The 127,790-nt window shown below is 36.4% G+C and overlaps 6 protein-coding genes and 2 long non-coding RNA genes across 16 annotated transcripts; 4 read left to right on the top strand and 4 right to left on the bottom strand.

The window, feature by feature from the left end:
• Nucleotides 1–11,798: 11,798 nt before the first annotated feature.
• On the bottom strand, nt 11,799–18,961 carry LOC148847358 (GDSL esterase/lipase At5g03610-like). Its single transcript, XM_088950468.1, has 5 exons — nt 18,747–18,961; nt 18,402–18,620; nt 14,885–15,156; nt 13,304–13,610; nt 11,799–12,149 (listed from the first exon to the last, which is right to left on the bottom strand). Exons 1-5 carry the CDS (start codon nt 18,802–18,804, stop codon nt 11,935–11,937), a joined length of 1,071 nt encoding a protein of 356 aa, XP_088806594.1. The 5' UTR covers nt 18,805–18,961; the 3' UTR covers nt 11,799–11,934.
• Nucleotides 18,962–31,421: 12,460 nt separating this feature from the next.
• On the top strand, nt 31,422–55,893 carry LOC148847359 (arginine--tRNA ligase, chloroplastic/mitochondrial-like). 4 transcript variants are annotated; one of them, XM_088949147.1, is made up of 18 exons: nt 31,422–31,944; nt 32,236–32,306; nt 32,482–32,618; nt 32,816–32,891; nt 33,063–33,164; nt 33,244–33,459; nt 35,788–35,868; nt 37,307–37,390; nt 37,589–37,693; nt 40,373–40,551; nt 44,323–44,407; nt 47,544–47,730; nt 48,310–48,379; nt 50,788–50,857; nt 54,703–54,792; nt 54,961–55,029; nt 55,176–55,274; nt 55,555–55,893. In XM_088949147.1, exons 1-18 carry the CDS (start codon nt 31,839–31,841, stop codon nt 55,663–55,665), a joined length of 1,938 nt encoding a protein of 645 aa, XP_088805273.1. In that variant the 5' UTR covers nt 31,422–31,838; the 3' UTR covers nt 55,666–55,893. The 4 variants fall into 4 exon arrangements, with proteins under 4 accessions (XP_088805273.1, XP_088805274.1, XP_088805276.1 ...); XM_088949148.1 differs by having other exon boundaries at nt 31,527–31,944; nt 32,232–32,306; XM_088949150.1 differs by having other exon boundaries at nt 31,944–32,071; nt 32,232–32,306.
• A 1,087-nt stretch (nt 55,894–56,980) lies between these two features.
• LOC148847360 (GDSL esterase/lipase At5g03610-like) lies at nt 56,981–59,887 on the bottom strand. Its single transcript, XM_088948291.1, has 4 exons — nt 59,617–59,887; nt 59,253–59,474; nt 58,155–58,426; nt 56,981–57,618 (listed from the first exon to the last, which is right to left on the bottom strand). The coding sequence occupies exons 1-4, from the start codon at nt 59,678–59,680 to the stop codon at nt 57,094–57,096; spliced, it is 1,083 nt and encodes a 360-aa protein (XP_088804417.1). The 5' UTR covers nt 59,681–59,887; the 3' UTR covers nt 56,981–57,093.
• A 4,888-nt stretch (nt 59,888–64,775) lies between these two features.
• LOC148847361 (uncharacterized) lies at nt 64,776–66,187 on the top strand. The gene is made up of 2 exons (XR_016101300.1): nt 64,776–65,540; nt 65,648–66,187. It is a non-coding gene; the product is annotated as an uncharacterized LOC148847361 (long non-coding RNA).
• Nucleotides 66,188–68,020: 1,833 nt separating this feature from the next.
• Nucleotides 68,021–72,886, bottom strand: LOC148847362 (GDSL esterase/lipase At5g03610-like). Of its 3 annotated transcripts, none has more exons than XM_088951677.1 (5): nt 72,729–72,886; nt 72,431–72,649; nt 70,516–70,787; nt 68,558–68,654; nt 68,021–68,381 (listed from the first exon to the last, which is right to left on the bottom strand). In XM_088951677.1, exons 1-5 carry the CDS (start codon nt 72,790–72,792, stop codon nt 68,164–68,166), a joined length of 870 nt encoding a protein of 289 aa, XP_088807803.1. In that variant the 5' UTR covers nt 72,793–72,886; the 3' UTR covers nt 68,021–68,163. The 3 variants fall into 3 exon arrangements, with proteins under 3 accessions (XP_088807803.1, XP_088807802.1, XP_088807801.1); XM_088951676.1 differs by having other exon boundaries at nt 68,558–68,804; XM_088951675.1 differs by having other exon boundaries at nt 68,558–68,858.
• Nucleotides 72,887–81,633: 8,747 nt separating this feature from the next.
• LOC148847363 (GDSL esterase/lipase At5g03610-like) lies at nt 81,634–86,130 on the top strand. Its single transcript, XM_088948867.1, has 5 exons — nt 81,634–81,761; nt 81,923–82,138; nt 82,527–82,795; nt 85,290–85,596; nt 85,746–86,130. Exons 1-5 carry the CDS (start codon nt 81,698–81,700, stop codon nt 85,958–85,960), a joined length of 1,071 nt encoding a protein of 356 aa, XP_088804993.1. The 5' UTR covers nt 81,634–81,697; the 3' UTR covers nt 85,961–86,130.
• A 510-nt stretch (nt 86,131–86,640) lies between these two features.
• On the bottom strand, nt 86,641–87,963 carry LOC148847364 (uncharacterized). The gene is made up of 2 exons (XR_016100490.1): nt 87,261–87,963; nt 86,641–86,942 (listed from the first exon to the last, which is right to left on the bottom strand). It is a non-coding gene; the product is annotated as an uncharacterized LOC148847364 (long non-coding RNA).
• Nucleotides 87,964–99,588: 11,625 nt separating this feature from the next.
• Nucleotides 99,589–111,327, top strand: LOC148847365 (phosphatidylinositol N-acetylglucosaminyltransferase subunit P-like). 4 transcript variants are annotated; one of them, XM_088949689.1, is made up of 6 exons: nt 99,677–100,649; nt 106,392–106,638; nt 108,548–108,646; nt 108,790–108,862; nt 110,190–110,308; nt 111,089–111,327. In XM_088949689.1, exons 2-6 carry the CDS (start codon nt 106,455–106,457, stop codon nt 111,208–111,210), a joined length of 597 nt encoding a protein of 198 aa, XP_088805815.1. In that variant the 5' UTR covers nt 99,677–100,649; nt 106,392–106,454; the 3' UTR covers nt 111,211–111,327. The 4 variants fall into 4 exon arrangements, with proteins under 4 accessions (XP_088805816.1, XP_088805817.1, XP_088805815.1 ...); XM_088949688.1 differs by having other exon boundaries at nt 99,695–100,649; nt 106,397–106,638; XM_088949690.1 differs by lacking the exon at nt 108,548–108,646 and having other exon boundaries at nt 99,589–100,649; nt 106,397–106,638.
• Nucleotides 111,328–127,790: the final 16,463 nt, after the last annotated feature.

Below are 127,790 nucleotides of genomic sequence, written 5' to 3' on the forward strand. Positions count from 1 at the left end.
AATAAAGCTCTAAACCAAAAGTTGTAAGATTCTAGCGCTTTCTTTAAAATAAGTAGCATAAGAAATAAAATAAAGGAATGAATGGCCAAGATCACACCCATGGCATTCTATAAAAAAAAACACCCATGGTATTGCACAAAATCTAGAACAATTAAAATTTAATAAAATAATATAAATTCCTCTATTGGAACCTTGCTGTCAGATGATCCTTGGACCAAGAATATCGACACAAAGCAAAAGTCAAACAAAAGTTTTTCAATTGTGATTTTTTTTTTTTTTGAAATCGCCAAAATACATCATATTTCATTCAATCAAGAAATTGATAAAAAAAAAGTCGACAAAGCCAATCAGAAAACCTATAAACAATTTCTCAAAAGAACAAAATAGCACTGAATGAAGGAGAATCAAAATATCTTCTACAATCGAGAAAAGATGAAATCAAATCACCAACAAAAGAGAAAAAAACAAGTACATCTCCAATCCATCACAAACGACGAACGAAATTGACAGAAGATGATTTCAAAAGAATGCTATCGCCAAAAAAACAACAAACGAATCTCACCATGAACAACATCAACCGAAGAACCACAAACGGACATGGGAACTATTAATCAGCCATTATTGACATGGGATCTATTAATCATGAGTAACACCTTCCAAGCTTATTTAATAGATTGAACCTTTCCATTCATAGTTACGATGCAATCTAATCTTTTTATCAAACAATGTCCTGAAAAAGTGAAAGGCCATGGATAATCTATTAAACCTTAATAACTCAATCATTTATCCTATTGAAATGATAATGACTTATTATACGGTGATACTTGAAACTCTTTTCATATATCATACTGTTTTATATGAGAATTTCTTCAGTCATATAAATTTCGGAAAAGTATGGACACGTCTATTGCAGATTTCTGATTTCTATTCTCACATTTCATACGTCAATGTCTACCTGTAAATTGACATCTACCCCAACAGTACTTTGGGCCTATAAGTTCTGACCTTGGGCTGAACTGTCATTCTCACTATAGATTTTAAGTGCATAGGGCACTCATGCACTCACAAGAAATCACTCCGTTAGGTCAATTTTGTTTATTTGAGAAAAGAAGACAGGTTATTGGAATTAGGGTTGTATTCTGATTAGTTTCAGACCGGATCCAGCAAAATCCAAATCTGATCCGATTATTGAAAAATTACATTCAAATTCGATCTGATATCCAATTGAATTTGAAGACCTTGAATTCAAATTCAAGTCTAAGTGAACTCGGATCAGATTCAAATTTACTTTGACTCCGCTTTAATATTTTAAAATACAAAAAATAAAAATAAAAGCTAATTACTTTTCAACTTTTATATATAATGAATTAATTGAATCCAATCTGATTATATAAAAACAGATTCCAAAATTTAAATCTAATCAAATTATTAATTAATTGCAGATTCTAAAATTTAAATCCAATCATCTAAATCTGAGATAATCAAATGAAATATCATCAGCCTAATTAAAATTGTACTCCCCTCTTTATGACCAAACATTACTTCTCTATAAAATATTGATATGATGCGATATATAGGAGTAACTTGTGAAATAAACAACCATGGACCCATGTCTTTCACCGCAAATCATGTAATATGTATTAAAACAAGCTTTTATAAGAAAAAATTACAAGGTGTATCGGTAATGTTCTTGAAAACAAAAACTGCCACATCAGTAGAAGAGTATTGTTTTTTATGATGTGGCAATTATTTTTTTGTTTACAAAAACAAAAACAACAACCCATGCATGTTGTAGAACAGGTACTCCCCCCTCTTAATAATAGTCAAATTAAATACAACAGACAGGGCTGCTCTCAAACTCAAATTAACTCTCCTACCTAGAACTGAGTTAAGGTTCAGTTTGGAATCAGCTTGCTGGAGTAGCCTGTTTAGGCTTTACTTTTGGTACAGGTTACGAGGTAATTAAATTAAGAATCCTAACTCTTGGTCTGAGTTCTGCTGGCCCAAATCCCAGCTAAAACTAAAATGTAAAGTGAAAACTGCAAAAAGATGAATCCACCCCTGACCCCTCCTCATTGTGAGTTAGGGCATGCACAATGCATGTGGGGGCAAACCACGTGCCCTGGGGGGAAGGTTTTATGTCAGTCTGTTGTTCTGCATGTAGTACAACATACAACCAGAGCCAAATTAACACCACCCTCAGGCTCAAAGAAAGAAGAGGGCATGTGGAGGATCCAACGAAACTCCCTCCAACTTAATTCACAAGAACTCAAGTCATACACGTATCGTATCTTTGAACAGGATGTGGTTTTATTTATCTACAATGCTGTTTACTTTAATTATAATTAATAAGCTGTTTACAGCTAGCAGATCCTGATTGATGCATCATGCATGTTAACATGCTTACTCGAAGTATGCTTAGCGATGGTGCCTACTGCCTAGTTACCAGTTCCAGATTCCTTATTATCTTCCATCTACGTATTGGTAGCCAGAGTGTGACCGCAGATTTGCATTAGTGGCGGAGTAGTTAGTAGTTGTGATGAAGCCTGTCTTTATAATTAACTAAAGTTAGGGGCCGGGGTGGCACCGCATGCTAAAGCTATACATCCAATTAAGCATGAGCATGAGTCACTAGTAGCGCAAGCTTTCATTGGACAGGCTTCCAATCGAGACAACCGACCTATCGTACATTGTACATGGTCATACACTTAATTACTTTGGCCAACTTAATTTGGAACTTGGATGCATGGAATCATTGAAGCCAACTTCCACCAATGACCAATTTTAATTTGTCTGCATGCGTTGACCTTGGACCTGGAGGATCTCCTTATAAGTCCTACCTATGATCAGGAAACCAGACTAATGGGACCATCATAATTAATAAACACCACCACCCCTCCCCCCCTCCCCGACTCTAGTCATTTTCAAAGACGCGGAGTGCAATTGCATGCATTTAAACCATCATAAACAACATTAACTACACTCGTCACATGAGATGTTTTCTCCGATGAGTATTGAATATTTGAACCATCAAATCCTCCCTCTCATGTGCCAGCTAGCGATGGGAAAGGGAGGAAAAGTAGTCCTAGTCCATTAATTTACTTGCAGGAAGGTGTGCTTTCATACATTTTTTTTTTTTGTTATTTTTGGATTTTATAATGCAGTTTAATTTCCCCCCACCCCCCACCCACCACAGGAGCGAAGGTTCGGTTTAGAAACAATACAAATATAAATACATACAAAAAAATACAATATATAATATAATATCATTTTGCATTATTCTATTTATACTCCTTCCAAACTGAGCCGAAGGTGCTATCCGCCACACCTCTAGCTAGGGCTCAGGCTTTAGTGGAGAGGGTTTTTGGACATATACAGGGGAAGGTGATATACACAGACTGATTTAGGTGGTCAGTGGTTTAGTGGCATTCACAACGCCGAGAGCTTGCCTTTTCATAGATTTGAATCTCTTAACGCGTCTCATAAAATAGAGGGATACCATAGGTACTAGAGTAGTACATGGTCAATGCATGGCACAGTTAGGCAAGCTAGTCAGTTTTAATATGCATGGACACCACCTCACGTGAACCTAGCCCATTGGCCATGCCACGGAGAATATGCAGTTGTGTGGAGTCATCATCTCAAATAACTATTTGCATATATAAAACCCCCTTTGAAGAGAAGTATGGCTAGGATGAATTACACTACTACAAGAAAATGAAGTTTAGCCGGCCACGCCTGTGGAATACGTCCTTTGAACAATTAATGTTTTTTTTTCGTTAATTTATGTTGCTGCCGGTCGAGGTGTAACTTAATAGTCTGAGGCCTAAACTAGTCAATGGCTAGTACGCCCGTCCTGTGAAGAGCAAACAAGAGAGTGACATCAGAAGCCTCGGGTTGGTGTTGGAGGCAGAGATTCCGATAGTCAAATTAATTCAAGGGTAATGGGAGGTAGATGAGGCCTGAGTTATGAACATTCAGACGAGGCCACAAAGGAGATTAAGAATTTTTAAGTCCAAATTCTTGATTCTGGGTTCTAGGTGTTTAACTTGAGGGAATTGCCTTCTATTTATACTTGAGATCACTTGGAGGTAAGTGGGTTCGAATGATCAACATACGGTCCATACACAGGGGGCATGGTCATCCGGGGTCACCAAGTGCAGCTGCACCATTGGTTCCGACTTTCACACCGACCTCTGCTCCACACGTGCCCTGATTGGGCCCGCTCTGAGCGCCGCCTCAAACGTGTAGAAGCCCGCTATTGGCCAAGGCCATGTGCGCCTACATCACATTTATTAGGGTAGGCGCTCATGTTGCCTCTGTTCCTCTGTTGCTGGGTTAGGTTTAGGTAAGACTTGGATTAGATTGAAATTGAGATTTTACTCCTCAACTCAAGTCAAATTTACACAAGGGTATAATATGGATCCGGTCTAGTAAAATCGCAAGAGATTTCATATCCGATTCAATAACCAATGTAAGCATATTCAAAATCCCACTTATGTCTAAAAACTTTGTTTCAAGATTCTAAAAGGGCGCTCTTCATGTGTATATGATCAAATCTGGCTCCTACCTAGTCGAAGGTAAGGGTTTAAAATTTTAAGGGTTTAGAATTGGATTTATGGTTTTAGAGTTCAAGATTTAAGGTTAGGATTTTATTTGAAAATCAATAGATGGTCAGAGGAAGCGCCATGGTAGCATATATAATTATATATATGTGCTCAATAAAAAGATCACATTTTCAAATCCAATTTGATCCAATTATGGCTAACTAAATATCTAAATCCAAGTTAAACGAATCAGGTGCAAATTCCAATATTCAAATTAAAGCAATTCATTTCCAACTCTATCCCGACCATGCACCTATTTGCAACCTAATCCATAAAAACCATGTTACCCTCTTTAAAAGGATCAACAAATTAAGGCCCTGTTTGGTTCATGGGAATAGATGTTTAGAATTAGAATCGGAATGGGCTATTTTGATTCCAACTGTTTGATTGGGCAGAATCAGAATCTTATTCTCATTCTTGCTGGAATAGCATTTTTCCACTTGAGGGAATGGCCATTCCCTACCCCTCCTTTAAGAAAAATCTCATTCTTGTTTATTCTAATTTTCATTCTCATTTTTATCTGAATCAAATAGACTATGTGGATAGACCATTCTGATTCTAATTCCAATTTCGAAGGATTTTTGTTCCGATTCCAATTTCAATTCTGATTCCAACTACTAAACCAAAAGACCCTAAGTCTGATTCTTTTGTCTTTCAGTAGGTTCAGATAACTAATGCTTGCCTTCTTAAAACAAGTCCAAAAAAAAAAAGTTTATTAACCTTTCTTATGAAGATTGAAGTGTATTATTCTGCTTAATTATTGAAAATGGCTTATATTGACTTAACTCTAATGAAGGGAGAGCACAGGAACGCCGAAAGCCCAGCCCATGTAAGCAATTTCTCATTGCATGGCCAATTTTGTCAGAAATAGAATTAAGAGCCTAATTACGTGGATAGTTATTGCATATTAAATCAATATTTCAACCAATGGTATTAAAATCATCATATAATCTATTTTATTTTTCATCCATTTTTACAAGATCTACTTGCCATCATGACTTTATCACTCATTCATGTTTTTAGATTCAAGGTGCAGCTCATGCACCATATTGATTTTGTCTTGAGTTAAATAGCTATTAAAGAATTATCCATTTAGGTGGCGTCTGATAAATCTCAACTCTGATATCTTAAAAACTAGGTCTTACCAATATAGATCTGAACATAATAGATGACTATAATGAAGGCGCTAATGTTATTTTATCACATATAATATGCTTCCGATTCTATTAATACATGAAACTAGGTCTTACCAATTTAGATTTGAACATGGTTTTTGAATTACCATTGACCTAGATAGTTGGACCGTTCGGCCTGAAAGTTGTTCAGGCAACCGGTTCCGTTTTATCCCAAATCCGGTCCTTGGCCAAAAACCATTGAATCAACCAATAATCCGTTGATCCAGGTCGTTGAATCGTAGACCCGTTCAACGATTTTTTACCGTTTTATTTTTTATTTATTTTTATTTTTTATCAAAAAGAACCATCCATTTGAACCGGACAATTGAACCGTCAACCCAGAAACCAGTTGCTACAACGGTTCCATTTTTGTATCATTTTTTAAAACCATGGATCTATATTTATATATCCTCTAATCAAACCTAAACCCAACAATAATGCATCTAATGAAAAACAAAGTTTCCAAACCTCAGACATCTGAAAAGTATTATCAAACGCCAGCCCTCTCTCTTTTTCTTAAGTTGAATATGCCCTTGACTGTTTTGTTATCTCTTCATTCATGTTGAAAGTTATTTTGTGATAAAAGAAAAAACACTCAAGCACCAACTTGAAATTAAATGAAGCAAGGAAGGAGTCACAATCTATGACTTTTTTATTTTTCTTTCGTTTTTTAACATAGGCTAAGGTGCTGTATATGCAACGGGATAGCCATCTCCTAACCCTGATGACAGCGAGATTTGATCCTATTCTATATTACAACGATTTAGAGCAAGGTTCAAAATATTGATGTACTCGATACATCAGTAGGAGCATATTGGGCAAATCAACACACATTTTTATTACTTTTTCTTTATTTTTTTTGCAACCGATTCAGAGGGCAGATTTAGGTTTCCTTTACCCCTTGAATTGGTCAAACCTCCGATATACCCACTATAAAGGCATATCAGAGGGGCCCCGGAATAATACATATCGGCTAATACAAACTAACACCTATCGATACTTTGACCCTTGATTCAGAAAAACAAGGTCCTAACTACCACCAACAGTTGATAATGTTTTGCTTTATGGGACTACCAATTTCTTATTGATTTCATATAATGATGCATGGAACGAATGATGTGAATTTGACATTGAACCAACTTCATAATCTTCACACTTGCGGCGTTAAAGCTTGTCATCTCGATCTAGTAAAACCAAATTCAGTGAGTTACAATTGGTCCTTCCCTAAACAAACTAAAATCATCACCAGTTATTGGGAATTTGGGATGAATGCGTAGAGTTAGGGTCCATTCCACTAGTTCGGGCAGAACTTGTCGTGGACTTTGGGTTCTCATCGCCCAAACGTAACGCCTTATCTGCAATGACTACCAAACATCGGGATTGATGATCCATGTTATGGAATTTCATGCAATTAAAAACTATATACACACTCTAATATTACAATCATCCAGTCACACGTTGAAAATATCTATGCAACATGTATATTAAATTCAGAAAGAGAGGTTCCTAATTGGATGTCATGTCTCGTGTGTAGAGTTTTTGTTTATAGAAGATCCACATGCAGCAAATTCCGACTGTATAATTATTATATTACTCACATTCAGCCTTAATTGGTGGGATTCTGACAACAATTTCAAAATATCGGCATGAGGACATACTTTATTTTTTTTAGCTGCAGTTCATTTATGACCTATTAAAAAATGACCGTACCTTAAATATATAGGTGTCAATTGAACTGGGTTTGGTCCAATCCGATCTAATCAAATGTGAGTACATTATAAATCGAAGTCCAATATTTTGAACCATTTTGAGCTGATCTAATTCAATGTTTGAATCATTTAATATGTTTAAATTTGTTTTATTTTAGATTGGTTTCAATCCAAACCTGGTTTATTGACACTTATATTCTTATATTATATCAGCGGATCAGATATTGGCTGAATCCAATCCAATCCAATAAAAATTTATTATAGATGGATCAGGTCCAATCCAATTTAATAAATATTTTGGACTGAATTGGTCCAATCCAACATGCCTTATTGGTCCATCCAATCCATCCAAATTGATTTTGGACTGGACCCCTCGTATATAGCTCATTCAATGTTTTCGAACTATCGTTAACCCAGAAACTTTCCAAAAAACTAGTTTTGTTTCACCCTAAACCTGGTCCTTGGCCAAAAACCATTGAATTGGTTAATGACCTGCTGACCTGGATGGTTGAATGGGCCATCTGTTCCCGTCAACCCGAAAACCAGTGGCTAAAACAGTTCTGATTCCAAGTCAATTTTTAAAACATTGAGCTCATTTATGACATTTCTGGGGGATCAACTTCAGAAATTAAAAAAAAAAAAATTACCATACCTTATTCATGTATAGTTCGTTTATGATCTTGCTGAGGATATCAACTTCAGAATTAAAAAATAATAAAATAATAAAAAAAAAAAGAGAACCATACCTTATTCATGTATTGCTCATTTATGACCTTGCTGGGGAGATCGATTTCAAAATTAAATTCCTAATTCCCTTTAACTGTACAATAAAAAAATGTCTTTTTGAACTGATTATAATTGGTTATGTAAGTATAAATTGGTTAGGTTAAGTATCAAACCACATAAGTCTCTAAAATCATTTTCAAAGATACGTAGAACTGATCAAGTGATCATTTGGGTAGGGTGCAAGTCGGGTGGATTGGGTTGCGTTTAAGTTCAATCCAACCTCAACCCAAGCACCGAACTATTCAATTTAGGCTCAATCCCAAATTAAAATTTGATGCATTCAAATTGGACTCGATCCAACGCTAAGAAAGAGTTGATCAGTCAGCTTAGGTTAAAATTTAATATAAATTTTAATATCCTATTCTCAGGTTAGGATAAGATAGAGTCAGGCTTGGGCTATCTAATGGCTAAGCCCAAGTAAGACCCAAAAAAATTAAAAAAAGGTCCAAACTTCTGGGCCTAAGCCCAGACTGAGGTCCTAAAATTTAAACGCAGACCATATAAAATTGTGGGTTGGATCGATTTGAGTAAAAGGGCTTCTCCTCCAAACACATGACTTTTCAAGGTGTGGCTCACCCAAAAAGCCTACATAACTATATCAGTGATATTTGGTAAAAAAAAAAAATAAGGATAGCAAAATTTGATCATTGTACAGCCATCTATGTGCCATACGAGCATTTTTACAATACCTTTTTCAAAGCAACTGAACCAAATAAAACAAAACAAAGTAAACCAGAATTTGCATTCATCCATTTGCATTTTAGGCTGAATTTGGAAGGAGTACAAATGCGAATATATAGAGTGCAAAACCTTATACTTTATATTATTTTATATATATTTACACTGTACAAACAGAGCCTTATAAGTTACAATAAAACAACTGGAACAGTGAAATTGTAAATAATTACATAATAAACAAAGATTTTGTAATGAAATTTCAACTGCATTCATCTTGAGGAGGAATGCAATTTGGTCAGAATGGTTCAGATTCAAGGATAACCAGAACCAATATCAGACCGACCCCAAAGGTCAAGCCTGAAATTTGACAGTCTGGTTGGTCAGTCGGGCTCAAGTAGGCCAATTAAGACAAATGTATTTAAAAAACAAATCCCTAGATTTATTTAGTATCAATAATTTAAAACATTTAATAGGAATATTGTATATTCCGCCAGGGCATAGCCCAATAAATGAAAAAACAAGGTTTTGGGTTTTGGCCCAGATCATGGACTGAAATTCAAGCATAGCCCATATAAAACCTCAGGCTGGGCCGGTCCGGGCTCAAGTTCTCAAGTTGCACCCTTAATCTTGGGATGCTGTAGCATCATCAAGGAAGAAATTACCTTGACAACTTCACGATATTAAGAATGCTTGGAAATATGAATATACTAGTAGGGATCGTGTGATGTACGGGTTTTGTTAAGTGAAAGTTAAACAATAGAAATATATAAGAATATATAATTATTTTATATTTTAATTTTTTAATAATCAATTCGATTGAACTCAACTCAAGTTGGTTGGTTTTCTAGTATTTTCGATCGACTTTGGTTCAACAATTTTCCAACCCAACCAAATTAGGTCAATTTTAGTTTAGCCATTTGTTATATATATATATATATATATATATATATATATATATATATATATATATATATATATATATATATATATATATATATCACTATAATTTGTTGAATTTAAATTTATTTTTCAATTTTAAATCTTTTGAACGAACAAACCAAACTAAAAATAGACCCAAACTTATACAACCCGAGTTGGCGGGTTTTCATTAATGGTTAGTCAATTTCGAGTGACAAACTCCCAACCTCACTAGGCCGATTTGGTTGGTGAAACAACCTGCATCTGAAATAAACCAATCCTTGAACACTCCTAACTTCAACTAAATTAATAGTCTAATCTCTAATAAATATATAACAATAGTTTAGTCTCCAATAATTATTGAAATTTTATATTAAAAATACACAATTATTGAAAACAAATTTATAATTGAAATACAATAGATATCTAATAAAAATACAATAAATAATGAAAATATATTAAATTAGTCAATAAATAGTGTAATCTCAATTAATAGTTTAATCTCTAATAAATATTAATCAATCAATTATAAAAACACATAATTACTAAAAATAAATTTATAACAAAAAATACAATAAATTAAATTTCAAAAGTTAAATAATAATTGCTTCATCTCCAATAATTATTGACAATTTTCTGTTAAATAACAAAACAAAAATCGATTTGTAAATAATTATTGAAAACATATTTATCAAAAAATACAATAAATATTAATTTAGTATATATAAATATATAACGAATATACACTATTATTGAAAAATCATTACTAATAAATATTAATTTTTTTGAAAGTTATTTTCTATAATTATTTATTGATATAAGTGAAATTAGTTATTTACAATATTATTTAATTATTTAAATAATATTTTTATTTAAAATTTTAAGACTTTAATTATTTATTGAATTTAATAATCAATAAAATTATAATTAGTACTATTATTACATAGTTCGTTATTAATTTTGTAAAATATTAAATTATTATTAATATGAATATTATGAAATATACAATAATCATTTTTCTATTTTTAAGAAATTTTTTAAATTTATTACATAATTTCGTTATTTTAACTATTTAAAATTTAGTCATGTTAAATATTTCATTATTTGAATATTTAAATAATATCTAAAATATTTTTTTATTATTTGAATTTTATTTATAATAAAAGTAATTACATAATATTAAATATTTTGTTATATAATTATTTAGATATTTTTAATGTTTTGTTATTTAAGATATTTAGTTGTTGAAATATTTAAATAATATTTTATTGTTAATGTTAAATTTTTATTGTTTGAATAACATTTAATTTGAGTTATTCATAAAATTATAATTTATATTGTTACTACATGATTTCTTGATGAATCTTGTAAGTATCTAAAATTATTATTAACATAAATATTATTAAATCTATTATAATTAATTTTTGTGTTTTGAATAAATATTTTAAAGTTATAAGAGACTCTCTCTACTAAAAGTGGGGGAGAGGATAAATAGTAAGTAGAAATAGTTTAGGAGATAAATAGAAATTAGAGACAATTTAAGAGAAAATGGGGGAAAAGTGGTGATACTTGGCTAAATATTAGAAAAGCAAATCCTTCTTTCCTTATGTTTGTTAGAAATAGTTAAGCGTATGTTATTTCCTTGTTGGTTTAATGGGTAATTGTGTGAAATTAAAAAATAAAATAAAATAAAATAATAGGAAATTAGGAAGGGGGTTTGGATGTCCATACTTGTGGAGTCCAAAACTACTACAAATAAAAACTCTGTGCACAGGGCATCCAACTACATATAGGGAATATCTCCTTTACATGTATGTTATCATAGGAAGATGTTCCCAATGTCAGGTTGGATGTTTGGATTTAGTCATATTTTGAACTCATTGAAATGTTTGATGCATGCGCGTTACACCCTCCACTAGAAGCCGTTGGATCAAGAATATCAAAACATGAAAACACTATTGGTGTATCAGAAAATAAAATAAAACAAAAATGCAGTAGGAAGAAATGGGAAAAGAAGAATGAAAATAGGGGAAACCATATCACACAAGAAAGGGTATGGACTTAGATATAGAGTTGGTCGAGAGAAATTTGTAAAGCTGAATAGACTGCATGCCAACCTTCCTGTGAAGGGTGCACATCATCCCAAAAAAAGGTAGATTCAGGGTTTTCACATACTGTATACTTCTTCACACCATTCTCATCTATGTCTCCACACGAGTATTCAGCACTTGTACCCACACAGCATGGTTTCAAAAGATTACCAAACTTCATAATTCCTGTTCAAGAGATGAAACCAAATTAATCTTAAAATGCAAAATAGCTGGAAACTATATTTGGCATGGAAATTAAAAATCAACAAACAATTTAGAAATTATAACAAAGGTTCAGTTCGGAAAAAATGCAAATACAAGATGAATTTTCATGTGCAAACTTGATTACAATCAATGGGGAAATATCGATAATAAGCACATATAAAGCAAATGGAAACAGATCAGATTTATGGTATCTAAAATTAAATGATCATTGAAAGGTCAACAGAGGAAGTCTTTTATATTTCAAAACAGTTGATAACTTGATATATACTTGCCAAAATCTGGATAGGCCTGCTATACCTATAAATTTGGTTGATGTCCAATTCACTTTCATGGGTGAGATCAATGGAATTGACTATATCCTAATTCAGTTACTTACATGATGTCAATGAGTTGGGAAATTCCATAAGCATAGCATATGAATAAGAGCAGTTGATTTAAAGTTTTTGCCCTGTACCAAGGAAATGTTCAATCTAGAAGCTTAAATCTGTTAAGTAAGGTCCCTGAATGGGTTTTTATTTTCTAGCATGCCTTCTTACATGAAAGCCAATCAAATTTGAAGCATGGATAAGGACAGGCCCATTCATACCTTGTGCTGAAATTTAATTAATTATAATAGAGACAACAAGGTCACAAGGATCTAACACTAGAACACTTGATCATCAAACAGAAGAATCAACCTTAAAACTAAAAATGTCAGTTAAAGCCTCTTTCACATTAAGCTTACACCATGAGTGTTTCAATGTCTGTGCACGGCTGTGCAAAGAAGAAAGAGAGAATAAGAAATTAAACAGGAAAAAGGGACCTTTAAAATATTTATCATTTCATTGTCAAGTAAAAGCTAATAAAGCCTAGATTTTGGTGTAATCGACCAAAGGGACTTTGACAATACACTTCGGAGGTTGTGGGAATACGATCCTAATTACAAGAGGAAGACTTCCCAATTTAGCCAAAAAAAAAAAAATGAAGAGACAACTATAATGTGTGCAGTTATTAGTACTCTATCAATGTTTTCAACCTGTTATTAAACCGGTCCAAACCTGCTATCTTACAATAAAACTAATACTTGGGTGGTTGAAACAAATGTTTTGGCTCAAATTAAGTTGATAGATGATCACCTGGATGGTCTTTCTGTCTATTGAACATGGACATGAAAGCATTGAAGAGATCAAGAACCATGAAGGTGGACCCCTTGGTCTCATTATTCAACTTCTCCACAGCTTGCTGTAATAAGAGGTTGTGGAACATGGCAGCCATGTTATTGGTTTCATTGCATTGCTGATAAGACGACGAGGCTGCGCTTTGAGGGAGACACCCAATGGGCTCGACTGCTGTAACTGCAACTTTCTTCACTCCCAGACCTTGAATGCGTTTTAGGTTTATAGCTAGTTGATTAATGATGGATATGGTGAAGGCTGACAAGCCCTGGAAGATACAAAAATAAACAAACAAAGTCATGATTTTGATGCACAATTTCTTTTCATTTCTTTGTCAATACACCACACCATAGAGTTCAATAAAAGTTCATAAGCTTCACTAAACCTAGTAATGATTTGTAACTTTGGCTCTTCATGCACCAACAATTTGATTTTGCATTAGAGAATAAAGAGTCTGAATTTCTACTCATGCACCCTTTGAACCTAGTAATGATTTGCACAAGTTAATTTGGCTCTTCATGCACCATACAATAAAGGATTATATGGTTGTAAGCATCCACTGCCCTATCTGTCAAAGAGCAAGTTCTGACCAAGTTAGCCTTCTAAAAATATTGACCAATATAGTATCTTTGTGAATCAAATCTATTTTATATTAGCAAAGCTTTTGCTTTTATGTCTGTAATTATGATTTGCTCTGCTACCTAATACAAAATTTATACTTTTTGTCTCATAATTTGCATTTACTGACAGTACAGATTTTATTTCTCAAAAACTGATGCAAATTTTACGCTATCTTCCATCTACCTCAATCCTCTCTCATATGATAACCCTACCTCACACCAAAACTAATAATAACCCTTCTCCGACCACCATTCCATTGCATACAAGGTGGAGACCACATCATTAATTATTTCTCACAAACAAATAAAATGAAATTAACTAAGAGCATCCCGATGCATGAGGCTCCCGCCAATATACAGCCTTATCCCTGTACATACAAAGAGGCTGTTTCCAAAATTTAAACCTTGATCACCCAATAGAGCAATCCAACCGTTGCACCAAGGTCCATCATCAAAATAAAGTTAAATATAAAACAAAAGTAAATCAGAATTTACACTCAACCTATTTACACTCCTATGCATTTACACCAATGCAAATGAAAATCACACTGCAAATTAAGGTTTTTAAAACTGAACCGGATAGGGAATCGTTCTGGGGTCCAGTTCTTGGATCAAACAATCCGAGCATTTGAATCGAATGGATGGCCCACTCTGACAAAAAATTTAAAAAATAAAAAATAAAAAACAGCAAAAAACCATTATCCGGATCAATGAGTCAACAGTTCAACTGCCCAGGTCAGCAGTTCGCTGACCAAATCAATAGTTTTTGACCAAAAGTTGGTTCTGGGCTGAAATGGAACCGGTGACCGGTTCTCAGTTTTTCTGATCCAGTCTCGTTTTGAAAACATTGATGCAAACAAACTGAGAAAAGAAGAAAAAAGGTTGGGAATCATTGATGAATTTAAAAGTTATTAACAATCACCTCTGCAGTGCCATTTTTGGCCATGTAAGTAGTATAGTCATTCCCAGCAAGTGAGACGAGAGCAATAGAAGAGTTGAGATTACTCTTGTTGTACACTCCATCATGGATGAGCTGTTGAAAGAAGTCAATTTGTGTCGTCATATTTGGGTCAGGAACCAGTGTATCAAACACCCCAGTTCCTCCATAAGCAAAATTCACCCCATATCTTAGTCGTTTTGTCGCAACATTTCTCCATCTGTAAGGTACTGGAGACTTGATTCCGACGAAAGAAGCTGATCATGCAATCCACAGAATTGACAAAGAAAAGTTATAGCAAATACTTAACAACAAAGGAAAAAAAAAAAAAAGGAAAAGGAAAACTGTTGAAAGAAAAAGTAGTAAGTAAATTGTCAACTTTACTTTCTTTCATGATTGTTGCCATGGGCCATAGTTATGGATTTTTTGGGGGGGGTGAAATTTCAAAGAATGGGCCAAATACCAGTCTTTATGGGTGACAAATTGAGGCCCAGAACAAAAAACTGGGACATCCCCAAGAGTTGTTAGAGTGCAATGTAAGTTAGTAGCTTACATTAACCTTATGCCCCATCACCATTGAATGCTTTAGCTATCTCATTTTTTTTTATTTTATCGTTACCATAAAATGATCATTTCAGACTTATCTCTAAAGGTAATTTATTTTCCTTATAATTGCAACAAGCATATTTTTTAATAATTAACTAGAAAAGACCCATATGCACAGATTAGTGATAAAGTTGCCCCATAAATACAACCTTTCTTTCCATTTCTCTCTTATTTTCTGTCAAAAAAACACAGTCTTAAGGATATCTAGGTGATTATACATAAGGCTAGATTTTTTATATTATACAAATAGCAATTTGTTATGCAACGTAAGCACCAATAATACCTACATAGTTTTTTTTTAATTATTACTTAGAGAATTTTTAAAACCAAGCCCACCCACAACCAATTTAGTTTCATTTTTATTGGAAAGCTTTCTGTTTCTATCTTTTTTTTTTTTTTCTTGTGTGTGTGTATGTGTGTGTCAAACCAAATATAACTTTAATAGAACCAATTATTTTGGCCATCTAAATCAAAATAATGCACTCTAATTGTAGTTACCAAGCAAGCTATTTATTGGATAACTGGGGCTCTTTAATTTCCCCAACCATTTCAATATGGTTGATTCCAAGTCATCAGACATGATTTGAATCATTTAAGACAATATGAATCATAAGCAGATGTATTGCTTGGTCAGAGGTGAAAATGGGTGACAATATATCACTTAGCTTAAATATGAGAGTATTAACAGACAAAGCATGGAGATGTACCCTTGTTTTTTATTTTGTGCAGATTAAGAACTACAAAAACCTTATTGTTTATGAGCTCTGATTAAACCAACTTCTGTGAATGGTTTATAAGTGTATCAGGTGAAAACATAGTAGTAATGGCATGTTCTATCTAACATGCAACAACACACTATGGTGTCTCCTATTCCTTGATTTTATTCTCATTACCTCTTGCTTCTCGAATTTGCTATTATGCCCATTACAAACCCTAAGATAAATTAAATTGAGTCTACAATTACTATACAATTAGGCAATTTTAACAATTTAATTAATTGACTGTTCTATGAATCTGATGAATGGGTGTCGTGGACAAGTAAAAGTGGGTCAAGCCTAAACCTTTTGCAAAAGTCCACCACACCCCATCCAAGAAAATCTATATTACCAGAATTATATGATACTAGAAGAGCTTTGACCAATCAAATCCCCTGGTGAATTTTGGTACATACCATCTGATTGGTTAATTGATTACCATTTTCATGATACTAGTTGATTGATTACAAGTTTTTCGGTATCATAGTCCAACCCTATATCATCCATACAAGGTATTTCATATATCTTATATCTTATAACTTATATAAAAAAAAGAAAATTTCACGCCATAGAAGATATATTAGATGATTTTCAAATTTTACATGCCCAGAAACCAGAATGGCAGAATACCCCTTCTACTTATGCAATTTCCCGTACTATCTTTATCTCTTATTCTTGCTATAGAAATATATATAGTATTATTTATAAATCCAGTCGACCATTACTTCACAATATACCTTTACTGATATTATTCCTCCTTCCACTATATCCTCTCTCACTTTTTTGCATGTGTCACTCTATTAATTTTATATATATTTATATCTATTATATAACGCTAACATTTTCCTAAGCCTCACATCCAGACCAGCATTTCTTTGGTCCATTCTTTGTGTTTTGCTCTGTTTTGTATTTTTCTTTCCTTTTCTTGCTTTCTGGAACAACAGGATCACCACCCAAATCGATTATGGTCCAAATGATGACCACTACATGTATAACATCATATTAGTAATAAAGATCTAATTAGAAGAATAGTAAGTAATATTTAATCTTTATATTCAATATCTTCAAATAATTCTAATAAATAAAAAAAAAAGTGAAAAAGCCCATACTGTAAAAGCATTTCCCTGTTAAAATAATATACATCTTTTGTGTATGCTTTGAACCGAAATTTTTGACTGTGGGGTTTAAAGACAGCTAGTGAAAATGCAAAACTAGTAAAGAAAAGGAGGCTTCTAGCTAGTTTCCACAGTTCTCTAGAACAAATAGCCTTTTTTATTTAAATAATGGGAAGAAAAAGCAAAACTTTGAAATTAATAATAATTAAATAAGAAAGCACCTAGGAAAGGAAACAATAGTAAAGCAAGAAGTAAATTGAAGAAACAGGTAGTAAATAATAATAAAAGTAAAGTAGAAACATAAAAGGATCTATGGAGATAGCCCATTTAACTGACACAGCATATGAGAAGCACTTGAAGTTGGAGACTTCAAGCGTAAAAAAGAATGGAAAGGGGGAAAATGACACAGCTCACAGCTACAACTAAAAGCATGAGGTCACGTGAGGAAGTAAGAATAAAGAAAAAGAGAAGATGCTGGTGGGGGCATTCTGATTTCATAAGAAGAAAATTGCTAATATAAAAATGGGGAAAACAAGAAAAAAGGAGGCGGCAAGGGACATAATAATGCAAAAAGTACAGGAAGAGGCCAAAAACTAAAGGTGAACCATTTGCGGTGGGCCAGTGCAAGCCCACCATTTGGAATCTTTTGCTTGGAAATCCTTGGAATATAAGCCCAAACAACATATGCCAATTCAACAACTATTCATACATTACAGGGTAAACTTTCAATCTTTTCTATCAATTCCTCACGTACCCAAAAGAAAAAACTGGGCAAATCAATTCAATGATCCTGAGTCCAAACTCTATCTTCAGTCATGCCTGTGCTTGTGTTTGTGTGTGTAGAGAGAGAGAGAGAGAAATCATGGAGGAAAACGAAAGCAAGGTAGCAAAGCAAACCATTAGAGAAAAAAGTAAAACACATTACTTGCCACAAACCAGTGAAAGTACATTTCTTGTGTGTGTGTGTGAGAGAGAGAGAGAGAGGGTGGGGGCCTAACTGCTGTTATAAAGGAATGAATAACACACCTAAGTAGTCTGTCAGTACCCGGCCGTCGGAGTAACGGCCGACTGGTTTCCCCGGAAAAGTGATCCCATAAGGCTGGTGCCACGAACTAGCTTCAGACTTCCGGTTATTCCCGGTGTCAGCATAAGAGTCACCAAAGACGAACAGCTTGGAAAAACCAAGTTTGTGGTGACGGTGATGGTGGTGGTTGTGATGAGGTGAACCTTGAACCACTTGAACTCCTGTAAATTTACAAAATTAATGAAGATCAACTCCAGGAATCCCAAACAAGTGAAGAAGAATAATTCCGGCTGTGTTTCATGAACAAATAATAGAAGAAAGACAATAGCAAACGCTGTTTTCTTTACCAATTACAAGAACGAAGGAGAATAGATGAAAAAGAACATGCTTCACACGATTCCCCATCCGAGAGAGAGAGAGAGAGTTGCAGAGCAAGTGGAGCTATGGAGGTACCTGAGGAGAGGGAGAGAGAATGAGAATCCGGTTACTTATAGTGGGCTTGGTTGGGCCTGGGGCTGGAATTAATAGGCTTCAACTCAATGAATGAAGTGGGCATTGGCATACTTTTGATTTACAGGTTCTGCTGCCCTGCACGTGCATAATAATAGATGAAGTAGGTATTTGAACGCGTAGGACGATCAATGCTGGGCAACCACACTGTCGTAGGAAAGTTTTGACCTATCAAATTCCAAAGCATTGACCCTCCCACCTTCTAGCCTGAGCAATTAACAATATTCGGCCTGAAGCGGATGTGGGCCATCGTCCCATCGCCCTGGGATGCCATTGATCTAACGGTATTGGATTCATGGGAAGTCAGATAAATTGTGAGGATGTTAGCTATTAGTGATATTAATGATGATGATGATGGACATTAAGCTCATTTGCCCATCTTGTTATTTGCCTTCATGTGAACTCAGTTGGTAGCACGTGCATGGGCAGAGAGCATTTTTCCCTTTGCTCTTCTGGAAGCCACTCCCCCAAGGGAGCAATGGGCCCTTGTGGTCGAGGGTTTAACTTGTCATGGACTCAAGCTAATGGGCTTGGGGCTGTAGGTTACGGTCCAACAACTGAAATTTGAATATGCCCATTGCCCGACCCAGCTCCCCAGCCTCCACAGCCACATCTGGTAAAGAAAATATGCAATAAGCTAATTAAGAAAGACCATAAATTACATTCAAAACGCAGCTTCTATAGAGATAGGCAGTTAGGCATGAATATCAACGGGTTGGGTTTGACTATACCCGAATCTCACCCAAAACCTATAAAAACTGACCAGACCCGGCTTAACTATAAAATTGTATTAAATTATCTATCAATACTAACAATAACAATAACAATCTATCTATCTATCTATCTATCTATCTATATATATATATATATATATATATATATATATATAGCAAGACAGTCCACATCACCTTACTTCTCTTTGACTCTCTCTCCTTTTCCCCTTCCCACCACTCCTATACTGCCATCTCAGCATCTTCTCTCACCATTCCTCTTCCTTCCCATTGGGTTATTTATGTATAACAATTTTAACTAAAAATTGAAAAAATAATATTCAAAATTGATATTTTACAAAGCTATGGAATAAATAATCTATCAAATCTACATTAAACCAAAAGATGATTTTAATCTCTAGAAATTAATGCAAATAAAATATTAATAATAAAATAATTATTTTAATACTTAAATTTAATATATATATATATTAAATTATTAATTAATTAATATTTTAATTTACATTACATTAAATAACAACATATTAAAAATTGTTTAGAAAATATTTGAGAGTATAATATTAAATAGAATCTATCAACTCTACTAATCAACATTTATACCAAAAAATGATTTTTAATTTTAGAAAAAAAAACTATAGAAACAAAACTATCAATAATGTCAAAATTATATTTGTAATTAAAATTTTGCATATTATATCTTAGAAATTTTAATAGGTTTGATATATTTTAAATTGAAATTATATTTTTTATAAATTATTAATTGATATTCTAGTTTACATTTTGAGAATTTATTATTCAGTTGACATTTTTGTTAATGTAAAAAATTAAAATAGTAAAAAAGAAAATATGTGAAATATAATATGTGTGTATGTTATATTTCGTGTACTCTTGATTGATGCATTATCAATAAAATTGTGTGATATTTATGCTTCATGCTATATTAATTGTAATATATTTTGTCATATATACCATTAAAATGTACATTTCCTTTGTATTTATACATTATTTGCGACTATTTGATTTTAAATTTAGTGTTATTAATATATTTATGGAATTTGTATGTGTTTCTCCAACGTATCTAAGTGTTTCCATGTTTTTCGTTTGTATCCATGTATTCCCAAAGTGTATCTGTATCCAAATTATCCGATATGATACTCAATGCCGATACTTTGATCCTTGGTCATAATTTATTAAGATTTGGTTTTCCAAATCAAACAATATTTATATCTATAGATGTGATTTCAGAAATAATCCATTATTTAACAAAAAATAAATAATTTAATAATCTACCAAAAACTAATAAAAATCCATTATTTAATAAGTTTTGGTTATTAATAAATGTTCAAAATTTTAATGTTTAGCATAATTTACATTAATCATTGTATTTTAATAAATTTTCATTAATTTTTACAATAATAATTTATTGATAAAAGATATTACTAATTTCTATAAAATCAATAATTATAGTTAACAATTATCAAATAATTTAGAGAAACTCGTTAACTAATAATCCATAATTATTTTTAAATATGTAATTAAACAATTAAGAAATTAATCTATGAAAAAAAATCCAAAACTATTCAAATAATAATCCATTATTATTATTAAAAAAATTAGAAAAAATAATTTGGGAAATTAATCTATCGGAAATTGTTTTATATTTATTTAAATAACAATCCATTATTATCCATTATCAATAAATAATTATGAAATAATTTAGGAAAATTATTAAATCTATCCACACCGGTCTAGACCACTTGATTGACTCCAACCACTCTTGGTTTTATATTAATTAACAACAAATGATTTACTTTTAATTAAAATTAATGTATTTTACCATAATCACATTAGTTTACTATAATTACATCACATTGATTAATAGTGAATAATTTAGACTTAAAAGGTAAATAATTCACATTAATTTATTGTTATTGTAAATAACTAATTTACTACACATTACTACTAATTAATAGCATTTTCCATATTTTTTGGAAATTATCATAAAATATTGTAATTTAGTGTTATTTACTTTACTATTAGTTAATTAGTTATAGAAAATTATTAGAATTGTAGAGATGGAAATTTTCTCTATAAAACCAAACGGGGCAAGTTTTCTCAAATCTTAAATGTTGACATGGCAGAGACAGAGTGGGGATAGGGAAAATATTTCTGCCCCAACTTAGGGATGGGGTTTGCATAATTCCTCAAACCCAATGGTAAATAAGTAAAATATCGAAAGATTTAATATTGATTTTTAAAATATCTCTAAGTTTTTCTCATATTCTTATAATCCTAGGATACCATAGTTTCATTTATGAAATACCCCAAATTGTTATAATCTAATTCCAAAAATACCCCCAATTTCACATAATCATATTTGTAAAGTATCTATAAGTTAGATTATTTTAGGTGGTTGCCTCAAGGTGGGGAAAATTTGGGGATTCCCCATCCCCAACAGGGAATGGGTGCCTCGCCCACCCACTCCGCCACTGAGGTCGAGGTGATAGTAGAATGTCTTAACTTACGAGGACGAGGGACAAGGAGTGTGCCCCATCCCGTGCATCACACGCCCCCACTAGTAATAATAATAAATTAGATTAAATGAAATACCAAATCCACCCAAACCCATCCCAAAGCTAACATCCCTATACTCAGCCGTCATAGTTAACTAGAGAATGGCCCCCGTACTAAGTACGGGGTAACTAAATGAGTGTATATTTCAGTTTGAAGTTTACTATTTAGTTATCAAAAGTTAAATAAAAAAAAACTAATATGGATCTTGCATCTTTGTAATTGGCAATCTATTCTGACCTATTTTATTTGAAAATCATTATTAATTTATGTTATTTTAATTTGATTTTAAGATATTAAATGAGATCTTATTGGTAAGCAATAGCCCACTTTACTTGGTATTTACTATTTGTCTAATAAATCTATTTTGAGTTATTTATTTTTAAAAGCTAAATTAGGTTGCTTCCTAAAAGTTAAATCAAGTTTGTAATTAATAAAGTATTTACTTTTTGAAAAAAAAAATCTTTTAAAAACAAACATGGGTTTATGGTAATCTTTTAATGGGTCTTACCATTTGTATTTAATAGACTATGGATAAACATGTGTTGAGCTAATAAATAATTGTCTATTGGCAATGCTTAGGAGTGAAACTACCCACTTTTTGAATCCTCTTTCTTGAATTAATAGGATGCCATGTGTCTGAATGGTGGTAGTGGGTTTGGTTGTGGACTTTAGCACAAACTTATGTCTAGCTTTCCAAAAAAATGAGAAGGCCACGTGTTTGAATGGTGGGGGGTTGTAGTTTGGTAGTGGGCTATGGGCTTTAGCGTGTGTGTGTATGTGTGTTTGTGTGATGCTTCAATCCCATTATGTGAGCAAGTCGAATTTGATAAGGGTTTGCCTCAACTTGAACCCAAATCAAACTTTGAATAAGCCTCACTCACCCTGTCACCCCTAACCTGATATGGTTGGGCCAAAACAGGTTTACCACTTAACCCATTCACATCCCTAGTAGGGGTGATCATTTCATCCCGGCCCGGTTCGGAAAATCCAGGCTTGGGCCTAGGTTTTTTGTTAAGGCCCGACCCAACTCGGATATTTATAAATAACATATATGTATATATGTTATTTAAAAATTTTGATAATTGATGTTTTGTATATTAAATATAAATTAATAGGGATTTGTGGGAGATTAAAGATTTTAATCCTACAGTATTTAATGAAATATATAAATTACTAAACCCTAATCTTCTCGGCTCTCTCTCTCTCTCACCAATTTCACAAAATCACTGCCACACCCAATCTCTCTCTCTCACCAAAAAGCGAATCTTCTAGTGATGAAGACTCCATTGATAAAGATAAATCTAAAGTTTAGAGTGGTTGCAAGTTTTTGGTAAAATTGAAACCATTTTCAATATTTTATTACTTATTTATTTACATTAGTTTGAACTATTTTTTCTTAGTTTGCTAATATCTTTTTTATTTGTAGAAGTTGAATAGAAGATGGAGCCCCTTATAGAGATGTTTAAAGTTGTTGTGTGGATATTACATGACAATGAATGGTTATTTTTTGATAGACATTATAGGTTTTAGGTTGATTTTTTGTTGTTGGAAGAATTGGTTTGTTAAAATTATCATTTTTAGCATACTAATGACCAATTAAAACTTATAAATTACAAGGTATAATTATTTAATTTTTTCTATGTTAGAAGCTTTTATCTTGATATTAAGTTTAAAGTTCCTTACATGTTACTATAATCTCCACGACAATAAGTGAAAAAATATATAATTGTTTAATTTTGGAACTGAAATACAATAATCAGGCCTAGAATCTTGGTCCAGCCTAGCCCAGGCCCATGTAGGTTTGGGCCCGGGCTTATATTTTTAGGCCTATAATGCGGGCCGGGTCGGGCTTGGGCCTAGCCTAAGCCCGTTGTTATGAAGGCAAAGCCCGGCCCGACCCGGCACATGATCACCCCTAATCCCTAGACAATGTTCAAAATATTGCAAGGTAACACTATGTATTGACCAATAAATGCCACATACTAGGATTTTGCCCATATTTGAGAGTGTTTATTGAATAAGTGTTATTTAAATAAGTAGTAGCAGTGTTTGATCTTGGTAGTATAGGTATTTTAAGAATTGCATCAAAAAGTAGTAAGTGCTTAACATTAAGTTGTCAAAATTGCATTCTTTTTAATGATCAGTAAGTGTGTATGTTCTTTGTACATGGCAAATTTTGATGATGATGATGATGATGATAGTAAATGATATATTTTTTAGTTTGTTTGATTTTTTTTATATTTATATGTCTATAAAAATCATTCTTATTTGTCACACTTATTTTTGTTTAATTTGATGAATATATAATATTAGAGATGTGCCCAAATATTATCTTTTTTTTTTGTATTTTCCATATATTGTTATCATCATCATCATCATCATCATCATCATCATACATTGGCTGAATTGCTGACTTGCCATCAGATAGAAAAACAATTCTTCTTTTGTATTGGTTTTAAATTTTAATTTTATTTCTATCACCAATAATAACAATTATTCTTCGTCACACTTATTTTTCTTTAGCATTTAGTATGTTAATTAATATAAGATTCAATGAAAGAATGAGAGTTAATACCCTAAGGCCTAAATATAAGAATTGATGAGAGGAATTTAAAGAATGATGAAATTGGTTGTTTGAATTATATTTTTGTTCTTACAATTATAAAGCAACCGAATTCAAAATTGGGATATTTTAGTCAAACAAAAAAAGCATATCACCCCTTTGAATTATACAATACACAACTTTTGTGTTTCACATGTGTCAATACTTTGAACCATGATCCCTATAGGTATGGTAATACTCATTGGCCCAACCCAAGAAGCAATGCAAGCGGACATTTTTTAATTATATAATACACTATTTTCCCTTCATTTCCTTGCTTTTTCCTTCAAACCAAACACAACCTTAGTGAAATAGTTGGGAGTTGGGTTCACTTAGGCCTTATTTGGCATTCCTTATTTTAATGATTTGTCTTCTTTTTGTTGTTAAAAACTAAGTGTTTATAGGACAATTTTATTTGCAGAAAAGATATACGTCCTTAAAATAAGGAATGCCAAATGCAGCCTTGGTAGTCTTCCAAACCTAAAACACCAAAAACATTTTCTTCGATAGTTAGCAAAAATAACATTTTACACATATAATTAAGGGTAAAGGTAGGGTCAATCTGGTATAATCATCTTGGGATTTTGTATTGGGAGGACAACTGTTAGCAAGCTCCTATAATGAGCTACCTTGAATGATCCAGGGGTCCTCCATGTGGCAATTTAGGTGGGATCCTACAATGGGCTCCACATGTTTTTTAATGCCAACCTTGCATAGGGCAAATTTCAAACCAAAACACTTGCCATGTATAAATACTACCCTCCTATATGGCTAAATTTTATATTAAAGATTATACTTGTAGCCTTTTAATTAAGTGGTTAATATTTTGGGTAAATTAAAAATATCCGCTTGTATTTGATATAAAGACTCCTTTGAAGTTTCACTTTGCAACAAATACCTCCTTTCATTAGAGTTTCATCAATTAAATTTGAAAAAAGATTCTCATAAGCTGTTTACTATTTTTAAAATCTCCAAACTATTATTTTCTTATTTATTTGAATTGTTTATGATTTGATTATTTTTCTAAATATAATATTGAAGTCTTCTTGATTGCTCGAATAGTTCATTGCATATTTCTGGCCGTATATTATATTTAAATAGATATAAATTTAAGATTTTTTTGTTTTTTCTTATTTTATTAGAGGAAGGAGTGGATAGTTTTTATGTTTTTAAGATGAAGAGAGACATTCATTTCAATGAAATGAAACAAGAATTAAAAAAAACTTGTTTTCCTATGTTAATGAAATGATTCTTATTATTTTAGCTAGTTTTGTTCAGAGAAAATTGAGGTATATTTAGGTCAATTATGGTTTAAAAGAAAAGGGCAAGAAAAGGAAAATAAGAAAATTTTAGGTGGATATTTTGATAATTTAACACACTATCATTTGACTTAATGGCTTGGGATTATTTGTGCAAAATGAAAGTTCAAGGGAGTCTTTGTTGCTAATAAAAGTTCAGGGGGGTAATTGTTACTGACCCCATTGTCAAAGGGGGGCTTTAAAATTTACCCTAATATATTTTAGGAGAAACCACAAATAAAAGGTAAAAATATAGTTCAGATTTAGCAATAGTAGACTCCACATTGCAGACCCAATAGGAGAATGCCACATGTCCCTTACAGAAATTGGATTTGGTCCTCACAAGACGGCGTTCACATGCATCATTCGCACAATCTCTTACAGCCTTGCATTGAGAATCTCTTTCCATGAAAAAAAAAAAAAAACATACAAGTATGAAGATATTCTCTATATATGACTTATAAAAGACTGCGGGAACACATTAAACCAATCCTTCTGAACCAGATTAGAAAAAAAAAAAAAAAAAAAACTAAAAAAAAAAAATGCAAAAGTGGAGTCGATACAGTCCAATATGCCCCTACCAACGTATTGGGTTGTATCAATAATTTTGAACATTGAGCGAACTAATGACCCTTTAATGGAGGAATCACTTTGTGATCCTGTACAAGCTCTTCGTATCAAATTCAATTCAAATACTCCCTTTATGTATATATATAAAGCTAGAGATCCATTGATATGATAAAACCGTATACGTACATACTAGTCCACATGCGTGAATATCCCATCCCACCTTTGCAAAAGTTGGCATTGTAGGGGGAATTTCAAAGAACTTGAGATCCGTGGAAGATGCTGAGTTTAATGCAATATTTTGCAGGAAGTCCTGTATGCTTCTCAATTCTCCCATAGTCGTATTTTGGTGTGTTTGTATTCAGTCAATGTGGTGCAAGCGCTGCAATCAAAGGCTTCACTGCCTTTGGCTTTCGTCTAAGACCAGAGGTCTTGTTTCTTTTAAATTCTTGCTCTTGTTGTTATGAAAATAGGACGTTTAACACTTTAGCTCATGTGATAGCCGAGAAGGCTAAAACATTACCCCAAGCATGTTTTTATCTTTCTAATTACCCCAGGGGTCGTAGAAGTTCTAAATTTTGTTGATATTTTGGAATTATAATTTTGATCGTTTATCTAGCAAAAAAAAAAAAAAAACTGCTAAAGTGTATTTAACTCGCCATTGACCTAGATGGTCGAATTGTTTGAATCGTCTTCCAAGTTCAGTCTTCCTCAAATCTGATTTTTACAAAAAGCTGTTGACTTAGTAAAAAATTATCTAATATAATTGATTCAACCGTTGACCTATTTGATATGGTCACCAGGTTTCTTCCTCAAATCACAATTTTTAATACTTTTTACAAATAAAAAATTAGAAAAAATATAAATTAAAAATAACAAACCATTGGTAGACCGCCTGCTTGTTGAAACCCTACTATCACTGCAAATTTTCATAATCAAATCAAATTAGATTTGAAAAGAATACTAGTGGGACCCATGCGATGCATGGGATGGGGCACTCCTCCCAATCCCTTGCCCCCCAATAGTTAAGACACTCTACCCCATCCCCGCCCCTTCCCTGGTGGTGGGGTGGGTTTGAGGTGAGGCACTCATTTCCTGTCAAGGATGGGGAATTCCCAAATTTTCCCCACCCAATGCAACAACTTAAAACTAATCTAATTTGTGGATATTTTACAAATATGATTATGGGAATTTGGGGGTATTTTAGGAATTGGATTACAACAAATCTGGAGTATTTTATAAATGGAATTGCGGGAACATAGGATTATAAAAATATGAGAAGAACTTATATATGCTTTTAAAATCAATATTAAATCTACTGATATTTTACTAGTTTACCATTATATGCAAACCCCATCCCTATTTAAAATTTGAGAAAATTTGCTCCATTCGGGATCGGTCGAGCAAGGCAGGGCCCTAGCTTTGTAGGAAAAATTACCATCCCTGCTATTATAATAATTCTCTATAACTAATTAACTAATAATAAATTAAATAACGATAAATTACAATATTTTATGATAGTTTCCAAAAATATAAATTATTTACCTTTTAAGCCTAAATTATTTACTATTAATCAATGTGATGTAATTATAGTAAATTAATGTAATTATGGTAAATTACATTAATTTTAATGAAAAGTAAATCATTTATTGTTAATTAATGTAAAACCAAGAGTGGTTGGAGTCAACCAAGTGGTCTAGACCAGTGTGCATATATTTAATAATTTTCCTAAATTATTTCATAATTATTTATTAATAATGGATTTTTATTTAAATAAATATGAAATAGTTTCCGATAGATTAATTTCCTAATTTAATTTTCCTAAAATTTTTAATAATTATTTAGTTGAATAATATTAATGGATTATTATTTAAATAGTTTAGAGAATATTTTTTCATAGATTAATTTTCTAATTTTTACTTACTATTTATTTAAAAAATTATGTATTATTAGTTAAAGAGTTTCCCTAAATTATTTTATAAGTGTTAACTATAATTATTGATTTTATAGAAATTATTAAATTATGTTAATTAGTAATATCTTTTATGAATAAATAATTGTCATAAAAATTTATTAAATTACAATGATTAATGTAAGTTATGCTAAACGTTAAAAATTGGAAATTTTGAACATTTATTAATTAACCAATGGTTAGTTTTCACTAATGGTTGGTCGGTTTCAACTTTCAAGTGACCAACTCCCTAACTCAACCAGATCAGTTTGGCTAGCCAAAAAATCTCCAACCAAATTGAATTGCCTATTGAACACTCCTAATTTCAGCTAAATTAATAGTTTAATCTCTAACAAATAACAATAGTTTAATATCCAATAATTATTGAAATTTTATAGCAAAAATACACAATTGCTAAAAATATATTCATAACAAAAATACAAGAAATAACTAATAAAAAGCTTTAAAACCTCTAAGTTATTTAATACACTTCCACTATTCCAATAATATTTATTTTTTCATTTATTTATATTTTATATTCTTATTAAAGTTATTACAAGATTTTGTTATTTAATCTATTTTTTGTTTTTAATTAATGTTTAAAATATGATTTAGTATTCACTTTTGTATATTGACAATATTTATAATTTATTTAAAAATAGTATATAAAGCATAAATAATACCATGCCCCCCCTGGACGGGGCAAGTTTTATCGAATCTTAAATAGGGATAGGGAAGAGACAGGGTAGGGATGGGAAAATATTTTTGCTCCAAATTAGGGATGGGGAAGGGACAGGGTTTGCATATAATTTCCCAAACCCGATGGTAAATTAGAAAAATATCAGTAGATTTAATTTTGACTTTTAAAATATCTCCAAGTTTTTCCTTATATTATTGTAGTCCTAGGATCCCACAATTCTATTTATAAAGTACCTCCAAATTGTCATAATCCAATTCCTAAAATACCCCAAATTTCTATAGTTTTATTTGTACAATATCCACAAATTAGATTATTTTAAGGTGGTTTTATTAGGGTGGGGGAAACTTGGAGATTCCCCATCCTCGATGAGGAATTGGTGCCTCATCTCCAACTTGCCTTACCACCAGGGACAAGGCAGGGATGGGGTAGAGTGTATTGACTATGGGGCAAGGGACAATGAGGGGTGCCACATCTCATGCATCACATGGGGCCTCGCTACTTATATTTACTTTTGTGCTCTTGATATTTTGTTTACAGTTATAGCATAATTTTGTTATTTAATCCATTTTTTGTTTTTAAAATAATATATAATATATGATTTAGTTATTAATATTATTTAATTATTTAAATAATTCCATTATTTAAAATTTTAAAATATTAATTATTTATTAAATTTAATAATCCATAAAAATATAATTTACACTATTAATACATAATTTTGTTATTAATTTTGTAAAGTATAAAATTATTATTAATTCAAAAGTTATGAAATCTATTATAATTATTATTCTACTCTTAAGATTTTTGTAAATTTATTACATAAATTTAGTTATGTTAAATATTTAAATAATATATAAAATATTTGATATTGTTTGTTATGTAAATTTTATTTCTTTAAAGTTTAATGTTATTATGTAATTTTAATTATTTTGTTACATAATTATTTAGTTATTTTAATATTTTGTTATTTAAATATTTTTATTTATGTTTTTAAAATATTATTTAGTTATTAAATTGAATACTCCATAAAATTATAATTTATATTGTTATTACATAATTTCATTATGAGTCTCATAAAAATATAAAATCATTAATAATATAATTTTATTATAATATTTAAATAATTGTTAAATGTTTCAGTTGAAAATTCTTTAGATAGGTATAGATGAAAGGTGGGGGAGAGGATAAATATGAATTAGAGATAATTTAAGAGATAAATAGGAATTAGTGAAAGATATAAATAATTTACAAGAAAGTGGGGGATAGTTAGTTTACTAATAAAAGGGAGAGGAAAAAGGGAGATAAGCTATATTCGTTGGCAACTCCTAATGCTTCTATAGAGAATTTTGCATCCCCTCTAGATAAGGCTGCAACTTGGGTTGGGTTAGCCCGAACCCAGCCTGAAAAAAAATCGGGTTGGGTTGGGTCGGGTTGATGCTTGAGTTTATGGTTAGGGTTGAAATTTACGAACTCAACTTTACTTCGGGTTGGGTTAGGGTTGCCTAATATTTTATTCTTTATCTCCTCATTGTTGTTTGCCACCCAAGGCTTGATGCCCATAAAAGATCTATTATAAGTCATCATAATAAATTATAGTCATTTCAAACATTTTTTTCTTGAATTTTGTACTTAAGGAACCAATAAAAACATCAATAAACAAATACTAATAAAATATAAGATTAATATATGTAATGAAGTTGAGTTAAGATCTAACATTAATAAGTTCTATAATATTTTAAGGAATGGGAAGAATGTTGGGCCCAACCCGAAATTGACTTTAGGTTGGGGTTAGGGTTGGGTAAGTCGGGTTGAAGGTCAAGTTGGGTTAGGGTTAGGGTTGGAGGTTTAAAACTTAGGATTGACCTCAACACAACCTAACCCAACCCAACTTGCAGCCTTACCTCTAGAATTGCTTGATTTGATTAATGGAACAAATAGAAGATTATTGACATGGCAAGCTCTACTTCTAACCTGTCAACTGGAATAATAAAGAATAAATTATTGACATGGCAAGCCCTTCCCACATCATATCTTTTCCGCATAATAGATTTTTCCATATATATATATATATAGATCCCATTATTTAATTGAACCGAATTCAAAATACAAAGATTTAAATCCGTCGGAATAGAATTCTATTTGGTCCGATCCGTTTGGAGCCCTAATCTTGTATTTCAATATTTTCGGTGGGGGCGGGTTAGGGTTCGAGTTCGAGGAAACGCGAGGTAGTTTGGGGGAGATGAGCATCTCCGTACTTCTGTGCTACGGGTTCTGTACTGACTGAATCCGGTTTGAGTTTGGGGTAGAATAGAATCACCTCAGCCCGTAGTGATCCCGACCCGGTTCCCATCCAATGTTTCATTCCATCATCCTCCCAAAAACGATTCCCATCCGGTGGTTCTGAAGGGCTTTACTTCCCAGACTGTGAGCGAGAGCAGCAGAGAAGACGAGGGAAACAATTTCTTTGTGGAAAGTGAGAGTGGGGAGGGGCTGGAATAAATAAGACATGACGAGGGTATTACATTTACTACCTGCGACTTCTTCATCTCCTCCGTTCGTCTCCTTTAATCGCCTCTCTCACTTGCATTCACACCCGGTTCTTCTTAAAACCGGTACTCTCTCTTTCTCTCTCTCTAGTTGTTATTGTTGTTTGCAGATGAGCTCGGCTCTGCCTTTGGTTTTGTTTGCATCTCCACTTGTGATAACGTTTCTGTCTGCTCGCCTCTCATCTTGGTTTTGGTTTGTAGTGTTTTTTGGTAGTAAAGAGGCAAAATTTGTTTTCTAATGAATGACTTGCGTTATTGATATTCGTGCCTTTTATTTTCTTCCCAAAAGATCTAGTTTTTATGCGAATTTGAGTTCTATTTAACGTAATTTGATGTGGGTATTGTGGAATTAGACAGATTTTTCAAGATTAAGACCTCGAAGGCTTGTTTCCACAACAATTACGGCATCAGTGTCAGTGTCAACCATGGTAAGTGCATTCCAGTTCCAGCTGGTTGGATGAACATATCAGCATGAACTTGTATTCATAAAACTAATAACTTGACAAACCCATTTGCACGGAACTTCCATTCCACATTGATTCTTGCTTCCTTTATGTGCGAAATATGCTAGTTACAGTCTTATTGCCTGCCATTATGGAACAGGACCAAGAAATTGTGGGTCATGTCAAGCAACAGCTATCGAAGCTATTTGAAGCATCGCTTAGAACAACGGTCCCCGATGAATTGGATGTAGAACCTTTGGTTGTTCCTTGCACTGGAAAGTTTGGTGATTATCAATGGTATGGGTTCACCCAGAGGAAGACATGCAAAGTTGATTTTGGAATTTGGACTCCATGTTTAGTTCATTTAAACAGTTCTTCATTTTCAGTTTTATCATTTTTTCTTCAGATACTCCTGAGTTGGGTTTTAATGTATTTGTTTGTTTTTCCGAGTGCTAAGCGGGAATAAACATTTCTATTTTTTCTTTTTAATGTAGTAATAATGCTATGAGCTTATATTCAAGGATTAAAGGCAAGACGACTCAGTTCAGGGGCCCTCCTGCTATTGGACAGGTACTGAGATTGATATCTCCCACTGCTTTATTTTTTGCCCTTTTGTGGAACGCAAAAACTTGATTTTGGTAACAATGTTTTATTGTTAAATCATCATTTGATTACATTGAGATATCCAATAAAATAATCTGGTCACATTATATGACTAAGGATGCACTGTTTGATTTGCAGGCCATTATGAAGAACCTTCCTCCAACTAAAATGATAGAGTCTTGTTCTGTTGCAGGACCTGGATTTGTCAATGTTGTTTTGTCAACCAAATGGATAGCTAAGGTTTGACACATTGTTAACTTTTCATGCGTGGGATTCATTTGTTACTTGTTGTCCTAATATTTTGATATTATTATTCCAGAGTATACAAAAGATGCTTATAGAGGGTATTGAAACATGGGCACCAAGGCTCCGGGTCAAAAGGGCTGTGGTTGACTTCTCTTCACCCAATATTGCAAAAGAAATGCATGTCGGCCACTTGAGATCAACCATTATTGGAGATACTCTAGCTCGCATGCTGGAATATTCGAATGTTGAAGTTCTGCGGCGGAACCATGTTGGCGATTGGGGTACACAGGTAAATATGATATGAAAATATTGTCTTTCACATGCAGAAATCAATTTTGTGATCATTAATGATTTAATTAATGTGTTAATCCTATCCTATCTATACTATTTATGCTCGGTGTCAGTATGTTTTGTTTGCCACATTACATTAATAATAGATATCTTTTTTTTTGAGAAAAAGGTAAAGTATTTTGGCCGTCCATAATTTGCGTCCAGGTCTACAACTATTGAGGAAAAAAATGTAACTTTTTTCTTTGCATTCATATACTCGCAAAAATCTTTCACAGAATGGAAGATCATGTAATAAAAATACAGAATTGCCTGAATCTGATTCCATCTGAATCCTCTAAGTTTGTAGTTTTCTGCATTCTTATACTTTTCTACTCATGTTGCCCCAAATCAATTGAACCGATTGCATGGATTGATGGATTGATGTATATATTTGTTCTGATATATGTTATATACAAACTCTGTTCCTTCATTGAGCCACACATAGGATGATGTGACCAACATTAGGTTGAGCTTGGAACTTGTTTGATATGTTATTGTGTATAACCGTGAACTTGATTCGACTGCTTGAGCCCTATTTAGTTTAGAGTTTGAGTTGAGGGTTTCATTTCCAAAAACCTTTGCTTAAATAATTGTTATTAATGAAAAAATTAATGCAGGATTGATTGCATAAAAAAAAAGAGATAAAATGACATAGAAATGAACACCTAGTGGGTGTTATTCTGAATGAACACCTAATAGCTTTTTGAAGGAATCAACACTATCAAGAAAAATTAACATTACTTCATAAGTATGGAACTCATACTTAGTTTATCTGATGTCAAAAAGGGAGGGCCTTGTTTTTTACAGTGATTTAAAAGGCGCACCTAGGCGCACAGGCGAGGCACATTTTGGGGTATGTGCCTTGCCCAAGTCCTAGGCGCACCTCTTTCAAAAGGCGCGTGCCTGGTGCGCCTGATGCGCCTTGCGCCTCAGCCCAGGTGTGCACCTTTTTAAAATTTTGCGCTTTTTGCTTTTTCTTGAGTCTAACAGCTGGGCCCCCCGGACCCCCGACCACGCCCCTCAAGGCAAGTCCGAACAAGTCTATGTTACTGGAGCACCAAGAACCCCCTATTTGCTTATGTTGTTCATTCATTCATTGCAATAAAAATATCTTGTTAAAAGGCAATGGAAGTTGTAAAATCATTATTTTTTATGTGAGAAATGAGAATTTCAGACCCTAACGTAGACTTGTTTGGGCTTGCCTCAAGGGGCGTGCTACAAAGGCAACTCATAGAATCAAGAATGCAATATGTTTTACATCACATTAACTACTTGAAGCAATGCAGTTAAGGAAAAAAAGAGATTGTGGGTTTTACATGCTTGAAAATGCTTTATATGTTTGCTTTTATTTTTAAATTTTCATTTGAATACACTTTACATGTTATGTTTATGTATTTTAATTTTAGATAATAGGTTTTTTAAATCATTTATTTTAAAATTTAAGTTTATATTTTTATTAACATTATGTTTAATGTTTTTAAAATTTTTTGGCATTTTTTTGGAATTTTCTGACATTTTTTTTGATTTTTTAGTTTTTTTGGTAATTTTGCGCCTTTCTTAAAAAGGCGTGTGCCTTGCCTTGTGCCTTGCGCCTCAGGCACAAGTTGGCCCTTGCGCTTTTTTTGTGCCTTGTGCTTTTAAAACACTGGTTTTTTATTTGTGAGAAAGGAGGGAGGGTAGGTAAGTCCTTTTCCCGTGTTTTCCTACTTCAAAACAAACTAAGAAGCAGCACTAAAAAATTTAATAGGAATAGCACAAATCCTAGTCCACTAAGTACCAGGACTTTGACCTATAAGACAATTCCTAGTTGACTTAGGACTAGAAATAAGGCATATCCTACTTGTTTTATGAGTTATTGACTATGCTTTAACTTACTAATATAATTCTGATCTGTGAACATAACTCCAAATCCATTTAGGCAAACCACATCCTAATACAATTAGGAAAACCAACTCCTAATGTAACTAGGAAAATTACTAATAACTTAAGTATACCAAAAGGTTACAACAATACCTCTACTACCCATAAACACATAAAAAACTTGGAAAGTCACAGATTTGGCACATCAGGTCCTGCACCAAAAATGTTTTTTTTTTTTTTTTTTGGTTTTGTTTTCCTGAAAAAGAACCATAATGTTTTTCACATGGACAGGAACTGCTAATCAGTTGCAAAGTTGGCCATTCCATTGGAGCACTTGTGTTGTCTCTGCTGGATACATATTTTATGTGTTTTAGTTCTTCTTTTCTCATTTACATTTCTACATTTAACATTTTGCATGTTTGTGCAGTTTGGTATGTTGATTGAGTTCCTTTTTGAGGAATTCCCAAACTGGGAGGATATAGGGGAGCAAGCTATTGGAGATCTACAGGTGAGTTAATAGATCTGTCAAGTTAATTGTACCTCTTTAATACACTGATGCTTGGAGATTATTGTTATTAATAATAAAAAGTACCAATTGCCTGAAAAAGTTGTTCTTGAATTAAGCACTAATTGTTGATCCATTCTGCATTTGTTCTGTTGTGTAAAATGTCCAGAATTATTTCCTTTATCAAATATTAGAAATTAAGAAAGAAGTCAACTTCTTGCTGAATAGGATAGCTTTGTGTTATTGTACCCGTAAATTTCAAGGTGCTGAGGTGAGGCTAGGTGATGGGGGGGGTGCCTTGTTGCCTAGTGCATGCCTAGGGGATGGATATATATACTGAAGAATCGTAGGGTAATTCCCTAGGATCTGTAGCAACCAGCAACCATCTTTCACTAGTAATTATCTATAATCATCATAAAAAGTATGGACTTCATATTAAAACATAAAAATCAAACAACTATGATTGTACCTGTAATGGGCGCCTTGTCACCTAGATGTCACTTATTCATTTCCCTGACAACTATGATTGTACCTGTAATGGTGATGAGTTTTTTTTTTTTTTTTTTTTTTTTTTTTGTCCTGATAGATACTATTGCTTTATTGAGAGAAGAAATAGGGGAAATGAGAAATTTAAATTAGCTATACTGAGGATAAAAACTAAATGTGCAAACACAAAGAAGAGAACAGAAATCTGAGCCCTGCTAACATGGGAGAAATGACAAAGTTCCAGCCTTAACAATTATAAGGTTAATCATTGAGGTGCTGATTTAGAAATTTAACTTACTCTGTAGATGTTCAATAAAAAAGGATGTAAAAACTGTTATTTCAAGTTAAAAGTAACAGAACCCTCACCTCAAACTTGAGCTTCATAAGGTGACTTTGTACTTGTTTTATGCTTTCTATCCCTTTCCTGCTGTCAAATTGTTTATGTACTTTCTAGTGGAGTGGCTGGGATCCACTTTGGTGCTGACCTTTGACTGATGTTTTCTTGAAATGTAGTTATACTTCTAAAGTGTTTTTGATCAGGACAAACTGAATATTTCAGTACAGCAGTCTATGTTACTTTCACTTTTCAAAGATTTATTTTTTTTACGCGACAGTGTTATTAATATTTTTGGTAGAACTTCTTTCAGCTTGTTAATCTTGGAAATGAGATTGGGTCTTTCTCCATAAGAGGCATTCTTTTGCTGTTGGTAGTTATTTCATTCTAATTAAATAGAGTCCTCTGAGTTTTTGTCAACTTGTTAATGCTGGGATTAGGAATGAGATTGGATCTTTCTCCTCAAGAATCATTCTTTTCCCCTGTTTGTTGTTATTTCATTCTAATTTGATGGAAAACTTCTCTGAATATTCTATAAGGGTATAAGATATCAAGATCATTCTTGTCTTTAAAAACATATCTTGGTAGTTGCTGTCGTTCTAATTGACTAGTCTATTCTAGGCATTTTACAAGGCATCCAAGACGAGATTTGATGCTGATCCTGCCTTTAAGGAGAGAGCACAGCAAGCGGTGGTTCGTTTACAGGTGAATAACTTATCCTTTACCAGACAATGACTTCTTTGAGGTTGATCTTTCTTTCTTCTGATTATGATGAACATTTTTCTCTCATTTACCTTTTCTGACTTGAGGCCTTTCAAATTTCATGAAGCAAAAGGGAGCAGTATCTTCGAACTTTATGTCTAATATTTCTTCATATTTTCCATGATTAAACTTGAACTGCAGGGTGGGGAAGCAAAGTATCGCAGAGCATGGGCAAAGATCTGTGAAATAAGTCGCAGGGAATTTGATCAGGTGTATCAACGCCTTGGTGTGCATCTGGAGGAAAAGGTAATATTCCTATGCTTGTATTTACCCAATAGCTTTGGGGTATTTCTCAAGAAAATATTTAATGACTTGCTAATTGCTACGTTTATTCTATCTATATTTTTTATATGAGAATGCAAGAATTCAACGTATTGAGAATTTGGTGTCATACTTTAATTATAAATTGGTAAAATAAAAAATAATATAATAATACATTAAGTGTATACAAGTTAAATCAATCAAAATTATATTTTTAATTATTAAATGCTTTAATTCGTTATTCAAATCATGCATTTACTTTATAGATTATATTTATAATTTTTTTAATTTTTTGAGGCCTATGCCTCAGAATACTTGAGGCCTACACCTTGCCTCCTTGAGACCCAACAGCCTTTCCTCTGCCTTTAGTCTTCTAAATTCTTGTTTGTATATGCTAACATGAAAACGTTGTGAGGTTCAGGTTGCCCAAGGCCTCAACCCTAATCCAACGCAAATTTAAGTCAGGTTCATGTTTTTCAACCCTAATCCTAACTTGTCCTTCAACCTGATCCAATCCAACCTTTTGGGTTGTGTTTGGGTTAACATGTCCCAAGTTGCATCTCTATCACTGTATAGCTTTAAAGGCCACGGAATTACAACTTATACCCAAAAAAGGCATATTGGAATTTAGATGAGCAAAGGCCTTTCTGCCATCAGAAAGATTATTAACTGATCAACCAAAAAAAAGAAGAATAAAATTGATTTTCTAGGACTAAGTATCTTCTATTTGGGTATGAATTAGCAATCTAGGGACTTTGCATCTTAGGTCCATGGAGTTTTGACAATTTGGAGATAAAGCTACCAATGGGAGAAACTGAAGAAATCCAGAGTCTGACAAATGAAGAAAGAAATAAGAGATTTAGGGGTTGTTTAACAGAGCAACTTGAGTAATGGTGAGCTTGGATTGCTTGAAAGAAAAAAAGAGAAAAATGGTTGAATAAGATTAAAGTGGAAATACTTAATTCAACTGAACTAAGTCTTAATTTTACTGTTTACCAAGTTATAGAAGTCGTGCTCTCTACTTCATCCTACTAGGGCTCACTGCTCACATCACATGCTTGCTAAATCATAGATCCTGAAGATTGCTTTCAATACTTGCATCTAAATTCTTCTTAGCTTCCCATTAACCTTTTAGAACCTCCAACTTGCTAAATCCCTCTTAACTGGTTTGCTCAATATTTTTCAATGCACATGATGGAACCATCATAGTCAAATTTCCTCACTTTGTCACCTTTGGACCCATCTGTAGGTTCCCAATCATGCATTCATTTCTAGTTTTGTCCTTTTTCCATTTGTCCATTTGAACATGCTTAGTTACACATGGTCTGACAGTTGTATTTTTTCCTTTTAGTTTGATATACTCTCTTGATGAGTAATCAAACAATTTTGTTAAAAATGCAAGTAAGGTGTTGTACAGAGAAACCTTTATAATTTACCATGCTCCATATAGAAAACAGCTAGCTAGTTAAATATGAACCTCCTCTATCTAAAACTGCTAGTGACATAAAAAAAACTGTTAGTGACTTCCAATGTCGAGGCCGCATTCATCAGGAAACTCATTACATCAGCACCAGGATGACAAAGGGTCTTTCCCTCCCATCAAAATCATATGACTCCTTAACACATTTGAATAAATGATAGAAGGGACTATGCTCCGCAAATAACTCTTCTACCTTTTGATGGTAATGCTGGTCAGCCACATACAAGTTCTAGGCAAGGGGATCTCTCCTTTCCTCTTTACTTTAGTAGCTGATGTAGAATCATTTCTAAGGCCAATAGAGAAGATATCGTTAGGGGTTGGAGAGTAGGGAGGAACTAGGTCCCGTCAGCAATCTTCAGTTTGCAGATGACCTAATATTTTTTGTGAAAGGGGTATTAGTGAGAAGGTAGCTAACTTGAAGGAGCTAATCAAAGGTTTTGAAAGAATCTCTAATCTGGAAATAAATTTGGAAAAGAGCTGCATAGCGGATATTAACTTGGAGGGTGGGGAGGTCAAGGCTATTGCGGAGTGTCTTGAGTGTTCCATCTCTTCTTGGCCTATGTCCTACTTAGGGCTTCCATTAGGGGCAAATCCTAGGGAGAGCAGGTTTTGGACTCCAGTGTTGGAATAGTTTGAGAAGAGATTAGCTCCATGGAAGAAGAATTACATTTCTTTGGGAGGTAGGATCACCTTAATACATTGGCAAACTTGCCCACTTACTTTTTGTCTGTCTTTAGGATACCATCTAGGGAAGCTAGGAAGTTGGAGAAGCTAATGAGAAATTTCCTGTGGGAACTGGGACAAGGAAAAAAAGGATCATTTGATTAAGCTAATGAGCATTCATGCTGGAGCAAACCGGCTAAAATACCAACTAACCCACCCCTCGGTTCTTTATGTAATTTTGAACTAGTGAAAATTTTGCTTATCCTCTGAAATGTTTAATAAAGATTTCATTTATTGAACCAGTGAAAGTGTTAAAGTGTAGCATGAGTATAGTAAAAAACAGTAACACAAGTACAATTTCGAGTATGGTTTACCCTAATAACCCTGTTATGTTCTTTTATTTCCCCCCTAAATTCCTTACGTGTATCCTTTCCAAAAATGAAATAATGTGGTATGCTGGCATGCAACATCATGACTTACTTTTTTCTTTTTGTTTATTTCTTTATTTTTTACATTGTCAGGGAGAGAGCTTTTATAACCCATATGTTCCTTGGGTTATTGAGGGATTAAGTAAGCAAGGGATGGTTGAAGAAAGTGAGGGTGCCCGTGTGATCTTCATTGAAGGGAAAAATATACCTCTTATTGTTGTGAAGAGCGATGGTGGATACAACTATGCTTCAACTGATCTAGCAGCACTTTGGTTAGTCTTCTGATAATTGAAGTAGATGATGCCTCTTTGAGTATTCTAACTCCAAATGAACTCTCTCTCTCTCTCTCTCTCTCTCTCTCCCTCCCTCTCCCTCTTTCATGTAATAAAAAAGGTCTGCTTATTAATCAGAAGAAAGTAGAATAAAAGAAAGATTTCTAGTTTATGTGATGTCTCATGGCAGGCTCTACTCCAAGCAATGAATGGTGATATCTTGTTGTATAATGTAAGAAATTGATAACATATACAGACAAGTATACACAAAAAAGGCAAAGGCAGCAGCTTAGCTGCTGAAAGAACCACAAGGAGGATACTCATTACCTACTTGTCAGCTCTTACAAATTACAAGTTGAAGCTCCTGCTTGGTAGAACATTAAGAACCTATATTTTGAAGTTGGGAAGCTTGTGCTGTGCCATACTGGTAACATATATGTTTAAGTAACAACCAAAAGCCACATGAATGATTTTAAGGCACCTTCTTTTTTTGATAGTAAATAAAAAAGAAAATTCATTAGAAGGTAAAAAGTACATCAGGTGATGAGTGATAACCAAAAGAAACAAAACTAAAACATAGAAGAAGCACAAATTACAAGTTCAAATCTGCACATTCAATTCCAATAAATACCAGAACCCCTCTCCAAAATCCTCATTTCATCTTCCAATCTAGAAGATGATTTCCAATCACAGCACAGTTTTTCTTTGATCTTGGAATTGTCTTCAAAAGTTCCTTCCACACCTCCCAACAAATTGCAGGACTGCAACTCCACACAATTTTTTCTTTCTTACTTGAAGAACTGGACAGCATGAGAAGTTTTCTTTTGAACTGTTAGAGGCCCACATCTACATGTTAATCCTGAATAACTGAAAGAATATGCCCCCAAGAAACTTAGTATGCAAGCACCCAATTAAAGATGCAAAAATATCTTCCTCATGGTCCTCACGTAAATTACATCTGTTAGCAATCTGGAAACCTCTACTTCTTAAATGGTTCTGCATAAGAATACAATCCAAAGATTATTTAAAAAAAAAAAAAAAAAGAAAAGAATACAATCCAAAGATACCAGCCACACAAAAGCTTCAACTCTTGGAGAGACGGGGTTACCCCAAACCTTGCCAATATTAGACTGCTAATACTGATTTTCTTGTCAACACTTTGGTAGAAAGATCTTACTGTGAATTGACCATTTCTGCACTCCTTCAGTTCTGCCATCTCAGATCTGACCTGTTAGGATTGATCTCCACATGTTGAAGTTTGGACAACAAACTCACACATTCCTCAAACTTTTCTCCAGCAAAGGTCTCCAAAAAACAGAGCAACAAACAACTGAAAATTTCCTCATCTCATAAAAGTGATTAATAGCAACATTTTTCTCACTTAATCTATACAGCCTTGGGCAGATCTCACAAAACCTCCCAAAACAAGACCAATCATCCTCCCAAAACCTTATACTTGCTCCATTTCCAACCTTGAAGTAAAATTTAGCGAAGCTGAATGGAATTTCATGATGATACCCTTCCACACACTGATACCACATGATGCTGAAACCTTTTTAGAATCCCAACTGAACAAAGAAATTCCATACTTACATCTAATTACTCTCCTCCACAAGCCTTTCTTCTTAACCCCAAACCTCCACAACCATTTCCCCAATAAATCTTTGTTGAAAATTCTTGCTTTTCTAATTCCCAACCCACTATCCTTCTTTGTCCTACAACACCAAGTCCCGTTTAACTAAATGAAGTCTTCTTTCCATCACCTTAATATTCCACAAAAATTCTCTCTTCATCTTCTCAATGGATCAGTCACTGAAGCAGGAATCTTCATTGAAGATAAATAATGAGTAAATTTGATAGCACTCCACACTCCTTTTATTATGGTGATTCACCACCAAGAGAAAGATACTTCCCTTCCCACCCTACCATTCTTTTAACAATCCTATCCAAAACAGGCTGCCATGTGGATACAGCTGAGGCTTTAGCACCAATGGGCAGGCCCTAATACGTAATGGAACTCCCCACAAGATTCCCGATAACTGCTGCACAGCCCTCTATTAAATTCTGTGAAATATCCCCACACCTATTATCACGCCCTTAGATAAAATTTACTTTCAGACTTGCCAACATTTTGAAACATTTTAATATAGCTCTCAAAAGCAAAACTTGTTCCACCTATGCATCCCAAAAAATTAGACTGTCATCAACATACTGTATATTTTATTCATTTTGTCTTTCCTGACCCTTTATATGTGTGTGTAATGTTTACGGATAAACATTTATCAAAAAAATGCTTATGGATAAACGCATACAGTGCGCATGGCAACCTTTTCTAGATTTGAAGACAGTTTTTGGTAGTGCTCTAATTTTTAGACTTTAGCCAACATTGTCTAAGGCGCTGGCATAAACAGCCACTTTGTACACAAAATGCCACAGATTAGGTCCATAACCATCATTGGGTGATAGCCTCCCTTTTCTGATAATTAATAACCTCTTTTCTCTAAGGGCCTGGTATACTTGGCAATTGGCATTCTCTCTCTGTTGATGCACAAGAACCATGGCCATGTTGACAGATCATAGCATTTCTGTGATTACTTAAAGTTTCCTTCTTAAATCATGCTTGTACCAAAAATAATCCTCAGCCATTAGGTTTTAGAAACATTGAATGAAAATGGCTTGACATTATTGCCTGGAGGCTGGAGGTATGCAATGAAACTTGTTGATTGAGGTGGAGCTATAATCTTGCATGCCATGGTTATCAGATTGAACATCAGAAATCATGGATATTTTAATTCTTCATGTCTGAAAATGTGATTTTAAGCATAAGGAAATCAGTTTGTGAAAGAGATACACTTTGGATGTTGTAGTTTGTTAAAATTTGAATAATGTTCTACTTAAGTTGCTTGGTTGATTTATAAAATCTTTTCAATTAGTTTGTAAATGCTTTCCGTGAAGTTATTGCATCTAGTGGATGATTTGTCTGTTGTTATCATTTTTAGTTTTTTAATCATTATGAGATGCAAAATTTCTCCTTCCCCTGAGCCTTAAAATATGATGGATGATCTTTTGTAAGTCTGTAATTGGGTTGGGTTTAGATCAGATCTAGCCACATCTGAATCCAATCCGATTACTGAAACTTAATATCCAAGTCTGATCCAAAATCCCAACTATCGAACTCAGAATCTGAATCTGCTCTGTTGTCATTAAGATAAAGAAAATTTTAAAAAATAAAATTAATTACTTTTAACTTACACACATATAATAGCATTTTATAAATATAAACAATCACTTTATTATATATTTATATATTTATATTAGTTTATTACTTTATTATATATATAAGTTAAAAGTAATTAACTTTTTATTCGTTTCTTTATTAAAAAGTGAAGTAGAGTTGGATGAAATCCGAATCCGATTCAAGATGTTCAAATTTGGTCGGATTTCAGATTAGTTTTCATTAATTGGTTTGGATTCATATGTTGCTGAATCTGATCCATTTACAGTCCTAATCTTTTGTATGGCCTTGTTTCATATTTTATCCTTTCTGTTTGATTGGTTTGCCACAGCTTGCAAGGTAGAATATGAAGTTCTTAAGAGCTTCCTGGTTTCATCTGCTTTGATAATGGACACACCAACACCAGTACCTTATTGTTGTGCTTTGAGTTTTTAATTTTCCTTTTGTTGCATTATATATATGTTTAATCCATTTATATTTATTCCATTCATGCATAAAACTTGTACTATTTTATTTTTCTGCTTCCAATGTTGCAGGTATCGTCTTAATGAAGAAAAAGCTGAATGGATAATTTATGTCACTGATGTTGGGCAACAACAACACTTCGAAATGTTTTTCAGTGTATGCACAATGCTATTGATTTGCAACACATTTTCCATAGGGAAATTATCTAAAGCCTCTCCTCACTTTATTGAAATTGTCTAAGAACTTCCCAACTTCTAGATACCTCCAAAGAACCCTGTCATAAGTTTTTTGTGAGTAATATACTTCCCTTATGTCACGCCTTCTTATGGTTTCATAAAAGGTAATTTTAAATGACACAAAAATAACCCATTCGATGTCATTTCACATATTTTTAATGTGACAAAAATACCCCTGTTACATGCTAACCATGTTGCTCTGAGTCTGTTCCTCTCAAAATAGAAGCAATGAATACTTCGATTATTAGAAAATAGAAGCAATGAATACTTTGATTTTATTTTACATTGGTATGTCCAAATCTAAATATTAAACTGATTTTCTGATAGTTGCAAAGATCCAAATTTTGATTGCCACTATCCATTTAATTTCCCAATATCTAACACTAATGTGTCCTCATGCTTAACGACTCATCACTTCAATGGGTCCTCTATCTGTTAGGTGAATGGATTTTGTTCATTTAGAACAGCCATTATTTAAGGGTATTTTGAGCATATTATAATACACAACAGTAAACCGCACACTATGCATGATGGGTAGAGTAGTAATTTTGCACCTTTTAACTTGTTATTTAATGGAATAAATCTGACAGGGGGTTCCTTGGAGGTATCTAAAATTGAGGGGAAGTGTAATAGCAGCCATTATTTAAGGGTATTTTGGGCATATTAGAATACACAATGGTACACTATGTATGGTGTGTAGAGTAGTTATTTTGCACTTTTAACTTGTTATTTAATGGAATAAATCTGACAAGGGGTTCCTTGGAGGTATCTAAAATTGAGGGGAAGCTTTAGACATTGTCAGTACTCAGTAGAACGAGGGGAAGTATTAGATAATTTTCCTTTCTATATTTCTAGTAAGCTCTTCTCTCCTATTGTTTTTTGATCAATAACTGAAATTCATTAGATTAAAAGAATTTAGTTATAACGCTCCAAAGAGAGATAAACGGGCTTAACTCTCTCCAGTAAGATAACAAAAAAGGAAAAGGTTACAGAACAGCCGAAAACATTTGATCCCTTCCCACCCCTTGCTTTGCCAAAGCATTAGCAAATACATTTGCTGTTCTCTTGACCCACTGAAACTTGATTTCCAGTCCTCTAGTTAGCCAATTAATCTCCCTCCTCTCATTAGCATATTTCCAAAGCCCACTACCTTATTGTAACCAAATTAAGATCAGCTTTAAATCCCCTTCAATGGCTAACTTTTGTATATTCAGTTCCTTAGACTTCCTTATACCCTGCTGCATAGACCTTTACTTTTGAGAGAGTCTCCAAACCCAATGGGACCTGAATACAAAGTGAACACCTTCCCATCCTCATCTCTGAAAACCCCCTTTTTTTTATCAATCATCTCTGAAAACACCTCCACTTGATGGACCTGGATTTCCCTCACTACTTTTGTCAAAGTTTAGCTTTACAAGTCCACTTTCTGGTGGTGACCACACAGGACAAACTAAAGAGTAGGCAGGAGCAGAATTTGCCACCTCCATCCAGCTATTCAGCAACATATCCATAGAAATATCAACAAACAAGTCCAAGGATTTCAACCAATGTACCACCCTCACTGTTACTATTTCAATAAGGCATTCTTTACTTCTTTCAACTTCAGAGAAAATTTTGGTGTTCCTTTTTTCCCAAAGAGTCTAGCAAACAGCAGCCCTCACACATCTCCACATTATCCTTGTCCTTTTGTTTGGCCAACCAAAGAATGAGAGGCTGAACATCCTTTGAATATTTGGCGGTGGGGTCCACCTGCATCCAAAGGAGGAAAGAGACCATTCCCAAAGATTAGTAGCAAAGGGGCAAGAAACTATTAAGTGGTAGGAGCTTTCACCATTAGCCTTGCAAAGAATGCACAAATTCGGAGACAAACATCAAAAAGGCCTTTTTCTTTGGAGTACGTCACAAGTATTACATCTTCCGAGGAAGGCTTCCCAACAAAAGGCTCCAATCCTTGGAGGAATCAGTTCACCCAAAACATCCTTAATCGGAAAGTTTTGTGCAAATGGACTGCATGAAGACAATAGGGACTTGAAGAAAGAGGCACAAGAGAAGGTTCCAGAAGGAGTTAGGGTCCACAATCTCTTATCCCTCTCAAAAGGATCCAGCACCACCCGGTCTAAGATCTGAACCAGATTCGTGACATTTTCAACCTCTACATTCCTTAAGCCTCTTCTAGGCCCTAGATCCCAATCAAACCCAAAATTAGGCTGAGAAAGAACTAGAAATTTGAACACAACCTTGCCCTTAAACTGGGAGAATGAAAACAAGGAAGGGAATTGATCTTTCAAAGGCATCTCACTCACCCACCCAAATGTACTCCCAAAACTTTACTTGATTCCTAGAGCAGAGGTCATACTTGATGTGCTGCAAAAAGGATGGAAGAATGGCATGAATAGATTTCCAAGGAGAGGCACCAACAAACCTTGCCAAAGTCCCAATGTCCCAGCCATCATCTGCCTGACCATGAATACTTAAAATTACCCTCGTCTACAGTTTATCCCTCTCACCTCCCAACCTCCACAGCCATTTCTCCAATGATGCTTCATTTTTCCTCCGAATGTTCCCTAAACCTAACCCTTTGTCAGCCTTACTCCTAGAGACTAGTTCCCAATTCACCCTGTGATCCTTCCTCTCCTCCCCTGGTTCCCACAAGAAGTTTCTTATCAACTTCTCCAAACTCCTACTTATCTTCATTGGGATCCTAAAAACTGATAACTAATACTGTAATACACAGGCAAACTAGCTAGTGTAGACTTAATTAAAGTAATTCTACCTCCCAGAGATAAATAATTCTCTCCTCTCCTATTCCTTATTACCATGTTATTAATCTTAATAAGATATAATTGAATGCAAGACATTGATGCTGTGATGGAGTTTTTCATGAATGGCTCCTTTCTCAAATGAATCTAGGTATTTTGTTTAACAAATAATGATGATTGGAACCTTAGACTAATGATGATGTTACTTGATAATGTTGATTAGTAGCATCTAAAGGGCTAGTAGAAGTGAAATTTTACTTGCATAAATGGATCTAAATTTATGATGATTTGTTTCAGGCTGCAAAACGTGCTGGTTGGCTTCCATCTGATGGCAAGGCCTATCCCCAAGCAACTCATGTGGGGTTTGGTCTTGTTCTTGGAGATGATGGTAAGCGCTTTCGGACTCGAAGCACTGAAGTGGTTCGATTAGTTGATTTACTTGATGAAGCTAAGAACCGCAGTAAAGCAGCACTTATTGAACGAGGTAGTTTGACTACAAACTTGCTATTTTCATCTTTCCCATTTTCCTTTCCTGATAGGGGATGTGATTAAGCAAGTTTATGCAATTCTTGTATTTGTCGCTTTACATAAATATTGGAACTCATGACAAGATACATTATGAGGCAAAGTTGGACACATCTTTTCAGGTGTTCCCCCCTTGTCTATAGGGTGAAAAAACAAGTGTTTCATAAATCTGTTGTTTACTTGTGCAATTCCTGTATTTGTTGCTCTACATACATGTTGGAACTCATGAAAAGATAAGGCAAAGTTGGACATGTCTTTTCAGGTGTCCCACCTTGTCTGTTGGATGAAAAACAAAGTGTTGCATAAATCTGTTGTTTACTAACATTTCCCTTTTCGACGAGGACAAATCTACTCTTTCTGTTCTGTTTCTTTATCTCTCACATATTCCTAACTCATTTACCAAGATGGGCAATTAGGCATAGGCTGTTCCTGTACTGAAAATGATGAATGATATGATAAGCTTATTGTAACCATATCTAACTATTAAAAAAACCCATATCTAACTATTGGCACTGCTGAATTTTGTATCCTTGACCAGGTAAAGGTGCAGAATGGAGCGATAAGGAGCTCGAACAAACTGCTGAAGCTGTTGGTTACGGGGCTGTTAAGTGAGCTTTCTATTCCTATCCCTTCCTGTTCACTTTTCTTTGGGACTTGGTTAAATATTTGATGGGTGTGATGGCTCACTTCGATATTTTCTGCGATGTGTATGTGGCAAATTAGTTTTATCCTTGCAGGAAGCTTCTACAGGGAAGTCCCACCTCTATTGCTAGTTTGGAAACTTGCTCCATTAGAATCTTGCTATTAGGCCTGCTTCTACTTGAATATAATTTTGGGTGAATCACTTCTACCTCCCTTGGGGCTTGGGGTTTCATGAAATAGTAAGACCTCCCTTCAGGTTTATCTATTAATTTGTTCTTTCATTGACCATTTAATTGAAGGGGGTTTGTTATTAATTGAAGAGATAGACTTTAGACATAAGTACATATTTAACTAAAATTCCATTAATAATAAAATGTCAAATTTGCCTCATATATATATATATATATATATATATATATATATTGAAAATGATAGAAATAACTTAAAAAACTAACTACAGTGTTAACATCTCAAAATTTATTTTTATTTTACTTAAACCTATTTTAATTTTTCATTCCCACCTTAATGCATCGTAGAAAAAATGTCCTTTACAAAAATACAAGGGCTTTTTGTCCATATAACATACAGGTAGGTGATATATAAAGTTAAAATGGACTTTTGGAAAACTTTAAATGTCATTTAAATGCTCCATTACTAAAACTTACAGCAAGTTAATAGAGGTGTGGAATACTGGAAATTAACTCAACCCTAAACTATAACTCTGTAAGGGGTAATAAGTTAGTAGGTAGACCCTAGGTGAGGTTTTAGTATTTGACCAAAACCCTAAGAAAGGTACAAGTAATTTACCATATTGTTTTTCTTTTTCAGAATCTAGACTTTTTCTTTTGGGGAAGGGGGTGATTGATTCATCTTAAAGCAATGTTTCCAAACTGCAGCCAAATTGGCCAGTTGGACCAGTTGCTTTGTCACACTGAACCAGAGTTGCAAAAAACCATTGACTTGATCAATGACATTTTACCCAGCTGGTTGAACTGCTGAACCATTTGACCTAGTCAGAAGGTCATGGGTCAGATATTTATTTTCTTTTATTTTTAGTTTTTCGTCAATCATTCTCATTTATCATTTTTATTTTTGTTTATCTGATCAATACATAGTATTAGAGGTATGCCTGTTTTTCCTATAGTTCTTTTTGTAACTTATTCTCTTTATTTTATCTGTTTTCATATTTTTATTTAATTTATGATGTCATGGATTGACCTGTTTGAATCGTATGATTGAACTGCTGGCCTGCCACCTGGACGGAAAGCAGTTCCATTTCCAGGTCAGTTTTAAAATACTGTATTAAAGTTGTCAATCAGATGTCACTTCATACAGTCATCTAGGTTTAGTGGCTTTCAGTGGGTTGGTTTAGTCTTGGAAATGGCACATGGTGCAGCCGTGGGAGCCATTTTTTTGTGGGTTTTCACTAATTTGGACAACTCGGGGAAGAACACTCAGTGCAACCATGGATGTGGATGCCTCAATAAATGTTGCTTGCTTTCCTTATGACTAAGTGGATACAACTATCCCAAAATGGTGCACTTTTTCCGGTGGATTCTATGAAATTCTATATCATTCACTCAAACAGTTACTTGAAGTTTTAAGTCGACACTGTAAAGTAAAAATACAGACTTATTTCCAGAGCTTTAGCTTTCTGATATTTTGAGAGCTAGCAGTTTATTTCCCTTTCTAATCCAGATTATCCTCCACCAGATGCATGTGGGGCTGATAATTCTTGCAGTTTCAAATTTAGTGTGTGAAAGCTTCTGTATTTCCCCTTGTACTTTTCAATTTGTTTTGATAAATTTGCACTTTCAATTTTTAACCCTCTATTTCTCTACTTTTCCATATTTCCATTCACATTCTATTCTATGGGTGTTACAGATTCTTCTTTCAAGATAATATTTTCATTGATGGCTAAAAAATCATATTTCAGCAGCTGAGTTTTTAACCCAATTTCCTGTTTTGGATCATCATCAATCAAATGTAAATTGTTTTTCTCATAGTCAAACATTTGTTTGTGCCTTAAAATTGTTTTGGGTGTTTGAAAAGGGGTGCTTCCTGTTGGATTTGCTTACTGCTGTTGCAATGCCTTGCTGTAACACATGATACAAATTAAGATGGAGAGGGAGATGAATTTGGCCTGTCATTAGTATTTGCCATTGTATTGGTAACAAATTGGAAAGCTGCTGTTTGGTATCATGCAATGTCTTGTGGCAGCATTTTGTCCTTTTGGCTCAATAACTGTGTTAGCTCGTGCTTTACTTCTAACTACAATAAGAGCATGCTTGTCTGCTAATTTAATTCTGATATATTGGTCACTCTGGGTCTGCTCATTCTTTTTCTGACCTCTGTATAATTTGCTTTTTAACAGATATGCTGATCTGAAGAACAATCGACTAACAAATTATACATTTAATTTTGATCAAATGCTTAATGATAAGGTATATTTGCCTGCACAAACTTCCTGCTTACATTTTGCATGAGGCTGTAGTTGAAGATTCTGATGGCACTAGGCATTCAAATGCTGATGGGTGATACCAATTTTTTCTCTTTTTGTTTTTTGTTACTTGCTCCGTTTTTAGTATTTTCATTATTCACAACTTAAATCATGAATTCCATGGTTTTGATTTGAATCTCATGTCGTCATTATCTAAGCCTTGTCCCAACTATATGGGGTTTTGATTTGAATTTTATATCTGAATCCTATCAATTTAATTAAGAAATAGTTCTTTATTTTGTTAATGATAAAAAAAGTTCTTTATATGGGTTTTGATTTGAAGCTCTCACCAATGTTTTGAAAATCGTAATCATATTGTAACTCGTAGAGAAAGTTGAACTGAATCGAATCGTGAATTGTATTATAAATTGTAAGATTATTTCTATTTCTTATAAACTTGTCAAAAAATTAAATATAGATATATTAAAAAGCTAAATATATATAGGAATGTAACTTTCCCATATTTTTAATCTACTTATACCATGTATGTACCTAAAATACTAGAATTTACCACTTATACAATAGAAGCCTGAGATGATATAATCAAGTTTGGCTTGAAAGTCAAACAAATCCACATATAATGGCTCTTTAACCTACATATGGTGGAAAATAAACTCAATTTCTAGTCTTAAATAACATAAATAAATCATTTTCTAGTAAGGGCTTTAAAAAAATTTCTCTTGACAAAACTAGATATAAACAAAAACAGAGAAAATTAGAGAGCTAATTCTTAATTGAATTTATTTGAATCGTATAAATCGTAAGATTTATGAATCAAATTGTAGGATTCAAACAAAAATTGTAAGATTATTGCAGTAAAGGATTTGGACATAAGATTCAAATCAAAACCCTTGGGATTCATGACTCAAACCATGAATTGTATCATAAATCGTAAGATTTCAACAACATTCTAGAAAATGATTTATTAAGGTTGTTTAAGACCTTTTAGAAATCATATTGAGTTTATTTTCCATCATATGTTAGTTAAAAGGCTATTTATGTGGATTGTTTAGATTTCGAGTTGAACATGATTCTAGCATACAAGTGGTAAACTCTATTGTTTATGTACATATATGGTAAGTATGGATTAAAAATAAAGTAATATCACTTTTCTATATATATATATTTGGATTTTTAGTATATCTATTTTTAATTACTTGGTTGATATGGGAGGGGCTGTTACTTAGTGTAATGGTAATATCTCAGGCTGGCAAACATGAGAATGCAGGTTGTAGCCAAAGGTTAGGACCATATTCAGTCTACCCCTCCAAAGATCCCAGATAGCTGAGAGTCTGAGACCAACATTGGGTAATGTTTTATTTAAAAGTTTGTAAAAACAGAAGTAATTTATGATTTGAATTAATTCAATTTTCTTTATGATTTACGAAACTGTTAAGATTTTCAGAACATTAATGGTAATTAATAGGAAAAGTAATAGCTGATGGTGTGTGACAATTAGGAAGTGAGAGATGATGAGGATCTTTCCACTGGATGAAACAAGGAAGTTTAGTGGGGATTTTTCTAGATCACGAGATCCAGATTGCTTGGACCAGCATTGGGGTAATTGCCTTTCAAGAAATAAAGGTGTGGAAGGTGGGAATATCATCTATCTTTTTTATATGAGAGTGTTGCTAGGGAATTTTGACTGGTTTCATATTTCTAGTAGTTGGAATTAGGTCAGAAGTTAGGTAATGAAACTAAATCAAAATGTTCTCATTGAAGGATCAATGCTTCAAGGGATATGGAAAAAGAGAAAAGTTCCTGGAACATTACCAGATGAAATTTTCAAAGATACAATGTTCATTCTAGAGTGGAAATGAGGGAATTGAAGAAGAAGACTGACATGAATATATATGGGGTTGAGAGTTTAATCTAGAATATTTGCACTGCAGGTAAAAGGGAGGTTGGACATGCTGAATTATGTTTAAATTAAATAGCGAAGGGTCTAAGTTGAGGTTGGACATGCTGAATTATGTTTAAATTAAATAGCGAAGGGTGTAAGTTTGCTGTGTACCCCTTTTAGTTTCACTTAGGTTTTTTTACCAATGTGTATGGTTTTGCTTTCTAGAATGCAGTTGTTTTTTGCTTTAGAAGACAACCATAGACATTGGCAAACACCTCTTTAGTGTTTGGCTGGAAGTGGTTCTGGTTCTTATTGTATGACTATGTCCTCAGTTTGGAATTTGGATGATTTGTCTTTGTTGGGGGTTTCTTTCTGAATGTTCTTTTTCTCTTGTGGTTGGTATGGCTCTTGATGGTTTTTCTTGGGTTACTGGATGTTGATCGGGGAATAATGTGCAGGGTTTCCTTTTCTTTTGCCTCTTTGGGCTATTTGTCTGTCTTCTTTTATACCCTTTTTCTTTCTTGTATGCCTTTTTCTTCTTGAAGCATTTTATCATTTATTAGATTGAAACGTCTGTGTGCTTGATCATGTTTTGTTGGGGTGGTTCCCTTCTTGATGATGATGATGATGGATGGTGGGGAGTGAGACCTAGGAAAAAATAGGACCTGAGATACCAAACTAGTCCCTTTGGTTTCTGCATTGTCCCGAACCAAAACCAAACCAAATCAATCAGTTAACTAATTGACCAGTTTGATTCTTTGGTTTTTTGTTTTTTTTTGTTTTTTTTTATATTTATAATATACATTATAAATGAATATTTGGAAACAGCCTCTCTGTAAGGCTGGTACATCTGTCCCCAGACCCCACTTTGGCAGGAGCCTCATGCACTGGCTGCCCTTATATTATATATATATAAATATAATATAAATACTATATAACTAAAAAAAACATATTTCAGTAATTTTGTATGTAAAATTACTGAAATAATTATTAAAAGGGGTTTTTGTTGAGTTAAAATGGGGTTATTTCAGTAATTTTGTATGTAAAATAATTTATAAAAGGTAGAATGGGTATTGGGAAAAAATGGTGCATCAATCTAACGTTTTCTGTCAAGAACAGTGACAGAAGGGAGGCTTTTGTATTTTACCCTATATTATATTATACATAATATATAATATATAATTTATTATAAATATATTATATTTTATAAATGACTATATATATAATATCGGTCTGTTCGGTTAATAAATGATTTTCATATTGGTTAACTGAAACTGAACCAGTACCTTCAGTTTTTCAAAAATACCGAACTGATTGATTCGGTTGACCAGATTTTTTGGTTTGGTTTAGTTTTTCGTTTTTTTTATGAGCACCCCTAGGAATGATCACGAGTCATATGGTTGATACCAACTGGTTTGAAATAGGTATAAGCTTCTAGTTTTATAATGGGCCACGAGGCATATCTTGACACGGAATACTCGCCTTGCTCCTTTTGGTGTTGCTTAAAACTTTTTCCTTGATCATTTTCTGGAGGTAGAAATTCTTTTGAACATTAATTACATGTTAGGTTACATACATGGTATCAGTGCTTGTACTAATTTTGTTGCTACACAGCATCTCTGAGAGGCTTCACCAAGTGAAATTTTGGTAATCATTCCTGGGTTTGTATTAAATGTATGTATGGGATGAATTATTGTGCAACCTAGGAGCATATTCATATCTACTATCTCTTGGTATACACCAGTAACTGGGCATTTGTTCAAAATTAGTTCATCTGCACAACCCAATAAAATATAATGTGGTGCACTTCAGGGTCTCATAGCTATAGGGAGCATCATTAATATGATCAAGCACGTTGATCATCATCATTATTGTCCTCTCCTCTACACTCCATCCCTTTCTCTCTTGGTTTCCTCTCTTACTCATGTGGAACTCTTGATGAGCAGGGAAATACAGCTGTTTACCTCCTCTATGCACACGCTCGTATTTGTTCAATCATCAGAAAATCTGGTAAAGACGTTGAAGAGTTGAAGAAGGTAAATTCCCTTTAGGCTAAACTTCTATTATCCCTTTAGGCTTGCAGCTTGCTTGATGCCTAAACTTAGAATTTGATTTGTCTGAGTTGCTAATGAAACTATAGCCATTTGATTTTGAGTGTGTTTTCTGTTCCAATTAGATGTTTCTAATATTTTTCTTTGGAACAGACGGCAACAGTTGTGCTGGATCATCCAGATGAGCGTGTCTTGGGGCTTCATCTACTCCAGTTTGCTGAGGTAGGGGATTGCTGATTGCATAGAAAGTTCTTATTTGTTCCTAGTGTCTTGTTCTTTTACGTCGAGCTCTTAACATAACATGCTAGATGGCACTTCTGTAGTTCTGTTACTGATGGAATGCTTTATGTTCACTCCCCCTATGTCAGACTGTTGAGGAGGCTTGCAACAATCTCTTGCCGAATGTGTTGTGCGAATATCTCTACAACTTGTCGGAGAACTTCACTAAATTTTATTCCAATTGTCAGGTCTGGTATATCTGTTCAAAAGTTTCATCAGTTCTCAGTAACTGATTTTCTTAATGCTTTCATCTTATCGTAATTAAAACTCATAGGAGCTGGAGATGCACATACTAAAGGTCCAAATTGTTAGGTGGCTTAGAAAAACTGATGCTAATTTTCTCTCTTATAAGACATGCACACTCAAACAATGAAAGCAAAGAAAAGAACTCTCTGTAGGTTTATTGAATGATAAATGATTACATCAATTTACAACTTGTTGAACTCACTTGGTCTTCAACTTGGGCAGGTTGTTGGATCGGCAGAGGAGACGAGTAGATTGCTGTTATGTGAAGCAACAGCCGTAGTCATGAGGAAATGCTTTTATCTACTTGGAATTGTACCTGTCTACAAAATATGACAATACTTTTATGGTTTATTTGTTACCCATCATATGTTTAAGATGGGTGTTGAATGTATACACGACTCAGTTTTTATAATTTATAAATGATGACAGAAATGGATGAGGTTCTTGATTTGGGGGAATTATGTACATCCATCAAAATGTGTAACCCAGATAGTAATTTCTAAGTTGCAGATTTTGGCCATAAATGTTAAGGAGTAGGTGAAATTGAGAAAGCTTATTGTATGGCTGGTGCAGAATCTTGTATATGGCAGAACGCAAAAGTACCATAATTGGAAAGTTGGTGCACAATTTATGTCGTGTTTGATAAGCACAAGTATGACATAACCTAAGTGACATACATTTTGCCATGTGTGCGTCTTACTGTCTTGCTTGTGTTTATATCATACTTGTAAGATTGCATATTTTTACACTGTACTGTGTTTTGTGAAAAGCATATTTAACTTGTGTGGCTGAAAGCCTGAAAAACGAAATAGCCCAAAATGATTTCATTTTTTTTTTTGGTTACAAATTGGCTTTTACTTTCATGCTAGCTAAACTCCGTTTTTTTTCCTCTGCCAAAGCACAAAAATGTTCCAATAAAAACACAAATTCAACTGTATTCGATCAAACTGACAAACATATGTGCTTTGATGGTAATAAGCAAACGGATAAGGGATAAGTCCAATTTTTTCAGTACATTGGCTGCAACACATTGGATGATCATATCCCATGTTGGTGTGATGTTTTAGCTACTAAAAAATCAAGTCACGGAATAAAAAAATTGTGGTCGATTTATTGGAATATACATACAATAGTACAATAGCAGATATAGGCATATAGCACATTCATTCGGATTGCTCGAATCATCAATGGTCATTGACCCAAGCTACTTAGTTAAACGGGTCTCTCTAGTTGTAGAACCTGAACCGAGTCCCATCAGTATTTGAACTTTAAAAATGCAGGTAGCCAAGAAAATTTTAAGCCTGAGTTGCTGGTAATGGGTTCCACTTACAACAATACAGGGTCGTGTCGGGTGTTAGCAATGTTTTCAACCTGTTGTTGATGTAGCCGGGTGATGTAGAGACCTGATCATAATCTTGGTTTGGGTCAAACCTCATGAGCTGATTTATTAATCTAGATGGTTGAATCACTGATATGTGTCATTTGGGATTTATGTTGAGTATTTGGTATTAATCTCCTCATCCCCATCCCTCCAAAGAAGATGAAAAATTGCCCATCCCATTGCCGAGGAAAATCATCCCATTCGGGTGGATCCCAATTGGGATCAGAAAAAACTGTCATGCCTACTGCTAATTCAAAGACAGGCCAATAACATAAAACACAGAAATTTATTTGTTTAGAAAGAAAGTTAGAAACAAGGGAAGAACAAGAACAGAAATGTAACAGTCAAACTCTCATCGCTAGTAGGAAGATGACAAAGAATTAGGAATAGAGCGAGTGTAGAGAAGATTGCAAAGCTGAACGGAGGACAACATTCCAACCCTCTTGTGTAGGATGAAACAGGTCCCAAAAGAAAGCAGTCTCAGTGTTGTTGCATATTGTATACTTCTTCACCTTACTCTCATCTATGCTCCCACATGAGTATGAAACACCTATGCCTATGCAACATGGCTTCAATGGATTATCAAACTTTAAACTTTCTGGGTGGCCTTTCTGTCTCTCAAATACAGACATGAACGCACTGTAGAGATCAAGAATTTTGTATGCTGCCACCGTACTCTCGTTGTTCAGCTTTTTTACAGCTTGGTGCAATAAGTGGTTGTGGAATTTCACAGCTGCATTCCGACTTTCATTGCATCGTTGGAACGATGAAGAGGCTGTAAGAAAAGGAAGACATCCCACTGGCTGGAGAGCTGTAACTACTACTATCTTCACTCCTGTTTCATGAATGCGTTTCAGATTCGAGGCCAGTTGCTTAACCACTGACCTAACCAAGTCTGGCAAACCCTTTATTTATGGAAGACCAGAACACAGGAAAATGTAGTTAGGTTAGAAAGTGGATGTAAATATAGCTTATAGTACCCTAAAGATTAAAATATGGGAAAAAAACATAGATAACATATAAATGGTTTCCAGCATTGGATTTATAATTGATTTGAACTTCTGGTCCACCATCTATAGATAGCCATTAGCCATAGTTTCAGACTTTCAGGCTTGAGAATTAGGATGGATCTCACATCCCATCGGCCAGGCCTGGGGCCTAATATTTAGAATTGTTAAACGTGCCACGAGAAGCTAGTTGAATTGCTCTGCCAATTTAGATTTTAAGCCCCATAGAGATGGCAACTCAATCCATGTAACAATCTACAAGAGGGGTAAATTTTACTAGGCAGCCCTAGCAAAGCCTAGAATACCCATCAAAATTCAAGACTACTTGCATAGGCTTGAGCCCATTATTATTTATAGCCCGCAATGAATCCTGTTTGATCAAGATTCAAGGCCCAATCTGCTTAAGAGAGAGAGAGAGGGTTTTTAATAATCACCTCTTCGGTGCCATTTCTAGCAAAGTAAGTACTGTAGTCGTTTCCAGCAAGTGATACCAGAGCGATGGACGAGTCAAGGTCGAGCTTTGTGTACACTCCATTATCGTGGATGAGCTGTTGAAAGTAGTCAATTTGGGTGGTCATGTTTGGGTTGAGAGACAGTGTATCAAACACACCTGTCCCTCCATAAGCAAAATTCATCCCATGTCTTTGTTTTGCACCAAATTTTCTCCGTCTATAAGGTATTGGAGACTTGATTCCTATTAACGAAGCTGTATATTTCAATGGAAGAAAAAAAAATCTTAGAAAACACCCCAAGAGGAAAGACGAACAGAAAATTGTGAATGATCCAACAATCAGAAGTTAAATTATTGAACACGATTTGATGTATATGAGGATTGAGGTTAATGTAAGCGTCAAATTTGGGCTTCAATGGTTTCCATGTTAACGCAAATCCATTTAGGTTGCATTTGTAATTGATGCAAAACATCATCGTTCGGTGTAAAATTACATGGGTTACATCAAACTGTTGGCATATCACCGTTTGAATTTCAAAAAGTGTGACAAAGTTTTATATCGATTTTATTGATTTAGGTAAAGCTTTATGAGGTAAAACTCCACCAACTCCGTCGATCTTGATTTATTTTACACTCCTTTTAAATGCTGATCAAATTGAACCGACATAAATATTTACATTGTTTTTAATTTACATCGCTTCCAAATATGCACCCTACGCAGCCCAAGTGGACACATCTGTCTGTCGAATTGTGAAGGCTGTTATTGTGTTTGTTGGAGCGGGTGAGAAGCACCTAAAAATGCTTAGGATTCAAGGAAGAAAACGGAAAGCAACAAACAAAACCCAGAGGAGTTCTTGAGTCTACTCTAAATTGTAATGGTGGCTTCCACGTGGTATCAACCATTCTCTTTATCTTACACTAGTCTGCAAAAAGGACAGTTGGTTCCTTGCATGGCAATAGGGTGTTACAGTGATTACATGTTTGCATGATACGTGCCGAGAGAACTTGGGGCGCGTTTTCACATTTCAGAAACAAGCAGACACCCATCGAGAGAGAGAGAGAGAGAGAGAGAGAGACCCACCTATGTAATCGGTCAGGACCCTACCGTCAGACCAACGGCCGGCTGGTTTACCGGGAAAAGTGATCCCATAAGGTTCATGCCATGGTTTTTCAGATTTTGGGTTGTTGCCGGTGTCAGCGTACGAATCTCCGAAAACGAAAAGTTTTGTAGGACCGAGAAGATGAAGACGGCGGTGGTGGCCATTATGATGATGAGAAGATGAGCTTTGAACCACTTTAATTCCTGTGCAATCACAAAATTATAAAATTATCTGTTACCCATTAATTTTAGGAACCGAAAACACCACGAATTCAGCTCTGTTTAATGATGAACAAGAATGAAAGATAAGAAGAAGAACAAGTTATACAAGCTCTAGGGTTTTTACCAGTCATAAGAACCCAAAAAGACAATAGTTGAAACAAGAAAACCTGCTTTCTCGTCTTCCCCATGAGAAAGGCCTCAAGGGAGGGAAGATTTACAGACGTCTGAAGGGAGTGAAAGTGGAGGATGAGATAATAAAGTAATAAACTTAAAGTGATGACTTCTGACGAGGCCGGTCCACTTGGTCGTCATGAACTCGGTCTTCTCTCGAGTCTCTTTGAACAACCTGATTGAAATATTCCATCTGTGTTGGTTTGATCAATGAGCCGGGCATTAAGAGTATTGGGTTAATGCATTCGTCTCTTAACGATATGCAAATAATTATTATAAAAACAAAACGAACCATATTGTCGAACACCCCGTAATAAACAGATTATTTTTTCTAAATTTATTAATATATAGATCTAGATAATTTATTGGAAGCTTATTTTTACAAATGGTTGAGTTGTGGTCAGCTTAACCTAATCAGTTCAAACCCACAAGATTGATTACCACTTTTTTTGTGATGCCGATTGATTTATTATAAGTTTTTCCGTTATGATCATGGCAATCATCGAACCCTAAAAACTAAATTTATTCAAATCCAAAATCCCATCATCATCTCTCTGATTATGGTTAAATGAATATCGAAATCCAACTTAAATAAAATCAGATTAATTTGTTCTGATCTATTTGTTGCCGTAGCATTAATTCTTCACTATTTTTTTTTCCTAAAAGAGCCCAAAGACTAAAATCATTAATCATTCATCAATACAAGGAGAGGGAGAGGACCAAGTGAAAATGCGAGTACACAGAGTAGCTACTTTTGCTAAGTACACTCATGAATATGCACATGGATCGATGCACCAAAGGAGAATCGAATGGTTCTCCAACAGGAGTGAACACACACTATCATGGAATCACTTCCATTGATTAATTAGATGAGAAAAGCACATACTTAATTTTCGCAAACTTTAGACCTTAGGTTTCACTACTAAAATTTAAATCAAATCAAATATATATATTAATATTGAGAATTAATCCATTTATGATTGAATCAAATATGAATTCACCTCTATCCGATCCTACATAATCTATCATAGTTCGATTTAAATAGGTTTCTCTTTTCTATAGTTCGAACGAATAGTCCGTTTTAACAATAAAATTATAAGTAAAAATTAGGGAATCGTTCTGGCCATCGGTTTTGGGTCGATGATTCAATTGTCTAGTTTGAACGGATGACCCGTTTTGATAATAAAAATTATAGGAAAAAAATTGAGTGTGTGAGGTCCATTAAGTAATATCATATGTGTTATGTCATTTGAGTGTGTGACTCATACGACCCAAAAAGAGAACCGTTATGGTCATTAGTTTTTTGGTCAACGATTCGTTCGCTTAGGTCATTGAGTCGTTTATTGATTCAATGGTTTTTGGCTAGGGACCAAGATTGGGGTAAAATGGAACCGGTTGCCTATGTGGTTCCCAATTAAAAAAATGGAAGTTTGATTGTTCGATTTGAATGGATAGCCCGTTTTGACAACAAAAATTAAAAACAAAAAATTGAGTGTGTGAGGTCTATTAAGTAGTATCATATGTGTTATGTTGTTCGTGCATGTGACTCATAAGACTTGAAAATGGAATTGTTCTGACCATCGGTTTTTGGGTCGATGGTTCGACTGCCTAGTTCGAATAGACGATCCGTTCTGACAACAAAAACTAAAAAAATAAAAAATGGCCAAAAACGATTGACTGGATAAACGCCCGATGGCTTGACCTCCCGGGTCAATAGGTCATTGATTGAATCAACAATTTTTGGCCAGGGACTAGGATTGGGATAAAACGGAACCGATTGCTTGGACGGTTCCCAATTAAAACATAAAAAATGGTCAAAAACCATTGAACGGGTCAATGGGTCGACAGTTTGACCGCTCAGGTCAATGGGTCATTAGTCGATTCAACGGTTTTGTCCAGGTACCGGGATTGGGGTAAAATGGAACCGGTTGATTGAACGGTTTCTATGCCGAAATGTTCATCTGTTCAGGTCAACAACGGTTCGAAAACCATGGTTTTTTATGCTTTTGGATTTTCACTATTCAAATGTTTCTTCTACTGTTGGCTTTATTCGAGCATGTGCGTTATGTTCCTTTTTTTCGATTTTTGCTTTTGCTTATTTTTTGTTTTGTTTTTTGTATCTGGTCTTCTTCTTCAAGATCCTCCAAAACAAGGGTTTACCACCATTTTATTTCTTCCATTTGTTTTTCTTTAGGTTTTCTTGTGCATTTTTTTCCTTCTTACAAGACGATTTGCTTTGTCTCTTTCTTTGGTTGCATGTATGTTTAGCTCTGTCTCAAAGCGAAACTTTGGATTTAATTTTCTGATTTTTTTCCTTAGTTTTTCCAGTTTGGTGGATTTACCGCCATTTTTTCTATATTTAAGGTCACTTTGGATTTATCTTTCAAGGTTTTGGAATCCCTTGTAGTGTCCACCCTTCCCATGACTATGGCTACAAAGTTCTTTCGTCTAATTATTGGCATGTAGAAAAAACGACCCGGAAACAAAACCGTTATGGCCATCGGTTTCTAGAACGGATGACCCATTCTAACAACAAAAAAAAAGGCCAAAAACCATTGAACGGGTCGACGAGTCGATAGCTTGGGTCAACAGGTCATTTACTAATTCAAAAATTTTTGGCCAAGGACCGGGTTTGGAGTAAAACGGAACTGGTTGCCTAGATGGTTCCCAGGCCGAATGGTCATACTATTCGGGCCGATTAGGAGTTCTCAATGTGAAATAAAGGATAGCTATGAAGTAGAACTCAGAACTATCACTGTATAATCATATTCTTTTATATGAGATGCTTTGCTAAAGCAATATTTAAAAAATGAGCACACGATGATCTCTTTTTAGTCTTTATATGAGTTTCAAGACTTGGATACTTATAATTGCAAGTTTCTTATGAAGGAACCATTATCTTTTTTAATATAACAAATAAAAAAGTTGAAATTCCATTTTAGCCCCTAGGCGCACCACTAGTTTCTAATTATCAAAATAAAAGATGTAAATTTTTAAATATATTTTATTTTATTTATTTTTAAATAAATAAATTTCCAGGGGCTGCAATTTGAGATTTCTGAGGCCGATTGCAATCCATATCCCTAAAATAATCTAATGCGATGTTGACGTTCACGCGAGAGTCCGACGTAAGCAGAGAAAATGTGCAAAGTGTTCCGCCGACTCCTAGCCTCCCTTCCGGTTCACAAACCAGTTCAGTAGAGGAAAGTCTTTGCCAAGTCAGATCCTATTGTTATAATATGCGACTTGCTAATTCACAGTCAAGATGTATCATCAGACTATGATGTACACCACTCGATCTAATCCTGTTTATTATTGTTTTATTGAATTTTCCGTCAAATGGTCCCTCCTTACCAACCACGACTATGACTACGACTCTGTTTGAGTTGATTCCCAACTTCACATTCCAAATAGACACAGCACGTGCTATCACTCTTGGTGGTATGAGCTATTCTAACGTGTTTCACAATGCTACCCACTTCTATGGACTGTGGTGATGATCGTGCATTTAAGTCCGTTGGTTTTGGGGTATGACCTACCCAAAACCGGTGGATGTTCAGTAGCACTTACATGGAAAAATAGCTGGTGAATATTGCGGGTTGCTTCTGGTTTTGGAGCTATGCTAATGTGTTTCACAACCCACTTCTATGGACCGTGGTGATGGTCGTGCATTTGAGTCCGTCAGTCCCAAAACCGACGGATGGACAATAGCGCTTACATGGGAAAAAAAGCTGGTGAATATTGCGGGTTGCTTCTGCTTTTGGAGCTATGCTAACATGTTTCACAACGCTACCCACTTCTATGGACCATAGTGATAGTCGTGCATTTAAACCCGTCGGTTTTGGGGTATGACCTACCCAAAAATGACAGATGGACAGTAGTGCTTACATGGAAAAAAAGTTGGTGAATATTGCGGGTTGCTTATGGTTTTGGTGCTATGCTAACATGTTTCACAACGCTACCCACGTCTACGGACCGTGGTGATGGTCGTGCATTTAAGTCCGTTGGTTTTGGGGTATGACCTACCTAAAACCGACAATTGGACAGTAGCGCTTATATGGGAAAAAGCTGGTGAATATTGCAGGTTGCTTCTGATTTTGGAGCTATGCTAACGTGTTTCACAATGCTACCCACTTCTATGGACCGTGGTGATGGTCGTGCATTTAAGTCCGTCGATTTTGGGGTATGACCTACCCAAAACCAATGGATGGATAGTAGCGCTTACATGGAATAAAAGCTGGTGAATATTGTGGGTTGCTTCTAGTTTTGGAGCTATGCTAACATGTTTCACAATGCTACCAACTTCTATGGACCGTGGTGATGGTCGTGCATTTAAGTCCATTGGTTTTGAGGTATGACCTACCCAAAACCGACGGATGGACAGTAGAGCTTACATGGGAAAAAAAGCTGGTGAATATTGCATGTTGCTTCTGGTTTTGGAGCCAATGAAGGATGGAAACGAGGGGTTCACACAGATTTTCCATTGTGAGCGCTCTTGTTGGATACTTGGGTTTCCGTTATTGAATTTGATCTACAGGGTTGGGTTGGGTAGGTTTTTTGTGTGAAGATAGCAAGAAAAATAGACAAGAGGGAAATTTCGGCGCTAATATTTGCTGAAATGACGATAGGAGTTGCCTGTTCAGACATGGAATCCTCTTTGGAGTACAAGGACGTCCAAGGTCCAACCAATGGAGCCCATTCGGTTGAAGCAACATCAATTGGGCCTATGAAGATGGCCCATTTCTTTCAGAAGAAACACTTGATGAAGCCCATATATAGTAGTTCCTAAGCTTAACAGTGAAAAATCTCTCATCTCTAAAATAGTCTAAATGACTATTTTTCTTTTTCTTTATACAAAAGAAATGACAGGATCTATGCTCGAGGTCTTCTAAAAAGAAATAACAGGATGTAGTTAACTCAGGAAGTTGCTTTTGGGCTAACTAATTGTGTTATTTTATTGGGCTTCACCACAAAGGGATTTGTTGGGCCTCAGTGGCAACAGAAAATGGGCTCTATTTTCTTTGTCAAATCAAGGTCCAATTGAAACTACAAATTGGTTGTAGTTCGGTAATTTTGCTATATAAATAAACCCCACATTAACCCGTGTCTCCCATTATATTTGTCTCGCTCTCGAGATTGTGGAGTCTGAGTCGAGACTTGCTGTTTCCTTCTTTCAATCCTTTGTTGATCAGAGACGCATACCTCAAGTCATTGTTCTTCTGCAATTGCTCTCTGACATTCCGCTTTTTTTTCACCATTAATTTCAATAAGTTAAGAGATTTGGAACCTTGAACAATTGGGTTTTTGTTTTTTTTTTTCTTTTCATTTTTCAGTTTTTTCTCGTCTCTGGAACTGATTGGAATCCATTTTCCCTTTGATTTTCTAATTTTAATCTTTAAATCAGTAAATTATCATCTTTTATTTTCTCTGTTTCTGATCGGTTTTAGATCGGAAAAAAAAACCTAGTCTAGCTTCTCCCTTTAAATTTGTTGAAATTCCATCTGTCTGGTTTTATTTGATAATTATAAAACTACATTTCTCAGCTTAAGTAGGCATTTTTTCGTAGTTGAAGAGACTTCTTCAGCTTTTGTTTCGAAAGGAAAGAATCAATAAATCTCTCTCTCTCTCTCTCTCTCTCTCTCTCAGATTTCGTTGTGGTTGAAATGGCAAATGGATTGCAGAACTTGGTACTAATGGTGACTACTTAGGCTCCAACGAATGTCAGTCATCAAGTACTGGGGGAAGAGGGATGAAACCCTAATTCTTCCTGTAAATGACAGCATCAGTGTAACGCTTGATCCAGAGCATCTCTGCACGACGACTGTTGTTGCTGTTAGTCCCAGTTTCGAGAATGACAGGATGTGGCTCAATGGGAAGGTGTATTTCATGGATATCTCATTTGTTTGTCTGGTTGAGGTCTGATTTCTAATGCTTTTTAGTATTTGCTCACTCTAGGAAATTTTAACTTTTGTTGGTTAGTGTAGGAGATTTCCCTCTCTGGTGGTAGATTTCAGAATTGTCTGAGGGAAATCCGATGCCATGCAAATAGTGTTGATGATGAGGACAAGGGGATCCACATTAAGAAAGAAGATTGGGACAATTGCACGTACATATTGCTTCCTATAACAACTTTCCGACTATCGCTGGATTGGCTTCTTCTGCTGCTGGTTTTGTTTGTCTTGGTAAAATTGTATGCAGCCTTTGCTCTGTGGTGTTTTAAATTAAAAGTTGTACATCTTGTCCGGTGACTGGGAATTGGGAAAAAGTTTACAAGAGTAATAACTGTAGCTTAAGAGTAGTTTATATTTATTGCAACCAAAGAAAAAGGTAGTTAATTATATGTATTTCGGGAATGGGGGCTAGACGAATTTTGACTAGCATTGGTGTTTGATCTTGTTATTCTTTTAGATAGGAAATTTAGGTTTCTTGAGGAAATGGTTAGATAGAAGAACTGTATTTGGGGTTTGGAGTGATTCGACTGATATCTTCACTAAAGATATAGGTTGGCAAAATTGTTACACATATGGGAAAGAGCTTTACACCAAATGACGAGGATTTCCATAGAACTGGATTTGGGGTTTGGAGTGATTCGATTGATACCTTTACTAAAGATGTAGGTTGGCAGAATTGTTACACATATGGGAAAGAGCTTACATCAAATAATGAGGATTTCTAACCTCTAATTGTTTTTCTTTTAAAGAAACAATATCAAACATATTGGTGAACAACCCTTAAATTGTTCAAATTAAGATAATGAGTAGAATTGCCTTTATTATTCTCAAAATCTACATCCTTTAAATTTCTGGTATTTAGTGGACAAGATATAAGAAAAGATATAATGTGATGATAAGAAAAGATATAAGCAATCATGTGATGCCGAGGATGACTTAACATGCTCACTATAGGTGCCATTTGGATTTACCATTCATCTTTATGATCTTTGGTCTATGGCATTGACTTGCTTGTATATCTATTAAAGGGATAGGGTGGTCACCCCTTTCGCCAGATATCCCTTTAATAGATATATAAGATATATAAGATAACATTGGTTTTAGGTCGATGGTTCAACTGTCCGGTTCGAATGAATGGTCCGTTTTGACAATAAAAATTATAAGTAAAAAATTATGAAACTATTATGGTCACCAGTTTTCGGGTCGGCAGTTTGACCATCCGGTTAGAACAGATAACCCGTTATGTCAACAAAAATTATAGGAAAAAAATGAGTTTGAGGTCTATTAAGCAATATTATATGTGTTGTCATTCAAATCCAAAAACCATTGAATGGGTTAATGGATCGACGGTTCGACCACTAGGGTCAATGGGTTGTTGACTGATTCGGTAGTTTTTGTCCAGGGACTAGGATTGGGGTAAAACAGAACCGATTGCCTATATGGTTCCCAATTAAAAATATTAAAAAATGGCAGTTTGACTGTCAAGTTTAAATTGACGACCCATTCTAATAATAAAAATTACAAGCAAAAAATTGAGTGTGTGATATCCATTAAGCAATGTTATACGTGTTATATCATTCGAGCGTGTGACTCATATGACTCAAAAACGGAACCGTTCTAGCCACCGATTTTCGGGTCGACGGTTCGACTATTCGGTTTGAACAGATGACCTGTTATGACAATAGAAATAAAAAAACATCCAAAAACCATTGAACGGGTCAATAGGTCGACAGTTCGATCGACCAGGTCAATGGATCATTAATTGATTCAACGATTTTTGGCCAGGGACCGGGATTGGGATAAAATGGAATTGGTTGCCTAGATGGTTCATAATTAAAAATAAATAAAAAATGGTCAAAACCTTTTAATGGGTCAACGAGTCGACAGTTCGACCGCTCGGGTCAAAGGATTGTTGATTGATTCAATGGTTTTTTGCTAGGGACCGGGATTGGGGTAAAACGAAACCGGTGTTCCTATGCCAATATGTCCATTTATCTGGGTCAGCGGTGGTTCAAAAGCCATGGTTTTTTATGATTTTGGATTTTCACTATTTAAAGGTTTCTTCTACTGTTGGCTTTATTTGAGCGTGTATGGTCTAGAGTTTACTACCATTTTATTTATTCCTTTTTTTTTTCTTTAGATTTTCTTGTTGAATGTTTTTTTTTTAATTTTCTTACAAGACAATTTGCTTTGCCTCTTTCTTTGATTGCATGTATGTTTAGCTTCATCTCAAAAAAAAAACTTTGGACTTGATTTTTTTATTATTTTTCCTTACCTTTTCTAATTTAGTGAATTTATCATTAATTTTTTTCTATGTTTAAGGTCGCTTTAAATTTATTTTTCAAGGTTTTTGAATCCCTTATAATGTCCACCTTCCCATGATTCTGTTTTAAGAGACTCCTCTACTAGTTTAAATGTAAAAGAAAGTAGATAGATGGACGGAAAATGAAATGTATCAAAAACCACCATACACACATTGATAATAGGCTAAGTAGTAATAGCTATTGAGGGGATATGATGGAGAAATTAAGTGGGTAGGCTAGGCTAGGCTAGGAGTAGAGTTTGTTGAAAGAAGAGTGCAAAACTAGACTGACAGCATTCCAACCCGCTTGTGAAGGGTGCAACAGGTCCCAAAAGAATGCGGCCTTGGGGTGCTTGCATACTCTATACTTCTTCTTTCCGCTCAGCTGGTCTGTGCTTCCACATGAGTTTGAGGCATCCATACCCACACAACATGGCTGCAACGGATTACTGAACTTCACATTTCCTACACATAAGCCCAAATTAATGTATATATATTAGTTCCTACTTGTTTGAGATAATTAATTAATTAAGTAGAAACGATCACAAGCATGAAAATAAAATAAAATTAAAAAAAAAGACATTAATATAAATTATTAAAAATAAAGAAATTTGTTGAGAATAGAGATGAGGGGCATTTACCTGATGAATTGCGTTTCTTGAAAACGGACATGAATGCAGAGTGGAGATCAAGTAGGAAGGTAGAGTTTTTGGCCTCATTGTTTAGTTGTTGGACAGCCTGTTTCAAGAGGAAGTTGTGGAAGTTGACAGCCATGTTTTGAGTTGCATTGCAATGTCGATAATAAGAAAGGAGTGTGTTTTGGGGAAGACATCCCAGCGGCTGCAGAGTTGTCACTGCTACTTTCTTTACTCCCATCTCATGAATCCGCTTTACATTCAACTTTAATTGATTAACCACGGAAGCCATGAAGGCTGGCAAACCCTATATATCGATATTTATATTTATGGAAGGATAAATTAAAATTAAAAAAAAAAACCCTCCAGATTAAAAGCATTTTGGAAATTTATTGGTCTATTTTAAACCTTTTAGGCTCAGTTTGGAAGGAGTATAAATGAGAATATGTACTGTACAAATAGATACAAAATATAAGATTTTGCATTATATATATATATATATATATATATATATATATATATATATATATATATATATATATTTGTATTTGAACTCTTTTGAAAGGAATATAAATACAAATATGTATAGTACAAATATATATTAAATACAAGTTTTTGCACTTTACATATATGTATTTGTACTCCTTCCAATTGATTATAGTACAAACCTGAACCAGATACAAATTTTCATCCATTTGTTTGTAACTATGATTTGGATTTCTATCTGATGCAAAGTTTATTATACTCACTAGCACTGCAAATTTTACATCACAATAACTGATGCAAGATTTGCACCACTTCCCATTTTACCTTATTTCTCTCTCTCTCTCTCTCATATAAAATGGAGATCACATGATTTTGCTTTTTATTTTACTCCTCTTAAACAAACGGCCTTTTTCCTACCTTCATTCTTTCTGATATATATAAAGTGGAGACCACATCATTTTACTTTCAATTTTACCCTTAACAAACAAACAAAGCAAGAGTAAAGCAGAATTTACAAGCAGCTCATTTCACTCATATGTATTTACACCAATGCAAATGAAATTTGCACTGTAGGCAGATGGAGCCTTCTCATCCAAAATAAAGTGAAAATTTTCAACAAATTTCAATTATTTTATTAAAAACTTAATATTATTCTATAATATTTTAGTTTTTTGTTATTATTTCAAAAGTTTGGGTGAAATAATAAGTAGCCGAAATCCCAATATTTTTCAAAAAGATACAAAAAATTCTGCTAAATTGATACACCCAAAAATTTTCACGTCTGGTTTCCATTGCTATATCAAATATTAGAGCAGTGGTGGAAATTATGCATACAGTTCTTTCTTTCTTTCTTTTTTCTTTTCCTTTTTTTTTCCTGGCTTCATGTTCTACCATGGTTTTCAAAATCAGACCGGAAAAACCGGGAACTGATTACCTGACCGGTTTTATTTTTCCCCAAAACCGTTGATTTTGGTCAGCAAACCGCTGAACCAGCCGGTTAACCATTCAAACCGATAATCAAACCCTGACCGATTCAATCACCAAGTCGGTTTTAAAAACCATGTGTTCTACACAATGGGGTAGCCCGTTACCTTGCCCATAGATCCATTAACAGTAACAGAGTCTATTTGATACTAACTGGGCCTATTGGGTCCATATAACCATTATCAGACATAATGGACATACAGCTTTAAACACCAACCCCTAGGCAAATGCAGATGTATAAAGCCAAACATCTAGGAGACTCGGACATAAGGCTGTGTTTGGTTTGTACAGATTTCTCTACCTTTTCTTTCAAACCAAACACATCCTAAATGAACCAGAATACTTCTAAATATGCATTTACATCATCGGAAACTGGCTTTGCTAGAATATTCTCTCAACTTCTTTTTTTTTTTTTTATCAAACCAACCATAACCATAAAAGCACCTTATTACCTTAAAAAGGGTGAGGGAAAGAAGGGGTTGTTAATGGATTACCTGAGCAGTGCCATTTCTAGCATTATAAGCACCATAGTCATTGCCCGCAAGTGATACAAGAGCTAGAGATGAGTCCAAATCACGCTTGCTGTAGACTCCACTTTGGATGATCTTTTGAAAGAAGTTGATCTGTGTGGTCATGTTTGGCTGAGGAGCCAATGTATTGAAGACTCCAGTTCCTCCATAAGCAAAATTTATCCCATTGCTTAGTAATTTTGGGCCAAATTTTATCCATTTGTAAGCTATTGGAGATTTGATTCCAATAAACGAAGCTGTACATTGCAATCAAGCAAATGAGCATCTTAGTCCTTACTCCTTAGAGAACAAGGTAAAGGAAGAAATGAAAAATTTGGAGTAAGCATTGGCTACAATTAATATATGGATAAACACATGGAATGTGGGATGTAAATTTATTTGATACCTCATACCTGATTCAATCCACTAAAAAAGTAGGGTAATTGAAAATGAATTTGGATCAGGTGAACGGGATGGACTCTGAAACCAATGATAATATCCCACACCATCCATAAGTGTTTAGTGAGAACTTGAGCGATTGTGGGCCATATGCATATTATTACTGGCATGGGATGTTATTATTGGTTTTACAGCCTTTGTGCTGAACTAATCTGATCTTGAAAATGAGTTCTTTATTATGTTATTAACAAACATGTTTAAAAGATCCTTATAAATTCTCTACCATGTATTAGAAACATCTTTCATACTTATACATTATTATTCACAGGAGATATTTTAAATATATAGTGAGATGTGCATGTGAGATCCGTGTAAGGTGGCTTATGTGAGAAGCAGATCCCAATTCAAAAAAAATACTCCCAATGTGTGATTACAAGTGCTGTGAGGAGCAAATCCGGGTTCCCAACAGCCAGAGATAATTAAGCTCAAAGACTCTCCTTCGGGGCCAAGCCTAATGCTTGGGTTGGGTTTTCAAATTATGTTCTTGTGATTAATGATATTGATCTCATCTATTGAGTTTGAATAGCTTAAATAACAAAAAGAGAAAGAAGTTAGCCTAATGCTACTGCATTTGGCCGTGAAAAAACAAAGCAGGTGGACGATGAGAGAAAGCAAAACTGGTCCCATCTTTCAATAAAAAAATAAAAAATAAATAAAAAAAAAAAAGTTTCTCTATTTTATTTTTTATCATTGCAACCGAATAGACCATCCATCGTATCCTATTTTAAAATCCTTTTAAAACCCTCCTTTCCTCTTAAATCCTCTCTTAAATCTCAATGACCAATCTAAGACCAACCATAAAAAAAAAAAAAAAATATGAATTCTAGGTTGGACCTGATGTCAAAAACCCTCCATGCTTGTTTGCTAGTTATCTTGTTGAAATGAAACCCAAAATGTCCAATGGTGTAGCCTTGAGCTAAAATTCACGGAATAACAGCCTTTTGGATGTATTTTGGGCCCTACAACGTCATTTCATCCGATTCAAGGTGGACCCACGTCAATACATCGAAGGCAGTGATTCACAGCTTTAGCCCAAGCTATGCCAACGGGCCTACCATATATTTTTCCTATTTTGTATATGTTTGAAAGGAAAAGAATAACGAAAGGAATAAATATATTACAAATTAGGTATCATACACATCTAGATAGCGCTGATGAATTTAGATTTTAGAGAAATGGTTGATCTTGCTTTGTAATCTGAATGAATGAATTTTGCCTTCTATGGTTCAAAAGAAGAAAAGAATTTAGAGAAATGGTGATTCTATTATCAGAGCAAGAATAGAGATCTATTTGGAGCCTGACCAAATGTAAATCCAAGGAATAGGATTAGAGTTTCTCAAATTAAATGTAGAATTGGAGTTTCTCATGCCCTTGCATGAGAACATTTTCCATTTCTATGAAGCAGAAAGAAGTGGTGGAGAGAGAGAGAGAGAGAGCCCACCTACGTAATCAGTCAAGACCCGACCATCGGACCAGCGGCCGGTTGGTCTACCGGGAAATGTGATCCCATACGGCTCATGCCACGACTTAGCTACAGATTTGGGGTTATTCCCAGTATCGGCATATGAATCTCCAAAAACGAAAAGTTTGGAAAGACCAACTTGACGGTAGCGGCTGTGGTGGTTTTGATGATGAGACGAACTTTGAACCACTTGAATTCCTGCAACATCACAGGCTATAAGACATTAGCTCTGTTTCACGGGCAAATACAAGCCAGCTCCGAAGAAGATTCAGCTCACCAGTCAGAAGAACCAAAAAGGAGAACAGATGAAGGCACAGAATGTACGCATTGTGATTCCCCATCTGAGTGGAGGCTGCTAGTAAAACGAGAGAGCGGAATAAAACTGCAGTTGGTTGGACTGGAGCCCGGAGGTGGAGAAGATGATCCTATTTTGTATTAAAGTGGTGGGCTTTTGATGGGCCTGGCCCCACCTGGGGGTGAATATTGAACCCAGATTACGCAAAGCTGGAGAAAATGCCAACATGATCATCAGCATTTATGATAATTCCCATATACTTACACTATTGGGTCACATGTGAACTAGTAAGATGTTGGGTGGGCCATGGTTGGAACCCCGATTGACCCGGCAAAACCAAAGAGGGAATCCTCAATGAGTTTAGAAGCTAAACAAGCCCAATTCACATGATGCGGGACCAAGAGCATGGGCTCAGTATTGTGATTTGGAAGGAGTACAAATATAAATTTGTACAGTACGTACAAGTACATACAAAGTAATACAAAACGTAAGGTTTTGCATTCTAAATAGTAGTTGTGTATTTGTACTCCTTTCAAACTGAGCCTTAACTACAGAACATTAGTTACTTAATTATAGAACAATTTTATGATACAGATTCATGTCTTGCCTACAGGACTTATCACTTATGGTAAAAATAAAAAGTAAAGCTCAATAGGACCGTAAAACTTACAAACTTAAGTGTTGAACATCAAACTATTATACACTTGCTGTAAATCTTGTTTGAATACCAAATTAACAATGTGCATTAAAAGGGGTTCGACTATGATATGGAAAAGATATAATATAGGAAAAACAACTGACCAATAAACTGAAATTATAAACGTGATAGCCAATAAAGTATTATTTATCAAAATTCATAGATGGGTTTTAATTGGTCAAAACTCTTTACATATCATATATTTTCTGCATTATGGACTTTCCCTATTAGTATATATTAAGTACAGTGTTATATGCATTTCTTCTAAGCACAGTTTAGAAAGAGCATAAATACAAATATGTATAATATATATATATATATATATATATATATATAAATTAATACAAAATGCAAGGTTTTACACTCTACATATTTGTATTTATTTTCCTTCCAAACTGAGCTTTAAGGGCATTGGGGTGTTGTTTGGTGATTTGCATCTGAATCTGATTTATGAGAACAGCTCAATTGCAACCCAACTAAACTATAATGCATCAAAATCCAGTTCAATAGAGACGGCAAACTGGGGTGTTGTTTGGTGATGTTGGTCTGTTTTTTTCGAAAATCAGTGCAATATTGACATTTTGAGCTAAACGCTCGAAAATTTGTTTGATTCGGTTGGGCTTGTTTTACGCAAAAATGGCCAATAAAATAAACGACTACACTTCAAAATTCAAATCTTGTGAATGAGATAGATAAGGGTATCAACAATTTCGGACCGGGATTTCAATCATTTTCAAGCATTAGATTAATGTTGTTATACCATTTTAACTGGAAGATAAGGGTATCAATAATTTTAGACCGTTTGATCTGCATTTCTAGCAATTTTAACCGCTAGATAATGGTTCCAAGGGATTTAGATTTTTAGATATTAATGGTGGTTTAATATTTACCGTTGGATGCTTATGTGGTTAAATACGGCCGCTAGATGAACACCTGGGTCATGTAATATACATTAATATGTTGTATTAAATTTGTACTACATCAGTATTTGTTGATTGGGCGGTTTCAATACGGAAAAGAACAGAAAGAAAAAATAAAATAAAATAAAAACGGGAAGCCAAACAACAAATCAGAGGAAACGTTGCCGATTTACCTTCCTGACAGCAACGCTTCCAAACAAAAAACCAAAGGAAACGTTGACGGCATGAAATCGGATTCAGTCCTCAGAAAACCTTGTGCACATTGTATTTATAGCTACTTGTAGTTGTACATTGAGAAAACATAGATACAAAAATAGGAAGATATTCCTAATACACCGCTGCAAAAAACTGTGATTACTATAAGAGAATGGTTTTGTGAGGACTGATAACAGTTATGAGGAAACACCAATTGAGTCTCCAATAGTTATTTTTGAACCGTTGTATCTCAAGAATTTTCTCAATCAAATTCTTTTTCCTGTCACTAATAACATTGTTGGAGTTCTTAAAATACTTGCAATTAGCTTTCAGAAATAACGTGGGTAGCATGCCTTAATTTTTGACTTCTCATATAGTCATATTTACACAATTCCTTAGATTTTTTCTTTGGAATTAACCCATATGTGCTTACACTCTCAGTGGTTTCAGATTGTTATATTTTTGGAATTTTGGAATAATTTTAGTTTTAAGGAAAAAAACTATTTAATAAAAAAGGCCAGTAGGCAATAATAAAACGATATTCAATTGAAGGAAAGTCAGCACTGAAGAATTTTTACAGGAAAAAAGAAGTCAGAAAAAGGATACTTGACCTCATCTTATGTACCCCAGTCAAGATTTATACAACATTTTCAAACACAGTAGCCTTGAAAAATCACAGCCTAAAAATGAGAGGATTGGATCTCTTTTGCAATTCTTTAAAATGTCTTGTTCATTGCTTCCATACTTCTGCCTTTTTTTTTTTTCTTATTTGTATCGAGTAGATGAGATCTGCCAGATAGGAATGACTGGAGGATAGGCTCTAGTTTATTGCTTAATTATATTGTAGAAATAAGGGACTCACCTGTGTCTCATGATGATCTTCAAGTTTTCTATTTAATTTGAACCTGTGAACCCTCTGTTCCACCACTACACAGAAAGGTAATATTTAGTATTGTTTGAATATGCCTGAACTCATCCTGTCTCATCATTATTGGACTGAACTCCCTATATATCATTTCAGCCTACACAGGCCCCCAACCCAAATCGTTAGTGACACTGCTTTCCATTTTAGTAATAAATTTTGCTAATAGAGCACTAAAAATTCAGATTTGGACATTCAGAACGATGTAAATTAATTTGATCATGCATTTTGCCCATTATTTGTTCAACCAACTATAACTTCTCCTAGGACAATGGTGAAGCCGTGAAGGAACATAACCCTGGTTGTTCACCAGTTGGGACTTCAAGAATCCACTTGCGGCGTCTGGCCGTCTTTGTGTCTGCAGGTAGGGGTGTCAATGGACCGATTTTGGATTGGAATCTGTCCAAATCAAAATCAACTTAGATAGATTAGACAGATCACAAGACATATTGAATTGGATCAGTCCAGGATTTATATTGGATTAGGTTAGATTGAGACAATATCTAGATCATTGATAGAAGATAAGAATATAAGTGTCATTGGACCTGCAGGTTTGGGTTAAAAATTAAAATCAATATAAATTAAAAAATAATTAAACAAATTGAATGGTCTAGACATTGAGTTGAACAGGTTCAAAATATTTCATTGGATTGGATTGGACGTGATCCATTTGTAATGGACCCACATTGGACTGGATCGGATTGGACCAAATTAATCAACCAAAGTCAAATCAGATCTTAGGTGGGAGGTATAATTTCTAAAGCCAAGGCAAAATCCTTGGTCTAAAAGGGGCTCCAACTTGTCACTGCAAGTTCAAGATAAGTCAAGGTTTATTGATTAGGGCCCGGTAATTTTTCAACTTGTGGAAAGCAGAAAAGCCTATCGATTTTAAAATTTCCGTAACAACTCATTCCATCACATTCTTTTCGATCGCAACTTGAAATTAAAGACAAACATAATTATCTAAATTAAGTGGAGTTTCTTGCGTAATAGGTCTCTTCAATAATGACTCAAATGAGGCAATAAATAATTGATCGTTACTCTACAGCAAGAGCAAATCGAGATAGATAGTGTATGAATAATGTGGTCCTTCATAAAGTTATGGTACATGAGCTCAGCATTGGCAAGCTCGGATCCAATTGGGAAGGATCTTATCGAGTGAAACGGGTGTTCGGGGAAGGAACATACGAGCTCAAGACCCTCGAAAGGAAACAAGTACCTCGGGCATTGAATATTGTCAACTTAAGACAATACTATCTCTAACAACTGAGTAGGCCACGAGCCACTCCCCGAGCCTAAGGGCCAAAATACCGAGCTAATATGACATCGGCACAATAAGCTGCTCCTCTAGCCTAAAGGCTAAAACGCCGAGCTAATGAAAGACCTCAGCACCATACAAGGCCTAGTTGCCTCATCGGCACAGGCTAAGTACTTGCAATGCCCAAGGCATAGGCAGTTCGGGCGAGAGCCTTATGACGGATAGCCCGCCCTGGCATGCAACAAGTTAAAACCATAAAGGACAACTCACCTCTGTGTACACAAGGCTACCCCTACTAAGTGTTGGAATACAGTTCAGGGCCACGACAGTGGAGGAACCCTCACTTTGGGTAATTAGCCTAATAGCCCAACAGTTTAGAATAGGACAACCACATCGGCAAGTAAAAGAACATTGCACAAGTGTTTGGCAAAGTGAATTTTTCATTACATAAGCTCCATTACATAAATTTCATTGCCTAAATATGTTCAGTACAAAAGAGAAGGAAGTTGAGCTCGCAGGCCCAGGATACAAGGAGCACCTAACTATTTGGGAGGCTCATCAACCTTACTTGGGGCTTCTTCAGGGGTCTCCTTGGAAGAATCAGTCAGATCGGTAGCGTCAACCTCCCCGTTGCCGCCATCATCTTCAGAGTCTGGGTCATCCGCGGCCTGGCATGCCATGTCATCCGTGATGTTGAAAGAGGTGAAGGCACTTATATCTAGGTTGGGGTAGGCACGCCTTATCCACCCCCGACCGAGCTTGAACCCCCTACAGTATGCCTTTGACATTACGTTATCAAACCTTGATGATTTGACGTGGTCGATGACGGGCTGAACCTTGGTCTGCTCCAGAGTGTCGTCAAAGATCTCTGTCTTCTCCTTGATATCGGCCTTAAGAGACTCCACCTCGTGCTCCAAGGCCTCCTTGGCTTCCTTGAGGGTATGCATCTTGAGCTGCGAAGCCTTCCGGGCCATTTTGAGGCTTTCCACCTCGAACTTACGGGCTTCCTGACCAACTCGGAGCCCGTTCACCTCGGCCTTCAGCCTGTCTCGTTCACGGGCCAGCTCCTTCCTCTCTAATGCTAAGGCATCATTCAGGCTCCTCTGAGCGGCGGCAGCACTCTCCAACTATTGGACCTTATCTTGTGTTGCCTTCATCTCAGCATGAGCCACGCGGGACGACTCCTCAACAGCCAAAGCGCGCCTCAGGTGTTTGTCAGATTGGAGAGTCAAGGCGTGCACGACAGTGTTCACCTAACTGAAGGAAATCGGTTAGTAGTAAACATAGTGGAGAGTCAAGGCGTGCACAACGTGCATGACAGTGTTGGCTCATGGAATACGAACTTACCACCATGATGTGGGTTGTAGCGCAGCCCCCGAGCTGACCTAAGGAGAGTTCAGCCCAACTCACGACCTCTGCATTAATGACACCCCCCTTACTTCGGTCGAGGCTGACCTCGGGATCCAAGATGGACTCCTCCTCTCCAGCCCCTGAACTGGACGTTGTCGCATCTACAGCACGGTGAACTGCCTCTTCGGTGGCCTCGGTAGTTGCCCCAGCAGAACTCGGGGCCTCAGCGACAGCCCCGGCTGGCTCGTCCACCAACCCCTCCATAGCCTCAGGCTTTTGGGGCGAAAAATCATCCTCCAGATCTATCACTGGAAGGACATTGTTGAGTGTGATGCTGAAACGCCCCACCAAATTTCGATTGAAATTGGGGTGAAGTTGATCCAGTGTGATGCTGAAACGCCCCAACACCTCGCGGATAAGGGGGTGAAGAGGGAGACAAAGCCCACCGACGAGTTATTCCATGAAGATCACGACCTCATCTGGACCATGCTCCCTGGGGAAATTTCCGGAGGGAAGGCTGTAGGAGTACTCTGAAGGAAGGTTAAACTGCTGAATGAGGTCTTGGAGCCTCTCCAGCGTCAGAGTAGAAGGTTCGAACTAGTCCGACATCCGACCTCGATGAGAGGTGGACGCCAGTTTACCCGAGGTTGCATGTTCCTCGTGGGAAGGCCGAGCAACAACAGGGTCACCATGACCCGAGGTGCCCACCTAGGGTCCGTCCGAGAAACTGCCCCCACTAGACATAAGGAAGAACAAACTGAGAAGAAAGAAAAGAGGGAAGACTCAGGGACTCACCAGAAAGAGACGAAACTGAGCTGGAAGACCTGAGTTGGAGACCTCAGACGCGAGCCCAAGGCGAAAAACACTTAGCGACGAAGGAAAATGGCCAGGATCCCGCTATTTATATCCGCGGGGCCCGATAGCCAACGGTCGAGATTGGGTCAATCCAACGGACCTCAAAGAAACCGGCTGCGGAACTCTCAAGGCGAATTTGGTTTAGCGCATTTTTTGGCGACTACGCAGCATAAAGCGCGTGACGTCTGTGCGTGAATTGCACGAGACACGGGTTTTTCCCTTCGTGTAGACCGAATACCCAACCGGTCCAACCGCTAAACCGCCCAACATCGTGGTGTGAGAACCGAGCCAAATCCACCCAGCAAACCATGAACTCCTGACACTGGGGGCTCCGTCCCAGTACGGGGAGTGGGGGGGAATTGATGGAGGACGATTTGGCCCGACCTCGTAGCATAGGTACACGTGTGTGTGACTTTGCTCAAACGATGACTCAACGTGACAGCACGACAAGCGCAACCGCAACTCGGAGGGAAGGTCCCACCGAGTTTAGCCCGATAACTCGTCGGGAGCTGCCTTGCCTGCACCGCCCCCCCGGGGGGTAAGGCACCCCGAGCTACTTCTGAGCTTGGGCCCCCTGACCTTTCTTAATACCCGAGCTCCTCCCATTGGATCTCGGACCACTCCTAGACAGGAACACACCAATTCGAATATAGATACCCCGAGGTAAAGACACCTCGAGTCAAACAACTTGACTTAGCTTGCCATAGGCAGCTTGCCGCTTACGAGATAGCCCGGCACAGGGTAGCTCACTGGAGGGTAGTCCGGCACATTGCAGGAAGACCTCCTACCAACCACCGTACCCGACAAATCTGGGAATAGCAGCCATATCCCTCGTTAGACAGCATTGTGTCTGCCACCTTCAAGGGGTGCCTTACACTTGACAGGCACGTACACTGTCAGAAGCCGGTGGGCTTGAGACAACGGTTGCGGCAGTGGCGGTTATACTCGCCAGTAACGGGTACGGTGGTCAGTTATACTCGCCACTCAGCCCCGCCAATAACAGCTACAGCAGGCTGACAGTGGCGGTTATACCCGCCCTGTCAAAAGCCAGTGGGCCTGAGACAACAGATTTCTGTTATAAGGAGCTAGTATAAAGGATCAGAGGTATCATCTTCTACTCTTGCGCTATCTGCACTCTTAGCCCTCATTTTCTCCTTGCTTCTCCTACAGAATACTAACTTAAGCATCGGAGTGTTCCCGCCGGACAAGCCCCCGGGGATTCTTCTTCTTCTCCATCTCGGGTACCTTCTAAGAGTGGCTGGATCGCACACCATCAAAGCATATGCCTTTTTTGTCGAAAGCCCATTCAAATGCAAATTTACTTCTTTTTAATTGATATACTTTTACATCTTATTATCAATGTAAATATGTATTGGAAAATGCATTTTCTGTCATTTGTCAATACATATATGCAATATTGGCAAACACGGGCAAAAATAAAGCAGAGTGCAAATTTATCTTTAACTGGGATTTACACTCCATTTGTATCGTTTCTAAACGCAACCTAAACTTTGGCCAAAAAGCAAAATTATAAAAAGCACAAAATTGTATCAAAAAAATAAGTAATGTCATGCTCTCTCCTTAGAGTCCAAATGAAAAAAGCTCCAAGCCCGAGAACCCTCCCGTGAGTTTTGAACACGCCAATATCAAAAGCTTCATGAATAAAGGAAAAAAGGAATCAAGTAGGAACGCCTCCAGGATTGAATGAAATTAAAACTGCTATGCTTCCGTTTCAAATCAAACATATTTTACCATTTCCCGTTTTGAATGTCAATGTTGAATTGTATATATAATGATGCCTACGAGTCAAAATGGGAATGCTATAGTTTTCAAAAGGTAATAGTGGGAATAAGAAATGGTGGTTAATCCAAAGCGACCCCCCCACCCCACCCCCACCCCACCCACAAAAAAAAAAAAGTAGTATTAATATTTTATTTGACCATTTGGAGGAATTTTTATTAACAAGTTAGCATGTTCATTATTGCACATGTTATTAATGCAGAAAATATAACAGGTCTTTCTTTACTACTTTATATCTTTTTTTTGTTCATGAAACTTGAATGTTAATGCCATTAAATTAATTAGATCCGTACTAAATAAACTAATTCATAAATCAATTATCATTAGAGATGATCGAGTCAATTCTGCTTCAGAAAATAAATAAACAAATAGATGAACTAGTCACCGACTCAGAGATCCACACGATACAAGTCGGGAAGGTCAAGATTCATGGTCGATCGTCAGTCTTTTGGGTGTTCAAAATCTAGCAGTTACACAATCAAGCAGTTAAAAGGGTATACACATATCATATAGGAACTCGATAGCATGGTATGGTATAAATGATCATGACTCATGAGGACCAACTCCCATTTGCAAAATATCACTTGGGAGAGAATTAGAAGAAAAGTAATATATATTACTGTTTTAGGATTTGCGTTCGATCAGTACTTTTTCAGAAATATTTGTCTTTGACAACCCATTTTACGTGAAACCAAATACAATAAAATAGCAACTTTGACAAAGTCAATTTTCGCCTTATTTATGTGCAACCAAACAAATCCTAAATAGAAAGCGTCTCTTTTGTTGGGCTGGGAGAATGGGTTACGTTCTCATTGTGGATGAGTCGGGCCCTTGTGTAATCTCTTCTATAAATAAGTCTCCTTCTCTGTCTTCGCTTGCATGGTTGCATTGCTTGTTTCATTCTCCTAGCTAATTCCTAAAGAGTGAGACAACGTTGTCCGTGCTGCTGCTGTCATGGGGAAGCAAAAGAAGCACATCTCGTTGTTTCATCTTCTTTTCTTACACCTTCTTCTGGCTGGTACAGACAAGAGATCTTTTAATCAAGCTATTCTTCTTTTTGCTGTTCCTGCCCTTAAAACACAGACAGAGCGGGCAGGATTCTTCTCTTCACTTGCTCTTTATTTCTAAAACTAATCTCTACTTAATCAATGCTGTTTAATTAATTTCCGCATCTTACAGGAGTTCATGTAGTAGAAAGTAAATCTCATTATCACCTCCATGGTCAGCACCAGGTTCATGGATTTTCTAAGCTTTTCGCTTTTGGAGACTCTTATGCTGATACTGGAAATAGCGCGAAATCCACATCTGATTCGTGGCATGAGCCCTACGGGATCACCTTTCCCGGTAAACCATCCGGTCGTTGGTCTGATGGACGGGTCCTGACTGATTACGTAGGTGAGTTTTAATTAATTTTCCTTTTCCTAATTCAATTCTGTTCTCTGTAACTTTCACTGCTTCTGGAGAACTTCTGGCTATCTTTCAGGTTACGCATTCTGCATGCTTTTCTCTAATTTTTCTAGTGTTTTTAGTTCATACATGAACTTTTCTTGCTAACTATAAAGCATAGATATGATACAAGAAAATTTTAATCAGAACAAAATAAGAATGCCACAAGTCCTCAACCATGAGAGATTCCATTTAATATGAATTGAACGATTCTGGTTTCTGTGACAGAACAGTTCAAAATCATCACTGAAAACCTGTTTAAATTTCTACATACAGTTTTCTTTTCTCTTTTTGTGCATGGATGCTATATTCTAAAAAAAGTACTTTTGTTTTTCAGCTTCATTTATTGGAATCAAGTCTCCAATACCTAGGCAATGGATGAAATATGGACCAAAACTAGTAAAATTTGGGATAAACTTTGCTTACGGAGGGAGTGGTGTTTTTGAGACATCGACCCCAGTTAACATGACTGTGCAAATCAACTCCTTTCAACGACTCATCCAACAAGGGCTCTACACCAAGAAAGATCTCTATTCATCTGTAGCTCTGGTCTCACTTGCTGGCAACGATTATAATGCTTATGCTTCCAGAAATGGCACCGCTGAGGTGATTCTTCATAAACTTTTAAATTAGGAAATTGTCTAAAACTCACCATGAGTTTTCAGAATTTCTCTTAAATTCAACACAGTTTTTCAAATTAAAATATCTAAAACTTATCATGTCACTCACTAACTTGAGGTTAAACAGACTAACGTACGTTAGTATATTACCATTTTAACCTTCATAGAAAAATATAAAATATATTAATGGATGTTAATATATTATCATTTTAATATTTAGACATGAAAAAGAGGAAAAAGTTCAAAAAAAAATATTTTCAAATATAAAATACATAAAAACATAGAAATTACAAAAAATATAAAAAATTATAGAAATTGCAAACAAAACAAAAAATTATTTTCAAATTATATAAACTATAGAAATTGAAAAACAAAATCAGAAAATAAATTTGTAGAAAAAACACCAAAAATTTATAGATTGTAGAAAATAGAAAAATGTAAAAAAAAAACAGAAATTATAAAAATATTAATAATGCAAAAAAACAAAAAATTAAAAACTGAAAAAGACCATTTTTCCTCTAACTCACCATTCAAGGATAATTTGGTTATGAAAATTGTTATTCATGCTGACATGGACACCTCTATTAAGAAACATTACATGTGCGCACTAACAGAAGGTGAATTTTGAAAAATAATAACTTAGTGACATGGTGAATTTTAGACATTTTGAAAAGTCATAATGAATTTAAGGGAAATGCTGAAAATTCATTGTGAATTTTAAACAATTTCCTTTTATGTTATGTACAACATTGTGGACATAAAAATTCATATCAAACTCTTCTCTTGCTGTTTCTGACAATTGACTAACACTTCCCACCCTGTTCAACTCTCGAACTCTGACATTTGGAACCCAATTTATCGAGAAAACAGTACCTGGCATTTGGAGCAATAGCGGCAATTACCGATATCCTCCCACGCTCGACAGATCTGTCTTATAGAGGTTGTTCCCCGATGACGGGGAGCCAGAATCTGGCCCCGACCTCGTATGTCCACCAGGCACTAACCATTCATCGCTAGTACGTCCTCTTCAACTTTAACCGACATGGCGAAGACCGGCAGTGACCTCGACGACGGGGTCTCCAGGTGCCATCTGAACAGTGTTTTTTCCTATTTTTTCTCTCCACCACCATACCTGAAAGGCTCGTTCATACATGGGGAAAGGAGAGGTAGCGGTCTTTCCTCCCATGCTTCGTAGATCTTCGTCTTATAGAGGTTGTTCCTCAATGATAAAGAGTTGGAATCTGGCCCGACCTCATACGTCCACCCGGCACTGAACCGACCAGAATCCCGTCCATCACTAGCACGTCCTCTTCAACTTTAACTAGCGTGGCGAAGACCAGCGGCAACCTTGGCGGCGGGGTCTCCAGGTGCTATCTGAACAGTGTTTTTTCCTGTTTTTTCTCTCAAGGAGGGGTAGCGGCCATTTCTCCGGCAAACAATCAATTGGATCTGATTTACTGCAGTTGTTTCTTCCGTTCTCCCACATAGCCCGAATCTCCACCGCCCACAGAAACACCACCGATGATTTCGAAAGATCAAGGCCGTTCAGTTGTTTCTTCCATTCCTAGAGGCAGGCTTTGTTTTCCGGCGGCCATTTCTACATGGAAGCTCCAGTTGTTCCTTCGGGAAGCTCATCGGCCAGTTGCCAAAAATTATGATGGTTGTCCACCGGGATGGAGAACAGAGGACAGAGGATTTGAGATTACACCGGACACTGAAGCCCCTGCAGCAACCAAACACAGGTCCTCTATCCTCCGTTCTCCATTGCCGGTGGGGAAGCACCCTTTTCGACTCTTGAATTTTAGGTGACTTAGTACTGCACTTGTTAGATTCAGCCTTGCGTCCATTGTTCTTCACTATGACCGTTGTTTCAAACTCAGAGGATAGAGTGGAACGATGTAGGTTACATCCAGACCTCCGTAGGTCACTGGTGTTGTCTGAGGTGTTTGAACTGAACAACTTATTGCCTTTTCAAGCATGCAGTTCAGCCACTTCGTGGTGGACTGATAGACCATAGCAATCTCCAGTATCTGCTGCGTTAAAAGATAGATTGTAACCTCCAGTCCCCTGTTTTCCGGGAATACTAGAAATCCCCAATCCCTTCGATGTGGACTCCACACTGATCCGGTACTCCCGTGCCACAGATGCATCCCTTTCACCCTCCGCCCACGTTTTTCCATCTCAGATCATCGATTCCACCAAGATTCACCAAGGCGAAATTTTGAAGAAGAATAAAGGGTAAAATATTCTTCTTCATTTTTTTCTAACGAATATTAAGGGATTCTAATGGTAAGGAAAGTATTAATCAATTATAAGAAACAGGACGGTAAGGATATGACAGTTTAAAAAATTTACGCTTTAATAAATTATTATTTTAATACTATTTTTATTATATTTAATATATTCTTAGTTATATTTATAATTAAGAATATAACCGCCAACCTTGTCGTGATCCTTCCTTTGCCGTCCTCAAATTATAGGGTCTTCCGGCTTTCATATCTTCGGTGGTGAACCAGCTGGCCTTGAATCTGAAACGCATCAACGTCATGGGTGTGAAAACAATACTAGTCACGGCTCTCCCACCACTGGGTTGTCTTCCTCTACGCACACTCTCCTCTTCTTTCCAACAATGCAGTGAAACAGAAAACGCAGGAGTTATATTCCACAACCAGTTGCTGCAACAAGCTGTAGACAAACTCAACAACCAGAGCAAGGACTCCACATTCTTAACTCTTGATCTCTACCGTTCATTCAAGACCATATTGAATCAGACGGCCCTACCAGCTGGTAACCTCTTTAATTACTTTGATGCAAATGTTTGGTTTCATAGAAAATATGAGAGAAACAGAAACTCCTTCCGTCCTCTGTGGTGCATTTACAGTTGGTGATGAAAAGTGAAAACTGAAAACTGAATGAATTGGTCACTTCTTGTACAGGAAATATGAAGTTTGATGATCCTTTGAAGCCATGTTGCATGGGCGTAAATTCCTCTTACTCGTGTGGAAGCAAAGATGAGAATGGCGTGAGGATGTATACAGTCTGCAAGAACCCAAAGACGGCATTTTTCTGGGACATGTTTCACCCTACTCAAGAGGGTTGGAAGGCTGTCCGTTTGCTTCTGGACTCCTATCTGTTCCCACCCAAGCCCTAGACTTCTTCCTGCTACCAAGATTGGATTGTCATTGTTTTATGTGTTCATTGCTTTCATTCTTAATTCTTCACCTTTATTGCATCGTTTCAATTTAGTCCGATCCCCATGTGTCGCATGCATTTCTGCAGTATCCAATATTATAAATAAATTGGACTATTGTTTAAATCTCATATTATTTGTCCCGTTGCATATGTGATTTGATTAGTGCAGTTTGGGAAGATCAAAAGTAATCCTAACTTGCACATTAATTTAATAGTTGGGTTAAGGGAAAGAAAATTGAACACCAATACATCCTTCATCACTGAAACAAGCTCAAGTCTTTTGTGATCTATATCAAATAAAATATAATATATAGGAATAATAATATTTTGCTTAATTTGATGGAGCATTTGGTCAAACAGACTCTGCTACCACATCAATGTGGAATGATTCAACCTATAAGCTGTTAGATAGGTTCCTGAATAGATTTTATTCTCTAATACATTGAGCGTGAACAAATTTTCCACCCTAACCCACCCAACTTGAAAGTTGCAACCCTAATACCATAACAAGGCAATTGCTGAATGCTTTCTCCATTCATAAAAACCTCCCCTGTAGCAAAAACCTCCCCTAAGTTTTTAAAAAATTCGATAAAACCTCTCTTCCATCAATGACCCAGACGGAAAATGGCTATATTTAAGAAATTACCCTTAAAACGTCATTTGATGAATTTGTAAAATACCTTATTTGCCCCCAATTGAGCATCTTATTCACATTTGTTGTTTTTTTGTCAAAGCAAAAAGAAATCAAAAGATTGCAGCCTCTCCATGGGTTGGTCGGTGGGGGCCTCACCGACAAACTGCAAGCTCCTCATAAGATGGCTACTAGCCAGTCGGCTTCACGTCTACCTTGCTCTGTCTCCACTCCAACGATTGAACAGAGTGAGAAGCAGGGCCGTCGTCACTCACTGGTCGCAATAGAAGAAAAGGGCGGGAAAAGATCACTACAAGGAAGACCATTGCCCATTGGAGTTAAATATATATTCCAATCTAATGGCATGAGAGTCTGTAGTTCCTTCTCTCACGAAAAAGGTCTGAGTTAAAAGAAAAACAGTAAAAAATTGGAACTATACCTACCTAAAATAGATTTAAGCAGAGAAGCAACTGGAAGGTGGAAACGATGGAAAGAGAAGTAGAAGGAAGAAGAATCGGAAGGTAGATTTTAAAAACGTGCAGGAGAAAATCATTTTCCTAATCCTTGTGTAGTAAAGAAAATGACTTAGAAATTGAGTTCTAAATGGTTAAATCAATCTATTGCTTACCAATCCTTCAAGCTTTGGCTGCAAAAAGCTCTTCATCTTCTTTAACGTTGAAGGGTATCCAACGATGAGTTTTTTGTGGAACCCAGGGCCAATGGAGTACGTATGTGGAACCCAATAGCATTCATGAATCATGACATAGTGTTGGATGTCGTCCAACTGTTCCCCATGAGGTTCCACCATCATCGCCATGTCCAGGAACAGTTGGTGCAACTTAACAAGGCTCTTCTCAATCTCCTTCATCACAGTGTCGTGCCTATTTTGTATCTCCAACACTGTCTCAAGAACCTTTCCCCTTCTGTGCTCCTGCACCGCCCTTTGCAGCAACTCCTCCCCTCCCGTTCCTCCCCCACTCGATATAATCTTCTTTATCACCTCTTACTCCAGTTACTCTCTTGTTACCGTGAAATATTGGCGGCTCACCATCTCCTTATACTCTGTCATCATTTGTTGCCTCAGCTTCTGGAAGTCCATCATCAGATTCTTCAGCTTCTTCCGCAGCCCGTCCGTGACTGAAGTCCTTGTGCGGTCCACCGGCATCCCTTTTCAATAGCCAGAGAGTCTCTTATTGGTAAACAGGAAACTGAAAGAATTGTGTTCCGTTTGGATTTGGATCGAAAGATTGAAAGAGCTGCTGCCTTCCTCCTCTTCGGACGGTGGAATTCCAGGATAAGAAAGAGGTTGTCGGAGAGGAAAAGAGAATAACAGGTTGACAAGGATATTTCGGTATAAATGTAGGTAAATTAATTTACAAAAGGGTAAAATGGGTATTTGAAATAAAATAATGCATCGACATGACGTTTTCTGTTTGAGTCATTGACCGAAGGGAGTTTTTTGTCAATTTATTTTAAAATTCAAGGGAGATTTTTGTTAATGTAAAACTATAAGGGCGGTTTTCCTTTTTTTTTTTGTCTAGAAATTAGATGTTTTGGCTCGTAATTTTGAAATCAACAGGGTTTTTCTAATTGCCAAAGTAGAAAACATATATCTGATTTGACTTGAGTTGATTGGTTGGAAGCCCAAATAAAACCAATCCAAGCGAAGGTATGTCTTATATTATGGTATATCCTTCCCAAATAAACCAGTAAAAAATGTTTAGCTTATTAGCTTAAAAAACATTTAACTTTATTGATGGAGATATGTAATGATTAAAATACTTGGACTATTTGACAAAAATTTAGGTCCACATTCCAGTAGTTCATTTAATTAAACCCGGCCCTAGATTTTCATTTTTGGGGTGCTGGGTTGTAGATAAGGATGGCTTGTCAACTTGAAGTCCCAAATGGTTGGCATTGATCAAATTGATTGTGCAAATAATGGACAGAGTGTTAGCTTGATCAAATTGATTTACATTGTTATATGCATCCAAATGTAGCAATTTTGAATCTATAATGCTCACTCAAATAAAGTTATTACTAAAATGTAAATCAGTATTAGTAAGGTGATGTTTGGCATTGATAATGATTTCTTGAAAATCCCTGCCATATCAGAGCCATGTTAGTATTAGAGGAATTGACATTGAAATTTCTGTTTGGTTGGCCAATTTTGGTGTTTCTCATGAAATCATCCAAAAATCAATTTTTAAAATCAGCCCTTAGATTGAATAATAACTCTACTACAAAAATAATCGATCTTTGAGGACCGGTACCATAGATTCAAAAGAAAATTTCTCAAAAATAATATTACATGGCAGAAATTATATTAAAAGGAGTTTTAATAGGAGAATTCAGCCATGTGACGGGATGAGGTTGGGCCTATTGAATAAACAACGTCTAGCAAAACCGCAAGCCAGGACCTGTGATTTCGAAGTCCAAAGGTGCAAAGCCTAACTTTGCGCCTTAAAAAGTGTTTTGAGTTTAGATTATTATGTATTGGAAAGAAAGCAACTCTTACCAAACACAAGACACCTTTTGGATCATCTTTGTTTCCCATGGCTCTATTTATTTGTGATTCAAACGCTGAACAGGACCTCGGTTCACGTGTGTGGACATTTGTTTGACACTTAAAAAAGTAATGATTAAGAAATCAAAAAGCTTTTCATAATTTTGCTTTAGGAAATGTGTTTAGAAAGAGGATAAATAGGCTCACTTGAGTATAAATACAAATATTTAGAGTGTAAAGTATTAATATTAATTTGTATTATTTTGTATATATTCATATTTCTACTTTTTCTAAATTGAAGCTTTTTTTTTTTGCACTCTCCATATTTGTATTTGTATTTGATGTAGGTGCATTCAACTACTCCAATACGGGGTTGATGCATGCCAGACGATGGGCAGTAGCATGGGCATGCCATAAGGACGTGCGGACCCCTTCGGTACAGACCCAATAGGTCCAATCACAAGGCACCGCGTGTCCCCCACTATAACATCTCGCGAGCCCTTGTACGACTTGCATCTAGGCCATATGAGTCCAACAATCCCCTGGCAACTCTGACTATAAATACAAGGTACCTCGCACAAGGTAAAGGATCCAGAACCTTTGAGACCATTCACATTCTCTCCTCTGAGGACTTGGTGCTATCGTCTGCATCCCTCGGCTCCAGACCTATTGTTTGCCTCTTGCGAACACTAATTGGATTGTCGGAGTCCTTGCCTTGGGTCACCACCCAACCCTTAGACATCCTTCTTGGTGTTAGCCCTCAGTTCCAACAGTACCCCGTGGAGTGATACGCCTTGGCCTCCAACCCTCGACTTCGGCTTAACTCCCCGAGACCCTCAAAGCCTTCGGCCTTCCCTCAAAGCTTGAGAGTGAAATTACCTTGTTGCCCTCGGCCAAACCGAGCGTCAACAATTGGCATCGTCTGTGGGAAGTGTTGCTAAGACGATCCCTTGAAACACTACAAACTCAAGATCTCCTAAAGCTTCAAATACCATGTTATGAAGAGCTAGGAACCCCTAGAACCTAGTTACGAATGAACAGTTCTAGGCTATCCTTTACCGCCCGGAATACCTCACGCAATGCGTGGAATAGCCCTACCCCCAGGCAGGAGGTCCCTCCCGAAGCGACCACCTGCCGAGGTATTAGATCACTTGGGCCGATGTGAGCACATCGAGCCCCCAACACTTGGCCTAGCCGACCCCCAGTGGACCGAGCTCACCGAGTTCGGCAATAGCCAACCTACCAGCCCACCCCGTAGGAACAAGAGACCTCCCAGCCGAAGGGAGGAAGAACCGACACGATTGGAAGACAGTCGCCAACCTTCTGAGCAACATCACCGCCGCCAGAGGGAAAAACCCCAAGACGAGGGCGAACACCTCGGCCGTCATAGCACCCACTCAAGGGTCGAGGGCCAACACCACGCCTATCCCGCCTAGTCTCAAACCTCCGCGACATCCTGAATGACCACCGTGCCAGACGGAAAGTGTGTGGTCCCACCTCGGAGCATTCCGAAGTTCATGCAGACCCTCACCGTGCCCATGAAGACAGAGATGGGTAGCGATCTCCACCCGACCCCCAGATTGCGGAATTGCAAGCCGAGCTCGAGGCCATCAAGGATGAGCTTTGCCAAGTTCGAGAGAGCTGAGCTGACGCCTTGGCTGACCAAATTAATTTGGCAGGGTGGATGGACGCCTTCACCCCAGATATCATCACCGAGCCTCTCCCCCAGCACTTCAAGTCTCCTCTGTTGGAGACGTAAGATGGGAGCTCCGACCCCGACGACCATCTGGAAGGTTTTAGAGTGCTCATGATACTTTATGGGTATTCCAATGCCTTGACGTGCTGAACCTTCCAGGCTACCTTTAGGGGGACAGCTTTCCGTTGGTTCTTCAGCCTCCTGCCTCAGTCAATTGGCTCATGGGAGTAGTTTACCAGCCTATTCCTTGTTCGCTTCATCAACATCAGATGATGCCAGAAAAGTGTAGTCTCACTCATGTAGATTAAATAGAAATCGGGTGGGAGTTTGTGGTCTTACATTGACCGCTTCAAGAAGGAAGGGCTCAATGTCTGAGACCTCGACCCCATGGTCTCTATGCATGCCACCATCAATGGGCTCCTTCCCTGTTTGGCCCTCAAGTGCTTGATCGCCAAGACCTCGCCGAAGATGAAGATAGAGTTCCTCAAGAAGGCCCAGAAGTACATTGTGGTTGAAGCGAGGACAATTAAGAGAGGGCGGGCAAGTGCCACAACGGGCCTCCAAAGAAGAAGCGAAAGGGCGGGGACCACCTCCATCCCAAAAATCACAGCGGTAAGGATAACAAGAAGCTACCGCCCTCGGCCCTAGCATACAATGAATACACACCACTTAATTCCACCCGTACTCGGATATTGATGCAGAGCGGGGAAGAGAAGTATGTGAAGTGGCCTGAGAAGATGAAGAGGAATCCCAAGAGGGGAAGTCCTAAAAAGTATTGCAAGTACCACCGCGGCACCGGAACGATACGGAGGATAGCTACGACCTGAAGAATGAGATAGAATCCCTCATTCGCCGTAGGCACCTTAAGTAATTTGTAGGGGGAGTGGCTAGCACCTCATTCTCCCAACACCAGCAGCATCATCAGAAAGCCGACGTCATCGACATCATCACCGGGGGCATGTTCTCGGCCCACAAGGCCTATGCCAGGAAGTTGAGCATCCACGGACCTGCCCCCAAGAAATCAAAGCAGTAGGAAACCCTCTCCTTTACAGATGAGGACGTGAAGGGGGTCACAATCCCCCATGATGACACTATAATGATCTCATCCATCATTGCAAACTTCGTAGTCAAGAGGATCCCCATCAACACTGAATCCTCGGCTAACATCCTCTTCTACAAAGCCTTCTAGAAGATGAAGATCGCGCCTAAGCACCTCCAACCAGCTGATGTCCCGCTGGTCAGCTTCTCCAGTAATGTGGTTAGATCGGAAGGAAAAATTACTCTACCTATCACGGTAGGGGCAGAGCCTCGGTAGGTGACGAGGATGAACGAGTTCTTGATCGTGAGGATCGGCTTGCCCTACAATGCAATCATGGGGAGACCGACCCTTCATGTGCTTAGGGCCGCCACTTCCCCGTATCACTTCAACCTCAAGTTTCCCACTGAGCATGACGTCGGAGTTGTTCGGGGGGACCAACAAGTAGAGGGCTTCGACCTCAGGGAGGAACCAGCGGGTCGAGGCCAACCGGTCGAGGACCTCTTCTCGGTCCCCCTAGATGAGGCCGAGTCCGAGAAGATGGTATGCATCAGGTCCAACCTTCCCCAGAGATCCTATTCAAACTAATAAGTTTCCTCAAAACTAATGCCGACATCTTTGCTTGGTTCACCATTAACATGTTAGGAATTGACCCCTCGGTCATCACTCACAGGCTGAGCATGGACCGGAGCTCTAGGCCAGTTAGACAGAAGAAAATGAACTTTGCATCGAAGCATTGGAAGTCCATAGGAGAGGAAGTTGTTAAGCTACTCGACACCGGCTTCATCCGAGAGGTATACTACCCTAACTGGTATACTACATCAGCAAGGTCCTCTGTGACATCGAAACCAGATAACCCAAAGTGGAGAAATTGGCTTTCGCCCTCGTGGTCTCGGCTAGAAAGCTCAGGCCTTACTTTCAAGCTCACACTATAACGGTCCTGACAAACCAGCCCCTTAGGGCTGTCCTCACTAAACCCAAGACCTCAGGGCGCTTGACCAAATGGGCCATCGAGCTGTTTGAGTTTGACATACAGTACCATCCGAGGTATGCTCTCAAAGCATAAGACCTAGCAGACTTCGTAGAAGAATGTGCTTTTAGTTGAGCCCCCGAGGATTTTGAAGGGGACCGCTTGGCCGAAGGGACCCGTCCCAAGTGGACACTCTTCGTTGATAGTTCATCCAATGCCAAAGGATAAGGAGTAGGCATCATCATCCTCACCCCAGACAACACAGTCATTGAGTGCGCACTAATGTTCGACTTCCCGACATCCAATAATGAAGCTAGCCAGGGACCTCGGCTCCTTGCATGTCGAAGCCTTCTGTGATTCCCAACTAGTGGTGAATCAAGGCAATGGCGAGTACAAGGCTAGATAGCAAAGCATGTATAAGTATCTCACCAAAGTTCAAGAACTAGCCAACCACTTCCAGTGCTTCTCCATGAAACAAGTCCCATGAGCCAAGAACGCAAGAGCCAACGCCCTTTCTAAGCTGGCAAGCACCTCGGATGTAGCCCTCGGCTACACTGTTTGTGTGGAGAAACTACCTTGACCCTCCGTAGAAGAATCTCAAGTATTTCCAATAGAGGCTGAACCGTCATGGATTGACCCCATCATCGACTTCCTACCGACAGAACGATTTTCCGACAACAGGAACGAAACTAGGCGACTTCGACGTCAGGCCGTCCACTACTCTTTGCTCGAAGGGAAATTGTATAGAAGATCCTTCACCTTGCCTTACCTCCGATGCCTTCATCAGGAGGAGGGCAAGTATGTGCTCCGAGAAATTCACGAAGGCTTTTGCGGTAACCACCTTGGCGGTCGGGCCTTATCCCAAAAACACTAAGACAGGGGTACTTTTGGCCGACCCTTCACAAAGACGCAGTCGAGTTGGTACGGAAGTGTGACCAATGCCAAAAACACACCAACTTATGCCATTATCCAGCCACAACCCTCTTGGCTCTCAACAACCCCTGGCCCTTCGCCAAATGAGGAATGGACCTCCTCGTCCCCTTTCCTCAACCAACGGGGGGCAGGAAATATCTCGTCGTCGCTGTGGAATACTTCACCAAGTGGGTAGAAGCCAAACCCTTGGCCACCATCATAGCTCGAGTAGTCCAAAGCTTCTTTTGGAAGAATATTATTTGTTGCTTCGGCCTCCCCCACCTGCTAGTCACTAACAATGGGAAGCAATTTGATGACGCCAAGTTCTAGGAGTGGTGTGCCTCCCTCGGCATCAAGCAACAATACACCTCGGTGGGCAACCCCCAGACAAATGGCCTAGCCGAGGTCACCAATAGAACCATACTAAACGGACTGAAGACCATACTAGATCGAGCCAAAGGCCTATGGGTTGATGAACTAAACAATGTCCTCTGGGCATACCAAACCACACCTCGGATGAACACGAGAAAGACCCTGTTCAGCCTACCCTACGGTACAAAACTAGTTATCCTAGCAGAGATCTGCCAACCGACGCTCCGAACCAAAGCGTACAATGAAGTCAAGAACAATGAAGCACTTAGAGCAAACTTAGACCTGCTGGAAGAAGCCCAGAAACAAGCACAGACCAAAGTGGCTGCCTACTAGCAACGAGTGGCCCGCTACTACAACTCAAAAGAAAAATAAAGACACTACCAAGAGGGAAACCTCATCCTCAGGATGGTCATGGTCCCCGGACCCGGAGTAGGAAAGTTGGGCCCCAACTAGGAAGGCCCCTACAGAATCAATCAAGTCGTCGGCCCCAACACCTTTCGTTTGGAAATTTTGGAAGGAAGACCCGTCCCTTAGACGTGGAACTCGAAGAATCTCCGGATGTATTAGCAGTAAATACAAAGTTTGATGAATGAAATGCAAAGTTCTTTTTCAGCTCAATGTTTAGCGCGCGCTCTCACTAAGTTCTCCAGATCCCCCTGCTTCGCGATCGACCGAAGCATGCAGCCTATCCCGTGGACCATGCGCTCGAGCCAGACCGTCGACAGGGCACTTAGTTAACAATGAACACCCTAACTTAATGTCTCAACAAACTAAAACACATTGGGACAACCAAGGCATCGCATGCCTCACCCCCCGCCTCAGTGGTGGATGGCCTCCCGATCACATATACTTAGCGCGATTAAGTAAATGGAAATCCCAACCAACTCGGTGGTTCACCTTGGCCCGAGACCCCAACCTTCTTGGAGAGCCACCTCGGCCTCACCAAAGTAACCATATGGGAAGGAGACTAGCCAGGTGAGCTGCACCTCGGCCTTGGCTTCCCTCCCATACTTCAGAAGACCACCTCGGCCTAGCCTAAGTAAACACGGGTAAAAAAAAATGAGACAGGCAAGTTGCACCTTGGTTGCATACCTCTCTCTCAGCCTCGACCCCTTAACAACCTAAAGTGCGCGTGTGCCCAAAAGTGAGCCATTATTTAACGATGATCTCTTCGTTGGGAGGGGAAGAGACCTCTCAAAAAAAAAAAAAAGAGAAGAAAGAACACATCGTACAAAAAATTCTTGTGTATTTCATTTCATTCCAGTATATGTGTTTACAAAAAATCTTTTTACGGCCCCGGAGGCCGAGTGCATTTACATCTCCAAAAAAAAAAAAAGAAGAAAGGAAAAGAAGCGGCTATGCTTCACCACCAACTGGGTGAAGGGCAGAGTCTTCGGCTCCCTCAGCGACCTTGGCTCCATCAGCAGGCTTGTCAAGGACTTGGATGCTTGACTTGGGGGACTCCGAGTACACTTGCAGCCCCTCAACATCGAAGTCCAGTAGCACTTGCAAAATGGCCTTCTTCGTGTCCTTAATGTCGTCCAAGTAGGATTGGGCAGCATAGTCGGTGAGGCTCTTTTGGTACTCCACTGACTTCTTCCAAATTTCAATGGCCTCGGTCGCCCGTGCCTCAGCTTCTGTTGCCCGCTTAGAGGCCTCCAGAGCGACTCCGTCAAGACGGATCTGATCCTCCTCAGATTTCTTGAGGGCCTCCTTCACGCAATCGAACCATGTCTTTTCCCTCTTCAAGTCATCCTCTAGCGTTTGTCGGAGTTGCTGCTCTTCCTTCAAGGAGGCCATGGCCTTGTCTCGGTTGCTCTCCGCCTCGACCGCCTTCATGGCAAGCTTCTCGCTGATCTTCTCGGACCAAGTCAAGCGTTCAAGAAGAAGTCCCATTCGGTCTGCCATACCAACATAGTGCCAAGAGATCTGCACCAAAGGAGAGCAACATCTATAAAGCAACCCAAAAAACAGGCATCAAGGAAAGGATAAAGTACGAGGGAGAAGGCATACCTCGGCCACATAATAGAGACCCTCATCGCGGACGAATTGGGGGTCACTTTGCATCATCTCGAAGCGGTCCCTCGGAAGGACCACCCTGCTCACTAGGGCCTTGGTGACCCCCTTTTGCGTGATGGAGTACCCTCGCAAATTTGCCAACAGGGACAGAATACCTGAGTGAGGTACTCAGCCTCCCTAGCCGGGTCCTAGGCAGATGTAGAGGCGGACGAGGGCCCTGCAGGACACCCCTTCATAGGGGGCTTCTTTGCAGCGGCAGCCTTGGCTGGCCGATCATTGTGTGCCAGCTTCTTCAATGGGCGGTCCCATGGAGTCTCCTCTGCTGGCCTCTTCTTTCCTCCCTCGGTTGCTGGCTTCTTCTCTCGGTCCCCTCGGCAAGCAGGGACTTGTTGTAGGTTGGCCCCCCTGGCGGAAGTGGGCACCCAGTCACCCCTAATGGATGTTCCTCCCTTAGTAGGCTTCTTCGGTGCTTGCCCTCCTAGAGTGCTGCCCCCTTGGGCCTTCTTCTTGGTGCTAACGCTCTCCAACAGCAGCTTCTTCGCGTCCATTGGAACCTCTCCAAATAAACAAAAAACATAAGTTAGTAAGGTGAGGAAGACGAGGGGAATGTGTTAAGAGACTATAGGACCTCTCCTACCAATGGGGGCAGGGCTAAGCCCCACGTACACCAAGGGGAACTCCTCCTCCACCAAAGGCTTGGCCTTAACCTTCCCCAACACGAGTAGGTGGGCTATGTCAGCTGCCTCCTCATTCCGAAGTGTGGGGGCGGGGGCACCTCTCCACCATCATACATGCCTCTCTCCACTTTGACTTAAACGACCAACCCTCAGGGCAAAAAATAAAAAAGAACTTGCCCTTCCAATTATGGACAAACGAGGGGTTGTCAACAGGCTTACCCCTCCAAGGATGAAGATAATGCATGCCAGCATCGGAGGTGTGCTTCCTCGGCACGAACAAGGCATGGAATTACTTTGGCGTTAGCTTCACGTCCTGAAGCCGAGCCATGATCAACATGGCTACACCATAGTACGGAGGGCATTGGGGACAAGCTGGTTGATGGTGATCTCATACCACCTTAGCAACGTGGAAATCAAAGGGTGAAGAGGGAACCTAAGGTCGAACTCTAAGAAATGTTAGTACACATAGATCTCCCCCTCCTCGGGAGTCTGTAGATGATTACCAACATCGGGTACTCGGAGGGAGTAGGACCAAGGTATGTAGAAGCGTCGGGCCAGGGCCCTCACTTGGTCCATGTCTAGAGTACTATCGAACTCTGAACGTGGTAAGTTGGACAGGGCCACCCCTTGGGAAAAGTTTCCCATGGCCCCCTTCGGATTATGCTCAGGGACCTAGTCCCTCTCAACCAAAGAAGACCCCTCCGACTCCTTCAGCGTCATAGATGCGGTGCTCTCACAAGGAGGGTCATTGCCTTGGCAACTGCCCTCGACACCCCAAGAAGCTACCCTCTCGTTCAACACCTCCACCTCTCGCTGAGGGGGGACCTTGGCAATCGACGACCCCAAATTGGAGCTAAGAGGAGTAGGAGTCCGAAGGGAGCTCTCATCCGAAAAGTTAGGAAGCTCGAAACACTTGGGGCCAGAATCGGAACCAGACATTGGGCTAAGGTGTTACCTAAAGACGAAGGTTGGAAGGTACTAAACGAAGTGTGTTAGCTGAAGGCTCGGGAAGCGAGAGTCTCGATTGCAAGGATGCCTAGAGTCAAATGATGAAGAAAAGTCATGACTAAGGCCCCTATTTATAGGAGAATAGATGGCCCAAATCGAGCCAGATCCAACGGTGGGGATGCCTTCGCCTCCGTTGCCCATTCATTGCGCAACACTTGACACTCAGCCTCGGGGAGACGAAATGATGCCATCTGAACCGATGGGTCCGTTCGCCACAACCCGCTGGTTCAAACCCATTGACCCGATGAGCCAACAGACCAACTCACTCAAAACATCTGTCCCACCTACGGAAGGCACTTTTCACAATTAACTCGTACAGGGGATGGCCCCAATTTAGCAATCCACTTAGGCGCGAGGCATGGACTCGGCTTCTCTGAACCCGTCTACATGGACTTCCCAGTTGGAGTTGAGGCCCAAACAGCTTCGCTGCTCCCTACGAAGGAGAGACCAGGCCGAAGCACATGTAAGACGAACGCGACACCACTGCAGGGTACACCTCGTGGGATGAACCCCACAACGCCTACTTAATGTTAGCACTCCCTTTGGCCGAAGCGGAAGCCCTATCCAGGCCCCCGCCTTGGCCTTGGGAGTAGGGGCAAGTGATGTAGGTGCATTTGGCTACCCCAATACGGGGCTGACGTGTGTCAGACGGCGAACAACAACATGGGGGTGCCATAAGGATGCTCAGACCCCTTCGGTATAGAACCAACGGGTCCAGTCGCAAGGCGCCATGTGTCCCCCACTGGAACATCTCGCAAGCCCTCATACGGTTCGCATCTGGATCATTCGAGCCCAATTACTCCCTAGTAGTTCCAACTATAAATATAAGGCACCTCTCACAAGGTAAAGGATCTGAAATTTTGAGACCTTTCAGATTCTCTCCTCTGAAGACTTGGTGCTATCTAATGCCTAGTCTGAACCCTTGGCTCTAGACCTACTGCTTACCTCTTGCGGACACTAACTTGATCGTTCTAGGACGACACCTCGAACATCCTTATCGCCGTTAGTCCTCGGCTCCAATAGTACCCGAAGGAGTGATACGCCTCGGCTTGGGCTTAACTCCCCCAGACCCTCATAGTCTTTAATCTTCCGTGAAATTACTTATTGCCATCGGCCAAACCGAGCGTGAATAGTATACCTTCCAAACTAAGTCATAGTTAAATATTTCACTCCATGTTTCAGCTTGAAACATAAAACTAAAAATAAAAAAAGATGTTTCAAAGCTGAAACACTTAGCTTCAAACACCATCTAAATCAACCTGCTATATATTAGAGGACATACTCCCAATTAGTATACCACGTGTCATTTACTGAAACAACCCTTTTGGGGTTGCAGTGGCCTGTTAGGACAGGAATAGTAATGATTCTTTCAATGTAAAAATACTAAGCTAACACGACGCGGCCTACCAAGTAACAAATTAATAGTTAAGCACTGTCGGGCCCACCTTTGTCTGAAGCGTGCTAGCGAGGCAGCGCTACTGCAATGATGCTTGATAGAAATACCTGTCGAAAAGACACGTGGCACGTATCAAACTCGTGAAACAAATTTTACCAAGTACTTCGGTCAACAGATCCGACGGTAAGCAGCATTCCCTGATTGATCTCTTTCAGAGGACGCGTCTCCAAATTCTTTGCTTCCACGCCACGTGTCATCAAATTCCACAGCGGCACTCAAACACGTGGACTTGGGTTGTGGACCAACCGACCATTCCACTAGCCCACCTTACATTAAAACTGGTATGAACTGGCCACAAGAAGACAAAGGATACCTTCTTGTGGGTCCCTGGGATCCACGCTGTAGGCATCATTAATTATTTACCGTTGGATGTAGAGGTCCTGAAATCCTCTGAGAGACGGAAAAAACTCATCTACACTATCACTCTGGAAACCCCAACTCCATATCCTAGGTCTCCGTTTTCGTTCGGAAAAAACTCATCTACACTATCGATGGCCTCTGAATCTCTAGCTCTCTTTACTGGCTTTGGTAGCTCCGGGGGGAACTCTAATTTTTTCTGGGTTTCTTTTGATTCATTTGTTTCGAAACCCTAATTTCTTCATCAGAACTCTGGTATTTTTTTTGGCGACGTCGAGTGTGGTGAGGTTACAAGGTTACCGAGTCCTTCTTAGGTGTTTTTTGCCCCAGTCTGTTGAGCCCTATTTATCTTCGGGAAGTATTCATTCATAAGGAAGAGGAGATCTACAGATTTTTCTCTATAATTATATAATCTAAAAAAATGTTTTCCTTTTCTGCCGTTTTTTATTGGCAGATACCATCGCTTTCTAGATACTAGTTTTGTTTTGTTTTCTTTTTCCACCAAAACTTAATTTTCTGTAGGAAAATCTAATTGGTTTAGACGTTTCTCTTTAACCCTAGTCTTGAATCCTTAATTTGCATGGCTAGAGATTTGTTATCTTAGTTTCAATCTGGCAATTAGAATTGCTGCCTCTAGTCTTCGGGGGCCTTTGCTCCAATACACAATAACACAACTGTGGCTTGTTTGAGATCGGGCTAGAATTGGTCGGAGGTGGAAGCAGGATGGACGATGGGCCCTAGGGGATAAGCAATACTAACGTTTTCGCTGCTCTCGAAAGCCTTAGGAGAAGAAGAAAACTGACAAGGAGTATGGATCGTCGAAGAGCAAGGGATCTTCCAAAAATCAGGCCAAGGAACCTGAACCCCAGGTTTGCTGGACGCCGGCGCCTCTGACGGTGAAATCTTGGGCCAATGTTGATGATGATGACGATACTATGCAACAACAGCTCCGCCTAGTGCTTGGGGTTTAACACAACCACAACGAAGGATAGTTCAGCTCCCGTTGAGGTGTGTAGTTAGATCAACTCTTTACCTTTCTGTTTCCTTCCAGAGATATGCTTTTTGGGCGATGTTTAATTCAGTTTTACTGTTGTGATGGATTTGTTATGGGGGTACACTATTGATTCATTTTCTGTTGAAACAGTCACTCTTTGATCTCAAAAACCTTATGTCAAGATTTTTCTTCAGCCTTATCTCCAAATTCTTGTCTGTTTACAACATCCAATGCTAATATCTGATTTGGATATGTATATTTTAATGCATGTAATCTATCTTTAACGCATTTCACTATTTCCTATCTGATCTGATATGCATAGTGTGATTTAAGTGTATCAAAATGCCAAGACTCTAAACGACAAGAGACTGAATGTGTTTATTTAGGGCAAACTAATGTTGCATTTACGAGGATATGGGAGTCAGAATCCAATGCTTGTCCAAGAGTCTGGCTTGGCAAGATGAGAAAACATAGACTCACGAAAATAGTTCATATATGATATATGATCAAAGTAGTTCACTTCTTTACTAATCAAGCAGAAGAAAATAACTTTTTTTTTTTTTCTGAATTCTGACATTGTATTGCCTGTAAAAAATGTTGACTTTGTTACTAAGCAACATTTGATATAAAAAATTATAGTTATCTTGAATATTATCTGTTCATTTATGTCAAATAAAAATGGAATGTTACGTTGAAGTGTCATTGAGAAAGGATTATTGGACTTTGATGCATGTCTGTCATGGGTATGCCATCTATTTAGGAAAACCCATGCAACAATGGTGCTATTGTGCATATTTGTTTTTTCCTACATTTGTGGGATGATATTTGTGTTCCTATGCTTATTTGGCATGTGATCCTAGCAAATGCAGTCTTGATGCAATGCATATACATAATAGTTGTTTTACTGTTCAATGAGGTTAATGAATATGAGGGGAACTATTGATAAAAAATAAATGAGGGGAATTAATAAGTTTTGCAATTTGTCTAATTTATTAAGGGTAAAGTCCATAATTATACTTTGTCAATCATAAGCTCACAAATTACCCACTGTTATGGAGTTCTACATGGAGGTTAACCTCTTTTATTTGCATTACTAAATTCCTTGAAGGTAGATGACACATAAACTAGGTAGTACTGGTTTTTCCTACCACTTATAAGCTATCATGTCTTCAAAAATCACTGATTTTCTTTTATTCATTTCCTATATTTTAGCAAAAAACTAAGTAAAAGAATGCTGTGTATCTTTGTTTGGTGCCAAAACACTCTTAGACACCTATATAAGAAAATAAAATAATGAACTATTTAACAACTTTCTGCAATTGGTTAGCTTTCATCAAGGTGAATGGTTTTTCACCCTTTCTAATGGATATCAATCCAAGTAGTCTATGATGCGCATTTCACTTTGATGACATCAGAGTAGTAAATTTTAGAAGCTGAATTCTCTTGCAAGTTGCAAGTATTTACTGTACTGAATAGCTTTTTATAACTAGAATTTTTAGCAGTTAATTGAAAAATGTTAGTTTGATGACATTTTATTCTTCCAATGGATCATGATATATTGGGTGAATTTGCTTTGCCAAATTTCTAAAACTTATCCCAAATTTTTGGCATTTCACACAAAACTTAGTTTATCTGAATTTCCAGTTCTATAGGATCCATACAAAGTTGTGTTCTAAGAGATATTTATATTGTCTCTTATTTGGTTGTGAATATCAGAGAGCCCTTGTGTGCCACGCTCCTGATTACCATAAACTTGTAGTCCTATGTGGTTTGCTGTGAATTTTCCTACTGTTTGTGAGTGAAGTTGATCAATTACTCAATGACAAATACGGACAAACTCATAACTAGTTCATTGATAAATCATTGTAAGTGGGAAGCCAAGACAATATGTTCAAAAATGAGTGGTGGGAATGTAAATGTTGAGATGGATAAGTGGAAAACTAGAAATAATAAACCTGAGGTAAATGCTATGGGTGTTCTTAAGTGCAGTGAAGATAAAAAGCACTGCCTTCACCTCCCCCTCATTCACAACATGACTCTTTTCATCAATCTTTTCTGAGAACGAAGGATTTTGGCAACATACGGAGTTTTAGGTGCCCTGGCAACAACCTCTGACCTCAATTTGAGTTTGACTTCCAAAGAAATCTGCCCTGTTGGTCTCTATAGGATCTTTTGTGCTTTTCTCCTTGTTGGTTTCATTGTCTACCACCTATACTAACGAGAAAAAGAATTCCACTGAAGAATGTTAAATCCATCAAGGGGAAATCAATCGAGAGAATAATAAACCTGAGGTATTTAAGAGAAAAGAGGAGATTAAACCAACTTGGGTTCAAACTCCTTGATCTATAACTGTAAGACTGTAATCACCTTGAGAAGAGAGGCAGGGGACGACGACAAGCATGGGTTCCCGTTGGTGCAAATGCGATGGGTTCCCACTGACAGTCGTGGGTTGCAGCACAAAGTTGGTGATGTTGGACGGTTGAGGCCTGAGGGTTGCTTGAGCTTGAGCAGCGACGACGGGCAATTGGGCGAAAGAGATGGCGTTGATCTTGAGCTATGGCCAGTGGCCGGTGCTCAACCGCTATCATTGACGATGCTGTCGGTGATGGTGGTTGCTTGGGCGACGAGTCAAAGACTGAGAGAAGAGAGAGAGAGGTAAGAGCCTAAGAGGAAAGACGATATGAGTGACGATGGCGTTCGAACTTCGATAAAAGGCTGGTGGTTGGTCGGATGATGATGAGGTGACCGGTTATGGATCGATGGTGGTTGATCGGATGGCAACCGACAACGGTGAAGGGAGTGACGGACGAAGGGTTAGGGCTTTCCTTTAGGGTTTTGAGAGGTAAAATGAAAGAGTTCGAAACTTCTAATGTAATGTTCGATTTTGTGTTTTGACTTTTGAGATTTTCGAACTGATGTTATTTTTCATTTTCATTTTTTTTAACTTTTATATTATATTATATAATATATAATATATACAATATATATATATATATATATATATATGGATATATTCGTAATTGTGTTGCTACATAGGATATACACTAATCCGATCCGATAAATATCCGAACCGATAAATATCCGAATCGAATATTCGGTGGAATTCGGATGCTATTCTTTAACCGAATAAATAATCAAATCGAATTTGGATTTACACTAATCCGATCCGATAAATATCCGAACCGATTTTATATATCGGCTGTGGATTCTTACATCCACCATTTTATATAGGAATGAAGGTGCTCTAACCGTAGCTGGAATTGAGATCTCATTCAAAGAAAAAGATATCAAATATCTGGAGTTTCTTTTTGTATCCTATACGGATGATACGATCTGCAAGATAGGAATCTCCTGTCTCCAGCTATTGGAGATCCGATTTCCATACCAACTCAAGATATGCTTATTGGACTCTATGTATTAACGATGGGGAATCATCGAGGTATTTGTGCCAATAGGTATAATCCATGGAATCGCAGAAACTATCTATTTTAGTTGTTGAATCTCTCTTTGATTGATCAATGTGTGATAATTCGAATCCTCATTACTAATGGTAATGGAATCGAAATGAAGGGTGATATCAAATCGGTCTATTTTCGGCGTCATATACATAGTTAGTGCATTCGTCATAGTTAGCAGCTCCGTATATATATAAAATCGGTTCGGATATTTATTGGATCGGATTAGTGTATATCCAAATTCGATTCGATTATTTATTCGGTTAAAGAATAGTATCCGAATTCCACCAAATATTCGATTCGAATTATCCGAATTTGATTCGATTAAACTGAATCTTGGATTCGAATTTGGATTTTCGAATACCGTTTACAGGCCAAATTAGTAGAGAATTCCCTTTGCATTGCCTTGTCATGATTGCATTCTAAATCACTGTGTATTCCGAGCTCCTATGTAGCAGCCCAATTACTAACACTAACACATCTGGATTCTCTCTCTCTCTCTCTCTCTCTCTCCCCCCTCCTTGTTTGGGTTCCTATTTCGTCAGTGGATTTCATCTCTACTTCTTCTTCTCTGAAACATACCGGCTTTACATGCCTCCCCTCCAATTTTTATAACATATGAAAGATTCTGACTTAGCTAGGGTTCGATTTGGTGAGGGTTTGGAGTGTAGGAGCAATCTACCGAAGGATCTCTAACTGAGAACAAGTCGATCAAACTTTATAGTTTATTATCAAGTAGGTATTTATTTTTCTCTATATTTATATGTTCTCTTTTCTCCTTCTAGGGCCTTTGTCTACTATCCTATCCTTTTCTCTGATCGAAAAGTGGGGCTTTGCCACTATCTGCCCCCTTTCCTCTCCTTCTCCATCATGCTTTTTGACGTGCATCTCTATAGAGTAGGCTGTCTTCCTTTTCTCCTATCACATTGCTTTTGTTAAAACTGATACAAGGTCATATGGGTTCCACCCGGCCTTCCTCTGTGTATGTGTCCTTTAATCTCCATTAGAGAGAAAAACCAATACTTATCATGTACTTGGTTTGCTGGTTTTGCATGCATCCCTCTTCTTTCTATGTGAAATGACACTGTTTCTTAGAAAAAAACTTATTTTTAGACGGTGCTAAGGTTTGTGACTGAAATTTATCTCTTGAAAACAGAGTGGAGAGAGCAACTTAGGATGCCTTCCAATATAAGTTGGCATACCGAAGATATTTGGTTTATTATGCATCCACCTTTCTATGGGTCCTAAGATGTTTTCTTCTTCTTTGGGGTGGGGCAGGGGGTGAAATTGTTGATTATTGTTATTAATTGTCGTTGGTGTAATTTTGTGGAAATGACCATAAGGAATAAGCTCCAGACTTGTTCACCGCAGAAATGTCTTCAAGTTGTGTGATAAATTTGTTCAGACTTCAGATTGTAAATCCCTTCAGATTGTAAGCTCCTCTGTTTTATGTTTTTAAATTTGTATTCTTTACTTTTTGATACATGTAATATATAAAAGTTTATTTGCATTATTACAATGCTGTTGAGGTTGTTTTTGCAAGTTAGCATTGGATTCTTCTCATTCTTCCTCTTTGTAATTTCCTTGAATTTCTGTTCTTTATGGATTGGAAACCATTTTTTATGTTCTTTTTAGTTGATTCTGTTTAGATTGTAATTTCTGAAAATTAAGTTCATTTCATCATGTTTTTTTTTGTAATTTCTTTCAATTATTTTTATTTTAAAAAGAAAATTATGGATCAATAAAGATCTTATGAACTTAAGGATTTGTTTATTTTCTGATATTTTCTTTTAATATGTAAATGTTTCTTGAGTGGGACTCCTATGAGCATGGGTAAATTTTAAGTATGTAGAAGGCAAGGTGTCTTCCTCCATAGGTCTAACATGGACCTCCTTCTTCCCTTCTTTTGTTGCACATGTGGCATATTTAATTGGAAAAAATGTAAAAGACTATGTCAACCCTCTTCCCTCTTTTGTTCCGCCATGTTACAAGTTCCATATGGAACCTGCTGGTGTTGCCACTTGATTTGTCATGTGGAAAAATTCCTTAGGTATTAATCTGTTGGCTTGTTGACATCACCTAGAGAACTGACCAAAATTTTGCAATGTCAATGCTTCGAAATTCCAAAGATTTCATGATATTTCATATATTTTCATGATCTTGTGACATCCCACATCCCCACCCACATGTGCAACAATTTTCATTTATTAAACTTTACCATCACTGTCTTTTTGAAGTATTCCCAGTATATGCTACACCATATCCTATTTAATAGCCTGCATGATATTGACTCTGCAATAGTTTAGGGCTCTGCCTTCCAATAGCATGCATCTTGTGTGAGGTGGAGTATTAAAAGCACAAGGGATGGACGAATCTTCTTATCTCAACAGCCCAAAAAGAATTAAGAGTCTATCAAAGGAGAGGGCAACAGTTTCCTTTTCAGATCATGATGACAAGGCCTCTGGGTTTTCTGTATCTGAAGAACATGGTGCAAAGCCTTCTGAAGTTTATGGCTTTGTGGGCTCCATTTCAACCGTCATCATCACTGGTATGCTCTGTACTTTCTCAAGCCTTTTCATTTGTTTTGTTAGTGCTGGCTAATTTGTATAACTAGTCATAGCTAGTTTGACTGAAATGGGTATTGTGGCTTTTTTGGGCTTAGCTATAAATCAAAGTGAGGATATATGTTTTCATGTGGCACTATGCAGAATAAATCTATAACTTGTTAGGCAAGCAAGCAAATTTCAGATGGAAATGTTGTAGAGAAGTAAGAACTAAGAATATCTCAATTGCGAGGAAACAAATTTATTAAGTGGTGCTATAATGTTTCAAATTTATTGGACTACAGGCAGGGGGATATCTTACAAAGGAGCAATCGGGCTCAGTTCACGGCTACTCTCTTGGAACACAGGAGCCTAAGATTTATTTATTTTTTATTCTATGGGGTAGGTGGAAAGCACTTTCACAAATCATGCGTGGAAGGTTGTTTTAGGATTCTCAGGTCCCGATGGTTCTGAGATACTCTAAAGGACTATCTTTAGTGAAGATGGGTGTAACTTCAGGTGGTTATCAGTTGGATCAGAGGTGGGGATGCAGGCTGTTGGTCTCTTACTCTCTTAGACGCCATAGAGACCAGATAATTGGCACTCAGAGTGAAATCTTGTTCCGGTGGATTTGAAGATGTTTGAGGAAAGTTGCTGGTCATATTATCAAATTGTTCTCTATGTTATGATAACATTCATCTTTATTCCTAAAACGTCATAATCTCAAGCATGGGTGCATAAAGTATTAAGATTTTCATCCATGGCATCTTGAAATACAAAGTGTGCAACTTAAGACATCATCATAAATTGTCATCCAAGCCTTATCCCAACCTTATGGGGTTGGCTACATGAATCCTGTTTTTCCATTCTGTTTTGTTTAATGCCATATCCATTATTGGCACTTAAATAGTTTCTTACTACCTCTATCCATGTCCTTTTTGGTCTACCCCTAGCCCTTCTACTAGCCCCTTAAACTTGCAACAGATCATTTCTTCTTATAGGTGTTGATGATGGTTTTCCATGCATATGACCAAACCATATTTGCCTACTTTTACTCATTTTATCACCTATTGGAGCTACTCCTAGGTTCTTCTGAATGACTTTATTTCCGATCCTTTCTTTTCTAGTTTTTCCATTGATTGATCTCAGCATGTGCATTTTTTCCGCACTCATATATTTTGCCTACTTCTTCATTTATCTTTATTATTATTATTATTATTATTATTATTACTATCATACGAAATAGGTTATAAATCCTAAGTTTCCATTTCATTTAATTGTTTATGTTCTGACTTCTGAGCACCTACTCCACTTATTAGTAACAGGACCGAGGATTTTTTTTTTCTTTTTCTTTTCTATTTTTTAATGGGGATAGTGAAAAATGCAAACCTATGGCTTTTTGTTGATGGGGCTGGGATGCAATGGTCGTGAGACTGACAACAGTGTATATTCCAACAAACATGCGGTACACAAGTTTGGCCTCAGGCTACTAGTAAGCAATGGATGTATAAAATGGTATTTACACAGGCTACTATTTCTTGAAGTAATTGTTGCACAATATTTTGGAAGGAAAATTAATATTATTTTATAAAATGATAATGCTTTTTTTTTTGTTTTTTAATTGTACTGCAGTCATTTAAAAAAAATCAATTATATGGGAATGCCCTCATTTTCAACATTTTGTAGGTTGTCCAGCTGGATATATATGATGATAATTTGACGCTTCATACTCATCTTTTTATTTTTCCTGTTTTTTTAAATCTGCCTTTTCCTTTTAATCAGTAGTTGCGTTTTTGTCTGATTGTACTTTATTTTCCTTCATCAATAAGATTACATAGCCAAACAAAGGGAAAAATAGAGAAAAAATAGAGAAGGAAGATGACTTTTGTTTGTTAATAATCTGATTTATTTCAGGGCTCTTGACTCTTCTTCCAATGACATGTACATATATTATTTCCTTCATGCTATATATCAAATGTGCTACATCAAGGGGTTGTTGGTTGCACACCATTAGTTACGTGTAACTTTGACTTATATCTGTAAATCAGTTTCTTAGATTCAGAACTATTATAACTATAATCCACTTGTAATTAATAATTCAACCAGTGATAATTCTTTCAAAGTACTGATCCACTTGCATTATTCTCTGCAAGCAGTCATTTTCTTCATATGGGCATATCTTCCTGAGCCTTGGCTCCATTATATAGGAATGACATACTATCCTAGCAGGTTGGTAATCGTTGGTCTTATACTTTTCTATCACTGAATTTCTTTTCTGATGTGCACTGTTATATTTTGGTTAAGTAGCTAACTAGATACATCTATGGCCAAGCCCATATAGTTGGCATAAGGCTTAGATGATGACGATGAACTAACTAGATACGCCTGTTTTGTGTATTTTTCTTTGATGTTGGACAAAATCCCCTAAGCTTGATCTTAAGAGGCACTCCAAAACCAAAGTTATTTGTAGGTGCTGCTCCATTGGTCCTGTTCACATTTGCATACCCAATTCTGGCGTCAAAATTTGGCCCAAGAGGCTTGTTTCATGTGTCCTGTCTGGTGGTGTCTTGATCACCACCACCACCATCATCATCATCATCATCATCTAAGCCTTGTCCAAGCTATGTGGGGTTGGCTACATGAATTCTATTTTGCCATTGTGCTCTGTTAGGTGCCATATCCATTGTTAAATTATGGGACCTTAAATCATTTCTCATCCATATCCATTGCCCTTTTTGGTCTGCTCCAAGAATTTCTAACCCCTTCCACTTGTAATATATCTTTATCTTCTTTTGTGTGCTGTAGATGTGGTCTTCCATGAACATGACCAAACCATCTTATTTTACTTCTTCCATTTTTACACCTGTTGGAGTTACTCCTAGTCCTAGGATCCTTAGAATGAGTTTGTTTTTGAGCCTGTCCAACTTTTTCCACTCATCAATCTCAACATACACATTTCTGCCACACTCATTTTTTTAGACATCCTTATTGGCTGCCCACCACTCTGCTTCATACAACATTTCTGGCTTTACAACCATTTTATAAAATTTTCCTTTTAACCCAAGTGGTATTCATCCATCATACAGGACCTAGATGCACCTCACCCCTCTATTTTGCCCATCCTGCTTTAATTCTATGGGTGGCATCCTCCTCAATCTCCCCCTTGTAATGGATTATTGAAACAAGATAATGGAAGAGGTCACGCTCAGTTATCTCTCCAATCTCAAGTGTATCCTAATTTGCATTCCTATCATTATTGAATTTACGTTGCATATATTCTGTTCTAGTCCTATTCTTTTTTCCAAGGTAGTTGTCCACAAACCTAATTTTGCATTTCATCCATTTTTAGTTTAACCAATTAATACTATGCCATCGACAAATGACAGGCACAATGAGACCTAATCCCCTATTCTATCTTGTTTTTTGCTAACAATATCTTTTTTGGGTTGTGGATGGGGAATGAGTTGCACTTGACCAATATATATATATATATATATATATATATATATATATATAACACTTGACCAATATTTTGATTTGGTGATCTGCATTTCAGGTATTGGGCGTTGGCTGTGCCAGCTTATGCTTTGGTGACAGTACTATTAGCCATGGCATTTTACTTTGGTTTGAACTTCATGGCCACACCTCCTTCAGCTTCTCTGAACATTATGTTTGGTGAGCCTTCTGCTTGCCTTTGTTAGCACCTTGAAAGCCTATAAAGGATATGGTTATTCACAATGTCTAATTTGTTTTTGATAAGAAAATTCTAGGTCCATCATAACCAAATTCATTAGATTTGACCTTTTGTGGATTTCCCAGAACAGCAAGTCTACTATTCTTGGGTACATGTTTTCCCACCTCATCATCAATCCTTGTAAAGTTGCTCAATCACAGGATGCCACCTTTCTGCACAGGAACATCTATAATCATTTTTTCTCCTTCGCGCACCTTTGCAATATTAATATTAAATAGGTTTTAGCTAGAACTAAAAGCAATTACCCACAGGTTCTAAAAAAAGAAGTGTTTTTTGGTTTATTCCATTTATTCAGATTTGTCAGAAACGATACAGTTGCAACACTAGGTATTAAATTCAAGGTAGAATTTATGAAGCGTACCAGTTAAAGGTGAAGTTAATAAAACTGATGCTCAGCTATTAGGCATTATTTGATGTCATGTGACGGGAATGTTTCTGGTGTTTCTTGAGCAAAGGATGGTTTATTTTTGGTTCCAGGAACACCACAAACATTCCATCAACTACATCAACTTTCTTTTTTTAGTTACTTTTTCTAAAAGGAGGTCAAGAGCATTTCATTTTGCTCTGCTCCATATCGGTGTGAGCTGTGTACGGTCTTCGACCCTTGGTTAGTTTTTTAAATTTTACCTTGTAAAATAATAAGATATCATGTCTTCATAGTTATATGTACTTGAATCTAATAATTTTTTTTAAATTCTCAGATGAATACAGTAGAGAGCCTTCAAGCTTTGTGCCCATGGAAGGGAACGAACAGCCAATCGAGCCTATATCTGATATTGGCATCAACAAAATAAATGATCTAATGTTTGGTTCTGCATATTGACCAGTCGTTTTGGCATGTGATGTTTTGTTAGTCTTTGGCAAGTCTTTTTGAAAGATATTTTTGAAGATTTGACAGCCGAAAGACGTAGTGGGTTTTTATAAAAAGATCTTGACAGCACATAGACTGTTTGGTTAGAGCCATGCCTTTTCATGCAAAGGCGAGATGGAAAAAGGTGAGAAGTTTTATTTCTAGCTTTCCGAAATAAGTTAGAATCGAACTTCTCGTATCTTTTTGGGGGGTGGAGTCTTTTGGTGGCTAGATCTTCCCCCAACATACTAAATGAGAAAAGACGAAAATGCAGACCGTCTTACAATATTCTTTCCCGAGAATTATTTCCTGCATAGAAATATTGCGTGTCTTTATGCTTCATGGGCTGTAGATTTTTTTGGGCACCCAAATGGGAGTTATAATTTAAGGTTTGGGCACATGATCCTTAATGGCTGTAGAAACTTCTTCCATTAGTGCTCGAAAGATCCTCAGTGTTTCAAGGCTCTGGAGATTATGCACATGACCCTTGATGACAGTATTCCAGGAAACCAGATCTCTGTCATCTTGTCAAAAACCAAATTCGATGAGTCCATCTTGAATAAAATTCCATTAAACTATTCTTCAGAAACAGGCAAGAATCAAAACCCATCTTGATTATATTGCAGTGGATCTGAATGCCATAATCCATGCAACTCATATTTGCGCATGCTCCAAGTGCCATTGACAAAGCAAAATCATCTAGTGCAGTTCCAGCCCGAAGCATCTCACAGAAGAGGCCAAGCCCCTCTTCCTCAAACCCATTCTGCATATAACCACAGCATTGAGCTCCAAGGTAATAAATTGGGTCGCACAATTCTAGCAAAAACACGAGAAGAATCAGAGAGACCCACAGTTAGCATACATGCTCACGAGTGCATTCTCTACAAAAGAGTCAATCACACCATCGGTTTTTAAAATCCTGCCATGGAGCTGACGCCCGTAATCGAGATTTTCCATCACGGAATATGCACGCAGAACAATGGAAAAAACAAAAGAATCTGGAATGAGTGATTCATTATAATGATCTTGCACCATATCTTGGAACATCATCAATGTTTCAGTGGCTGGTCCATGACGGGTGTATCCTGACGTGAGTATAGTCCATGAGACGAGTCCTTGCGGGCATTTCATCAAACAGTGCCCGTGCTTTACTCATGAGAGCGGCACTTACATAAAGCTGTAGGTAGAGATTGAAGAAGAAAAGGGTCCGTGTGCTATGCCTATGGAATTGACGTGCATGATTTGCTTTGAGCTTCTTAATGTCATGGATGGTAATGTTGTTGCTTTGAAGAAGGTGTGGGTGGTGAATGCGGTGGATTGACGGAGAGAAAGGGGAAGGTGAAAGGACGGAATGGCGCATGTTAGCATGGATTGCATGAATTCTCAAGTTTCGTATTTTGAGGTCCGCCGAAGTTGAGAAGAGGCCGGGGCCGGGTTGCTTTACCGGAGTAACTGGTGGCGAATGCTGGAAAGATGATGCGAGTGTCTGCAGCGGCAAACCAGAAGTGAGAAGATTGGGCTCAGCTAAGACAAGGGATGTCGGATGTCAATGTTAAATGGTAAACCCAACTTGACTGGGTTAGGGTCAATATATTTGGTTTTAGGGTCGGATTAGGGTTTTGATTCTTTAACCTGAATCGGGTTCGGGTTGGATTGAGATTTTGGTTGACCCGCCCTTTTCGGTCATGATACTCTACATATATATATAAGATATTTTTGTAACTTTTTTACTTTTAACTCTATAATTTAATGTTTAATGTTAAAGATTACTTGTATGTTGGTTTTGATTTATTTTCTTTTTTTTTTTAAATGGGAAAAATGACATCTTGGATTCTATAAAACAATTTCCTAACTTAAATTAATAAATTTTAACTCTTCAAAACATATTAAAAAAATACAATTTATAGGTCAAGTCAGGGCGATATCAGATTAGACCCTATAGGGTTGAGTCATGTAAAGAAACCATGTATTTTTTTAAGGCGGTTCGAGTTGGTTTAGGTTGAGGGACTGTAAGGTTGGGTTAGGATTGAGGAAAACTCGTGCCTGACCCATTGACATCCCTAGTTAAACTTATACGGGTGAAACGGTCATTTGAGTTGTAATGAAGGGGGCAAGAATGAAATTTCACTAGTTAACGATTTACTAGTGTGCCTTTTTTTTTGATAGAACGAGAAATTAGGGGCTACACAAAGGGGGTGGCACGTCCCCAGAAATCAAAACGAGAAATGAAAACTAAAGTTTTAGGGATACTAGACAGAGAGACAACACCTGAATCATCTAAGCCAATCTGCAACCATGTTTCCTTCTCTAAAAATGTGCTCCATCGATGACCAGCTTAGAATCGCCTTCGATAATTATACCAGCTGATCACTAGTGTGGGACTTTAGGATCAACAGATGGGTCCTTACATCGAAGAGGCAAATAGTTTTTAAGGAGATTGGAATCTAGATAGCATATTTTCACATAGTAATCAGCATAACCAACTTGATACCAATCAACTGGTTAAAACTTCCTTTTCATGTGAGAGGTCCCTTATTTGATGGAATTGGGATTTACTCCTCATAGAGCCATGGTTCAAAGTATTGATACGATACGGGGTGTATCGTATCATATCTTTTTAAAAAGATACGGTCCGAAATGCCTATTTCCAAGTGTTTCGGACCCTCAATTTTTTTAATAATAAAAAGCATGTTAAAAGCTTCCCAAAAAAACAAAATGTGAAAAAAAAACTAAAAAAATAAAGTTTTGACCATTTCTAAGTACCGATACAATACGACTGAAACTTGTATTGTATCGATACTTTGAACCTTGCACAGAGCACACCTCACACCAAATTTACAACAAAGCTATCATGTATTGGGAATATCTCCATGAATAACAACACCAAATACCGGAGATTGAACAAACAATTTCAAGTTCAACCCCCAATAGGGATGGCATGGCAATAGGACAGTTTCATAAATTGTAGATCCTATCCACCTCCCAACCCGTCCCTATCCCAAAACCTATAGCTGATTGGATTTTGAGAATCTAAACCATCACTACACATGAAAATGCAAAACCCTTACAAACCATATAACACAAATAAACAACAAAATTTCTAATTATTTGATTAAGATATATTGAAAACACATTATCAATTATCCTTTACATAAAATTCAAAGCATTATTAAATTTAACACAGTATATAAAATTTATATGCTTTTCAACAATATCCAGGTGGGAGAGGGTCAAGTTTAGCCTAATACCCAAGGATTAAAGTATCGGTATCAGGTATCATAACGGATAATTCAGATACGGAGATGGAGACGAAGACAAAGACGGAGACAGAGACGGATACGCTTTGGAAACACATGGATACGAACGAAAAAAGATGAAAACACATGTATATGCTAGGAAAATACATACAAATTTCATAAATATATTACTAACACTAAATATAAAATCAAAATGATCACAAAACAGTATATAAATACATAAAAAATGTAATATGAAGAAATATATTACGATTAATAAAATGAGATGCATAATTTTATTTATAGTGCATCAATCAAGAGTCCAAGACACTAAACATATGCACCTATTATATTTTAATTATTATATCAACTATTTATTATTTTACTATTTTAATTTTTTAACATTAAGAAAAAGTCAACTAAATATTAAATTTTCAAGTGTAAATTAAAATATCAATTAATAATTTATAAAAATATAATCTTCACTTAAAGTATATCAAATTTATTAAAACTTCTAAGATACATATAATATACAAATTCATAGTTTTTAATTACTAAAATAATTATTCCATTATTAATATTTTTATTTCTATAAATTTTATGAAAAAAAAATAATTTTTTAAATAAATGTAGATTAATGGATTTGATAGATTCAAGTTAATATTATATTCTTCAATACTTTGTATATAATATTTTTTATTTTTGTAAATAATAAATATGTTGCTATTACTTATTAATGTAAATTAAAATATTAAGTTAATAACTAATAAAAGTATAAAAAATTTTAAGATTTATATAAATGTAGATTTGATACATTATTTATTCTATTAGTTTATAAAATACTATTCTTAAATATTATTTTTTTTATTTTTAGTTAAAATTGTTAAATATAAATATGTTTTTTATTTAAATTGGATATGAACACAAACGGTTAATACTTAAAGTTTTAATGAAATAATTATTAATTATTAAATATTAATGTTTAATGAAATAATTTCATTCGTTAATATTCATAATTATATAATTAGTTATTCATTAAGAATTAATATTTTAAAATTTATTTTATTATTATTTACTATGAATTAATTAATAATATTATTTTTAGTTTTAATTATATTTAATTATTTATTTTTTTAGTACTTAATTATTTTTATTGAATGACTAATTTGGTTAATAATAAAATCCTTATTTATATATTCAGTAATTGCTTAGTTAATTCATTAGTAACTTTTTTTGTTAATTATTAATTTGTTCATATTACATTTTTACTATTTTGTATTAAATTCTTAATTAGATATTAGTTATTTAAAATCCATAAGTAGTTAGTTTATTATTTTAATTAAATAACGTTTTACATTTTTTTTAGTTTAAACTTATTATTAATATTATAATTTATAAATACTCCTAACTTAATTAATAACTTGAATATTTGAATATTAATTATTCATAAATTCATAAATTATTAAATTAGTTTTCATTGATAAATTATTTAGTATAATATATTTTAATTAAATTATTAATTATAAAGTAATTGTTTAAGTACTAAATTTTTATTGATTATTTTTTCATTAATATTTTATTTTATCATACTTATTAATCTTTTATTAAATTATTTTTTTATATTTTATTAAATAATTAATAATTTATGGGTTATGAATCTAGTATTAATTAATTACTTATTTAATAATTTAGTATTAATTAATTAGTAAACTAGGGATGATTTTCCCACTATTTTCCCTTTTGCAACAATGCAATGGAACATTAAATTTTCCTCCCATTTTTCCTTCCCATACCATACCATCATTTCCCATCCTACCAAAATTTTCCTAGAAATGAAACATAACTTTAAATAAGAGACTGGGCCATTAGGCTATTAAAATACATATGTATAAGTCTTTTATGATTTCAAATTTTAATAATAGAAAAATGGTTAACCTTGACCAATTAATCAAGTTAATAACTCGAATAAATTTGTAATTTGATAGTTAAGTTTATTACATGCTTTGATATTAAATTGTTGAATATATTGAATATGCTTTAGTTGTGGATGCTTTTATTGATATGTATTGAAATTGTGTTGATGTAGGTTGGGTGTCACTACTCTATTCCAAAAAGTTTATTTCATGTTTCATTGACATGTTTTTATTGAGATGTATTCATAGTTAAGTTTATTTCATGTTCATTGAACTTCATATTAATTGTTAAGAGAACTATTACAAAATCTTCTAATTATTATATTCCATATTAATTAAGAAGCATGAAAATGTTAAACATCTTAAAAAATTAGGACATTGTAGCTAATAACTCATCAAGTCAATTGTGGATATTTGTTGTTTGGATTCAACAAAGGTTCTAGTATCAAATATGTTTGACTCAATTTTCTTGATCTTGTTGTTGGAGATCTTTGGTGTCTATGGTGTTGGAGAGATATAGAGTTTAGGTGGTGTTCATTATAACTAACTCATTGTGTATTCAATTGTATTCATTTGTTTTTAATAAAAACGTAGATGGGAGAAGCATTGATTTTTCACTTTCAAATTCTTTTGTCTGGCACACCTAAGGTTGGACAGCAGTCTTGGAGATTGGATAAGAGAGTTGTTATCTCCGTTAACTCCCAATTTTGTAAGTTCAACATTGGATAAGGGGGTTACAATCTCCTTCAACACTAGTTCGATGTTGGGCAACAACCTTAGAAACCTATAGACTATCCACTAGAAGGAATCACACCCATGCATTTTGAATATGTCAAAACCTGATGAAAGCTTTTCATTGGTCCATGTGTTGGTTTTCCCAGAAATGTCATATTGGACTGTGTTGTATATAGTGACAATTATTAATTGCCATTGTATGCCCTTAAATGTTTCTTTATACTTCAACCCATGTCTTTATCCCTAGCTCTTCTAGCCCCTAGAACTTGTACCAAATTACTTCTTACTAATTTTGTAATGGTCTCACATAAACAAACCTTTTTATTCTATTTTCCCTTATTTTATTACCTATTGAAACTACTCCTAGATTCATTGAGAAAAACTCATTTCTAACGTTATATTTTCTAGTTTTTCACTTATTCATCTCAATATTTACATTCCCACCACTCATTTTTGAACATATTGTCTTGGCTTCCCACTTACAATGATTTATCAATGAACTAATTATGAGTTTGTTCGTATTTTTCATCGAGTAGTTGATCAACTTCACTCACAAACAGTAGGAAAATTCATAGCAAACAACATAGGACTACAAGTTTATGGTAATCATGAGCATGGCACACAAGGGCTCTCTGATATTCACTGCCAAATAAGAGACAATATAAATATCTCTTAGAACACTACTCTGTATGGATCCTATAGAATTGAAAATTCACCCAATGTATCACGATCCATTGGAAGAATAAAATGTCATCAAACTAACATTTTTCAATTAATTGCTAAAAAGTCTAGTTATAAAAAACTATTCTGTATAGTGAATACTTGCAACTTGCAAGAGAATTAAGCTTCTAAAATTTACTACTCTGATGTCATCGAAGTGAAATGCACATCATAGACTGCTTGGATTGATATCCATTAGAAAGGGTGAAAAACCATTCACCTTGATGAAAGCTAACCAATTGTAGAAAGCTGTTAAATAGTTCATTATTTTATTTTCTTATATATAGGTGTATAAGAGTGTTTTGGCACCAAACAAAGATACACAACATTCTTTTACTTAGTTTTTTGCTAAAATACAGGAAATGAATAAAAGAAAATCGATGACTTTTGAAGACATGATAGCTTATAAGTGGTAGGAAAAACTAGTACTACCTAGTGTATGTGTCATCTACCTTCAAGGAATTTAGTAATGCAAATAAAAGAGGTTAATCTCCATGTAAAACTCCATAACAGTGGGCAATTTGTGAGATTATGATTGTGCAACTTTTGCATTGCGATTGGGAATATTTTCAATATAATTTTGTTCTTTTTTTATCATTAACAAAGTATACTTATGGACTTTACCCTTAATAAATTAGACAAATTGCAAAACTTATTAATTAATTAAATTTGTCTCTTTTATATGTATTTGATGACAATGTAGGACATATGTGTTTTAAGAGTCTTGTGGCTTATTCTAGTCCTAGTTGGTCTTACAAATCAAGAAGCTATTCCCTTCCTATTGCGGTCTAGATTGTTTTAACTGCATGAATGAAAAAAAGGCTAGTTGAATGTAACTCCTGAGTGCTCTAAAATTGTGTGAAGGGAATCAAAGTGGGAACGGGGAATTTGTCTCCTGATGTAATAACTGCAAGTTATTGCTCTCTATTTGTCTTTATTGTTTCAGTGTTTCAGTTTCACACCTTGTATTGTTATTTAACCCTGGAATTCGATATATATCTTACAATACAGTATGATACATATTTGATGCTTTCAACCTTGATTAGAGAGTTGACATGGCAATGTTGGTCATGTTTTTTCATGGGCCACACCTTATCTCTGGGGTGAAAATTGCTTACCAACATTTCTCTTATTAGAATACATATCTTTTGGTGTTTCCACATGAACAAGTCTTTGATTGTGTAAGCTATTCACTTGCAGGTTTAATTTCTCCTGCTATATCCATGAAGCCTAAACAAGCAGAGGTTTAGAGTCCTTGAATGGATTCTGGAAGTTTTTACTTTTAGTCTTTCTTTCAATATTTTGTACTTTTATATTTCTAAGCTCCATGCTAATTAATATGCTGTTTTTTTTTTGTTGCGGATTATGTTGAAGTCCTTAAGCGAAACTTGATGGTGATATTTTTCTTGCATTAAAATATAGAATGAAATTTGTGATTCATAATCTGTGGTCAAGGATATGTTAATGATATCTAACCTTGCTTCTGTTTGAACTCAATCTGACAGGTATGATGAGAACATGGATGACACACTAGCAAATGTGGAAAGGGCACAAGGAGTGTTGCTAAAGTACCTCAATAATATCTCATCCAACCGGTGGCTAATGATTAAGATAATCTTTGTATTGATTGTTGTACATCAATAGGATGGCGTCTTCATAGCTACCTTCTTTAGTTCTTTGCCATTTGCATTTCATCAGTGTATTTGTGTGTTTGAAAGTTGAAAGAGAGCAGAATTAGTATAAATTCATCGAGTGGTCGTGCTTATTCTCAGTTGATGTTTGTGAATGAACAAAAGTACTAACTTCTAACTATAAAGATTATGCATTTGGTTTGGCGAGTTTAAGACGTTTCAAATTCAATTATCGATTTGAGTGTGAGACTAATGAACTCCAGTAAATTGTTAAAATATTGGTGGACATTGATATTGCATTTTCTTGGCACTCCATTTGTTCTCATTGTAGTTTCATTTGAGTGCAATCTGGTCTACTTCTGTCTTAGTCTTTGCTTTGCTTCATCTTTTATTTTATTTAATCCATACTGCAAACAAGGTTTTGACACGTATTGATCCGTATTGGCCGATAAGTATCATTCCGGCACCCCATTGATACGCCTCTATAGTGGGTATATCGGTGGTCTAACCGGTTCAGGGTGTAACGAAGACCTAAACCGGCTCCCTTGAATCAGTTGGCGAAAGAAAAAAAACCACCAAAAGGAGTATCGATTTTCTCGATATGCCCATACTGGCGTATCAGGCGAATCAAGCGTATCGATATTTTGAACCTTGACTGCAAACAAACTAACCTATGCTGAAACTCAAAACTAAAATAAACCAGAATTCACACTCAATAGTAATAAACCAGAATTTGCACTCAATAGTCAATTTGTTTACAAACATGGAAATGGGATCTCACAGCAAACTAACAAGTAACAAGAGGAGACTGGGGAGGGTTCAACTTCCTCTTAAAGTTGTAGGGTTCTTCTTAAGAAGTAAGAGTTAAAGAGAAACAAACAGGTCCACACTTTAGCCTAAATCAACTCCTAGGCAGAAGTCTCATATCCTAGATTCATCCTGACACATGAATATAGTTCTCAAAAGATTTGACCCATGACCCGACAAGGATTTCCGTTTTGTATCAGGTTCGAGTCTTAAAACATTGATTTACACTGAAAAAATGGGCTAAAAAATAATGTTGAAAATAATTAAAAAAATAATTATATTTTTTGTTTTTACTTTATTTAAATTTGTTTATATATTTTATTTTTATTTTAATGATTTATTAATTTTTAAAGAAAACAAGTTAGATCAGATCAGATTCAAAGATCTAACTTACCGATAGGATTCAAATTCAAATTGAGTCCTATAAGATTCAATTGGGTCTTCAGATCGAATCGAATCTGACATGAACAATGTTGGACTAGATTTGAATATACCCTGAATATATCCATTTGCATCCCTAGGCGTAACTCCAAAAAGTAGATCGAAGATGCATGAAAAAACTAGGAGAAGCAAATTAGGTGTGGATACCTAGTCCATTCTTGGAACTTCTTTTGATAGGTTGAGTTCAATGAGGGTACCACGAGCTTCAAAAGCATTCAAAATTCAAAAATAAAACAAAAAAAAAGTAATAATAAGTCATTGTGTAGGGAAGAAGGAGAGGAGAAGAAGATGAAGAAGGAGAAGAATAAGAATAAGAAAAAAAAGGTGCTTACAACTCGTTGATTTGTTTTGCTGCTAATTGATTCCACACCGTTAAATATCTGTTGCACATGGAAAGCACCAATGGTCTTCTCACTTGTCAGGGTTTGGCTCGAATATGAGAGAATGGAAGGGGAAGTTAAAATTAGACCCGATTTGCTCCTCACAGAGTGCGCCTCACACTGACCTCACGACATGTCTTGGTTGTACATTGGGAACATCTCCTTTATTTGTGTTTATTATTTATGGGGAGATGTTCCTCATACACAGTGGATAGGGGTGTAAACAGATCGAATTCAAATCAGATAAGGCAATATCCAAATTCGATTTGACATTCGATGGATATTGAAAATTAATATTCGAATTCGAATTGGATTAAATATTCAAATATTTGATTCGATTCAAATTCGACTAATTAATTATTTTAGGTAATTAATAAATATATAAAATAAATATTTTATTTATATAAAGTGTATAAATATATAAATTATTTATATAATTTAATTATTATATATATAAATTATATAAAACATTTAAAAATTTTATATATTATATATAAGAATTAAATAATCGATCAAATTCGGATATTTATTGAATCAAACTAGGTCATATCCGAATTCGAATCCGATTAGCTATTTAGTATGAATAGGATATTCGAATTCAACCAATTAGATATTTGAATTATTTGAATTCAATTCGATTATATTATACCGTATCTCGAATTCGAAATCAGATTTCGATATGGTGGGATGTAGTTGTAGGTCAGTGTGAGGCGCCCTCTGTGAGGAGCATATCGTACTTCAGTTCAATTGAACTTCTAAATCATCCAAAATGAGGTTTTCCATTTTTCTGTCTTTGAGTGTTTGGTTCAATCGGATGGGTCGAAGTTAATGGCAAACATTCGCTATTTTGAGGTTAGTCCAAAGGAGTTGACGTGCAAGTCGCATATTGAAGGGTCCATTCTTCTTGTGAATCGACAAGTTCACTAGATTCGAGCTCACCCCATACAGTTAGTTAGTGGGGTTGCAACTTACAAGGAAAACCCGAAAAAGCATATGATAGTGATCCTTTTTTCCCTCCACGTATAAAATTTCAAGCTTTAATTATTGTTCTAAAGTGATGTGACACATCCACAATCACAAATCTTATGTAAGTTTACATTTGCACCCCACATAGCGTGCCCCAAAATTGTCCCACATGAACATCTTTGCATGCATTGGGAACATCTCCTATACTTGTCATTAGGAGATGTTTCCAATACATGGTTAGAATGTGTTGTGGGGCTTTTTGGGGAGTGCTCTGGAGATCGGCTTCGGTCAAGGCAAGTCCATGCTCACACCATGCAAACAGCCTCTTGCAACCTTTCATGGGGAATATCTCCCCATGAAATAAAGTACATAAGCATAGAGATATTTCCAATGCAAGGTTGTAAAGGTTGTATGAACGTCTGTTGCCTTATTGGTTGCAGATGTGAATTCTTCTTGCCCATTCATATAGTTGTTAGTTGTAGATGGTTTTGCACATCAAAGACAAAGCTGTATTAAAAGGATAATTTTAAGAGATCTTTTTGTGATAAGTTTGGATATGTATGAATATAGATAAAACCATAGTATATATAAAGTGTGAGATGAAAGGATACAATGGGTAACTGATGAAAATTTATGGAAAAACAAAAATGTGTATTAATTTTAGAAAATTAATATATTATTATTATTATTATTTATATAAATTTTAATAATCAATTTTAATATGATTTAATGGCATCCATTAATAATAAAAAAAATGGTGGTGTGTTTGGTTATTTACTTAAATGTAGCAATTGATAGATAAAGAATTATTAAGGGGTTATTAATGAGAGACAATATATAAATGGATTCTAATATTACAATTCTTTCATGCTATGTCTAATGTTGGAGAAGAAATAACTTTATAGCTAAGTTGGAGGTTGATTCATGAAATTCACCCAATAAAATGAAATTGTAGGTTATTTATGGAGCACTTCAATCTACAAGAGACCCTTGAATGAAATAATTTGGTTGGAAGGTTTTGAGTGGCCTAAATTATTTGAGAATCTTAAGCATTGCCTTGAAAGGAGGTTTGAATTGGAGGAAATAAAGAAAACAATCATCTCTATAGACGGATTTGAAGCACTATGTTTGTATGGATTTACAAAGGCATTTTATCAAGACTATTAGGACTTAAGCAAGATATTCAAAAGGTGTTTAATGAATTCTTCGAGAGGGGTGATAAGTTTAGGGTTGAAATTCACTTTTATTGCCTTGGTTTCAAATACGTGTAATGCATGTCCTTTGAGAGAGTTTAGGCCCATTAGTTTAGTGAGTAAAGTGTTTTTGTAGGGAATAAATAAATTATTGATCAAATTTTAATTGCTAATAAAAGTGTGAATGATATTAAGAAAAAGTGAAAAAAGGGTGTAGTATGTAAACTAGATTTGGAGAAGGCTTATAATATGGTTGACTAGTTTTTTTTTTTAATGCAAGTAATGGAGTGTTTTGGTGAACAAATAAACTAGTAGTTTTCTTGATCATAGCATGCTCAACAAGAGACTTTTAGGTGTTGAAAAGTCAAACTTCTCAAAGTTGTATCTGGTTTGAGTCCGAGAAGAACTGATCCAAACATTACCAACTAAGATATTTACCATTGTTAACTACACAATTTTCAAATTTAAAAAAACTGATATTTAGTCATCACCGTGTCTAGAAAATACAGGCATCGATTCCACCAAATGGACTTAAATTATTCCTAAGTTTTAGGAAATGGACTTATACACCTGACAGTTTGCCAAATCCTTTAAAATGCCTTTACATTCTAACAATTGACTAATGTATCAATACTCTCACATTCCATTTGCACGTGATTGTTGTAACTTTTTAAAACCCAATTTTCTCCTTAAAACCATTCACATGTGATTGCAGGTGACATTAATTAGGGTTTTCTTTTGGATTGATTCGTTACCTCATAAATCATACTAAACTTGAGCCAAATTCATGTATTGTTTTGCTGAGGCTCCACTATTTCTAATCTATATCTATATAACAAAGAGGAAAGCCGAGAGGTGAAGTTTGCATCACCTAGAAAGAAGCAAATGGTTCATTTCGTGCCACATAATTCCTTTATCAGTAAAATCCCAAACATCTTCTTAACCTTTATCACCCCAAACCCCAGTTTTTAGTGTCTTTTAACACCCTTTGTTAGGCTTGGTTTTACTTACTTTTTGCACAAGTCTAGCATTAGAAGGTCAGACATGAAGTTTACAAAGAATCAAAGCCAACAACTCCGAAAGTGAATTGCAAATTCAAAGATTCATATTCAATCTTCTTACCAGACTAATCAAACTTTGCTATCAAGGTTCCCATACTTAACAGGATTAACCCATGCTCTATTCTTGGTGGTTTTTCCCAGGTGCAACCAAGAGACAACATAGAAAACAATGTGCACTTTGGAAAGTTTACAAACTAGTTCAAGCTAACCAGAAAAACCACTGCTAAAAGCTAGCTAAAATTATCTCTAGAAAATTTAACAGTTCATGGCATCCAATTTATCTTTTCCAAGCTTTAGACACTCCATGATCTAAGAATAAAAAATAACACTAAATACTATGTTTTTTTTTTCGTTTTTTTTTTTACATTTAACCATCATTGAATTCTTTCCTCATGCATCCATAGGAATTTGATAATCATTAAATATCTAGCAAGTTATTAACTACTATAAATGCATGTTAGAAAACATTTATAGTAGTTTTCTGTTCCTTAGCCATCTAACTTCACATGTCTATATATAGTGATAGATTTCTTTTCCAAGTTTAAAACTATTAAGACATTTTAACAAGCAATTTGGATCCATAAAGAATGAATGGTATGTTTATCTGAACTGTTAATACTGTGAGCATAACCATGAATCACGGATAAATTTGCATTTCTTGTATTTGCAATCATATTGTAAGAACCTACACCCATGCCCTAGATATTATTTTAACTATTTTTGGTTACTTAATATGTTGTTAGATTTGATGAGGGTCACCAATTTTCAAGAACCTACACCCAGCTATTTGTTATAACTTCACGTGGACCAAACCAGATTAGATTTTAGACATCTTTATTGATTTTCAGGGGAAAATTTCTAAGAGAGGAGGGTGATGTAAGCCTTGGGGCTGCATGGTGCAGTAGCATAACTAGGGGTGCAAATGGATCAGATCATGATCTGATTCAATTTTATTTGGTCGAATTCGGTTCACCCCTATTCAGATCTTCAAATTGGATAATATGATCCGACTAGAAAGTGGATTAGACTAGCATCGTCCCCTATTCGATCCGATATATTATATATTTATAAATATAAATATTTAATACATATATGTATATGTTATTTATTTATTTATAAATGTTTTTATATTATATTTTTATAAATTTGTTATATTATTTATTTTTATATAAAAATATGTATATATATGATGAAAATAATTGTACTTTTTTATTTTACTTTATTTAAATTAGTAAATATATTTTATTTTTATTTGAATGATTTATTAATTTTTAAAGAAAACAAGTTAGGTCAGATCATGTCCAAAGATCCAACTTACTGATAGAATTCGAATTCAAATCGAGTCCTATAAGATCCAACTAGGTCTTCAGATCGGATCGGATTTGACATGAACAAGGTTGGATGGATTTGTATATACCCCAATATATCCATTTACATCTCTAGGTGTAACTCCAAAAAGTAGATCGAAGATGCATGAGAAAGCTAGGAGAAGCAAACTAGGTGTGGGTACCTAGTCTATTCTTTGAACTTCTTTTGATAGGTTGAGTTCAACCAAGGTACCATGAGCTTTAGAAGCATTCGAAATCCAAAAAAAAAAAAAGACAAAAAAATAGTAATAATAAGTCATTGTACAGGGAAGAAGATGAAGAAGGAGAAGAATTAGAATAAGAAAAAAAAAGGTGCTTACAACTCATTGATTTTTTTTTGCTGCTAATTGATTCCATGCTGTTAAATGTCTGTTGCATAAGGAAATCACCAATGATCTTCTCACTCATCAGCGTTTGGCTCAAATATGAGAGAATGGGAGGGGAAATTGAAATGAGACCCGATTTACTCCTCACAGAGCGTGTCTCACACCGACCTCATGACATGTCTTGGTTGTACATTGGGAACATCTCCCTTATTTGTATTTATTATTCATGGGGAGATGTTCCCCATATATGTTGGGATATAGTTTTGAGGCCGGTGTGAAGCGCCCTCTGTGAGGAGCAGATAGCACTTCAGTTCAACTGAACTTCTAAATCATCCAAAATGAGGTTTTCCATTTTTTTTTTGTCTTTTAGTGTTTGGTTCAACTAGATGGATCGAAGTAAACAGCAAACACCCGCTATTTTGAGGTTAGTCTGAAGGAGTTGACGTGCATTCCTCCTATTGGAGGGTCCATTCTTCTTCTGAATTGACAAGTTCACTAGATTAGAGCTCAGCTCATACAGTTAATAGGGTTACGACTTACAAGGAAAACCCGAAAAAGCATATGATAGTGATCCTTTTTGCCCTCCACGTATAAATTTTCAAGCTTCAATTATTGTTCTAAGGTGATGTGACACATCCACAACCACAAATCTTATATAAGTTCACATTTGTGCCCCATAGACCGCACCCCAAAATTGCCCCACATGAACATTTCAGCATGCATTGGGAACATCTCCCTTACTTGTCATTAGGAGATGTTCTCAATACATGGTTAGAATGTATTGTGAGACGTTTTTTGAGACATGCTCCGGAGATCGGTTTCGATCAAGGCAAGTACATGCTCACACCATGCAAACAGCGTCTTGTAATTGGTGTAATTGGTGGTGTGTTTAGTCGCCTTGCAAGGTGATTGTCAATCTATAACACCATGCAAGGTGACTGTCAGGGTTTAGTGGATGTTAATTAGGACCTTGACAGACGACTCACTTGGGCTAGCTTATCCTTTTAATGTTTATTTGCACATCATTAAATAAAAAGGCCTTTTTAGTTTTTACTGTCCACTACTCCGGCCATCTAAGTGTTGGGAAATTATTTTTCGAAATTAATGTATTTATAATTTATTCCCAACTCCCCCTATAAACAGCATCTTTATATCCCCTGTAAATTGGAAATCGCTCATGCACTTGTCTACACTTAGCTGGAGATTGGGAGTTTGGGGAGTGTCAGCCCCGGCTTGTATTAATAATTTGATTTCGGCATAATAAAACATAAAATGGAAATATCAACTCAAATTTGCCACGTAGAATGATGGTTGATTGTGTGGAGAAGCATTGCACGTGGATCCACTGGTTATTACTTGTTACTGTTACTTCGCAGCTGTCAAAAATTTGAAACAATTTAGGGATGCCAACGGGTTGGGTACGGTATTTTACCCGACTCAATCCAAATGTGACCCGATTAAATAGATTACGATATCCAACCTCGCCCCTCTCTGTCATGCACATGGTACACCTTTTTTTTTTTATGAGAGATACACCTATGTTTAAGGTAAGGCTATAATTAGAAATGTTTCAATGTCAATGAATCGGTTCTATCGGCTCTTAACTAAGACCCAATTAGAGCTCTAACCCGACAGTCAGATCAAAAAGCTAATCTGGCGAATAGGGTTGTCAATGCACTAGATATTGCTCCAATCCTACCCGGTCCAAAATGAGTTAATTATAGATGGATAGGTCTAATTTAATCAGATGAATACATTCGACCATTCCGGACTGGGG

Source organism: Nelumbo lutea, chromosome 6 (assembly GCF_056320005.1).
Source record: "Nelumbo lutea isolate HS-2025 chromosome 6, American lotus-T2T, whole genome shotgun sequence".
In the NCBI taxonomy this organism is placed as follows: domain Eukaryota; kingdom Viridiplantae; phylum Streptophyta; class Magnoliopsida; order Proteales; family Nelumbonaceae; genus Nelumbo; species Nelumbo lutea.

Coding starts and splice junctions, on each gene's coding strand:
- LOC148847358 (XM_088950468.1), bottom strand. CDS start 18,804: ATGGGGAATCGTGTGAAGCATGTTCTTTTTCATCTATTCTCCTTCGTT. Junction 15,157..18,401: donor GGTACTGACAGACTACTTAG/GTGTGTTATTCA, acceptor TTGCATGATCAG/CTTCTTTCGTCGGAATCAAG. Junction 12,150..13,303: donor TAGACAGAAAGACCATCCAG/GTGATCATCTAT, acceptor TCTCTTGAACAG/GAATTATGAAGTTTGGTAAT.
- LOC148847359 (XM_088949147.1), top strand. CDS start 31,839: ATGACGAGGGTATTACATTTACTACCTGCGACTTCTTCATCTCCTCCG. Junction 32,892..33,062: donor GCCCTCCTGCTATTGGACAG/GTACTGAGATTG, acceptor TTTGATTTGCAG/GCCATTATGAAGAACCTTCC. Junction 33,460..35,787: donor TTGGCGATTGGGGTACACAG/GTAAATATGATA, acceptor ATGTTTGTGCAG/TTTGGTATGTTGATTGAGTT.
- LOC148847360 (XM_088948291.1), bottom strand. CDS start 59,680: ATGGGGAAGACGAGAAAGCAGGTTTTCTTGTTTCAACTATTGTCTTTT. Junction 59,475..59,616: donor TTTTTGGGTTCTTATGACTG/GTAAAAACCCTA, acceptor GTGATTGCACAG/GAATTAAAGTGGTTCAAAGC. Junction 58,427..59,252: donor GGTCCTGACCGATTACATAG/GTGGGTCTCTCT, acceptor TGAAATATACAG/CTTCGTTAATAGGAATCAAG.
- LOC148847362 (XM_088951675.1), bottom strand. CDS start 72,792: ATGGGGAATCACAATGCGTACATTCTGTGCCTTCATCTGTTCTCCTTT. Junction 70,788..72,430: donor GGTCTTGACTGATTACGTAG/GTGGGCTCTCTC, acceptor TGCAATGTACAG/CTTCGTTTATTGGAATCAAA. Junction 68,382..68,557: donor CAAGAAACGCAATTCATCAG/GTAAATGCCCCT, acceptor GCTTATGTGTAG/GAAATGTGAAGTTCAGTAAT.
- LOC148847363 (XM_088948867.1), top strand. CDS start 81,698: ATGGGGAAGCAAAAGAAGCACATCTCGTTGTTTCATCTTCTTTTCTTA. Junction 82,139..82,526: donor GGTCCTGACTGATTACGTAG/GTGAGTTTTAAT, acceptor TTTGTTTTTCAG/CTTCATTTATTGGAATCAAG. Junction 85,597..85,745: donor TCAGACGGCCCTACCAGCTG/GTAACCTCTTTA, acceptor CTTCTTGTACAG/GAAATATGAAGTTTGATGAT.
- LOC148847365 (XM_088949689.1), top strand. CDS start 106,455: ATGGACGAATCTTCTTATCTCAACAGCCCAAAAAGAATTAAGAGTCTA. Junction 108,647..108,789: donor TTGTTGGTTGCACACCATTA/GTTACGTGTAAC, acceptor CTCTGCAAGCAG/TCATTTTCTTCATATGGGCA. Junction 108,863..110,189: donor ATGACATACTATCCTAGCAG/GTTGGTAATCGT, acceptor TCTGCATTTCAG/GTATTGGGCGTTGGCTGTGC.